This window comes from Clarias gariepinus, chromosome 5 (genome assembly GCF_024256425.1).
Source record: "Clarias gariepinus isolate MV-2021 ecotype Netherlands chromosome 5, CGAR_prim_01v2, whole genome shotgun sequence".
In the NCBI taxonomy this organism is placed as follows: domain Eukaryota; kingdom Metazoa; phylum Chordata; class Actinopteri; order Siluriformes; family Clariidae; genus Clarias; species Clarias gariepinus.
Window position 1 is genome coordinate 31,233,244 of NC_071104.1, and position 110,794 is coordinate 31,344,037.

The 110,794-nt window shown below is 38.5% G+C and overlaps 1 protein-coding gene across 8 annotated transcripts; it reads right to left on the bottom strand.

Annotated features, from left to right (window-relative positions):
* Positions 1 to 1,039: 1,039 nt before the first annotated feature.
* Positions 1,040 to 88,771, bottom strand: col18a1a (collagen type XVIII alpha 1 chain a). Of its 8 annotated transcripts, none has more exons than XM_053496605.1 (42): positions 88,648 to 88,771; positions 88,463 to 88,530; positions 32,639 to 33,174; positions 29,048 to 29,131; positions 28,205 to 28,255; positions 25,571 to 25,652; positions 24,496 to 24,909; positions 23,912 to 24,048; positions 23,660 to 23,686; positions 22,804 to 23,001; positions 20,853 to 20,879; positions 20,277 to 20,339; positions 19,935 to 20,021; positions 19,782 to 19,832; positions 18,549 to 18,698; positions 18,300 to 18,362; positions 18,021 to 18,065; positions 16,355 to 16,477; positions 15,445 to 15,516; positions 15,335 to 15,352; positions 15,100 to 15,198; positions 14,486 to 14,521; positions 14,310 to 14,399; positions 13,541 to 13,570; positions 12,445 to 12,504; positions 10,698 to 10,775; positions 10,551 to 10,586; positions 10,340 to 10,393; positions 10,150 to 10,221; positions 9,971 to 10,045; positions 9,811 to 9,841; positions 9,424 to 9,477; positions 9,234 to 9,259; positions 9,020 to 9,130; positions 6,197 to 6,350; positions 5,996 to 6,060; positions 5,560 to 5,688; positions 5,420 to 5,452; positions 4,943 to 5,290; positions 3,533 to 3,730; positions 2,977 to 3,092; positions 1,040 to 2,527 (listed from the first exon to the last, which is right to left on the bottom strand). In XM_053496605.1, the coding sequence occupies exons 1-42, from the start codon at positions 88,656 to 88,658 to the stop codon at positions 2,314 to 2,316; spliced, it is 4,416 nt and encodes a 1,471-aa protein (XP_053352580.1). In that variant the 5' UTR covers positions 88,659 to 88,771; the 3' UTR covers positions 1,040 to 2,313. The 8 variants fall into 8 exon arrangements, with proteins under 8 accessions (XP_053352580.1, XP_053352579.1, XP_053352573.1 ...); XM_053496604.1 differs by having other exon boundaries at positions 32,639 to 33,177; XM_053496598.1 differs by lacking the exons at positions 88,463 to 88,530; positions 88,648 to 88,771 and adding an exon at positions 42,793 to 43,436.
* Positions 88,772 to 110,794: the final 22,023 nt, after the last annotated feature.

The window sequence follows — 110,794 nt, forward strand, 5'->3', positions numbered from 1 at the left end:
CGCTGCTACAAAAGTTCATCTTTACTGTACTTAAATCTTTTGACGTTATTCTGAAATTTGATATCTTATATATATATATATATATATATATATATATATATATAGTAGCTTAAAAATTTTATATATAACATGTTGGATTATTTTAGTCATTATAGAAGTAATTCTAAAGTGTGGATATATAAGTGCAAGATGGATAGTTAAGATATAAATGGGCAATAAACAATATCTATCTTTACCTGATATGAAATTACCTGGTAGTAGTGCAATACATAAATATTGCACAGACAGATCAAGTGGATGGGGAAAGTGTGATCTCAGTGCCTTCCACACTGTGCCTTTTGAGTATTTCCGAAACCATTGATTTCCTGGGATTTTCATGCATCTCTGGATATTGTGGACATTAAACTGTGCTAATTAAAACTGTGTGGTTAAAGAATATTTAGCAAATATCATTTTACAAGCATATTTGGTGAGAATGTGCCCATTGTCTTCTGTGTACTGAATTCTGGGATGCTTTTCTGATGGCCATGATTATAAAGAGTGGCCATTTATGTAACTGTAGCATTTCTGAGATCAATGTCTGGCAACCTCAATCACCTATGGTTAAAATAACTAAAATTACACTTTCCTTATTTTCATGCTAGAACATAAACTGAAGAAATCATATCTGGATTATATTGTGCATAGAGCTGCAGCCACATGAGTGGATAACTGCATTAATAGGCAGAGGTACAGATATTCCTAATAAAGTGGAGTGAGGTCATGTTGGAAGGATGCTTTGGACGAAGGTGGTTCATGCTCCATTATTGTGCAGTAGCAGGTTAAATCCTTAATTATTATAGTTCCATTTGTACCAGTTTAAAAAAAAATTAGTTAAAGGAGGAACAAAAATTTTCTTAAAGAAAAAACTTTTTTAAAGACTGGTACAAATGCAACTATAATATTGAATTTAAAAGAAATGCCTCTGGTCATGTGATGTACTGGAAACCACATTCAAAAGTATTAACCTCTAAAGATAACATTTATTGCACAAGAAGTACTACTGATACCATGTTTTTTTATGTGAATGGTGAAAAAAATCATTTATTCAGTGCCATGTAAAAATGATAAAGCACGTAACAGTTACAAAAACGACGTGAGTTACACAGGGCCATACTTATATCACCAGCTTAACAGCAGAGTTAGCATTTGACAATTCACACAGACGTGTTATAAAACCACGTCATTTCATAAATTACTCTCCGTACTAAGCGTACACGTCTGATTTTCAGAAAGCAGCAACTGGATACGTTTCCCACTTAGTGGTAAATGATTGAGTTTAAAATGGTAGAGATTTTGAATTAAAAAGCACCTATAAAACCTTTAGTGGTCTCTGAAATATACTGGAGAATGTTATTTTTCTCGTTTTTGTGTAAATGGATTGGAATGAACAAAAACAATTACAGAGAATTAACTCCAACTGATCATACTTTGTACACAGGTGACATTTTTATAAGAAAAAAAAAAAAAGTGTTTTTTAAGGGGCTAAATACTGAAATTCAAGGAATCACAAAACTAGTCTCCTGTGGTAAAGGTTTTAGGAAAAGCCTATTTTAGGTTCACACTTTCACCTGTGTATATACAAGTCATAATCTGCAAAAAAAAAAAAAAAAAAAAAGTGCTAGCTAAAATAAAATAAAACTGTATTCTACTGTATGTTTCAAATTTATCATTTTTGAGTTTTCTTGTTTGTTTGTTTTAGGACAAAATAAATATTTACTCTCTTTGTAAAATCTAAAACGGTTTTAGAGATGTCTGCCCCTTATTAAAAAAAAAAAAAAAAAAAAAAAATCTTAAATGGAAACAGAATCAATAAACAGAAACAACAGAAAGTTACACAAAATACGTAGCTAAAACTGGTTAAATATAACACTTAAGACATGTGTTTTTAATAAAGAAACATAGAAAACAGTTGGAACGACAAACAATTCATATACAATTTTATATGGAAAAATACAATTGGAAAAAAAAAAACCCTGCCTCTCTGCATTTCCTGTCCTCTCTGGTTCAAACCCCTCCTAGAAAATATGTGCCAATGCCGGCAGACAGCGCCAACAGCCTGTCTTGTTGGCATTATAAAAGGAACCAGAGGACAGCGGGCAGCCTCTTTGCGATGCAGACCCAGTCCCTGTCTTTTTTATTTTTATTTTCCATTTCTTTTTGTTGTTCACGTTATAAACAGGGTGGAAAATTGAAAAAAAAAATAATAATAATAATAATCTGCCCAGACAGTTAACCTAATGGGGTCTGCACTCTATAGAACTGATGCATCATTTACTTCTTAAACTGTGTGATGTAGCTGTTCTCAACACACAGCACTATGAAGTTGCTGGAGCAGCTACTGGCTTTCTGCTGTAGGAGCTGGCCGGCCTGCAGAGACGAAGCCAGACCCATCACGGCATGATCCGACGTCCTCCATGTCTCACAGTAGTTATCCATTTGACGGTGACCCTTACCGTTGGAGCCGTGCCAGATCATCTTCTCTGGCCTAGGGCGCACATAGGGGGAGAAATATTATGTAACAGAATGAAATAAAACATGTGATACCACATGCAGAGTCAAGCAACAAGGGGGGTGGGGGATGAGTTTCGTCCTATGCGAAGGTGACTCAGGTGTTGTTACAGTGCAGAAATGCTTATGCATCAGTTTGAGTACTCTGTATGTGGCCTAGGGGGGAAAAATCTATTTTAAAATAGATTTTTTTTTGTAGTGACATATCAGAGGTACCGGCCATATAGTAATCTAAAGCACTTATTGTTGAGTGAAGCATTATTGGTGCTGTATAATCAAAACCTGACGATTAATAAGATTTGTAAGCTCAAAAAGAATATCAGTGCAAACACGATTACATTTTAACTAACGACACAAAATAAGTACAAGATAAATGTATGATATCTGGGCTAAAAGTAAGAGTAAAGTTTGGTGTAGTCATCTCACCAAGCACTGTCCCTAAAGATATCTCTGCCATCAAATGAATATATAGGTACGTTGGTCTTCATCCTGCCCTCCGAATCACCGAACAGCGATTCCCAGCTGCTGAACAGCACTTGGTCCTGTGGAGAACAACATCAGCACAACATTGATCCAAGACCAAGCACAGGGGAAGCCAAACGACTCAGTTCACTGCATTCCCTGCTAACACACACGATTCAGCAACTACAATTAGCTGATGAGGGCAGAGAGAGAGAGAGAGAGAGAAAGAGAGAGAGAGAGAGAACTCCATGCAGCACCTTAAGGAATCTCAACTAAAAAAATGTGTACACAACAACATTGTTCTACAAAACTAATCAGTTTGATATTTTGGCATGGGGATTTCTATTAATGGCACAGTGTTGAAACAGGAACAATAATGAACATTATTACATTTTTGCAGATCCTGTTAAATAGGAAAGAAAAAACTAACTGTTTTGTATAATTAGAAGTGGTGGATTAATTAGATGCCCCCCCCCCCTTTCATAAAAGGTCTTCAGGGTAAAAAGGACACATATTGTACCTTGAGGTTGACAATAGGCAATGTGTCTCTGTCGGATTTGCGAACGATGCTGTAGAGATCCTGCAGTCTGGAGGACAGGAAAGCCCTGAATGTTCCCTTCAGGCCTGCAGCACGTGCCTGCTGGAAGCACAGGAAGTCTGCGCCACGAATGCCCCTCATGTTCCCTACCTGAGGGCTGTTCAGGGCGATCAGATGCAGCTGTTCACACAGAGAAACCACATGGCATCATACACAAGCAGCTCGAGCCAAAAACAGAATTAAAGACATGTTCAGATAATTTATTAAAGACAAAGAACCTCAAAAGTCTGTACAGTATATAAGTTCTGATAACTATGTAGAAATTATACATACATATACACCATGCGGACAAAAGCATGTGGACACCTGATTATCACAACCATATAGAGTCCCTCCACAAAAGCTATAGCACTGAGACCTCTATTCTTGACATTGGTGCTTTTTTTTTTTTAATAGACCAAAAGGTATCCAAAAAGGTAATGAGGAAATGACTGTTTACCTCATACTGCTGCTGTCACACCTACATGTCATATCCTTTCCATATCATACCCTTTTATATTGCACACTGGATAGAATTAAATAAATGAATACATATTTCTTTATAAACATACTGTATATATACTGTATATTTAACATTTTTCCAGATTTTCTACCTAAATTAGTCGTATCTAATTCCTCCCCGTCACTGGGGGCTCCACATTAAGGCTACTACTACCACTCAGTCGGGAGGGCCGAAGACTATCACATGTTTCCTCTGAACCACGTGACGCCAGCAGACCGCATCTTTTCGAACTGCTCGCTCACGCACCGTTGGGGCCGGCGTAACACACTCGGAGGACAGTGCTATCCTCCTTCCGCTTGTGTGAGTTCACAGACACCCCTGATTGGCTGTAGAGACAGGTAGGAGGACTAAGTACCTCTCATCCCTCTCCCCTGAGATAGCTCGACCAATCACTCGTAAACTCCGGATGAGGACGAGCACTTTACCTCTGCGCAACTTAGAGCCCATTAATAAAAAATTATTTTAACTGTGAATTTTTCTTTCTATCATTGCAGAGATTTACGTGTCTATCTTTCTATCTTCCTATTCTATCATCTTTCCCTTTTTTTAGGTCACAAACAGTCATGTACACAGCCATACACAACATGATAAGCATTTTACTGCATATAAAATTAGAATTTTGATAACATAATTATAATATATTGTTATGTTCACAACTTATTGTAAAGTAGTGAGAAATGACTTAGATTTTTCTCCAATTTAACAGAATATTTTTGATGGCTAATAATACATTTATGTTACAGCAAAAAACACAAATACTCAAAATGTGATATTGATATTTTCTTTTAGAAGGGCCATAATACTGTTACTGTACGTTGTTGTAATCTTACCCCTGGTCCTGATGTGTGCACATGATCCTCAGGCTGATGGACGGGTGTGCTGGGTCTGTGGATCGGGGTACTGGGGTATCTCTCTGGCTGAACAGGGACGTACTGATGATCAGGGTAGGACGGATATCTGTGGTCCGGCTGAGGTGGGTACCTGATGTCTGGGTGAGAGGAGTACGGCGGGTTGTAAGGTGGATCAACGACTGGCTGAGGATGCTCGCTCACAGGGCTCTCCGGCTGCCTGACTGCAGGGTCAACAACATGAGCGTAATCCCCTGCTCCGTTATTTGTTGGGTGGCTGGAAGGGTAATGCACTACTGGGGGAGGCTGTACCGCTGCCACCTCGTTGTTCTGTAAATAGAGTGTACGACAATAATATTTGTAAGTGAAAGTTCTTTAAGGTTGTTGCACACTTAGATGCCATTTTAATGTAGTTGCTTAAGTACTAGCTGGAGGCTACTCAGTTTTAAATCTACTTACTGAATCTCTGTAGAAGGGGTTATAAGTCCCAAGCTGAAGGAAAGCAGAATTTCATATTAAAAAGAATGAAGGAGATGCTGCTCTTTTTCCATATGAATGAATTTACATTATTTTATTTTTGAAAAGAAAAAGCACCATACCATGACTTGTCTGAAGCCATCACGCACTCTGATATAGAGATCGGTTTTGTCTAATACGTAGATGAGAGCACCCTCCGGTTGTCTCTGCGCTGTTGCGAGCATTAAGTCATAGGTTCTCAGTATTATTACCTATAAAATAAAACAGAACAAATGATTATATAATAATAATAATAATAATAATAATAATAATAATTATTATTATTATTATTATTGTTGTCTTGTTTTAAATAATAATAATAATAATAATAATAATAATAATAAACTTGCTCAGTTAGAGGTAATGCACAAATGTAAGAGCTACAGTAGGTGCTGACTTTTTTGCCGTATTAAATCATATTGCTGTTTAGGTTGGTCAGTTCTAAACTCAGCATGAGATCTTATATTGCAATGTCATGAGGAACTAAGAGTTACTAAGCACTCCCTGCATTTTACTTACTCCAGCGTTTTGGCCAGGCAACCCAGCTGGGCCAGGAGGACCAGGAGGACCAGGAATGCTGATTGCTGGATGTGAAAATCAAAAAAAAAATCATAAGAAAACAACAATCTTCCTAATCACAAAATATACAACACACAATTAGCTTAAACTAAGAATTACATTCTTATATCGAAGATTTTAGCATTTTATTTTATCACTTACTAGGCCTGTGAGCCCCAGGTAATGAGGGTGAACCAGGAGGCCCAGGAGGTCCTGGTGGTCCTGGGTTTCCTGGACGGCCATCATAACCAACACCAGGAGATCCTGGTGGACCCTGCGGACCAGGAGGCCCTCTGATAGAATCTCCTTTAGGACCCTGCAATGAAAGATACATTTCATTTTTACATGTAATTAACAGTTTTAGACCACATAGAGTTAAACCAGGATTTCCCCCCCAAAAAAGTGCACCTCAAACTCAAACTCAAATTCAAACTCACTTCCTTCTTTAGGAATTTATTAGCTGTTAACAGACTGAATCAGAGGTCCTAATAGAGGGTTAGGTTAACCAAAACTTTGGGGTCAGATGCATGTGCATCAAGAGGCGTAACACAAAACACAACTTGTCTGGAATTAATGTTTAATTTAGGAAAGCTTGAAGCCTAAAAGCCTACAACTCTGCGTGAGAGTTAAATAGCAATTTAAAAGCTGTTGTTGCTTAGAATAAATAAAACCTTTAGTAATAAAATACATCATGTGTTAACGAATTTAGTTTGTAATAAAGAAGTATAAGAGGTATATAAAAAGGTCTTTTTGTCAAAATAAGTAACCCTCTTGGAAGGCATTGAAATGTTGATGTGCTTTTAATTACTGATTGGTTTTAATGAAGGCTTCTTGAGCAGATCATTTAAGAATAAGCTTAATAGGAAAGTGTGCAATTATACTCTATTGATTTGCCTTACGGTTGACTGAGGCTTCTAAGAAATATCACATATGTCCTATTTATTGTGTTGTGGATCTTTATTGGACACAAGGAAATTGATCTGTGTGTTCCTGACATATGTGCTAGGACCAGGTTTTGCCTGAGTAATAAATAGGCCTAATACATACATACATTATTAAAACATGTAGTTTTCCAAATTGACAGAAATTCTATAACAGTCTTGTGTCATTACAAACTTGTTCATGGATGTTTGAAGATATTTTTTTAAATGGCTTTCTAATTGGCTGCAAGGAAACATCTGTGATTGGCCATCTTGGCTATCATTTATCATATTAGTAAAATTGCTACCTTATGTAGGAAGGTTTTCATGTTCCTGCATGACATTGCCACAATGCATAATACTTTTTTACTGTATAAAGGTGGTCCCCAACTTACAAACATTTGTGTTACGAATTTTCCGCGGATACGATCGAACAGCGATCCTATAAACATTCGTAGACGCGAACAAATGGCCGCTTCGGCCTAAAGAACAGAACTTGTTCGTAAGTAGGGGACAACCTGTTTGTGAACAACAACTTGTAAAAAAACAACTTGTGAAGATGTTTTATAAACATTCAAACGACACACTGTAAAGCAAACAATATGTAATAAAATGAAACATTTTCACACAAAAAAAATACATCAGTACTCATTGAAAACATCAGTAATCAGTAAACTAAAAACAGTGTTTCGTTTGATTTGGTGTGACACCTCATTATCAGGTACAAACTGGCGAAGTTATAATGAGCATCTCGGAGAATCTACTGCAGGTCCTCTAAGAGACTTTGACTCTGTTTTTTTGCATGCACAACCGAGCAGCCTTCATTATGTTTTCCTTTTTTTTTTTGTCCAAAAAGTGGTCTACTACTTATGTTGTTTCATCTCACATACAAAATTTTTCATCATTTAAATATTTAGAACAAAATTTACAATTTACAAAAATCAGCGTGCTTAAGACCTTACGCGGATAGGTTATACTCCCTGTCTTTGCACAAACTGCACACGCCATATGTCACATTGTTAAATGTTAAATTGAGTGTTGAAATAGACAAAACGAGTGACCTGAGTGCCTTTGAATGTGCATAAAAGTAGATGCTAGCTTCACTATAAAAACATCTCAACAAGAACAAACATCTTCAATATAGACATTTTTCTAATAAGATATTAAATATTAAATATACATATCAAATTACTAATTTCATGCTTAAAATTAATTTGGTTTTTTGGAAGATAATTTTAAGATATTTTGTTCAGCATATGCTGGCTCAAGCATTTTTAAAACAGCTGTTACCTTGGACTGCTTCATAAGCAACTGTTTAAAGTGTTTACTGGGAACAAGGTGAAAAGCAAAACACTACCAGTGATGACAGATGCTGGAGCTGAAGACAGACTGTGGATCTGTATATAGTGGCATATAGCGCCAAAACCAGGGAAATTGAATTAGAGTGTGTGTATGTATGTGTGCTCTGTGGTGGACTGGCACCCCATCCAGGGTGTGTAGACGAGACGTTAACACATCCACCATTTTGTTGAAGTGTATTAAAGAGCCAAAAAGGCACAAGAAACATGAACCACCTCTTATTTCTTTATATTCAAATAAAATTAAATGAAGAAATGTAGCTAAAATAAACATAATAAATGGGAGCAATTATTTTTACTGCAACAGACTGAAAAGTACCTGTTAAAGATTGGTTATGTAAACAACCGCAGCAGTAACCTCATTTCCCCTCTCTTCTATTCCAACCAATCAGCATTCATAATCTGCACCTTTTTCTCATTGGCTCATGGCTTTAGTTTGATGGGTTTTTTTCTGCTTGGATGATTCATTGCTCACTGTGTGGCTTAACAAATAAAAACATTCCTCTGAAACTCGTCAGGTACAGGGACAGGACTGAAAATGAGAGTCGAAAACTTAAAGCAAAAAAGGAAGCCTGGAAACTATTTTTCAGGACTACATTAAAAATACAAGAAGGTCTGACTCTTTGAAGCAGAATATGAAATCAGGGGTGACTCAAGACTTTGGTACAGAACTGCATGCTTCCCAAACCCTTCCCACTAGTTCTTACAGGAGGTCCTGGTGGTCCCTGAACACCTTCATAGTGAGGACCATAGTGTCCACCTGGCTCTCCCTTCTCTCCTTTCATTCCAGGGTCTCCACGTTCACCCTTCAACTCATGCTGTGAACATACACGACACAAAGGTACGGCCGTCAGCACACACATTCTCCATTGTTATATGGATCTATTCTGCATATATTCTTTATTTAAAAAAATAACTGACCTTCAGAGCGTAAATGTCAATGTTGCCTGCAGAAGAATATACAAAAAGAAGATGATATTTAAATAAACGTGAATAATATGAATTCTATTAACTGTTCAATGTTTCAAATCCTTTGATTGTTCAGTTACATCCTGTAGCATTAAGAAGTTGTACACAAAGCATTGCTTTTAAAATAAAACAGATGTGATACCTGGTGTGCCAGGAAGACCAGGGATCCCACGATCTCCTTTCTCTCCTTTAGCACCTAGACGAAAAACAGTTACATACATAATGTCAATACTCTATATCAGTCAGTTAAAGACCTGAGAATGGGACATGTGGTTACGGATTAAATCCCAGGCTGAGGGCTACAGCCTCTGCGAGAAACATACTTCATGAAGACAGTGTGTATTATTCCTGCATCAGGAGCTTAACAACTAAATGCAAATACCTGCTTTAAAAATGGCAGCCGTTTACAATGAATTAAATAAAAAGGTGTGAAAAGGTCAATCATTACTGGCATTGAATTCCTTGTAATTTAGCACAATTTCTGTCAGCTGAACTATATAAATAATATAAAATCAGCAAATCATCTCACCTGGATACACTCTCTCAGACTCGTCATATCTCTAAAATAAAGCACAAACAGATAAAAGGCTTAATGCACAAGTTATGTTTTTAAAATCCAGATATAAGCAATTTTTAAATGAATAAATAAAAAACAATAATAATAATAATACATTTTACAAATCACTTACACCAAATCTGTCTACAGCTGTAGCGTATGTTGAGGGTCCTGGGGGACCGGGAGGACCTGGAGGTCCAGGTGGACCCTTAAGAGATTAAATAAAAAAATTATAATTAGGAAATGCAGTTGTCAAGCATAATAATATAGATATAATTTTATACAAATGTATGTTATGAATTCTGTCCTCACAGGATAACCATATGCTGATCCAGTACCCGGCTCTCCTTTTTCACCTTTACCTCCAAATATACCTGGCCGTCCCTGTGGTAATAAGACAACAGCAAGTTACTTTACACATGCAAGCTGATGCACTGCCTGTGACTTTACAGGAGGTTCAACAACATGCTTTAATATTCAGCTTTATAAATGGAGGACTTACAGGCCTGCCTGGCATTCCGATCTCGCCCTTCATGCCGGGAGAACCATATGCTCCCTTTACGAGAACACAGCCAAAGAGAAATGTGACTTACAATATCAACACTAAAATGTCATTAAAGCACACACACACACATATATATATATATATATATATATATATATATATATATATATATACACACACACACACACACACATTAAAATATACTCACAGGAGGTCCAACTGGTCCAGGAGGTCCCCTTTCCCCCTAGAGAAAGCAACAACAATAGAGCATGAGAAAGAAAACTGTAAACTCAACAAGCTGCTATACAGTACTACCAATTCACATCTGAAAAAAAAGTTAATTTTAAGCACTCACCTTTTGACCAACACCTGAACCGAGGAATAAAGGACTTCCATCAGGTCCAATAACCACACCAGGTTCTCCTTTCTCGCCCTACAAACAGAATGTGGTCAAGTGGAGGCAAGAACAGGGTAACCTCTCCAGCACTATTCATGTCTCTATTCTTGTGGTTATTTTACATACAGTCGTGGCCAAAAGTTTTGAGAATGACACAAATATTAGTTTTCACAAGGTTTGCTGCTAAACTGCTTTTAGATCTTTGTTTTAGTTGTTTCTGTGATGTACTGAAATTTAATTACAAGCACTTCATACGTTTCAAAGGCTATTATCGACAATTACATGACATTTATGCAAAGAGTCAGTATTTGCAGTGTTCGCTCTTCTTTTTCAGGACCTCTGCAATTTGACTGGGCATGCTCTTAATCAACTTCTGGGCCAAATCCTGACTGATAGCAACCCATTCTTTCATAATCACTTCTTGGAGTTTGTCAGAATTAGTGGGTTTTTGTTTGTCCACCCACCTCTTGAGGATTGACCACAAGTTCTCAATGGGATTAAGATCTGAGGAGTTTCCAGGGCATGGACCCAAAATTTTAATGTTTTGGTCCCCGAGCCACTTAGTTATCAATTTTGCCTTATGGCATGGTGCTCCATCGTGCTGGAAAATGCATTGTTCTTCACCAAACTGTTGTTGGATTGTTGGAAGAAGTTGCTGTTGGAGGGTGTTTTGGTACCATTCTTTATTCATGGCTGTGTTTTTGGGCAAAATTGTGAGTGAGCCCACTCCCTTGGATGAGAAGCAACCCCACACATGAATGGTCTCAGGATGCTTTACGGTTGGCATGACACAGGACTGATGGTGATCACCTTTTCTTCCCCGGACAAGCCTTTTTCCAGATGCCACAAACAATCAGAAAGAGGCTTCATCGAAAAATATGTCTTTGCCCCAGTCCTTAGCAGTCCATTCACCATACTTTCTGCAGAAGATCAATCTGTCCCTGATGTTTTTTTTTTGGAGAGAAGTGGCTTCTTTGCTGCCCTTCTTGACACCAGGCCATCTTCCAAAAGTCTTCGCCTCACTGTGCGTGCAGATGCGCTCACACCTGCCTGCTGCCATTCCTGAGCAAGCTCTGCACTGGTGGCGATCCGATCCCGCAACTAAATCCTCTTTAGGAGACGATCCTGGCGCTTGCTGGACTTTCTTGGACACCCCGAAGCCTTCTTTACAAGAATTGAACCTCTTTCCTTGAAGTTCTTGATGATCCTATAAATTGTTGATTTAGGTGCAATCTCAGTAGCCACAATATCCTTGCCTGTGAAGCCATTTTTATGCAACGCAATGATGGCTGCACGCGTTTCTTTGCAGGTCACCGTGGTTAACAATGGAAGAACAATGAATTTAAGCATCACCCTCCTTTTACAATGTCAAGTCTACCATTCTAACCCAATCAGCCTGACATAATGATCTCCAGCCTTGTGCTCGTCAACATTCTCACCCGAGTTAACAAGATGATTACTGAAATGATCTCAGCAGGTCCTTTAATGACAGCAATGAAATGCAGTGGAACGGTTTTTTTGGAATTAAGTTAATTTTCATGGCAAAGAAGGAGTATGCAGTTCATCTGATCACTTTTCATAACATTCTGGAGTATATGCAATTGCTATTATAAAACCTTAAGCAGCAACTTTTTCAATTTTCAATATTTATGTAATTCTCAAAACCTTTGGCCACAACTAATCAACACCAAACTATGTTACTGACCTTAATTCCATGACCTGGAGCACCTGGGTCTCCTCTCTCACCCTTTGGTCCAATCGGGCCCTTTTTTAAAAAAACAAACAAAAAATGTTAAGTAGAATTCTATAATCTTCATTATTTAATTTATATCCACTAAGATGCACCATCCAAATCAATTAAAGGGAAAACTCTTTTTGGCTCAGTTATATAGTGTATATACAATAAAATTATTAAATAGTTTAATATTCCAGTGGTGGTAATTTTTACACATATTTAAATTAAATTACGCTCTACTCGATATATCCGGAAACCCACATGAACAATTTGATTTCTAATGCCTCTGACACACACTGGCAGGAGGTTAGTATAAGCAGTGGTTTCTTTTTTTTCAATTGGTCACAGAGCCTGGGTTTTACAGGTTAAATGATTCCTGAGATTAATTTCATCAGGTGTATGACCTAATCAACCAACATAGGAAGCATAAAGATTAGCTTGTAATTAGAACCTGGTAACTTTTAAATCCAACCAATTATTAAATTTATGTTTAACAATATATCAGTTGTTAAATCTATCTACCTAGTTAAATACTACTGTGTCTGTGTTGTGCACCAAGTACTGAGTACATAAATTAACATACAAAACAGATATGTCAAAAAGTTGGACATTTTTATATTGGTAAATCCTTTTTTATTTATATTAGGAAATATTCTAATATTTATGATGCTGGACTTTTTATTTTCTTGAGCTGTTAGTTGAAATCATTGAAATTAAAACCAAAAAAGCATGAAATATTTCACTTTACGTGTAATAAATCTACAATACTTGTTTTACTTATTGAATTAAAGTATATATCCTTTTTTGAGATACACTACTTCTGTTTCTCATCATAACTTAAAATATTCTTTAGAGTGTAAAACAAATAACAGTATTACACATCCGTGATAGATAAACCGGAAGCTTATTGCTTGCTTATGTGAACAATGGATAGGTCTCAAAGCTTTAGTACAAAGTAGACAAAAAAGGGATAATAATCATAAACAATTTTCATTATTTGATCGTTTGACCAAATTTGTACTTTAACATCAGTGACTTGCCAACCAAACTGACAAAATGTACTTACTGGGAATCCTGCTTGACCAGGGATGCCAGACTGAAAAGAGAGTAATTCAACTTATTAACAAACAAACAGGACTCATCATACAAGTACAATATATCAGTTACATAAAATGATAAATGCATTTAAAATGTTGCATGCATGGTGCAGAAAGATGATCTAAGCGCTGTGCCACAACAACAAAAAAAAGCTTGTCAAGGTGTCCCCACAGCGCACCATCCAGTCCGCAAAAAACTTGGCACAGGTTTTACGCCGGATACCCTTCCTGATACAACCCTCCATTTTCTCTGACCTTGGGACTGGCACTGCATGCAGTGGCTGGGTAGTCACTGGGGTGTGGCAACCCACTAACTGCAGGGCTCAAACCCAGATCTTCAGATCAACAACCTAGAGCCTTAGCCACCTGAGCCACTACTCCCCTGAAAGTCTAGAACAATACTAAATATAAATCATGCATTCAAAATAAAAAAAAAAATACTAGTTATAATCTGAGCAACACTAAACAGATATGAAAGTCCAACTCTGATGCAATAATTGCAGGAAATTGCTAAGATCAGCATTATGTGAAACATCCATGCTCTGTTTTTTTTTGCTTTTACACAATATTTGTTATTATGTAAATCATTGCATATTTTAATTAAGTAAATAATTTCATATTTTTCAAGCACAGAATCATCAAGTTAATGGGGAAATTATATGAATTACTACACACATACTTTTTCATATAGGTGCAGCAGAGCGCCAGGAAACACATTTATTTATATATTTTACTTACGCCATCTGTAGACTTGTGGATAATTTCTCCTGGAGGTCCAGGTGGCCCTGGAGGGCCTGGATGGCCAACACCATCACGACCTGGATCACCCTGTTATGCAAACACATTCAACTAATTATATATCATCAGGATTTTATATGTTCGTTACCTTTGTTAACATCTAATAAAATACTCACTTTATCTCCTTTCATTCCACGCTCTCCCTGGGGTCCCTGTAGATAAAACCCAAATCTAGAGTCAGTCCCTAGCCTTAATTTCTCATTACAAATTTCTCAAACTCTTTTCAGAATCATGTGTGGCTCTAAGAAATACATCTTTACTAGAGTTATCTGGTTTATGATATTAATGTTTTGACCCAGAAACATTAACTCATGTTCCACAGCATTTAATGTAACTAGAAATGGATAAAAGTAGAGCATTATTAAAGTAATAATTAAATTGTCAGTACAGGCTGTGGTATAAGAGAAATAAAATAATTGAGGGCATGATATTTTTTAAAAAGTAATGAATGTTTGTGATGCTACAGTGATGCTAACAGCAGCACATCACTCTGTGACCAATAATCAGTGATTATGTTCCTGTAGCATCATGGCCCAAGTGCATTATTCTTCACAAACAGTAATACGATAATCAATTATTTGCTATGAGGAAGTAGTTTTCTTTGGTCTTTACAGGCAATACATGTGAGTTTGTGTTTCCTTCCTGTAACATAACCCTATACTTATATGCGCCAACATTAATGGCATAGAGTTTACCTCTTCTCATGATATTGTTTTTCATCACATCCTACCTCAGGTCCAGGAAAGCCATCAAGCCCATGATGGCCAGCTTTTCCTTGAAGTCCCACATTGCCTTTTTCTCCTTTTTGCCCAGGAATTCCAGGCTGACCCTACAGAAAACCACACACATACCTGTAACAAAACTCATAGAAGGCATCTATTGTACTGTATACTGTATACATGATCCAGCAATGTTGCTTTACCAAAGATTCATTTTCCCAAAATAATATGAACAAAAGAACTTACTGGCAGGCCAGGTGGACCCTAAAAAGGATAACAGTAAAACCACATGCATTAATATAAACCCACCAAATATAGAGTAAACAATAATAGCAGCAGACTGAGAGGTCACTGACCCGTATGCCTTCAGGTCCTCTGACTCCAGGTACATTATCGAAAATGCTTATACCTGAACCATCCATGTCGTCCTGAACAAAGTGGAAATTTAAAATTTGAATTTAAATTTGCACAAAAGCAGCAAAAATTAAATACTGGAAAAATCCTGGAACTATAGCTGTTGTTACAACAATAATAGTGCGCTAACAGAAAAAAGGTTTCATCTTAAATTTAGGATGTACTGTATTTTTAAGTACTTTGGCATATTTTTAAGTACTAATTGCATATATATATATATATATATATATATATATATATAGTTCTTTTTATTGTATTTTTAATTGAATTTTTTTACATATAAGTACTATTTAGTGCAAAGAAAAGAAATCTGAAAAGTCTAAAATAGATAAACAAAATAAACAAACAAACAAACAAACAAATGTGGTACTATACAAGGTGGTCCAGCAGTTTTTCCTTGAACAAAATGTAATACTTTTTATTTCAGAACCAGCATTTCTCCACAACTACGAATAGACTTCAGTAAAACTTTATTTTATGTACTGTACACTACCACTTAAACGTTGCAAATTTCTTTTTTTTTTTTTTTTTTTAGTGATTCATTTTCAACATTCCACAAAAATACTGGTGATTTCAAAACTATGAAATAACACATATGGAATTAGGTAATTATGTACGCCTTCAGCATTGCTTTACAATATAAAAATAACTAAATATCAGAAATAAATATCAGAAATGACCATGGAGTTAGAAAGTGATCCCAAGCTTTTGAGCGGTAGGGTATGGACAGGATTCTTAAAACAGTTGTTGCTAAATAATAAAAAAATAATTTGCATGCTTGTTTGCCTATGCCTCCAGTCTTTTGAGCCTCCTTGTATATAAAATTTATATCAATATAATTTTTATACTCACAAATCCAGCATGGTAGCTTGGCCCTGGAGGCCCAGGTGGTCCGACAGGTCCCATTGGTCCTGGAAGGCCAGCCAGGCCAGTCTGTCCGGGTTGTCCTGGAGAACCAGGAGGCCCTTGTGCACCCTGTGAAAATGCAGCAACTAAGTTTATAACAAAAAAGGTAAAATGGATTGTCACCCCATCCAGGGTGTACCTCATCTTGTGCCGTAAGTCTTCTGGGATAGGCTCCTAGGCCATACAGGTAACCCTGTTTACATGATAAAGCGGTATTGACAGCGGTAAAAAGGTCATCTCATTCCAAGAAGACCCATTCAACCATAATTGTGTTAGATTTATATTACATGACTTTCAATTAAGACAATGAATGCAACCTGGTCTACAGTAACGCCTCAGCAGTGTCACAGGCTGATCGCCTCCAGCCCATGACGCACTGATTCAGTAATTTGTGCTAAAGGAGGCCTGGTCAAGTACTAAGTGCAGAAAAAAAAAATACTTTTCAAAAGTTGGACATTCCTTTACTTTAAATCCTCTTTTAATCGATCTTAAGAAATATTCAAATATTTTAAGATGCCAGATTTTTTTTTCATAAGCTGTAAGCCATAATCATTAATGTTAAAACAATACAAGCTTGAAATACTTTACTTGGCATGCAATGAATCTACTGTATGGAAGTTTCACATTATATAAATTTTTGAAATGCATTGTATGTGTGTTCGGTCGTCTTTTGCCTGGCTTTAATTAAATGTAATTCTACTTTATTTGATTTCACAATGAGCCCGCCAGAAAAAAGTTAAAAGTAATGTAACAATTTACGTTATCTAAAAAATGTAACTGTTTTTGAGAAACTTTAACAGACTACCACTAGGAATCACAAGTTATTTAAGCTATAAATTCTAGTTCAAACATTTTACAAACTTAAACAAGAGAAAAACAAAAAAATCGAAAATTTCCACATATTAAGAAAAAGATGAAATAACCTACAGAATAATTCCATACACAATAAACCTCATACACAATTCTACATTATGTAATGCATACTTGCACGCAGACTCTGTTAGTGTACTCAATCAGCTGTACTCAGTCAGGACACGAATATCACACAAGTTAGATCCAGTTAGATCAGGGTGCTAAACAACACTTTGTTACAGATGCAAATAAAGATTAGAACATTAGTACTGTAAATTTACAAACACAAACATTCCACTCTGCTCACATAAACAAGGTTCTTTATTAAAAACAATGCTCCAATACAACACGGCCCACAGTACCCTACCTGTCAAACTGAGAGTGTTTCATCACAGGGTAAGAAGACGAGAGAAGGATAAGCTACATACAGTAATGAATGCATTAGAAGCTATAGAAAAATCCTGAACTGGGGATACTGAATGTCTTTGAAGACTACACAAATTTTTAAGTGTATAAAAATGTAGCCTGATTGCCAAATTTAGATTTCCTTTTATCTTATGTTGTGAAAACACACACTATCTGCTCCGAATAGCTCAGCGTAATACTGTACATCACTAAGATCTTGGGAATGCACCGCTGCCTCCTCCGCAAGCATGGATTTCCCTGAGTATTTCACGAGCTTGCATCAGCACCTACTGTATACTGTGTGTGTGTGTGTGTGTGTGTGTATGTATTGTGGTGTACGCGCTCAGGTTCTAACCTTTTCTCCCACAGCTCCAGGTAAGCCGAGCGCACCGGTATCACCCTGCAGAGCATGACGTGAGTGTGTTTAATATCACATGCACAAGTGACATTTCAGCAGCACTACAGGAGCAGAATTAAGTCTGCCATGCATTTATAAACCCCTCGTGGGATTATCATCATCCTGTTTAATTTTAACATGCAAATTCTTTTCATCCATGGAAACTAATGATGCAAACCCACAAGTTGTCAAAAAACTAGACGGATGCTGGGGATTAAGATGCTAATGCACTCCTACCTTCTCTCCTTTAGGGCCAGGCAGGCCGGGTTTTCCGTCAGCACCCTGGAGGCCTGGAAGTCCCTGTAGATTACAATATTTAGTATTTTAAAGAACAAATCATGCTTTTTGAAAATATCTAATCAAAGGGGTTCTCAAGGACCGATATAGCTTCAGGCATAATTGCTGATCAAACAGAACACTCAGACTTTGTAAAAGCCTAATAAAGTGGCATATTATTATGTATTACGGATTTTTGAAAGTCTATACCGGTTGTCCTGGAGCACCGTCCTTTCCAGGTGGGCCAGCAGGTCCGGGTACACCAGGAACAGAAGCATTTAAAACATTAGCGGGACCTATAGGTCCTGCGGGTCCGGGTGGGCCTGGTGGGCCAGGAAGACCAGGCAAACCAGGCAATCCCTAAAAGACAGAGATGGAAATTTACAGTTTTATTTTACAAAGGTAACAATATTCTGCATGGAAATAGGGTAGACAAATTAGAAACGTTTTATTAAGCAAATGACTTTCGCAAAGCAAATAATTATTATATAAGTAGTTGTTTCCACTATGGTAGTTGGATAAGTAAAAAGCTATATACGATGGACCCTTGCCAGACAAATTAATCCGTTCCGGTGGTGACTTTGTAACTCTTGCATATAAATACTATCATAAAAATTAGACATATTAGACATATTAATGGCATAAAAGACATTAAACCTCACTTAACCTTTAATTATAATAGTGATTTTTTTTTTCTTGCATATGGAAAACTATGACGAGTTCCACACACTTTTAACAATTTTTTTTTTTTTTTTTGCCATGGTAAGGGTTTTGTTTTTTCTCTTGTTAACTTTCTTTAGACTCATGGTACTATATCCTCACCTAATCCACAAAGTTTTACACATTTCTCCACTCACACAAACAGGTTTTGTTGGGTTCCCAGAGATGAGACAAACTGTTGGAATGGCACTGGACTACATACTACAATTTCAATTAGCCAACCCTAGTTACATGTACATGTGACATCACAACATCACCTGGTTCATGTTCATTTTTGATCGGTTAGTGTATTTAAGTTCCAGGTTTTCTGTAAGTCTTTGTCTTCCATCTGTATGTTTATGCCACACTGGTTACAGTATTAAAGAGATCTGCACCTATAATCAACTCAGCTTCTCTTTCCTGACAATCAAGACATTGGCAGGCTCATTTTTTACATTTATATTTTTAAGCACTTTATCTTTGCCAGTGGTGTTAAAATCTTAAAGAACATGTTCAAATAGGAGAATAATTAAATACTCCTCTGTAGAATGTGAGAAACATACTGTTCTTTATATTGTACATCTAAAAAATTTGATTTGGTTATTAGTGATCCAGTAAGTAACTTAAAGTGCTAGACAGAGCTAAAGATTTTGGAAAAAACATACAGTATCAGCACATGTTCACATGCATGCTGCAAAGTTTACCTCTGACATTCTAATCAAAGAGATCTCCTGTATTTCTTACCCGCAGCCCCTCTAGATCACCAAAGCCAGAGCCCTCCATGTCCACAAATGTCTGCAGGTAGAATAAAAAAGGTTTAATGCAGAGAGAATGAAGATACTGCTTTCTAACATACATTTTTAATTTCAATTTTGACATAGTTCACCGAACACTCACAGGTCTGTCTGAGCGAGAAGGTGGTCCTGGAGGTCCCGGAGGTCCTGGTGGTCCCCTGGGTCCAGGGTGACCTTCACCCTTGTCACCCTGAAAATAAGATATAAGCAGATCATTTATTAGAACTTTTAACCTTTACGTCTTTTACACCACTTGTATTCCCATGCACAATTCACTGTAACTACTGTAGCAGGTCAGCATTTTGTTACTTCAAAAAACGTCAATAAACAAATTAACACTACAGTATTACAAAATAAACATGCACTTTCCATCATAGACCTATTAATAAATGCCAAGGTACAACTGAATGCTGCTGTGTTACATGATTGTAATTACTGCACTCACTTTTTCTCCTTTAGCTCCAGTATCTCCAGGGGTTCCTGGGAAACCAGGTAGTCCAGGTGGTCCCTAAGAATTTCAAAAAAAGAGGAACTGAAGTTGAATGCAATGCATTTGGGTATGTACTTTTATATTTGTGCAGTACATAATGAAAACAGGACATCATCAATATTTCAGTGTGATACAGTTAAATAAAGTCAAGCAGTGTAAGAGCAGTGCAACACAGGCATTTTATTGATGATTTATGTTAGCTTCAGACGTCCTTGTAAATGAACACATTAATGCCTTTTCTGAATATGAAATAGGCAGTGTGAATGGGTTGGCTTCGGGAATTATGCAATGATATTTGCAATCTTTACAGTATACTACACACAAATTGTGCATCCTGGGTAAATTTGAACACTTTACACATGCATAAATGTATTATTTTAATGACAATCCTGTCACTTGTGTTTGACCAATCACGCTTGCTTGGCTCATGGCTGCTCTTGCTTGAGTAGTCAAACCAGAAATATTACATGGAAGTCACTCAAAAGCAGAAATCCACCATGTACAAGTGGTCCATTAATCAGGAAAACTTACGGCTTTTCCATCTTCACCAGGGTCACCCTATGAGAAAACAGAAAAAAGGGATATTTATAGGGTGCATTTTTTTTTTCAGACACAAGCTAAAGCATCTGGGGGACCCCATGCATTAGGCAGCACCTTTCAAGGGCATAATACACAGTCATTTGTGCCACTGATTGCATTCACTGGGCAAGACACAATACGGTTTTGACATTACAGCAGTTTATATGGCATTAACAAATGAACGATACATACAGTATTACGCACAAATGTATTATATATAAAGGATGCTGGGTGACACCGGTCACACTTGAAGTCAATGGTGTCATAAATACTGTAAAGCGCTTTAAGCTTCAAGGTTGCAGTCCATATTGTCCACAGCACTGCAGAGCATTTTTCAGTCTACATTAGGATCACACTGGGATTAGTCAATGGTCTACTTGTGATTTATTAAAACAGGAGAAATGCTAAACTCTACAGTGCTGTGGACATTCACTGGCCTCATACCACAATCTGGAAATTCAATTCATTTTAATTTACTCACTTCATTGAGCCTAATTAAGTGGGAGATGCACTGGTCATTAGCGCCACTTATTATTAATTAGAGATTACAGCCTGAAAAAGTGCCATAAGTGGACGTGCAGTGGATTCTAAATAAGAAGTAAATAAAGGTCCAAAGTGAGTGAGGCTGAACGCTTTGTAGTGGAAATATGAAGCCATATGAAGCATATGAAATCTTTACAGCAAACAGCAGATATTCCAATATTCTTTAACTTCCTCACCATACAGTAAATAAATCAGGATATACAGTATGTGTACTGGCTTTGGAGAACTTTTTACATGGTCAACACTTTCTACTATACTCACTTGCTCTCACTCATTCTCCATCCTGGTAATCTCTCCCTTACCACAACACCATCCATCGTAAAGATCAAGCACACACCCTATAGCCATTAAATCAATTTATTAAGCTTATCTGGATGCATCTCTCTGGAACATGCAAACTCCACACACAGCAGGAATGATGTCCTCCATGACCCAAGAGGTGCCGGGACATAGCTCTAACCACTACGCCAACTTTTTCTACTATACGTAGTATGTATGTACCACAAGCTGATAAAATATCATCAATTTAAAATCTGGTTAACCTCAAAACTAAAAAGAGATCATTTCATTTTCCAACCGCTGTGCTGGAATATCACAGGCATTTCAACAGCTGACATCTAATTACAAGCTGAGGCCATTTCGCTATGGTGCAAAGCTACTTAACAACTTTCATAAAGTGGGACAAATACTGTGTGTGGAAATCACACTAAACTAAACAAGGTTTTGGACATTTTTCTTTAGCAAACCAACTGTTTTTACTTCTGAAATTAAAATGGATGCCAGAAACCTAATTTTGGCCATAAAGCTGACTTTTTTTTTCCTTTTCGATTACTTAAGCCGCAGTGAAACATGACAGAGCAACACAAATACGGTATTGTGCAAAAGTTTCGAATCACCCCTGGTTTCCTGATATACCCTTTCCAAAGAGGTAGACTTTCTTGTATTTTTTAATGTAGTCTTGGGGAACGGTTTGCCCGGATCTCAACATTATTTAGGCAGTGTGGGATCATCTTGACAGAGAATGAAACAAAAGACAGCCAATGTCCAAAGAAGAGCTTTGGAATGCCCTTCAAGAAGCCTGAGGAACTATTCCTGGGGAACTATTCCTGGGGAACTATTCCTGAAGACTACTTAAATAAATTAGGAGAAAGCTTGCCTAAAAATATTAACTTCAAACCTTCTTATAGAGTTATTACACACATCTCTTTGTGTTGTATAGTGTATTTATGTTTGCATGTATTGCAATAAATCGCTGTACATATTGTTGCATTTACCTAGCAAATTTTATTTTTCCAATTTTTCTGTTAAACAAACAAAGAGTGAATCATTGTTTAGAAAGGAAGCATGTAAAGCTTCTTACAGCTTCTCCTTCTGGTCCGGCAGGCCCCGGAGGTCCTGGAGGTCCTGGTGGTCCCTTCGGTCCTGCAACACGTTGCATTACTGTGCCGTCTCCCCTTTCCACTATCTCAGCACTCGGCCCGGGAGGACCAGGAGGACCAGCAGGACCAGGAGGTCCTTGGTCACCTTTTTGTCCAGCATAGCCAAATCCTGCAGCACCCTAAAAAAAAAAGAGATCAAACAGTCATGTTTAAGTTATTTCTAAATTTAAAGAACAGTTTAGAATGCTGTGTTTTAAGCCCTCTGGTGGCTGAGAGCGCAAAACTGCAAGTGCAATGAAAAAAAAAAATCTACAATTGTCTTTTTCCTGTCCAGTCTGTCAAAACAAGATAATAAGACAAATAAGATAGTGTCCGGGAATAGTGGGAGAAGCTGATCCAGTGTTGTTTGGCTGGAGGTGGTGTATAAATAAAAAAAAAAAAAAATTGCATGATCCAATGCTATGCAAAGTTACAAAACATGGACACTGGAGACTCTAGCTGAAATTGCTTAAAAAAATTATCCATGCAAACTTTAATTATAGAAGTGGCAGTGTACACCGTAGTTCATTAATATAGGAACAAAAACATATTCAAACATATTCATTGAAAGAAACTTGTGATTTGCAACCAGAACATCTGTCAGAGATTAATTAACCGCTTCTGGCCAATCAGAATAAAAAATTCATCTTATGCTAGACCTCAATGATTATGATCAAAAATCATAATTTTTAATAAAAAACAAGATATCATTTTCCAAAAAACACACGCACAAAAGATTGTTTTATTAATGCAGTGATACTGGATTCATAATGGGTTTTGGTAACTCTTATAACGTACCTTCATTCCTTTTTCTCCTGGGCTACCCTGAAAAATTACAGACAAAAACACAAATGTTGATCTCCACATTAGGTGATGTTGTTACATAAACATTCTGACATCTATATGGTTAACATTACCAGTACAGGGGCTTCTCTCACATTAATTTGTTAAATACACATTTTACTTACTTCGAACATTCATATAGGCCATATATAATGTTTAACAGTTTCCAAATGCTGTGTATACCCTTAAAGATAAGTTTTTGCATACTTTCTCTCCTTTGGCACCGCCTCCAGAGCCAGTCCTAGACCCTCCATCTCCCTTGGGGCCCTCAGGGCCACGATCTCCTTTAGGTCCTTGCTCCCCTTTTTGACCCTTTTCTCCCCGAGCTCCTGTTGCTGTAAGCACTGGACACAAAGTAGATATAAGAGATGTCAATGCCACAAAAAAAGTCAATAAATAATAAACAACTTAACGAAATTAACTTAATACACAGCCTCCCCATTCAGCCTGGACATCAACATATTTCTTAAGGAATACCTTTTAGCAAGCATCAGAAATTATTATTATTTGCAATATTTTAAGTATTCTTATTCTTCTTAGGCATTCCTTTAGGAAATATCCCCACATCTCAGCAAGCTGCAGCACTCCTGTATAGTATAGCGACATGAAATAGGGTAGCAATGCCACATTTCATGCAATACGCAAAAGTCACTGGTGCTACCCGCTCTGGCTGGCACTGGCACAGCTGGCACTTCAAGCTTTACCTCAGCACTTCATGCAGAGCCTCACTGGGAAAGTTTATGGAAGAGCACAAAACAGTAGCAGGCCTATGTTCATGCTATCCAACCCACCTTCGGAGCTGGAAATCCCAGGCCTCAGATCCACAGAGTAGCCTCTCTCAACACTGGACCCCGAAACTCCTCGACCTCCAGTACTCACAGTATGTGTATGTCGGGAGACATCAGACAAACCTATTACTTTCCCAGAGCTTGAATCGGCGGTTCGGTCGGAGGTTTGCCTGCTACCGTGGATTAAGCCTGAAGTCCGTGTCCCACCGACCGAGACAGATGTACGCCGGGAATCGTCATGTATATCAGATGTTAAATCAGAATTGTCATACGAGCCAAATGTTCGGTGTGAATTGTCGGAAGTGCCAAAAGAATCTTCGTATGAGACAGACAACCTTCCAGAATTACCATGTGAGCCAGATGTTCCACGAGAATCACCGTATGAGCCAGAAATTCGTCCATAGCCATCAACTGAGCCTGATGTTTATTAAAAATGATTACATAATCCATTGTAGAAAAAATAACCTTGAAATGTGGACACTTTTTATTATTCTCAAATCATTCAGCATTCCTCACACTACCACTATGCTATAAATAAATAAATATATATATATTTTTTACAACAATCACATTAGTGATGATTAACGTTAATTGTGTTGTTGGTAGCTGTAACACATATCATGGCCACTAGAGGGCAGCAAAATGCTCCAAAAAGAGTCTCATATAGTACCTATTAAAAATTTGGACATTGTTCCAAAATATCTAATAATCTTCTTTGAACAATTGATATTGAGATGTGTCTGCTACTTTACAGGCAGAGTTGTCCGAAAATATAAATCCAAACTTGTGCCCAAACTTTTGACTGGTATACACTTGAACATTAGGCTTGTCATAAAAGAATGATGTCTTAGAATTAAGTAAGACATCAAAGACAGTTATAACTATTGTGCTAAGGCTATGAGTCTAACTAAAATTATTTTAACTAATTAAACTAATATTTCCCAGTACTGTCAGTTTGAACGTTTTTCAAGTAACACAAACTGTAAAAATGTAAATCTATTAAAAAATAAAAAAAAACCTTGACATTACTTTTGTAACCAGCAGTCTAGACTGAGGTTTATGTCATAAACACACTCACCTTTGGCCACATCTTTGCTCACTGTTACCACAGTAGGGTGCACTGGCGGCTGCTGTAGTGGTTTGGAAGGTTGGCTTGTGATCTGCACGAGAATATACAGAGAGAAGGTGAGCTCTAAACATTAGAGACTATAAACTGAATACTGTGATCTACAACTACATCACACAAAGCCAAAAACTGCTGGTATTGTTTCAGGAGACATCTTAGATTTGTATACTTAATGACATACAGCAATGACGTACTGTTTATCCAATACTTTTTCAGAGTATAATTTATCATTATACATTGCAGATGTCATGTTATGGTTTGCGGGTTTGGACATTATAGCTGCTTAGAACACATTGTATCCGAAAGGGGAAAGTAACATTATCCCACGGGCTTTCGAGTGTTTGTGTGTATTTCTTTTTTTTTTTTTTTTTTTATTATTCCATGTTCCTTGTTTCCTGAGCCAAAATGAAAAAAATTATCAAAACAATGTTGGATGTAAGACATAAAATACAAGCTATGAAGAAACAAAAATCTAATTTGCTTCAAGAGAAAGATAGACTGGTGAGGCATTTGAAAACTATACATGTAACTATTAATGAATAAAAAAGTATGCTGTGTTATTATAAACAAGTTGATTCAGCCATAACATTTAAGTATTTGAGCATTACGAAATGCTTGCACTAGAGACTCCTTCCATGCAATATCCATCCATACATCTAGGAATCTCTGTAGTCCAACTGGGGATAGTGAAGGCCAATCGTAATTTTACGATCGTGGTATGACCTCCAGTTAACGTGCATTTATTTGGACTTGTGGGAGGAAACCTGAGTACTCAGAGGAAACCTACCAAGCACGGAGAGAACATGCAAACTCCATGAACACGGACCTGAAGCAGGAATCAAACTCGTTGCTGGCACCCAGAAGATGCATGGCAACAGTGCTAACCACTGACCCTCCATACTGCCTTCCGTACATTATACGTAGTTTAAATATTTGCCTATTAGTAAATACAAAAATCATATTATTATTATTATTAGATAGAAATAGGACAAAAATGGTGTTTAGGGGCTACTAACAGTGTGTATTTTATCCCATAAAGTGTGAGCAGGATGAGAAACGGCACCCGAGGCATCGCACTTCTATCTGACAGCAGATTAAAGTATGTGGAGGAAAATAAGCTGCTGCAACATCTGCCATTACAGCCACTGTTTCATGTGTGGGAGGTTACTCCTGACTGCTACAAGACAGAGATGACATACGGCACAACTCCTCTCCTGAATCGCTAACCTGCGCTGGGTACATGACAGTAAGGGAGGATATGAATTGCAAAGTAAATCCTGCTCTGGGGGGAGATTGCTCTCTTTTGTCAGGATGCATTCCTGTTATTGTTGCAAAAGAATGGAATTTTGTTATAATAAGGCGAAGGATTTTAGTTCTATGGATCCATTTGTCTCTAAGGGACAAGTCGAATCACTAGTTTACCAGCTTAGTGACTTACCCAAACTGAAAAGAAGCACAACCTGTGACTGGCATGACCTGCACACACCAGTAAACCATACTTTACTTGCGACTCTGGAAATCATATTGCAAGCTCAAAGCGTTACCTTAAAGAGACCAGACTCGTGCTCGAAGCGTTTAAATGGCGGAAATAAAGAAATCCTACAAGATATGATTAAATCACAGATGGCAGACTCACGCTTAAATAGCTATAAGAGATCACGCGCTTTAGGAGTCTTTACCCCAGAAATGCTTCACACTGTGAGCCATCATACATCTTAATCCACTGTGAAACAAGCAGAGAAAATGGCCTCGAGGGAACAGACCATCAATCAGGAGCGAATTCCACTGCAACACAATGGAAATTTTGCTCGGCGGTACCTTCTTGCTTTTCCTCTGGAGCTTGTTTAAACCCGTTGCATGCTGTAGGAGGATTGGGAAAGAATGAAGCCGCTGACTCTGTGTTTCCTAACAGCTGTTGAGAAAATTTAAGGCTTATTTTTTTTTATAGACCTAATAAATACTTGTCAATGAAAGGAAAAGCCGCTGTGATGCAACACAAGCTTCGCTACTGGACTTTGATACACCAAGACCTGTTCAGTTTTAGGAGCACAGAAGCCAAACATCCCCCCACTCAGAGCGTATTATTCCCTTACACTAATGGAGAAAACAGTAGGTTAAGTAAAAACGCACACAAGCTGAGGAAAGAGACCTGTGTCTTCAGTCCAGTGGAGCCACCTGGTTTTCTCTTCCTCTGTAATCGGGGCTGGCATGGCATGCTCAGGCAGAAGCATTGACTATATCAGACTGGAGGTTTCTTTTTTTCCCTTTTTTTACCTTAATATGGACCAGTGTAAACGGAACAGGAAGGCACAGGATGTTATTTTGTCTCAGACTTGGCCCCAGATGTCAGTGTTTGACTGGGATTTCCTCCAGGAGATAAGAGTTTGCAAAACCGCAGTCTGGCCAAAACTCATATGGCACACACATCAACACACAAATAGACAGAAACCACACCGCACTGCGATTTGACCAGGTTTTATGTGTGGAAAATTGCATACTGTATAAGCGTATAAGCTGATTGTAAAAGTTTGAGGTTTCACCAATAGAACACTTTGAGCAACATTAAACAACAGGAGTAGACAATACCGAGACTGTTGGCTTGTTTTCATAATCACCACTTCCATAATCACCCGAGGCCTGAAAGAGAGAAAGAGAGAGAGAGAGAGAGAGAGAGAGAGAGAATTATTTCATCTTCTTAACTTTTACATTTTATCAGTTGTATCTCATTATCTTGATGTTGTCTCAGAAAGCCAGAAGTTCTGCATGTGTCTGGGGGCTAACAGATCTTTTTCACTGGTGTTTAAGGCTTCATTGTCTGGAAACAGGACTGCAGGCAAAGCATTCTCTTTAAAATATGAGCGGATTCTCTGCACTACAGGCACATGACATTAATGCAAACCCCAAAACATGTATAAAATACCTTTGTATTGTATATATAACTCGATACCATTTGTATTTTTCACCACTGCTGGAAAAGATCAGCCAAAGAATAAATCATTAAAAAAAAAGTTAACAGCAACAACAATTTATTCTTTGTGTGTGTGTGTGTGTGTGTGTGTGTGTGTTTGTGTGTTCTTAATGCACCCCCTTTTGGGTCCTATATATATGTGTGTGTGTGTGTGTGTGTGTGTGTGTGTGAGAGAGGAACATTATATATATATATATATATATATATATATATGTGTGTGTGTGTGTGTGTGTGTGCGTGTGTGTGTAAAATATTTCTGAGCTTTTGATCGTGACCTGACACATCAAGCTGCATTCCCAACCACAAATAAAGTCTGGTTATAGTCCAAAAACAAAAAAGAAATCCCCTTTAAATTCCAGTGAGAACATGATTTATTTTGAGGCAAAGTGAAATCTCCCATAAAGTGAGTTGGGATGTGTGTGAGTATGGGTCTTTTGTGCTCATCAAAGTTTGGGACGTACCCCATCGGAATCATCCTCTTCTTCCTCACAATACCGTTCAGCTGCACGAGGGTCCCCAACTACCTTCAGATCTCCAATAATACCCTGAAAGACAAACATCCACATAAATGAGCAACTGTGTGTATCAGTGCAACTTGCAATTTATATCCGATTCCCTTTGATTTTCTCATATCATCAGACATTTGTTCTGATGTCACTCACTTTAAAGGATCATACCAGTTTATTGTTGTCCTTTAAGGCCATTACCATTATAGTCCCCTAAATATAATGCCATTCAGACTACTATTTCCTGAGCAACACAGCTTTTCCAAATAACATTAACTGAAATTTATCTTCATACGTATTCAGATTTCCCTCTCACTTCTTACATGACCAGGGGTGAGGTCAAAGGTTTTTTTCAAGAATGCAGTCAAAGGGTCTTTATGACACTTAAATTGACCTTTTGTGGTGCAAACAGCGACCCTTGCTGAAAATCCCACAGTCCTAGCTGAGTTTAGTCAAACCCGCAGATCTGCCGATTAGCACGCAGCCCTAATGAGAGCAAAAAGATGGTAATCATATCTAGCCTAATGAAGCTTGTAATTATAATGGCTGACTCATTACAAAGACATTGCTGATGTCACACTAAAAGGCCTCCCCAGACCACATGAAACACGGTAAGATCAGAGGAATCGTGTTGAAGCGCATCCCACCCATCTGCTCATGAATGCCTATTGTGATTCCTTAGTCCAGCCCTGAAAGTGGAACATTCCTGCTGGCCCGGGCGCCTCACTATGGTTATGGGCAGACAGCAGGACAGGCAGCGCTGCCATGGATAATAGCTAGGCCTGTGATAACCATGCAGCCTTAGTGTGGTCTCATTCCCTTACGAAGATAAAGAAGGATTTGCAGAGTCACTTAAATACTTGGAGTCCATGTTTAAGAATACCTAAGTAGTGCACAGTTATAAGGATACACAATAAGGCCATTTACAATGACTATTACAATGATATAATGTGTTTCATAAGGACGGGTAAGTAGACGGGTTTAAAACCTAAATCTGTGGGTGACTTCATGTTTATGGCACTATTCAATTGGTAAATTATGGAATTTATTTAAATAATTTTATTTATATGAAAAATTCCTCTAGTCTTAGTCAACATGTTTTCACTTGTTAATGCATGACAGGTACAAGTAACTAGGTTAATTTTTTTTTAGATTTACATTTAGGCATTTAGCAGACTTTTATCCAGAGTCACTTAAAAAATTTACTCCGTTTGTCTCCTTTTAGCATTTATGTGTGAAAATGATTTCTCATACTTCCAGGAGTACTCTTCCTCAATTTGAGTCCTTGTGCCATCAAGGAAAAAAAATCTCCACTGATGGGATAACAGTACATTCAGGTCATCAGCTGACTTTATGAATTTTACTCCTGGGCCTGGACATGACCAACTGAAGCAACCCAGGATCATAACACCGCCTCCAGAGGCTTGTACAGTGAGCACTATGCATGATGAGGTCATCGCTTCATGTGCTTCCCTTCTTACAGTCTTTCACACCCATTACTCTGGAAAAGGTCAATCTGGACTCACTAGACAACCTGACCTTTTTCCATTGCTCCAAGGTCCAATCCTTATGCTCCCTATCCATTTGCAGCCTTTATTTTCTGATTAGTCTCAATAACAAGTGGTCTACAGGTGTTCAGTCCTAATTTAGTCCAAGAATGTGAATTCTTGTCACATTATGTTTGTATCAATGCTTTTACTTTCACTGTTAAGCTGTGTGATTCACTGTTGGTTGATTTTATGATGTTTACCAGGCATTTAAACAATTTCCGATCATTATCATTCATGATATTTTTTCCAACCACATTTTTCTGTGAAGTTGATGGTTCAGTACTATTCTTCTATGATTCTATAATGCATGGGCTGCTTTTTTTTGTCTATTTTTATTAATAATTGCAATTTCCTTTGATGCAGGTCCATCTGAAACGTCAACCTTTTCCTAACAGGCAGAATTTAATTCAATTCAATAAAATTTTATTTGTATGACATTTTTAACAATTGACATTGTCGCAAAGCAGCTTTACACAATCAAAAGAATATTAAAGTTTGTATGGAATGTGATCGTGTATGAATCAAAATGATAAGATTGTTTCTGATGAGCAAGCCGAGGACGACGGCAACAGTGGCAAGGAAAAACTCCCAGAGATGGCAGTAAGAAGAAACCTTGAGAGGAACCAGACTCAACAGGGAACCCATCCTCATTTGAGTAAAGCAGATAGCAGGGATTGATCTGCAGTCATACTGTGTGAGACTAAAAGTTCAATATCACAGGTGATATGTTAAAGTTAATATGGATACCAGTTCGTTATGGGACGCTCAGGTAGACTGTAGGAAACTCCAGTCCTGAACTATCGAGCAACTGCAGTCATGAGTCCTCAGAGAACATCTGTCAGCATCATCTGAGGACAGGACCTCAGATCAGAATGATCTAGAACATCTAATGACTTATTTAAAGTATACATTTTAAATTTAGAATTGAGTTTAATATATTGCCAATTATGGGATTGAACAGTACATTCAAAGTTACCTCATGAGTCAATATCACATGAAAAAAAAAATAGTTTTTTGACTTTTCATGTTTTTTGGTAAATTTTGGGGAAACTATGTCTTTTATAGCTTTAAAGCACAGCCATGGAATCATGGAGTGACCCAGAGAAAAAAAAGCTGCTTTGCACACACTATCTTAGATTGGATATCCCATTTGGCTTAAAGTCTGCAGTTCTCATCAAATGTTCAGGAAGTATTAGTCAGACCCAAACCATCAAAGGGCCATTTGTAGGCTGACTCTATTAGATCTGTATTTCCTTGTTTTGGAGCGGAGTGTTTAACTCAAAACAAAGCCGACAGTGTACTGGCTTATAGCCACATTTTACCGAGAGAATGTTAGAGAAGAGATGCTGCAGCATTTATACACTAATTACACGAGTTAACCTTTAAATTAGATGCATATTAACACTCTAAATCACAACGAGACTACATCTTTCACATGGTCAAAAAGATTAGAAGATGCCATGGTCAGTTCTAGGATAAGATATGGAAAGAAGGGGGTATCTGCTGTAAATTTGCTCACTGGAACACACTCTGGGAAAAGAGCCAAGTGCCTTCCACCACATTTATGAGCTCCTGCCTGGATAGTGTTGCTGTGATTGACAGGAGAGAGAGAGTAATGACATCCCTCCCAGCCAGAGGACTTAGCCAAGTTTGCACTTTTGGACTTCTTACCACAGACGGCTTTGGCATTATTAGGATTTTAACTTGTGATCTTCCAAAAATAGGGCCAACACTTTTCTTTTGCTCTACTCAGCAGCTCCTGGATCCCCTATTGTTGGACTACAGGTTTTAGAGGAAATTCAGATTTTAGCAAAATCAAACTCAATCAAATCAAACTTGTGTAGGGGAAGGCACATTGGTTTCTTCCTATTTAACAATCTTCATGCTTGAGCAGTAACCTTTTTTTTTTTTTTTCAAAACACAATACTGTTTAAGAGGTACCCAGGACCAAACTACCCCAGACTCATGGTTAAATTTGCATCAGGGCCCAACTTACCACAAACTTGTCATCATCAGCACCTCCAGCTTGACCCACAAAGAGCCCAGCCCCTGCTTCCAGCTCCATTTCATCTGGGGAGCGCTCGAACGGCTTCGTCTGTGGCTCTGAATCACAACTGGGGTACAGGGTGACTTGATCATCCAAGACACTGATAGAGAAACGATTCCAGTAGTTGAAAAGGGAGGGAACAGTAAAGCTTGCAGCCTCGTAGGAAGCCTGGGAGTCCGGCTCAGTGTAGAACAAAACAATATTCTGCTTTCCGTCCTTCGTGGCTGTAAGTTTCACCCCCACGTACATGATTTTTTGTTGGGTGTCCGTGATTGAGAAGATGACTCCAGGTTTGGTGGAAGTTGGTTTGAGGTTGAACATGAGAGAGAAGTCACGGTAAAACGATGCGGGCAAGTGTGCACGAGCCAGCTGACCAGTCTTGGAGTTCATATCAAACACAAAGCCAGGGTCTGGGTCGTAACTCTTGGTGACACCATCAGGAAGAGGGAAACCAATCAGCTGTGAGAGTGACACACCTCTATCCACTGCTAAAGGAAACAAGAGGAAAAAAGGTTAATTAAACATGATTGACACCATATAATAGAAAATAGGAAAATAACTGAGGTTTACATTTGGTTTGTAGGGGAGGACTTGGTTAGAAAAGTGTGTTGTTAGACTGTTGGATCACACCTTAAAGGAATGAACTCAAAAGAGTTACCATGGCTAATAATAAATGAAAGTTGGTAGGGACTAATTTGCACGGTTACATATAGCTGAATCCCTGCACAGCTTTCATTCAACATTAGCGTTTTTTTTCCTTTAAGAGGTAGTCGTCAGGGTTAATTTGGGATTAAACAGATTTAACATGGAACAGTACTCAGAACGCCCCCACCCGAACCTGACCCTAATCCCACCCTTTTTCCATCCTCCAAGCCCAAACACTACCTATATAGTAGTACAGTACATTGTATTATTATTGTATTTTTATTAATGTTTAGTGCAATGCAATTCCATATCCAGGAGCAAAATGATAAAAGTCCCCTTGTAATGGTCTCATCATCTCATCGTCTATACTGCTTTATCCTGTGTAACTGTAGGCCTAGAGCCTATCCCAGACTTGGGGCATAAGTCGGGGTACACCCTGGATGCGGTTCCAATCCTTCGTCAGGCACACATACCCACACGCGCCTTCACACACTATACCAATTAGCCTAACCTCCACGCATACAGTCGATGGGAATGGTGGAAATCGAACCCGGACCCTGGAGGTGCTAACCAATAAGCCACCATGCCATCTCCCTTGTAATTGTTCTACTGTTTGTTCTATACCATATTTAATATGTGCACAAAAATATTTTTTCATATTTAATACGTGCACCAAAAAAATAAATAAATAAATAAAAAACGTGCAAAGGAACAATGCTTTTCCTTAATAGGAAATAATGTTTATCCTTGATAAGAGATTTTTTTTTTCATTTGCTGGGGCAATAACATACAACTTTTATTTCTCTTCAGAGGATCAGTGAGTCACCTCAAGGGAGATATTACATAAAATCTGCCAACACAGTCTTTTCTAAAATAGCAACCCAGCTCTATGGAGTAAAAAAAAAAAAAAACTAATAAAAAAACGATAAAAACTATTTGGAATAGGGAACGCGCCAGAGAGGAGTACAAAGTATTTAGTTATAAAGAGCTGTCATTTGTTACGCTACAGCAATTTGGGTTTTATTTATATAATCGGGAATAATTAGACCTATTTTGTTTATTTCAACAAAAGGAATTATAAAGGTAAACTAAAGGTTTATAAACTCGGCCTGAAATAATTTACAATATAACACGTCCACTGCCTGTTAGCATAATTATTTATTGTAGATACAGTAAGCACTTGGAGTGCCCAGTCCTATGTAACTAAGTGTTAAAAGACACACCTTCTAATTCGATGATCTGGTTTTTATTTCTTGAAAATGTTGAAGGCATCCAAAATATGCACTTATTTCCTTGAAACAGTTGACATTGAGATGTATCTGCCACTTATGCTCTATAAAGCCTTTATAACGGCTCTAATCTAAGGTGCTGTTTTTTAAGGCTGGTAACTCTAAATGAACTTCTCCTCTGCAGCAGAGGTAATTCTTGGACATTTTTCCATGAGAGCCAGTGTTATCATGGTGCTTGATGGGGTTTGCAAATGCACTTGGCCATACTGTGCATGCAAGAACTGTTCCAGAAGGGCCTTCATGTATTAAAATGAAGATTGATTATTGTTAATGTTTTAAATTAATCAACTAATTCCATGTGGTATTTCAAAGTTTTGAAATCTCCAGTATTGTTTGTTCTATAATGTTGAAAATGAAAACACTAAAGGAAAACAATGTAATTAGAAGATGTGTCCAAACTTTTGACTGGTTCTGTAGCTGGCGTCTAAAACAATAAGAGCAGAGAGGTTAGGCTGATGTCTATAACATATTACATGCTTGGAGAAAAAAATGTTCATAATATGTATCTATTTGTTCATAACGTAATACTATGTTGTACTGTACTACAAAAGATTTACATTAAAAAACTATGTTGCCTTCTTTGGAACTTACGAGCCAGTTTAAAGTTAGTCTTAGTTGACTTAGTTAGAGCCATTTAGTCTGCCTGAAGCTGTCTATAACCCACCAAGGTAAGCATCATTTTCCCACACAAAAAGCTGTTGGACTTCTCAGAGCAAAACTAAGACTAATAAACTCAGTTAAGTAATCTGTCTAATAATCACACAGCTGCTGTCGGAATGTTTGTGAAGGTCCTGCACCGTCAATTCATCATCGAGACAGAGACGAGAGCTTGGACAATCAGCACAGATTTCAAAATGCAAGAGCTTTACTTGCATGTAAATATACGTATAACTGCTTATATAGGCACAAGTATATTTATTTATTTTCCATTGTTTTTTAAAGTACTGTAATTTATCAAAATGAACATTTTTTCATCAAGACCAAGAGCCTAAGGGAATGCAACACAGAACATGTCTTTGACTGATCTGGAAAGGAATGACTCTATTATTGATGGAACGATCATAGATTATAATTAGTGATCAGTCGATATCCTGTGCATTTCAAGTAATAGATTATAAAAAATGTCAATTGTTAAAAATAATTTAATTGTTGAAAAATTTCTAAAACACACCGTGTTACATGATTTTTCTGTGCATATGGGCAACTGCTGTGTAGGGAAATGTTCGTTGCATATGATGCCAATAACTGTACATGCTGACAACACAGCTGTGTATGGCTAACTTAAATTTGTTCTAAATACACTGTAACATTAAAAGATATAGACATGATATGATTTCCATCAGTGCGAATGCAGAAGCTTTATATGAGTCTCAGCAGAGCAGAACTCTGGGATGCTTTTTTTTTTTTTTTTTTTTGCATAGAACAAGGGTTGTGGAATTTGGCCCCAATTACTTATGCAGCACTCGCGTTCCGGGAGTTGTGGAGGTTGCACACAACCTTCACAGTTGGTGGGCAAAACCGGAAAATTCTATTGACCAACAACTACTGTAATCTACTTATATATTTGTGATTAACAGAATTATGATGAAATAATTATCCAAAAAGCATTGAACTATGCAGTTACACTGATTAATAATCAGCAGACCATTTGGTTAATCAAACTGATGATCAATTATGGAACGGTTAAAACAATAATCAATAAACTGTATGTGATTAGTATTTGTAGCATTAATAGCTGTTATAATAATTCACTAGTGGTTTATTAAAAAAAATCAAAATGACAGGATATAAGTGCATGGTAATGTCAGAAAGTCACACTCCCAGCAATCTGCAACCTTTCAGGTAATTATCCACATTAACTGAAATTAAATCTTCTTTGCCTAGTGCGCTGGACTGACTCATTGCGGATGAGTTGTTTATGTGTGCTAAGCTTACAGAGGGTGTAGCACTCTTTCTGCTCCACAGCTGTGTATCAGTGTCACTTACTCAGAAAATAATAAACGCCAAATGTGTAATTTAGTCTCGTTCGACTAATCCGAGCAGTCATACGGCACTCTTTCACTCGAGAGGGATGCAAAACAGTGATCTGTTAACCCTAAAGGTGCAGCACTAATCAAGAGTTAAAAATTAGCAACTTAATGAGAATGTCTTCATGCTCGTGGGTTTTCCCTCTTCTCACAAATTTTTGACAGTTAAATTAGTTACCGAAGGCAGTGAAGCAGAGAAAAAGCAGACTTCTAAAAGAAAGCGCTTGCAGGCTTTACGCGTCTCAGCTTACACTCAATTTCACTCTGTTTGCACTGACGAAACAGAAAGGGAGTGTCTTTTTGGTTTACAATCACTTTGTTGATGGGGGAAAAAAGACTATGTAAATATTCCCATTCAAATTAAGGGAATGCAACCATAGTATACAGAACGTCTACTATGGCAAAGGGCTCTCTAAGCTTTGGACTTCTTTCATACTGGTCACTAAAAGGAGAGAGTTTGAAAGGTTTTTAGAAAAGTTTATTTCTTCCCCCATCACAAGGCAATGAACCATGCAGTCAAAACATCACTTTAGAGAGTCTAAAGACCTTTCCCATGTTGCCAAAATCTGTGCATGGTTTGGGTTGGTTTTCTAGACACAATAAACGTACAGAACACTACATCCATCTAAACAATTTAGTCTATTATAAAACACTAAAAGTACAAGTGGAGGGTAACGGTACTTGCATTTAAATTTGGACCATCTGGCACAGTATTCTTTGTTCAGAATACATTGTAGCTTTAAGATCCTTGACGATTTTCTTAATTAAATCGGTAAATTCAAATAACATATTGCCAAGGACTTGGAGCAAAAGATTATATTTATTTTAGATTAAGTTTATTTAAAATGCAATCCAGCATTCCATTCTAAGCAATCATTTTCCGGTCAGAATTAGGGAATTAGTGGGGAAACTGGATGCTGCTATGTTTGCCAACATGCTCGGCATGAGTAATGTATGTTTTTGACTTTGTTTATTTCTTATGCTCTGCGGGCCATGTTGATTTAATGTCACCTTGTAAAAAAGAACAATCCCAAGTTGACTTTTGTTGTGATGGCTAAGTTGAGCAAATATTGTAACAGCGCCACCATCATTAGTAAATAGTGCAAACAATAATCATTTAAAATATCCTTTAAGCATTTTCCTTAATGGATGTAAAAGAACCACTGTTTGCACTTGTTGCTATAGATAATCATTATTCTTTAAAGAACTTGGCATTTAGATATCTAGACGTAGGCGTAGGTAGGTTCCTTACTTAAGGTATTTGCCTTTTTGTGCATTCTTCATATGTGTTCAGTATGGCCAATTTGGCCATGTTTGAATTCATAATAAAACAAAAGCAGTACTGTTATACCCCTACTGGCAAAGTAGAGACATAGAACAGAATATGATGAACACACAATTGTCTAACAAACTATTTATTTATTTATTTTTTTGCAACAAAAATGTTGCTATAAGAATCTGATCAATCTTTCACCATGTACAAAATTGTATTTGCTTTTATAAAACTAATTGTAAGGAAACTGTGATAAGATGTGATCTACAGTACTATACGACTGACTGTTTTATTGTTTGGTTCCATTTGATGAAAAGAACGCTCAATCAGCCAATTGCAAAGTCTCACCAAAAAAGCCACATAAGAACATGACTTCTTACTTCCTAGACTATATAAACATCTTGGCTTTCAAACATGTTCTAGCTTCGAGTTGAAAAAAAGCAGTAAATCTGCATGCCTCTGTCATCCATAAAACTGACAACAAACCAAATGTCTCTCATTCATATAAATCTTTAGACCATTGTCACTGAAAGAGTAAGTAATGGAGAAAGTAGCTGGTCCTGCTTGGAGTTTCCCCATAGAAATCAACAAATGAGCTCATGGCCAAAATCAGAGACATACAGTACTGTGTTTGATTGCACACATTTTCCTAAACAAAAACTTAGCAATCTTTCAAAACATGAAGTTTTTGGGATCTAAATTTATTCAGCTGATGGTGTGCATGTGCTACTTTGAAATCGATTAATTTAAGACTCTAAATCGTTAATGTCATTTCCCACAAGTATCCTGAGATCAACAACTTATAAGAATATATTAAGTGCTATAACATGACTCTGGTCAATTTCGTAAGAAACTCCACCCAATTATGGGTCAACTGCCTCTGGCTAAACATCTGGATAGTGAGTCAACACCGAGACCTGTGGTCACCAAACACTGTCAAGTTCCAGCAAACACATTCTGCCCACCAAGGAAGAGTACAGAAAAACACCAAGAAAAATATAACAGGAGAAAATGTTCCCAGACTTTGCTGAGAAAAAGGAAATCCTCTTCCTGACCGCACTTCATCCATCTTCAAGAGATTAACATTTTTTACATTTAGTAGATACTTTTCACTGAAGTTACTTACAATGAAGAGAAATACAATCCATGATAAGCAGCTGAACACTCAAGGCCAACAGCTGCTCTCAGGCAGCCATTTTCTGAATACCAACTTAGAGGCGTAATCACTTAGCCACTGCTTCCCACACGTCAGCTGTGCTATACAATCGATTATCAACACATCATCTTAGCAGTCACAGTTGCAAATATTTCTCCTTTCCGGTGACTCACTGCTTCTCATCTGGACCATTCAACATCATGTCATAAGCAATGTTTCTCAGCCAACAAATTCGACTTGGGTCTGGTAGTCTGAAAATGAGGACTCAATGCCTTTAAAAGATAAAAGGAATTAATTATTTATATAAACAAAACATCAATCAATAAGCTACACATTGTAAAACTAAGTGCTCCTTTCTCATTCTCAATCCTGCTCGTGCTGTACAGGATCATGGAAGGCCTGGAGCCTATCTCAGGGGACTCAGGGCACTTGGTAGGGTACACCCTAGACAGGGTGCCAATCCAACAAAATACACATTACAGTCAATTTGGAAACACCAATTAGCCTAATCGGTGTGTCCTTGGACTGTAAGAGGAAACCCACCAAGCACAGGGAGAACATGCAAACTCCACAGACACAAATCTTAGGCAGGACTTGAACCCTTGACCCTGGAGGTGCTAACCACAACGCCATCGTGCCGCCTAGTGCTAAAAGCAATTACTGTCTATATTAACATTTGTAAGTTCTGCATGGATAATGAAAGGCAGAGTGGGTTCTCAAAGCCTGAAGGAAAACTGCTATCTGCCTTAACCATGTGCTCTTTCTGGCAAGCTTATTTAAAAAAAAATAAATAAATAAAAGTCTCCCACCACGCCCCACATCTGTAGTTGTACTTGTTTAAAAGTCATCTGTTTAATGTGTTCTTAAGTTAATACGTGGAGATGTTTCATTCCATGTACTCCAATATATGACTGCATGATGATAAAGCTAACAAATTGACTATAGTGTGAGGATCATCGTAAGTGGAATAGGAAAAATCTGCATTATTTCACACTGTATGCATGATCATTTGTTCAAACAACACCAAAAAAGATCTGTGTAAAATCTCCACTGCTTCGGCATCTTAAAAAACAACACATATTGAGATACATCCCATAAAAAGCCACCTCTAGTGGCTGACAGGAAGGCATTGATAAACTGGCATGAAATAATAGATCCCACATACCATGATGCAGCCAGTACAGATAGCAGGACGTGTCTGATATATTAACCATTGAGAGCCATAAAGTGTGAACAAGTAGACTCTTTATTAGGACTGCCTGTAAGCATGGGACAGGGTGTGAGAGACAAGAACGACTGATGTATTCAAGTGTGCTGGGAAATATGGAGGTAAAGGGTCAAATCCAGACATGGGTATACATGTGACAGGGATGTGACTAAGTAAAGGCTACCAAAGGAAATGGAATTGAAGGCTTCTTGACTCTAGCTATAGCGTTCAAACTCACCCCCAGAACCTTCCCTTTGTAGGATTAATAACATTTGCAAAACTGAACAGTGTTCCTATATATATATATATATATATATATATATATATATTATATCTTTGTACCATGAATAACACAGTTCCATAAATTATGTGCAGAATTCACTTCATTCGTCACAAGCACAATCCTTAAAAGAAAAAAAGAATGAAATTCCATTATATCATTTTGTGCCTTGCCATCTAAATCCTAACCACACTTTTCCGCGGACCACCAAGAAGGTTTTCCAGACCCCTTTTCTAGTGTTCAGCATGCTGGTCGCATTAAAAAACTTCCCTTCTACAGCCTGAGTCTTGCCATTGTCCCCTGAACATTGAGACTGCTGCTGGTTTCACTTGTCCTGATTCTGAAAGAGCGATACCAGATGCTCAGTCTCTGTAGGAACACTTCAGATACTGTTTTTTTTTTACACCACTCTGTGGAACATCCACCTGTCATGCACTGTTGAAGAAGCACAGATTTACAGCAACACTGCAGTAAAATGTGGGTTCCCTGAACAAGACTCAGAATGCATTCCCTCCATCTCAGCTCTAAATGAATTAGCCAAAGATGTCCAATAAAGAACATTATTGCTGTGTGCACTCTTTAGGAGAACTACACTTACTGTGTCTAAAATAATAAGCACAATGAGAAGCCATTTTGCACCAGAATGTCACAACAAGCCATCTTCGGGTCATTTTCTCAATAGTAAACTCTCAAGTCCTATAAATTCAACTGATCCTTTGTGCACCCTTTGCAGAAGAAAGGCAGATCATGATCACAAGACTCATGACTGGAGGAAAAATTGAAATGAAAAGATGTGAAAAAATTCAGCATGACCATTTTAATTACAGATCTGTGACATCTAGCTCCTAAAGGCTTTACAAAACAAGCTAAGGTAGGATCACATGAACATTTCGAAAAACTCAAAAGCCTTCTTTTTAAAAACTTGAAATATTTAACTATTGCCTGAGAGCTGCATAATATCCATGCATAATGCATAATACCCATGCATAATGCTATGGAAAACAATGTTCCAGTACACTGACTGACGATACTGTTTCACATGCCCTTTAGTCACACTTGTTTTTTTCAGGAATGCCTGTACCCCATGGCCCTGCTGGACAGACATTCCAACATTGCAACTAGTTAAACACCCAATTACTACATGAAACACATGGTATAGGGTATAGCATTTCCCACCCTATGAGCGTAATCGTCATTATTTGCAAATGCATGTTTTTATTAAAGATGACCTAATTAAAAGTTATTAACATGAAAGTATCCAGAGTTATTCTAAGGGATAATTAAACTAGCTGTAATGACATTATAAAATAAATTTCACTACAGACATGGTCACATATAAAGACAAAAAAATTAACCAGGACATGCAAAGGTTTAGTAGGGCTGTGCCATGCATAGTGAAAACACCATGAAGTGAATGTGCAAAATGAATTAAAGCACAGAGCGCCCTGTTGTCATCTCTCTCCCAATCCACGCCCACACCACCATGCACTTACATCTGTCTCAAGACCACATAGCACTCAAGCATGCAAACCAACTAAGACAATTAAACAAAATAAACGCCTTAAAACAGGTAATGGCACGACCCACAAACAGGTGGCCACTGGTTCAGAATGCATCTCTTCAATGGGCTGAAAAAGAGATGGCATTCTAACCCGCCTTTACCTTTCTGGGTACTAACGGACAAGCACTGTTTGCCATCATCACTCTCCTCAGGGAGTGAGCTGCATTCCACTGGGAAACGTCTGTCCTGCAGGACTGTCCAGCAGCTGTCGATCAGGAGCTCGCAGAAGCTGCGGCATGGCATCTGTGGGGACAGGCCTGGCACCCCGCAGCGTGGCATTGCCAGCAAACAGAAAAACCTCTCCACTGCATGGTGGCAGTCTGACTGAATGAAAAAAGCCCACTCACCCAAAAGCGCCTGCACATCCTCCACACTGCTCTGGTTAAAAAAGTTTGGCACTGTAAAACTACCTTTTTTCAGACCATGACAAAATGGCAAATCAGAATCAACCAGCACACAGCGTGGGGATTCAGTGGCAGGTGTCTCGCTAGCAAAGAAAGAATCATCGCTTTCTACAGTTAGTGAACCATTGGAGACAGAGTATTCATGAGAATACTGTGTCGTGTTATTAGGATCAGCATGCCAATTAGAGCTATTGCTATTTAATGTGTTTCTACCACTGCTGACACTTTCAGAAGAAATGTTTATGCTTATGTTAAACTGACTCGTAATGGGGTCACCAGGGGAACCAGCAGCCTTGGCAATGTGTTCATCCATTTGGGAGACATCCGCTTTGGTCAGATTCATCTGCAGCTTAGTATCCTCTGCAAGAACATGAAAAGTATCCCCAACAGTAGACAAATTGATTTGAACAGTGTTAAGTTCCTGTTTTTCCAGCAAAGCAGACAAAGTGGCAGGTGTAGGCCCGGATTCAGGTTCAACAACAGTCCCAGAAAGAGACCATGATCCAGATCCAGAGTCAGACTCTAACCCAGAACCATGCTCTACCTCTGCTTTTGACTGCTCATTCCCGGCTGATCCAGCTCTAGATTGCCTCATCTCCTCACCCTTAGTAAGGACATCCACACCTGAAGCAGATGTGCCTTCTGTCCTCAGGGATTCTGTTGCAGGTACACTTGTTGGAAAAGTTGTGCCTAAAGTAGTAAAATAGGCTGGTGTCTGAGTGCTCTTGCTGTCGTCCTTTGGGCTATTGAACCAAAGCCATCCTTGCGAGTGCCCAATGCACAGTCCTACCAGCACACCAAGCCACAGTCCAAGCGAAGGCATCTTGTTTAACATCTGATCTTTTAGCAGCTTATTCAGGGTCTTGCAGCAGGCATGCCCACGGTCAGTAATCCACACTTACTCACCCTGGAGTCCAACCACTCAGCCCCTCAAAGCAGGCAGAGAAAACTCCAGAGGAGGAGTAAACTATTCAGTGTGTAGGGGGGCTGATTCCTTATTGGGCAAAGCCTGGGACCTTTCCTCCCACAGCTCCTCCTTCTTCTTTTGTCTCTCTAGTGATACAGTGTGTCTGCTGATAGATAATCTTGCCCAAAAAATGCCTGAGGCTTCCTTTTGTAAGTGCTGGTGATTTGAGAGACTGGGACAAATGCCTCTCTGATAGATTTTTGTATTTTTTTTTTTTTACTTTTCCAGTCGTTAAAGGGGCACAGAGATTCCACAAACTACCCTGTTCCAGTTTAAACGGACTGTGCAAAATTAGCCCTAAAACTTTTAAGGACTCTTAAGAATAAATTATTTCAGAATTGTATGCCTGGGTTCTCAAATATTTGGGCGGTATAGAGCAAAGAAAATGACTCTGTCTAAATAAAATTTATTAGAGTGTACTCCATTCCTCTCCCATTCCCCTTATTAATTCCTAAGTAATAACTGGGTACATCACTCATACAGTATGTATCAGGACAGATGAGAATTCCTGGTTTAATTTCTTACCTCTAACACTGCAAGACATATTTTCATCTACCTTTCAGTTTCTTGCTTTCTGGTCATTGCACGTGGTAAATTGTGCTCTTTGGCTCTACCTTGCAATTATTTTTCCACCCCCAACTCTCCATTCCATGTAGGGAGTAGTTAAACACTGATCCAGGACACACACTCTTGTTCTGACTGGTACAGACAAGTCTATAAGATCTGGTGACAGGACACATATTAACGGGAGGTGTGAGCCCCAGAATTACTACAAGACAAACAACTAGTTGTGGTATTTGCTTATAGAGGAATGAAACTTATGCAAAGAATCATCAGAAGTGTACATGCATGGTTGCTCATGGCTTTCACCACTATATCATCCTTCTGACAACAGAGACCATCCAATGTCAGAATGACAGCACATGGGAAGGGAAATTCTTTCAAAAGCAAGCATTTCCAGCATTCGCGAGAGTTTAACTAACCATAATATAACAACGTAAAAGTGTCCTTAAAAGAATGGTAACATTTTTACATCTACATATTTTTTTGCCTCATATTACCTTATAAAGTCAGGCATTTATGGTACCTACTTAATATGTGGATGGTAGAAGTCCTTTTGTCTAATATTTAATCCTCTACAATCTATTAACCTATTAAGCAAACACACACAAAAAGTAGCCAAAATCTGGTTTAGAAGCAATCATGCTGATTATAACTGGAAAAAAGGTGAAGAACACTAGAAGCCTTTGACTCCTGTATCACCCACTCTATTTGAAATGAAGCTAGAGGAAGAAACAATGTGACTATGTGGAGCAAACCTACGCACAAGATACTTGACCCGCCTTGACTCTCAAGGAGCAACTGCGATTCTTTACCCATCCCCTTCACAAGCATTTAGCCAGGAAACATGGTAAAAAAAAAAAGTAGGGAGTCCAAGGGGAATAATATGGGAATGACATGAACAAATGTTAAACAGCATTTATCCCTCATGCCAGAGCCAGTCAAAAACACTAGTGGGTCTCAAGCAGAATAACAAATGGCTATTGAGGGAAGGGCAACGGTTAAAGTTACAGAAAATATGCCAATGGTACTTACATAGGGATACAGCAATTAAAAAAAAAAAGTTTTACAGTTTTAGATTTTTTAATAGTGTCCATTCTATAAAACCTGCTTTGAACCTTATGGAGGAAATGAAATGTAATAAAAATCTACCATCCTGCTGCAGCTGGTACGGTTGTGGTATGTCTGGTTAACCATTTAAGTAATCAAATAATAATGTTTCCTTGATTGTACAATTTATATAATTATCCACCAACTTATGTATGATTATTATCATTATTATTATTATTGGTAGTAGCAGTAAACACGAGTGCTTAGGACCAAAAATGCAGCAGGACATCCAATTAGCGTCACCATGACCGAGGGCTTAAAAGAGTATTACTCGCACATTATCCCGGGAAGAGAAATTTATGAACCATAACACAGTCGCCACCATTCATAACCTCAACTCACAAAGGGTTTGTTCTTTGAGCGAAAATGGAACAAATCACTCCATGGCTCGGGTATGTCCAGGGATGGGAATCCCCATGCTCTATATGTTGAGTCCCTCACAGGACCTGTTCTCTGTGACCTTTCTCAGCAAGCACTCCACCTCTTTCCCACAGCTCACTGCAGTCACTGGGACACGCCGTTCTCTGGTGTGTTCAATGGTCAAGTTCAGGCATAGCTGCAGCTTCCTGTGCTAAAAAAACTGGGTGTTTCCAATGCATGTGCGTCTTCCACAACTAACCCCCAACCTCTTTTCCTTCCTTTCTTTTTGCATGCCTTTTTTTTTTTAGAGCTTTAAGTGCTGAAAAGGTTCTATGAGCCAGAAAGCCTCTTGGCAGACTTACATGCAATAAATAAAAGACTCTGGCATGATCATTGGATTTTTAAATGTTATGGTATCAGAGCTGGTAAAAAGATAATAACAGTGAATATGTTAGAACATGTTAAGACTGTATGGCAGAGATTTGTTGTGTAGGGTGAGTGGGCGAGAACTTTACCAGCGGCCAATATGATATTCCCTAATGGTCTTCCTCTGCACAGGAATCTTCCATTATGTCAATCCATTTATTTCCATTATGTTATATAGAAGATAACGTTAATTATGTTGTATGCTTTTATTGTTTGATCTAAGCCATAAATCAAGCTGCCTCCTGTTATAAGGGAATTCCAAACTAACTATAAAAGTTCTACAAATTAACCAACAAGTAAGACCCTGTTAAAGCAATACTCATCCAAGAATCTACTTCAGAAGGTTATCTGGAAGTCACGTCAACTGGATCCAAGGAGCTTTTTGAATGAATAGTGAAATGTATCTACCCAACAAGAAAGAAGTCCAGTTGACATGACTTAAAGTCGAGATAACCTCACCTGGATGACTGAGAATCTGAGACATGTATGAGTTATTGTCATGCCAGGCATTTTTTTTTTTACTCAAACATTTTTACAGTATGCCTAATCCTTGTTGTATACCCTCATTTATGCCACTGCTTTTGCACAGCTGCAAAGGCATAACATTTTTTATAGCAAATTTACACCAGGGGCAGCATGGTAGGCCAACCCATATAGTTGCTGCTTCACAGCTGGTTTGATCCTGAGCTCAAGTTACTGTCTGTGTCGAGTCCAAACTGATTTTTTTTTTTTCTGGGTAAGTGTTAGTTTGTTCTCCATGGTTTCCTAACACTGTCCTGAAAAACATCCCAGTAGATGGACTGAGGGTTCTAAATTGCCTCTAGGTATAAAAGATTGTACTGTATATGCTCGGATTTGAACAGCAGCCCAAATTCTCACCAATAGATAGGATCGACAAGTTTGAAGACTACAGCGGAGGCATAAAAAAATCATGTGATATAAGTTTGGATTAAGTCCCAATATATCCCTCGGGCAAACTAGAAACGTGCAGCAATTACACCGAGCCGCAATGCACTCTTTAATTTCTGTAATGATGCTGTGCTTTTGCATACCCCAGCATCCTGTACAGAGCTCCAACCTGGGTTATAACTGATAATTAAGGATATGAATGATGGCTCAGACAAATACAGACTAGGCAACAAACACCTTCAGAAAATTAGAGAGATTTTACAGAGCAAGGATAGAGGTTGAATCATTACTTGCTGTAAGGTTAGAATTCAGAAGCCCCTTATTTACCCAGCAAAGCTTATGCGTTTAAAATCCCTTCAAGTAATTAACAAATCGGGAAAATAAATTACAGAGTCTGTGTCCTAATTTAACCTTGTGTCAGAATAAAACACTTTCTCCTGGGAAATTATTGGAAAGTATTACTTTCATGAGGCTAAACTGACTCCAACGATCTTGGGCTATAGTTAGGAAATAATAGCAAGGTGACACTGACACTAAGACTGCAACATGGGTACAAGTGGGTGAAGTGATAACATTAAGGAAATGCATAATTCTTACTGCACACCATTCTGCATTGCACATACTGATTTGCTGGATTCGCAGGCTGCATGTAGTAAACTTGTCCAAACATACTGTAGATAATAACAACTCTGGATGTTGTGCTTCTGATGTCACAGTATCTGAAGCTTCCATGTTATCCTTAAAACAAAACCAGATGTGACTAGACCTGTATCATAGCTTATTTTTACAGCCTCAGGTGAATGAATCAGACAGGACAAACATGGAAAAAAAGGATTCATGGTTTTCCATTGATCTGAATTACTTTAAAAAATAAAAATTCATCAAAATTTACAAATAAAATGGTGAAGGTTTTGTGTCTCAGGAGTGTTTAAGATCTAAACAAATATCCAGAAATGTATTTATTGCTTTTAGCCCAGCTTTCAACTGTACACTACAAATCCTTTCTTAAAAAAAAAAAGTTTAATGAGTTCTATAATGTCTGTGTCGCAGATCATGTTTCCATATGTTATAGCAAAGGAACCCGTCAGCTAAAGGTCTTTATGTTACTCCTCCAGAATGTGTGACCCAGCCTGTCTGAGCTTATGCAAGCTCTCAGCAAAAACAACATCCCTAGGCCTGGTAATTAGCTGCAATCAGAGAAAAGTCTGTGCATGGGGTGAAACTCCACTGAATTTTGCTTTACTAAACCATTAGGAAACTATAGACCTGGTGACCCGGACGTAACCGGGCAGTTGTTCCTATGTGAAATGTATTATTTCTAGCACTAAAGCAATCAGGCGTAAGAACTAAAGAGGTCCCAGGGGAATGCAACACAGCAGATATATATCGTCACAACTTCCTAAACTCTACACGTGATAAGGTAAAAAAAACAAACATTTTTTCTCCCTCTTAAAAAAAAGCTATTGTTCTACAGCAATTTCCATATATCAAGATCAAGCTGATTCCAAACTGTTGATGTACAGTAAAAAGTAAAGTTTCCTCCCCTTCTCTTCGTACCTCGACCACCACAGCTTCAGCTTTTAACTAAAAGGCCATATTACTGTAGATCCGAATGCACCAGGAACTCCGACAGTAAAGTGAAGATTATGCTTCATTAGAAGTGCCTAGGCGATACACACCCAAAACAAAACTTCTGAAAGCCTGGGACATTCCTCAAACTTCAGAACATCAGGCAAATCTTAGCCATTTACAGGCTGCCCATAAACAAGCACATTGGGATAGTAACAGATCAAAGGTGAAAGAGAACATGTCACTTGCAAAACTGCTGCACAATGTGCACACAATGTGTCCACTTGTTCATCAGATCTCAGCAGTGTTGGACGAGATACTTGTGGAAAAAATGAGGGCTTAGTTTGAGGACAAATATATTTTTTACAGATAAATAAAGCTATCATGAATGCATGTTACGAATGTTAGGAAGTGATACAAAAATAAGATGTTATATTATTTGATGAATCATGGAAAGAACATTTAATGCAATATTATGTATAACCTACTTTTAACAATATATGCTGTCACTTTACAGAAATCTGCAAACCAGAGGTGACAGTGGTAAAGAAAAGACTCCATGAGACGTCATGTGGAAGATATCTGGTTTGAAACATGGTTTGAACAAGACTCATTTGGGAATAAAGCACAAGACCATCTTTATGATCATAGCAGTTCAGGTTTACAGCATCAATGTGAGTTTATTGACTGATGAAGGATTGGTATTGGGGGAAATAAAGTTAATCTTTGGGGTATTCATGTGCAACCATCAACAGCAGCAGGAGGTACTGTAGGTCTTCAGGGAGTCTATACAGTATATCAACCTGTATATGTTTATTGAGCACATGCCAAATTGAGAGGTTGTGCTAAAAGTTGCTTTGGTGTTAATTAACGGTGTTAATTAATGCTTGATAAGAAAAAAGCCTGCAGTTTCATGAACAAATGATCATCCAGGATCATCTTGTATCTAACCACTGGCTCAACTGCCCAAGGTGTGGAAGGTTTTCTTTTTTCTTTTTAAACTCACACATTAAAACTGAAAAATTCTGAATAGAGAGGGCATTTCCTTAAACACTTTTGCAACACCTTGTTGAGCTTCTGAGCTATGAACATACATGGACAGTTCCCAGGCTCTTATGACAGACTCTGGATACTGTTACACACAGAAAGTTCGGCATCTCACATGTGTTTATCTGTGTGATCCTGTTCCTGAAGATCTCCTTCGCTGTTTCAGGTCAAAGGTCTCAATGTGTGTACAGTAAGAGAACAGAAGGAGGTATAAAAAGGAGGAGTCCTGTCTCGGGTGGGGGGGAGACCCTAAGAACCTTCATTTAAACGTTCAATAGAAATGCTGACAATAGCATGGCATGCAGGGCATGTCTCCCTGAGGCCAGCTGCCTTTTGTCCAGGGCTTTTTGTCTGCCCTCCTGCAGGGACAAGCAGCTAGATGGGGGACATTGAGATGCTAAGCACTACAGGCAGAGATGACCTGGTAGAACAGACGCATAGGGACCAGTGTTGTCATGATACCATCATTTTTTGTTTTTTCTTTAATGTTGTCATGATAGCATCATTTCTTTTTATTTATAGCAATACAGTCTTAAATTTTGATACTTTTTAATGAATTCCCTCTGAGCCAGAGGCACTAGACAAAATGGGTAAATAAAAAATAGGTTAAAAAAGATTCAGGTGATTTAGCATAGCAGAGAGTTTAAGAAATACCATACTTAAAAAAACACTCTGATGAGACTAATTAGATATATCAAAATCTAGGACTTGGTCATGTCATAGTGTCAGATTATTTTCAAGTTAAAGTTCTGTTTTTTATAAGAAGAAAGTAGCATATTATAGTGGAATCATACAATTCGTTATTTTATTTCTGTTCAATGAAAAAAGTAAAATTTTAGAAATAAAAACACTTTTTTTTTAGGAGTTGCGATGACTAACCCTGGGTTTTAAGAGGCACAATACGGTTATATGTGTAATTATGTGTAATTGTTCCTGGGAGTCAATATTGCAAACCATGTCCGTTTTTATTTTTTTGTACATTTTTTATGAATTTTTAAACTTTCAAGTAATACAGATCAATGGGAAACCATAAAACTTTTTTTTCCATGTCTAATTCATTCACCTAAGGCTGTAAAAATAATCGATGACACAGGTCTAGTCACATCTGGTTCTGTTTCAAGGATAACATTTTTATGTCCCGCTACGTCACACACGTCTCCACTGTCAGCACTAAGCTTAAAAACATAAATTGTGATTAGCCGGATGCTAATCGATTATTTCAAAATCCTGGTATAGTACCGTTTTCGAAATTCTAGTAATACAATACTTTAATATTACCAGTATACCATGCAACACTACTAGGATCTATGTTGATGTGTTTACTTTTTCTCATTATGAAAATAGCCCCAGTTTATGGTAAACTACATCTGGAACACCTGCAAATTCTTTCTCTTAATCCTTATTCCGATGATGTGTTGATAACAGATGCTGCATTCTCTGAATACGTGCCAAAATGCTTTCGCTGAAATCTAAACTGTAAGCACGTGCAAATCTGTTTAATTTTAAAGAAATGTAAGTCCAGGAAGTGACAGAAAGAATTGGGCCATTATCCATAAAAACAGTCAATCTGCAAAAAAAAATTTAAATCTAAAAGGGTAAATGATTAATTTTCCAACAGTAAGTCGATGATCGGGATTGGAGCGGTGTTCCAAGTCTGCTGGTATTTACTATAAATGTACCTTCATTCTGTGTATCACTCAACTCTTCCATGTTTGTCATGTTTCATGTTTTTTCCAGCAAATGAAATTATTCCAAAAGCAGAGTTAGTGGCAAATTTTTCCGAATCATACATTTTCTATGAATATAATTATAGGAAATTTAATTTAGGAATTATATGAAAAGGTAAAGCAACAAGCAAAGCCAGTTACATTGGCTGCACCTTTAACCCTTACAACCCAAGAGGCACAGATTCGTCCCGGCAACAACACGAAGGTCAAGGAAGATAGATTTAAAAAATGGATGTGCTTATACTGTATAGAAGCCTTGGCGGTGTGTGGTAATGGGAAGGCTTCAGACCTCAAACTGTGTATTTGTGTTTTTGGGTATGTCAGTTGGGTATTTTTACTTCTATAATATGTAAATTTTACCGCTTCCAGAATATCGGAATGACATCGCAAAAATGTAGAACTTCCAAAATGAGCTTATCATGGTTTTTTTTGGTCATAGAAACAACCAAAAACAACAATAACAACACATGATCATGTGTATCTGTGCCATTACTTTGCCCATTTTATTCTGCGCAGTCATGTTTGGGTAGTTGGGTAAAATTCAGTTCATCATATTGGCAATTTTGTACTGAAAAAAAAAGGATATGTCAATCTATGTTACTCTATACTGCTCACTCACTTACTCATCTTCTATACCGCTTTATCCTGTATTCAGGGTCACGAGGACCGGGAGCCTATCCCAGGAGGCTTAGGGCAAACACACACTCATTCACACACTATGGGCAGTTTGGGAATGCCTATTTGCCTAATCTACATGTCTTTGGACTGTGGGAAGAAACCAGAGTACAAGGTGGAAACCCACTAAGCATGGGGAGAACATGCAAACTCCATGCACACAGAGACGGGAATCGAGCTTGGACAGGACCCGGACCCCAGAGGTGCAAGGCGACAGTGCTAACCGCTACACCACCGTGCCGCCCTTTGCTTGTGTTATATTAAATTAAATTAAGATTTGAGTAAAAATGACTAAGAAAGTGCATGACACTTGATTGACAAACTAAAAGTCCAACTCTCTCGCTCGCTGAATTTCTGGGATATGATGTAAGAGTTGTGGGTGTCATGGAGCTGCTGCAGAAAGCATAACTACGATTAGGTCGGGCTGATTCAAAGCATTACTGCTTAAAGTATGACTGCACTCTTACTCATATGACATCATATAATAATGATTAATTAATTATTTATAACACTCAACTCTACATCCTAAACCTTATTTACGTTTTTCTTTTTGCAGTGAGAGAAGTCAGAGTGTTGAGAAACGAGAAGCAGGAGCACAGGATGCCCTTTTGCTCTGCTGATCTTCACAATGTACAGTATATCTCTTTAAAAAAATACACACAGTGTACTGTATATACAGTAAAGTGAGGCTCCCTCACGTTTATATGACAAGATCCTATATCCAGACATGTTTAGCTCCTATATACAGACATGCTGAATCCTGTCATTAGTTACACAACAGTGCAGTGGTTTCAAAATCTGTCATTTTGTGACAACTGTCCAGTCCGTGGTTGAGTTGAACTATTTAGGTTTTCCTTTCTGCTCTTAAGAGGTGAGGAGAAAATGTTCCGCGTGATGCCAAGACCCAAACCTGCTTTAATACAGAAGTATAAATGAACCGTATCGTTACAGGTGTATGAGCTGAAATGCTTTGTGAATCTCTAAAACTAATGGACTCCTAAATTCAGTCAAGCTCGTTCATCTTTCAAGACTTTCTCAGAAATCAGCCAAGAGTTACTTTAAATGTTAAGACTTTTTTATACCTCTTTTAATGGAACCTGGTGCAGGGTTGTGCGAGGAGGCATGCCTGAACAGAGGAGAGTCACTCTGGACTGCAGTGGAGCACTTCACCGTGAGACACTGAGACACTGGGGTATGTGTGTGTGTGTGTGTGTGTGTGTGTGTGTGTGCATGACTGAAGGCTATAAGTGAATGCGGTGGCCTGAAACACATCCTGTGGTGATGGCCCCAGCTCTGGTGAGTGAAGAGCCCAGAGGGTGTGCATTCCTTCTTAGACGTGCATAATAACACCAAATACAAAAACGTGCTAAATATCATACAATCACCTCTGAAGGTACTGGAACAGAAAGGACAACTCTTTAGAGTATATAATGTTACTGTATACACTGAGGAGCTTGGGGTTTAAGATGAAATGATTATTTCATTCCAGATTTCTTTTCCCAACATTTTCAATTGAAACATTAGAAATATCTGAATTCAGATTCACTGATTAAAAAACATTTGGGACAACAACTGTTGCCCAAGTGTGCTTTTATGGGTATCTTAAATAATTAATAGTTCTGAATATCTATTGTAAATTTTGGTAAAAAAAAAAAAAAAGGTTAAACCAAAATGAAGACCAGAGAGCTGTCCATGGGAGGAAAGTAAGCCATTTAAACTGAGAATCTCTCGCATCCATTAAACAAGCACTTGGCATAGACAAACCAACTATTTAAGAAAATCTTGGAAAAGAACAACCAGACAGCAAATAGTTTCGCAAATTAAAACTACAGCAGTTGATAAAAGAAACACTGTGATCAAAGTGATTAAAAGGATTTGCTCATGATCCAAAACATTTGAGCTCATCGGTCAAGCACAGTAGAGGTAGTGTCATGTCTTGCACCAGTGCCTCTGGAACAGCCTCAAAAATCTGTATAGATGATGTAACTCATGATAGTAGAAAAGTGAATTTAAAAGTCTACAGCAACAGTATGTCTTACAAATGACAGAGAATGCATGTAAATCTAATTGGCAGCAAAACAATGACTTAAACCGCAACAAAGGAATTAATCTGGGAGAACTTGGAATGTTTTAGTCAACCATGCCTACTGTACATTATTACCTCAGATGCAGCAGAGTTAAAGCAAAACCTAACAGACTCTTAAAGCCATCAACACATAAATGTCGCCTTTACAAAGCTTTAGTCACTTTTATTCCAAACGACTGGCCTGTTGTGGCTCAACTGTTAAGGCTCTGGGTTCCTGAAAAGAAGTTCTAGCACTTCCAAGCTGCCACTGTTGGGCCCTTGAGCAGAGATCACTATGTCGTGTCCGTCCCCAGATGTTCTCGAACAAAGAGTAACCTCTAGCAATGTAATTAAAAGGCCAAAGTATGGAGAAGAAAAGGATCTGCTCATGATCCAAAACATTTGAGCTCATCGGTCAAGCACAGTAGAGGTAGTGTCATGTCTTGGACGTTGCACGAGTGCCTCTGGAACAGCCTCAAAAATCTTTATAGATGATGTAACTCATGATAGTAGAAAAGTGAATTTAAAAGTCTACAGAAATATTGTGTCTTACAAAAGAATTTTGGGGTTCAAAAGACTAGCACTGCTAAGCTGTGTCATGTCTAACCCCAGTTGTTCTGGAACAAAGATTAACCTCTACCAATGTGAGTAAAGGCCAAAGTATGGAGAAAGAAAGAATCTGCTTATGATCCAAAACATTTGAGCTCATCAGTCAAGCACAGTAGCGGTAGTGTCATGTCTTGGACTTTGTATGAGTGCCTCTGGAACAGCCTTAAAAACCTTTACTGATGATTAAATCAGAGTGAATTTAAAAGTCTACAGATATATTCTGTCTCATAAATTACTCTGGGTTACCTATAAGAAGCTTGGGGATTCTTTGCAAGACCAGCACTGTCAAGCTGCCACTGTTGGGTGATGTGTCATGTCTGACCTCAGATGTCATGTCTGACCCGTAACAGGCTGAGATGTGCAAAGAGTAGAATTTCACTGCCCTGTAATGTATATGTGACAAATAAATTCTTTTTCATCTGTCAATCAAAACAATTCAATCTAAGTGCATAGTTGGTTAGGTGCCTTGCTAAAATAACTGGCTCTTGCACGGACATGAGATTTGAACTCCTAATCTTCTAATCCCTGAAGAACCCCAAATCCTAAACTGCAGAGAACCGCTTTAACTGTAAAATAAATGTCATCTGATGATACTGTGTAGTTAAATATTCTGGTCGTCAGTTAAATGTGTATAATAAAAAGAAGCACCACTACTAAAACCTTTGCATATGCTTTTCCTTCACAGTTTTTCCTAAAGAGTGTAAAATGACTAAATGCAAACAGATTTAGAAGAACCCTAATTATGATTAGCCAGTATTAGATAAGCCGTTCAATATTGTCATTGCCAGGGTTTAAACATATTTACTGTAGATACGACAAACACATCCTGAAAGCACACAAGGCTTCATTGTAAATGCCAATACAAACTACTGCCAGATGCTAGAAAAAACATCATGTTCTGCCTTTTGAAAGCAGAACAATGCCTGTTGTGAATTATTGCACAATATAATAGAAAGCTAGCTAAACACAGATCAATGTCTCTTTCAACATGCCCCAAGCACTGCAAATCCAACTTCAATCCTGACCTACAGCAGTACGCTGCACTGTGAGTAAATGTCTCCCCCTGGTGTCAATGACAACCTGCTTTTATCCATTTCAACACTGGAGACAAATACAGCATGCACGGTGGGCGAGTTAATCAGGTTCAAGTGATTTGTTATCATTGTCTGTGCAATAGCTAGGAAATACTGCACAAGACTTTGTTTATTCAGTTATTCATTTTATAACACGTTATTCATTAACAGCCATGTATTGTTCAGTAACTACATTATAACTTACAGGAAAACTGTATGACTGAGGAACGACTCTGAACCTTTGCCTGCTTTGCATGCTCTCGACATGTCTCCAGGTTTCCTCTGTTTTTTTTTTTTTGTGTGTGTGTGTGTGTGTTGTCATCTCCTTAAAAATAGGTTATTTGGCAACTACTTTGCCTACTTGGCACACCCTAGCTGTGGCTGTGCTTGTCCATGGAAACTCGTCCAAGGTATATTCTCACCTCATGAAAAATGTTCTGATCATAACCTCCAGATCAACCTCTGTAGGGTACTGTAGGGTTAGGGGCCTTGCTCAAGGGCCCAACAGTGGCAACTTGGCGGTGCTGGGGATCAAACTGACGATCTTCCGATCAGTAACTCAGGGCCTTAATCCTCAAGCTACCACAACTTCTGCATGTAAAGCAGACCTGATCATCTCAATTATTATACAACTGCGGTTTGCATAAGATATATAGTTCAGAGGAAAGAATAGATATAATCTACTGCAGGGCTTCAAGGTGACGTTTAGTCAATAAGTAATTAAACGATTACACAATTACATAAAAAAACAGACGCTTAACTGAAAGCGATGTAAATCTCAGTGGTGGGTCTTTGCTCCTCTAAAGATCTTTATTTTCCTAACCTTCAGTCTTGAATCAGTCGTGTGTATAACAGATTGCCTACACTGACACAATAGAAAAATTACACTACCATTACTGGCATTATTACAGCACCTCCCGGGGAAATATCAGCATCTGATTACTCATTCTTTTTTTTTTTTTATCCCAGGGCAGATCAAACCCAAAGCCACACACCACAAAATGGGAGTGCAAACACAGATATGAAGATTATGAGTATCCCTCGGGGTAAAAACACACCTGTCTAAACATGTGCACAGAGAGCCCGATGCATACACACAAGCCGTGTTAATAGGACTTGTCAGCGTACAGCATGCGCTGTGTTTTCAGGCTGCTCTGGTGCACAAAGCCTGCGATTAGACAGCCGAGAGACAGATGTGAGAGGCAGCGGAAAACAGATGACCACACTGCGAGACATGGTTCACTTCTGGTCGCATTTATAACTTAATAGCTTACATCATGACAGGACTATGTGGCTTAAGAGCACACAGTAGCAAAGCGCTGCATGTCCTTAAGAACAGAATACTGTACTTATCACTTAATTTATTACTTTAACTATTAAGCACGTTCTCCTTTTTATACTACATTATTGTACAAAATAAACATACTCCATATTCCTTCACATGTGTACTTACAGTATAAGTGTTTATTGAGCATTTCAATGCAAAAATCAAAAATAAGCAGTTCCTCTATGCCGCCGAACAAGGAGAGCAAAAAAAAAAAAAAAAGGCCTTGCGGTTTAATGCTGATGTTCTATTTTAATCCATTATCCAATTAAACATTATTACTGCCGACTGTTATGTAAGAAGGAAAACACAAGTCATGTTGTTCATGTAAGAATCAACAATTGGATTACGTGATATCATTACTGGCACAATAGAAAGGTTTATTCCAATTATTTCACAGCAACTTGAAAATGCATTTTTTTTTTTTATTTAAAGAAATTAAAGACACATTGTACATTTGGCATTCAGTTAAATCCAGGATTCTGACCCAGCTGAATAACAGAACTACTGTATGCTTTTTTCTCTACTGTATATATAATCTTCTGCTACACTAATGCACTTATCCCGGTGTTTTAATAGTGCTTAGATACTATCAAGCATACTGAGAACGTTTTTTCAGCATGCCAGAACCATGATCGGACTGACTGCTTCAATTCTGAAACGATGGCCTCCCAGGAACTCCTTTAATGAGCCAAACGGGTGGAAATAACTCACACACATTCAATGCTGACGGGAATGACTGCGGTGGGATCTGATCCACCATGGCCGGGATTGTCATTCATCTCATAGTCTCAACTCTTCTGTATTCTGAATTTCAATCTGTTTTACGGCTCATTTACAAGAAACTTCATCACAAGTCCCGGTTCGACTTGAACGCCTCTCGTATATTTTTATCCTTCTGTGTTGACATTTAATTTATCTAATTTATTCTCGCAGAAAACTTCACTGTATAAACAATTCCACAAAGTAGTCAATCTGTTAAGTGGAATAATCACTTTCTAAGTCGTTAGTATAAAAAGATAACATAGTATCATAAGAACATTTATTAAACTTGTAGCCCACACTCTTGTTAGATCTGCTGAAAGTTAATCATCACCTTTCGAGCAATCAGATTTAAGAACTTATAAAAATAACGGCTACATTACATGAAAAATGTAATTAAGGTTAATGTATGGTTAATTGTGCTTCCCTTCATCTATAGTAAAGTGCCGACTGCGTGTATGCCTTGCATAGCGCTTCCAGTCAGGGAAAAGTTAAGCAGCTCGTCCCACTGAACAAACAGATAAAGCAAACAAACCAAAGCCACTCAATCACCTTCTTTCCAGTGGTGATCCAAAGACATTGCCATCCAAACCACAAGTATGCTCTTTCTTTTATTACAGCATCTCTAAATGGCACAAGTCAACCACATGAAACACAGAACTCCTTTATTATTGTTACCAAGGCAATGAGAAACCAGATCTCACGGACTTCGACAAAAGCTGATGCATACTTGACTGAAAGGCGTGAAGAGGATCCACCCTTATGCTCTTGCTTTCCTGAGGAGTTAGCCTGTACTGGGGAGGTATTTATGTTGTATTTATAGTGCACATTTATTGTTTTATGATGGTGCTTATCAAAAAGAAAGTGAAGATCTGTAGAATAATCCGATCTTATCCTGTCATGCTATACATCCATGAATCTCATGCATTGTCTTCAATAATGCACACTTGACCTGAAGGCATGGTATTTCTGTCTACTGTAAATGTATATACAGAAAAAAAAACAACAACAACAACTGATTAATTGCTTCCTTGTGCAATAACACCCACGCCTGAGCCATTTCCTCTGCATCGCCAGCAGGGAGAGCTGATGAGTATAGACTGAGGGGGGCACCGAGTTCAGCAGCTCCAACACTGACCTCATTACAGAGGGCAGCTGTATTAGGACACAGTCATTAGCAGAAGCTTAAGCACTCCACTATGTAGTGTCTGATCTCTCACGGAGTGCATGCCGACTGAGCTGGTAAGTGAGACGCTGTCAAGTCACGTCATGTGTCTCCTTGGCCATCGGATTCTTCTAATGATTTACCTGAGCAAAGAGTTCACACTTACTTTACCCGCTGGTTCATAATTAACGAGTGGTATTTCTCAAGAGAGTCAGGGACGGAGGGGTGTGTTTAAATCAAACAAAGAGCAGAAACTTACATTGTGCATATCCGAACTGGCCGTGATCAGCCAACTAAGAAACGAATACAAGAATGTGATAAATACAAGAACACACTTTTTCTTTCCTTTAACAAAAGAAAGAGTTCATTGAGAATTAGAGTATCAAATGATTAGGTGAAAGTCAGCCGTTCCTCTATGGCCCTGCGTTGCCCTCTGCGGCGCAAACAAAAGCCATGTTGACCTCGGTTTTGCAATCCACCACATTTCAGCGCACAAAGTCCTGTCTTTAATGCGGAGCTCTAAAAGAGGGATAGGCCTTAAATCTCTATTCAACAGAAGCAGGGGGAAGGGGCTCATTGATCACAGCAGCTGTGTGTGTGGTGGGTGAGGCAAGCTTTGACCAGCCTTAAGTTTCCGAGCTTTTTAAAGGGTGTAAAAATTTTAAGGCATGCACTCACAGTCATTTCAAAGATATTAAAGTGGATGCAGTTACACTTCACATTAAATCTCCCCATCTGCACAATGAGTCATGACAAGCACCAAGTACAACAACACTACACTTTGAAGGCTTAAAGTTTTGTTTTATTCCCATGAACATTAAAAAAATACCAACAAAAAAAAGGGCAGAAGTACGGAAAAACAGCTTATGTAATTATAGCTGGCATGGTGGGAATGGATGAGCGCTGGATCGTGATTGAGAGTCGGGTTCGAGAGAGTGTGTGACTCATAAAGATGATGAAGGAAGATAGATATGACAATTAACAAACTGAATTGTGTTAATGAAAATGAAAAGGTTTTACTATTTCTCTCTCTCACACACACACACACGCTCACTGTATGCTCTGTCAACCCTTTATCACTCTCGCCTCTTTGTAAGGTTGTGCACTAAATGCGGAAGCATGGAAGAGGAGGTGATGAATAGAGAGATCAACATCTGTTCCGGATGACCCAAATATCAATGAGCGTCTCAGTGACATCTGCACCAGGGCTCTAATTCTAGCTCCGACACCACTGTTTTCTTTAACAGAAAACAAGAAGTCAGCGGTGTTTACCACTTCCAGTGTGTTCGTTCCCTCTGGAATTGGAATGCATTTATCCCTAAATCCTCTGTTCCACTCCATTTCCAGATGGCTGTCTGGATGATGATTTTAAACCAAGGTTTCAGCCGAGGGATGAATGTTCGAGGTGACCGTGCATTTTTGAGGGACAGAGGAACAAAAAGCTGTCTAAAGAGGAGCCAGAAGGATGATGGAAAGGTAGAAAATGGAGTTGGTCACAGTTGAATGGATGTCCCCTAAATGCCCTTTCTACAAAAACCCTCTATATCCTAAGCAAATGGTGTGACAATCCCTGTGTCACCTTTTTGCTGTTCCTCTTTTGTACTCATTCCACATACCCTGAGGGCTGGCTTGATTATGGCAAGAACTAGATTATTATTCTGGTCAATATTGAGACCCTCATTACTGAACACAATTAATCATCGACTTTGAAAACATTATGCATTTTTTACATTTACTGAAAATAAGTGTGGTTTAATCATGCATTTCCATGAGGTTTAAATATATTTTTTAAAAATGAAAAGAAAAAGAGTGCGATAAACGCCACGGCATGGCAGCTTGAGTGTTTAGTGAGAGTTGAAAGTGCACTGCTGTGAAGCAAACAGATGTGCTGGATTCAGATGTGCTGAAGATCAGACCATCATTTGAAAAAGAAATGCAGCACAATAATCAATGATTATCTTGTTTTTTCTAACCAAATCTTAACTGAAGTTGAATTGAATTTGATTAATTGCACTGCCCTACATGCAGTTCATCCCTAAACATCCTGCTTTTCTTTCCTTTGCCTTATTGAATCTATTTCTATTTAAATCTATGTGACAACCAAAAGTTTAATTCAAACAAGTACATTCAGTATGGGCCTTTTATTGATGGTTGCACTAATTGGGCATTGAAATGAAACTACGGAATTTTTAAGAGCATGCTGAGTTCTCTAGCACGTAACGTAAATGCAAAGTGAAACGTTAAATGAGATTGACTCAAGACACACCAAAAAGACAGTGTAGTTACGCATAGCATTGGATACAGATGAAGTTTCACTGGGCGACCATCACTGATCCTCGATTTGCTATGGTTGACGGGTGAGAAACGTGAAAGTTTCCCATCCATCCCACCCAGAGAGCACAGCCAATTCCTCACTTGGGTCTTGTTCATCGACGGTTGTGGCATTGTTGGGATTTGAACTTATAATCAATGTCATATCTTATAAAAGAACACTTTTCATTCATTTTTTTTTTTTATCTGAACGAAACAGGTCTGTGACACCGCGAAAACCTCAACTTAGAGCATATATACTACAGGAACTCCATTAGAACTGTGGCCACATGCACCAGACTTCTACCACACACTGTTAACCCTAACAACTAGAGCTCAATCTTTTGATGTAAGCAAGTCTCCACTACATAGCAGTTCTCGCTCAGCTTACACAATGTGTCTTTAATTTGCCCACACACATCCAACACTCGGGTTGAACTCGCCAGGTTGTTGTCTGTCTGCCCTCATAATTTGTTCTGCCTCCATTTTTTGCGCTCTAACAAAAACGCTTTTGTGCCTTTGATTTTATTACAGCTTTTAAATGCCCGTCCAAGCGCATTGTTAAAATGGGCCGCGGACATCTGAGAACTTGGAGATGAACTGAGGGATTGGCTGTAGCCAGAAGCCACTGATTTGTTAGGACATGAATGGATGTGCACTGATTCTGCTGGAGTAATGATTCTGTTCTGTTTGCTTTATATATATATTATAGTTTTGTGTGCACGGTTATCAAAATAATTGGGCTGAGTTGTTTGTCTCCCATTTTAGATGGTTGTAGTGTGAAAAACAGTAAAACTATGACAACAACAACAACAACAAAAAGACCATGTAGTAAATCCAGCCTCTAAATCTGCAGATTAAACTCCAAAACCTGATGAGAATGGTATGATTTTTAGAAGTGGAAATTATAGAAGAATTCCTGTAAGCTTGCTGATACATCCTGAAAAGTGTTACTTATTGTCAAAGGACACTTCTTGACAGTAACACATACAGTAGTTATGCTGTATTACTTATTCATTGTACGATTACATACCATACACATTAAAGGATTAATATGATTTTTAAAAAAATTAAGGAAATACAAAACACACTGAAGTCAAAATAACCCCTCAGCGATATAAAAGTGAAAAAGACATTTTAGGCAAAAACCTAGACTGGCTCAAAGGCATCAGACTGTGAGTCAGTTAAGAAGACATGAGTCACATCACTTTGGTGTTCTTGCGCTCTCTCTCTCTCTCTCACATGGGAAACTCCCAAACACACTGTGTGCTTATATACGGTGAAATGGCCCATGGGTGCGCTTGCGTGCGAGAGCTGCAGCACAAATATTTAAACCTGCGAGAGGAGTTTACACACAAGTACGCCCACACTCTGTGGATATGTCGCTCCCGCCGAAATCTGCAACTATACAAATAAATCTTCAATATGTTCTATTTTTGGACTCGACAATCTGTTTAATAAAAAAGTATGGATGTATAAACACGCCTCCTACACATCACACATCTAACAGTGAAAATTTTAAGTTATTATTCTTAAAGTGTCTATCTGCAAAGGTTTTTCCTGAAATGGCACCAGAACTGATCAAGTTGTGAAATTTATTTACATGTAAATCGTAGGTGCAGTGTTTTCAGGAATATACATATTACATACATTTTACTCAAATTTACTGCACCACTTATTCTTTACAGTGTCACAGGAAGCCTGGAGTCTATCACAGGGGACTCAGAGCATGAGGTGTGGTACAGCCTGGACGGAGGGCCATTCCATCGTAGGGCACACAAGAATGCACACACTCAGTCACACACTACTGGCAAACTGGGAATAGCAGTTTGCCTAATCTGCATGTGTTTGGACTAAGTAACCCACTTACAATTGATCATTCAAAAAAGTCAGGTAACATGTGTTTGGCCCTGTCAAATAAATACAAAGTACTCATGTAAAGTATAGACTCCTATGCTCATTCATTATAATGTTATAATGTTATGAGTTGATTTTAAATGGCATGCATTAATTAGTTGAAGTACATTAGGCCCGTAAAGCTTCTTAAGCCTAAACGTTGTTCTTAGTGACAAAATTCTAAGGAAGTTCTTAAAATTATGCCATTTCTTTTAGAATTTCCCCTTAAATTAAGGACAAAATTTTAGTAAAGAAAAAATGATTAGCCCTAAAAACAGCTCCCAAGGCAAAAAATTGTTAAGAGTAGAGAGGACAAAATGGCGGAAAGAAGAAATATTTTCCAAACACTGAACGTAAAGCTAAAAGTAAACGCTGCTTTTCTGTCCAATTTGGTTTTCTTGTTCTTTTATTTCCTTCCATTTCTTTTGGATTGTTGGCTACATACCATCCAAAAGTGCAACTTAAACAGACTCTTCTGTAATCATGTAAATTTGTAAAATCTAAGCAATTTTGCTTGCATCAATCTGAAATGGATCACAAGTAATAAAATCAGTATGATAAATAAACCTTAATATAGTAACTATTGTGTGGAAATTGGTTGCTTCAAAAGTAGACACATTTTCAACATCTGGCTGTTTTAAATAACCTTAAGATATTTAGTCGATAACAGAACCATTGCAAAAAGTATCCTGTAGTCATGATTATACAATTTCACTTTCTGTTCTAATATCATATATTCAGTTTTCACAAAAAGCACATTTTAAGGCTCTGAGAAGTTTTCTAAATCACTTTTAATCTAGGACTCCCAGCTAGGACTTTTTAAGCTAAGATAGGAGCTTTCTGAGAGAATTCTAAGAAGCTTTCTAAATACGGGCCCAGGATGGCATCCCAAATTTTTAATCTCAGTAAATGAATGTTTTTGGCTTTTACATAAGTTTCCTTGCCTTTATAAACATTTAAAATGACAATGATGGTTAAAAGTCTTCACAGACCATCATGATCGACTGGCCACGGCCAGCTTACTGTATGACTGAGACAGTCACTTTACTTCAACCCATGAGTCCATTCTTGTGAACATTTTAAAAGACGAGAGACACATGGGTTAATGCTGCTGCTATACACAGAGCCTTCATCTTAGAAACAAGCCTCAGCAGTTAGCAGGCCCTTAAAACACTCCCATTAGCTAGACGCTATGCAACATTCTTCTGCCCCCCTGCCAGTCATTTGCAGCATTTTCAGGTGATAAAATGCCCAAGTTAATCTGTCAGACAGGCTCTAACATGGTCTGTTATTTTTTCCCCTTCGTATTGAAAGCACAGCTATTCCGGAAAAAAAAAAAAAACAAGCCTATGAGACCTGGTCTTAGCACTGGCATCTGATTAAATGATCCTTCTCCTGGGATTTCATCACCTTTCCTAATTGCATGAGGGAAGTATGAGGGTGTCTTAATATAGCATGAAAAAGCATAACGTGTCTTTGCTATGGTCTTTTTCCTTAAGCCTGCTGCCTTGTTTGCTCTAGCTCAGAGTTAGAAATGAATAAATGATACACAAAAACAAGAAGAAGAGCTCAGAGATTGAGCCACCTTTGCTGGAGAAGCATTATCTCAAAAAAAAAAAAAAGTTAACCAATCCAGGTGTCATCCGGCGCTGATTTTTATCCGCCAGCCATCCTGCATGCTGACTCATTTACCCAGGGAAAACAGGCCGGATACAGAAACATTGACTTCAGCAGCTTAGGACGCCTTCTGTCTCCCCCTACGCAATGTGTTAAAAGTGTTCCGAAAGCTTTTTTCCAGATACAAGGGATTGAGAGCTCTGAGATGCCCTGAGCAGTGCAAGAGAGAGAACAAAGGTGAAGGGGAAAGGAAATAAGGTTTTGGCATTTATTGACTGCTCATTACCATAGCTATCCAAACACGGATAAACTCTTCGCCAGGATTTGGACAATGTTGGTGTCAGGGGGTTCCCGATGAGTCAGAAAAGGACAGTGCAAAAGAGGGGGAAAAAAGCACAGACCAATGACCGGATGTAAGACACGGACACTTGTGTCTGCTTAAGGAAGCAAAAGAGGAAAGAGTGAGAGAAAGATTTTTGGGTGGGCAGAAAGAGCGAGAGAGAGGGGGAAAAACAGCTAGGGACATGCAGAGTGTACAGAAGGGACAGACAGAAAAGGAGAGACCTTTATTCCTTCTCATTCTTTTCCCTTTTTTGGCACTCTTTTCCACTCATTCAAACCAAATGCCCCCCTGCAGGGAATGCATTCCAGCCTAATTATCCTCCATGAACAAAAGATCTGTACTAAAAAGAGAGTGAGAAAGAAAGACAGAGAATTCCTATCATGTTCATTCAGGCCAGGCAATTCACACATATGAAAGTCCACTCTTGAAAGAAAGCATGTAACCACTCCAAAGCCCCGTCTTTCCCCTGACAGAGACGCAAGCAGTGGCAGTATTGGACTACAGGAAAGAGTTATTAGATAGAATAGATAAGGCGTTCGAGTGAAAGCAACCCACAGGAAAAGTCCATAATCAGATGTAATGCCTTGTTAAAACATCGTGCTGCTGAGTATAAATAATCCATGGATTTCAAAGTTTGATGCTGGGCGGCTGAGCCCAACTGTTAACGCTGGCAATACTGTGCCAGAGAAAATAAAGTTAGCCAGCTGTGTCTGTTTAAGGTCTGTTTAAACCATAACACTTAAATAAAGACATACAGAGGTTATATAACTAGAAAGATAACCAGAAAACTTTGTCTCCTTTTTGTGAATGACCACTATCCGACAGGAAATCAATTACAGAAGGTTAGCAAACTCCGAATCCCCTCTAACAGCTTCAAACTTCTCAGCCATAAGGCACACATCGTAAAGGCTCCCATAATAGCCATAAACATCCATATAAATTAGCGCACCCAGGCCTGATGTCACAGAACTGCCTTGCCTTTTCAGTAGTCTGCCTCCCCCGTTCTGACTCCTTTCATCCCCTGCTTCAGTGTGTTAAGACGGTGCAGAGGTGAGGCAGTGCACCATTATGTGCCGCTCACATTCCTGGCCAAGCTTGCGCTTCACTAAGGAGATGAGATGGATAGGGACCTCAGTTTAGTTGGGTTCCAGCCGAATTACATTTCAAAGCTTAGGAATGGAGCGCTGATGAATCAGCAGCCCAAGAGAAGGACTTGAGTCATGGCAAGAGGTAGACCCGTGAGGTACAAAAACCTCCATTACATGACAAAGAACAACGTCTGTAGCTTGTTTTAAGGGGCAGCGGGCATAATGTCAAAGAGCTTCAGGGAAAAGACATTATTTAATGTCTCCAAGTCTTACAATGAACTATTCATAATAGGCTTTGAAAAACAAGCCAGAAAATCAAAAACAACCAGAACAGAAAAGATGTTTTGCAGCAAGGGCTTGAAAGCATGAGATCTAATTGAGGTACAACAGAACCGGAAAATGCATTAAGATATTCAGCACGTAGTTTTGCTTCACTAATCAATGTTTAATTCACAAATAAACAGTTCACAACCAAACAATAGCTGTGATTTATGCCAGGCCCCAAAACGGTGTCCTGAAGACTGAAAGCTTTTTGTTCAGTAAAGCACAAAATATACATGTGTGAAGTATGTGTGTAAAGAAATGAAGCAATGATAGAAGAAAGCTCGCTGTTCACACATAGCCTCACATAGATACTCTAAAGACTGCCCTAACTAAAAACATTTATTGCCCAAGTCTCATCTGTTCATTAGGGAACAACGTCACTTTGTTACTCAAGACTTCTGTGGCAGATTTCTGTACAGGATCTTCCGGAGGCGATCAAGCAAGCATGGAATGAGCAAGCGAGACCAAAGTACCGCAGACATCTTTTTGACTCCATGATCAGCCAGATCAAGCACACTTTAAAGAATAAAGGACATACTTAATACCACATACAGCAATTTCACGGCATAAAATAATGAATTATTCTTATTATTCTGACTGTCATTATAAAAAAAGGGGAAAAAAGAAAATGCCTTTAAAACATTGAATTTTAATTTTGTCCCAATACTTTTGGCCACCGCTGTGTTGTCTGATTTAAAGTGTAAAACTGTAGCAATGAAGTGAATAATAATAATAATAATAATTTATTATTATTATTATTATTATTATTATTATTATCTTGGTCTCTGCTGTTCATTGGGGACTAAATATCAATCTGCATTCTTACTTCTGAAAAAATTCTTGATATGCTACTTTAATATTTTAATGGAAAATGCCCTTACATAAAAAAATCAACTTTGAAAAAAAATTATTATTGGTTATTGTTTGTACTATCTTCACAAAAAAACATCCAGGTAGGTAGATCAGCTAAATAAAATTGACCCTAGCCATAAATGACTGTATGAATTTCATGTCCTGGGATGGATTGTCATCCGAGCCAGGTTGTATTCCCACCTCACACCCAGTGTTCCCTCACTGGGCTCTGCATCCACTGCAAGAAAAAAACTTAATTTGTATTTCCTAGGCCTTTAAACTTGCTTGAAATTAATCTTGCATAATAAAGTCAGACTTTCTTAGTTCTAGCTCAGCACCATCTTTATCTTTAATGAACATGAATAGCTGAAGTCACACAGTACCAAACAGCCCCAAAAGATATCTAATAGTCTGGTTAAGCATAGCTGTGCCTCCTTTGAAATTTTACCCTTTGGACTAAAACTTCAAAGTCATTCATGGCTGATTTGCATCTGATAACTGCAGACTTATTACAAGCAACACTCTGTGCTTTCCCTAAACTATAACAGAGACTACTATCTGATATTGACAGGCATGCACAACTTTCTGAATTGCAGATTTCTATCGACAGTGTGTCTTTTTGAGAAACAGCTACAATGGTCACATGTATACGTCTTGTCTTGGTAAGCTGCATCTCCTGTTAAAAACATTCATTCTCAGTTCTAAGTGTCAGGGTCTCAAGGTCAGGACTTTGATAACCACCCCCAACCAAAAATAATAATAATAATAATAATGAAGTACTATATAAACATTATATTAATAGGTTCCCCTTCTCTTGGTGTTTTACTTATTATCAGAAGGTTTTCATACCTTTCAAGACACGTAACTGCCTCAATGGCTCCACTTACATCAACAATATCTCTTTAATTTGAAATCATTCGAGTTAAAGATACTGTTTACATGGACGCCCACTTTGCCACGTGCAAAGTGACACTGCCCAATGTAATTCATTTAATCTGCCGGAAATATAACATAAGAAGGTTAGCCGTCCAACTTTTCTGATAAATTCCACCTTCTGCATTATGACTGGCTACAGGAACTTTGTCTCTTGACTCTCCTGATTGGTAAGACGTTTTACTACGTCTGAAATGTAAGTATCAGTGCTCCTTTCCGAGCCAGAGAGATAGTGGATGAAAGTAAAGACAATTCAAAAGAGAGACCTGTTTGCACTTGCAAAGTGTTTTTAAAATTTTAAGTAGCCACTATACACCGATCAGCCACAACATTACCACCACCACCACCAGGTAAACTGAATAACATTGATTGGATCGACATTTCGGTCAATTATATACCAGTAAACTGACCAGCAAAGAGCCCAAAGCTGCAGACCCGGCCTCCAAATTCCCAAGATTCCAATCTGAGTAAGCACCCATGAGATGACCCGGACAAACAAGTCCGATCCATGGAGGCCCCACCCCGCAAACGACAGCAATTAAAAGAACTGCTGCCAATGTCCTGGTGCCAGGCCCCACAGCTCCACAGAGATCTTGTCAAGTCATTCCCCAAGGAATGGCCAGAGCCAAAGTACAAGGAAACCTCAAAACTTAGGTGATTTTAATGTTATGGCTGACCAGTGAACATTAAAGACAGATAAGAAGTTAAGAAAGATTTGGGAAAAAAAACTATTGGAATCCCGAAATAAAAAAATAAAAAAATGTCTTAATGTTGCATTTAAGAAGGAACTAAAGCTTTTTAATTTGCATTTGCATTCTGAGAACGTGAGAACATTTTTTTTACGTTTCTTTGAATACCTGACCAAAACGCCATCAAACGCTATCAAAAGAATAAAGCTAAATCTAAACTGCTTGTACAAAATGAACACTGATGCAACAAAAGTGGTGTTAAATTTTTTTTTTAAATGCGTCCAAAGCATCATTAAAGAGTCTTACAAACAAATCGGGTTTGTTCATAGCAAAATACAGTAATTACTAACATCAGAAGATTTGCTCGCACACATATACTCTTAAGCAAAAATGTTGTTTAATTTGTTGCACTGGGAAATCCTTTAAAGTCGATCCTACAGTAAAAAAGTTTACATTTAAAAAGTAGAACCCTAATATAACAGCAAACCCTTTTAAGAAAACTCTTGAGTGTGGCCTTTCCCACAGGCTTTAATTTTAGCTTAAATATACAATACAGCCTCGACTGCTTACACAGTAGTGTGGGAGAGATAAACAGAGGTTCAATTCGAACAGACCCATCCTGTCCCTTTAAAGCAATATGTTATGAGCTAATGGACAGATGGCACATCTAGAAAATGACTTCATGGTTGTTGATGGTCATTTGGCTAGCTCCGGGACATGGCTGAGAACTCGGCTAAATAAGTAGCCTCGGTAAATGTCCGCCTCGCTCTTTAGCACGGATCAGGTGTACCGAATGACATTCTGAAATCGGATAGCGCTGTCTGAGGGCGCAGACTGGCAGGAGGAATGCATGGCAGGAATGTGGAAGAACGCCGCCTACAATTGAAGAGGATGGGGGGGTGGGGGACTTTGCAAGGAGAAACATCAGACAGGACAAGATAGCAATGACCTGTCTGCCTTTTCCCCCCAGGGCTGGGGCCAATAGTGAGTGCTCAGCATTCCCAAAATAAAATTCCCAAAATCAAAGCTGCTCCCTAATCTGTGCTGAGCCGAGCAAGTTTTATGTTACGTTAGTGCTTTACTAAACTGGTAATAATGCCAAAATATTACTATTATTATTGATTCTTCACCCATATTACACTAAGCATCCAAAGAATATCTAAATGTCTGTGTACAATATATCTTTATGAGTAGTCTCTATATATCTAATAATTGATATCATCTAAAGGTATATTATACAGCATGTTTTCAAATTAATGTTACCTTCATATTCTTTTGAATTAAAAAAAAAACTGGGTCGACGTGAGATCCAGCCAGCAAACAAAACAAGAGGATTAAGAAACCATTTATTGTAAGTTCACTTCTACCCTAGTAATGAACTGCTGGTGACGCATAAAAATCCTGGAAACATTCCAGCACTTCATGTCATCTTTGAGAAATCCACACCCTTTAGGCTCATCCTGCAATGGCAATTGGCAGTCTAAATGCCGTCCCCAGGCCATGAATTCTATAGGCGGACATTGATGTCACTGTGAGATCTTGTGAAAGACTGTGACAGATTAGATTTAAAAGGCGGTTTATATTTGCAAGAGTGCAGAAACTAAAAAGCAAAGTAAACAGAGATAAGTATAGCGATGCTGTCAATACACTTTACAAACAAAGCAACATTTTATGGTTTGGTAACCACAGGAAATGGGATAAAGTTTATTTTTACGGGGCATGAAGCGTCTTTCATTCTTTGCTTATCTTATAAAATAATGCAAATAGCTAATCATAGCATCTGATGAAAAGGCTATTCCTAATTAATCTACGTTTTTAAAAAAATCCATCAGATTTGCTGTCATAAAATTCATCAAAGAGAATTGCATTGAATTCTTATTAGCACTATAAGTAATAACACCCACTATTAAATATTGTATAATAGAGCCCTGATGAACAGAATTTTTTTAAACTCTACATAAAATCATACTGTACATAAAACATATCAGCACTCCACGCTTTCTTATGTAAAGAGTAGGACATGCTTTTTTTTTCCTTTTTTTTTTTCAAAGAGCTTTCTAAGAAGTCTGAATTCCCATTGAAATGTTAAATCCTGGTAATTAAATGAGAATTAAAGATTAAATAAAAGGAACCAGCAAGAGAACAATAAGCATGTTGTTGTACCTGCACTAGGCAAGGAATAAAACATGACAAGGCCTGTTATTATAGAAAATTTGTCAAAATTAGGGTGGAAATTACTACACTAGGCACCCTGATGCCCTCCAGTCTTTTAGTTCTCTTATACCAATTACACTTCTTTTTATTTAAGAATGTCAGATTGCACATAAATTATGTATACATGAACAGTTACGTTTAACACTCCTGTACATCTGTAAAACACTTTCCTGTTATCACTTATATACAGCATGAAAAAAAAGACAAAATTTTGGGCAAGAACACCATGTCAACACAACACAGAATTACTGCTGACATTCTTTTGTGTAGGACAATTAGAAAGGACAACCACAAACAATGAATGTTGCCATTTTTAAGACGATCTGCATGATCGGATAAACAGTGAGAGATGAAAAGTAGTACAGCATGTTGTAAGCTGGAGCTTACTCTCTGCAGGTTTGGTAATGCAAAATACTGTAGAATCATTCTATTCAATATATATCAGACCATCATTTAAGTCTTTATTTGTCACCTTCATTTACTCATTTAATCTTCTATATGTTTATTTATATCACTTATCCTGTTACAGGGTCGCAGGGACCTGGAGGAGACTTTGTTCACAAGGCGGGGTACACCCTGGACAAGATGCCGATCCACCAATTAGCCTAATCTGCAAATTTCTGGACTGTGGAAGGAAACCAGAGCAAACCCACCAAGCACGGGGAAAATATATACAAAATACATGGAATCGGACCTCAACCCTGACCCGAGACCACACTGCTTACCACTACGTAGCCACTAAGCCACTGTGCCGCCACATATACCTTACTACACAGTGAAATACTTTTTTTTTGCATATCCAATCTTGCTAGGAAGCTGGGGTCAGAGAACAGGGTCAGCGATGCCCCTGGAGCAGACAATGTTAAGGGTCTTGAAAAAGGGTCCAACCGTGGCAGCTTGATGGAGTTGGGGCTTGTACCATTGACCTTTTGAGCAGTAACTTAACCCACTGCCCCTAAGCCCAAGGGTCGGTGTGACTACTGATTTTTAGTTACTTCTAAATATGAAATCATTTGTTTATTTGATCGATCTCAGTCATTAAACAAATAATGAGTTATGATAAGTAGAAACAAGTGGAATCTAGTGTGTTTACGCCTTGTAAAATACCACCCACTTCTTCAATTTTCCAGGTTGCCACATCGACCATTTGCAGGGAAGACTGGAAAATCCTGGGCCAAGCTAATTTTGTCAGGAACAAACCATGCCACTGTCACTTTCAGAGGTTGTACTAATTACATCTAATCCCTGGCACCTGACACATGGACCTGCGGAAAAGCGTGCCCCTGGAATTCCATTGCCAACTGCCAGAAACAGTTTGGGCTTTTTGTTTCACTTGTGTTGTGAGTCAGCCCAGCTAATGGCTTGAAGTGGATTAAGTAAAAAACTAAAATGGACCTACTATCCTCACACAAAACAATTGTAATAAAGATTAAAGCAAAAAAAAAAAAAAATCCACGAAGTACCACTTTATTTTCAACATTAACATCATTAAGAATTGAGAATGTATTTTTTTTTTTTTTTACCAATAGCTTGAATGCAATCAAAACTGTCCATTAAGGCGGTTATGACTTCTCCTTCATCATGTCAACAGTGTAGGGGGGCCTCTACACCCTGTGACCCAGTACGCCAACACTGTATGTATTCATATTGTTTCTTTCCTCATTTTTGAGAAGCAGGCAACACATTCAATGTAGTTACATCTAATGAAATGGTAGCCCTGGATCCTACCTTCCTTACACACTCGTGGACATATTGGACAGGCAGCCAGCATTCTTCGCATTCCCTTGTCAATCACCAAGTCTCAAAAGAAAAAAAACTAATTTGGGGTCATACCCATAACAAAGGAATAAACGTCCATCAGCTTAATGAACTGCCTGAAAGAATTTATGCAGTTACTGTATACATAGATTACTTTTAAGGGCAATGATTTCGGCATTAGATATGCCAACACTACACATGTATGTGTAAGTGAATGAAATCAGCATTTTGTGTGAGCGTGTCAGCCGCAAATGTAATGCAAAATTTGGGCTGTAATGCAAAATATTGTGTTACGGCTACTTTCCTTTAACATACCTGACATAAATACTGAATACTGTATTTTGATAATATTTGTCTTTATTATCTATCTATTTTTTGTTGGGCTTTTTTTCCTTTTTTTATCCCTGTTCTACTTTAATATATTTCCTTATTAAATACTGTATTCCACTTCGTTGCACTGATTATAAGTACTGGAATCACCTGTCAGCTGGAAACAACTTCCTTGTGTGTGGAAGCACACTTGGCAAGTAAGAAATAGAATAATTTCTATTCTATTTAAAGTGTAATAATGTATATCTCTGTCTTTGTGAACAGTTTCCCTTTCCAGAATTAAATGTGGACGTTATACTGAAATGTGATTATTATATAGCAATATTTGCTGGGGATGGTTTTAGTGGACCAGCTTTTAGTGGTGCATACTGGAAGGGTTTAAGATCCAGATGTGTATTCACTTTTGGGTTCACTTTTTTAACCTTCATTTGCTTTGTTCAAATCCAGGGGTGGCTCAGTTGTTACGGCATTGGACTACGGTTCGGCGGGTCCCAGGTTCAAACCCCACAACCATCAAGTTACCGCAGTTGTGCCCTTGAGCAAGGCCCTTAATCCTCAATTGCTCAGACGTATAATGAGATTTTAAAAAATGATGTTCTGGAAAAGGGCGTCTGCCAAACGCAATAAAATAATAAAAGCATCTACCAAATGAGACACTGTTAATGTACAGAGAAGGGTTGATATGACAGTGTACATCAATCAGCCATAACATTATCAGCACCCGCCTAATACTGAGTAGCTTTTCTATTGTCCCCAAATGCATCAATAAGCCATGACCCTATCACCGGTTCATCGGTTTTCCTTTCTTGGATTACTTCTGGTAGATCCTGACCACTGCAAACTGTAAACATCTAGTAAGAGCTTCAGTTTTGGAGTTGCTCTGATCCAGTCGTCTACCCATCACAGTTTGGCCCTTGTCAAAGTCGAACAAATCATTACACTTGCCCATTTTGTTCCTTTGCTGCCTACTGTATCTCTTACACTTCCAGCTGCCATTTAAACAAAATATTGTAACTGTCGCTACTGTAATAAGGGCCAAATTGTGAAGGCTAGATAACAGGGTCAGGGTTACTTCAAAACAGCAGGTTTTGTAGGATGTTCCCAGGTTGTAGTGGTGACGACCTAACAATAGTTCTCCAAGGAAGAAAAAAAAACAGTGAACTGCTGACAGGGTCATGGGACACTAGAAACGAGTATTTAAAGAGACGGGATGACCAACAATCCAGCCTCTGTAAAAATCCGAAAAATTCGTAAAATTTTTCACATCTAAGGGGGTTAAAAATACCACTCATAATTGACGAAAGACAGGGCTAATACATGTATTTTGGTTTTACACAGTTTGGAAAAAAGGTTGCAATTTCTATTAAAAGCTGTCACACTACATGCCTGAGCAGGTATGTCTCCTGTTCAGTTTATGGAGTTCCAGCACTGTAATTTTCCACCAAAGTGACAGTCCAGGATTTTTTCTGCTTAACACTCACTGTTTATTCCCATGTCTATGAATCATCACCAAAGACAAACAGACTTCTGCGAAGTCTCTCAGGACAGATAGTCTAAATTCATTTGAAATACCAAGCAGTGCTGTAACATTTGCCTTCATTTATATCCCTAGCTGACCTAGAATGTGCTACAAGTGAAAAGTGCAGTTCTGCCTCTTGAATGAATAGTAAATGCGCCAAAATGAAATAACAACCTAAGACAAGAGGCAATCAGGGAATCGGCTCAAAATGAAAGGATCTTTGTCATATTTGACATCAGCCATTTATGGTGAAGCATTAAGCACCACAGCTAGTAGACACACACACACACACACACACACACACACATACACTCACCATTACATTACACCCTGTCAATACAATGCCCTTTAGATCATTGTTAATAAATGTTCTAACTATTCTTCTCTTTATAGCTTTAGACAAATTACAATATTCAATGTCCATTATTTACAAAAGCACAACATGTCAATGGAGCTTGAGGTATCACAGGGTGAGTATGGAGGTGAAATAAATCATTTTCAAGAAATAGAACAACATTGGCGTGTTTATATGGTGCATTAGACATTATATACAGTCATGGCTTAAAAATGGTAGATTGAAAAAGGTTTGTTCTGGCATACTCTTAATTAGTATATAAGGGCACAAAGGCTTAAATTGTGCATGTCATGCCAAAGTATGTGTGCTATCTGACAGAACTGATTTAATACAGAGACTGTTGTTAAACCACAAGTACTCTTTTTGAAGGTTGGCATCAAATTCCATCGCACAGCCAATTCTGTGGAATTTATCTCTTTTTTGACTGTCTCAAAGATCATCATGCGGACGCCTTTTCCTGCACTAGGTTTCACCAAATAACTAATATTGTCACTTTTTTGTCACTAATATTGTCACTTTTGAAAAAATCACCCAAAATATGTGAATTAGGGGCATGCACTTTCTATCAAACCCAGTGACAAGAAAGATGTTATCAGAAAGATCAATCAGTACACCAAGCTCAGAGTATCCAGTACATGATATCAGACCTGAGCTCAGTCTGATGGAGAAATGTTAAGAATTGTTGAGAAAGTGCAACAGCAAGATTATGTGAACTTATATTAAATCCTACGACCACTTGAAATGTAAAATGTCAAGGAAGGAATAAAAAAAAACCCAGCCCTTTAGAAAGACAGCATAAAGGAGTACCATGCTGTTAAAAGCATTGTAAGACAAGAAAGTGTAACACAAGCTGGGCTTAGAGTACAAATACCAGGCCAGCACTTGACTTTTTAGCATGCGTGTTGGTTACTGGGAAACAAATGAGTTTAAATAAGAAAGTTAAATCAGAGTCATTTTTTTTCGATCCCATTTAACAGGAAATAGATTCCACAGACCATCTCAGGACAGTGTGGTTTCATGAACATCATTTACAGTACTGTGCAAGTTTTGCGCCACTCTTCTTTTTTTTTTCTATTTTTCTTCTAAAGTGGCAGACCTCTTTTTTTTGTATTTTTAATGTAGTTCCAAGGCTTCCAGAAGGACTTTTTGGCTCAGATTATTTTGGATAAAATTTTTGTTCAGAGGAACATTTGGTTTGTTAAGCCACATAGTGACCTATGAATCATTCAAGCATAATAAAAAAAAAACATCTGTCTTAAGGCATGAACCAGTGAGAAACAGGTGCAGATGATCAGGCCGGTGATTAGTATACTGGTGATGTTGAATGCTGAGTGGTTGGGACAGAAGAGAGGGGAAATGAGGTCGCTGCCGTGGTTGTTATCTACACAACCGATTAGGTCTATGTTGAGTATTAATAGACAGACTATTTAATAGAGAATCATTTAATACCAATGCAAACACATATTAAAAATAATAACAGGTGTTAATTTTCACTGCTGTAACTGAGCAATTAATAAAAATAAGATCATCAAAAAAAAAAAACAGGCTATGTTTACAGTACTCGTACATAGTATGTTTAGGCCCTAAATACCACTTAAAAAAAAAGTTGTTAAGCCTCACATAGATGTCTATTCATTATACACTGTGTGTGTATATATATATATATATATATATATATATAAAACAATCAGTTTATAATTATTATGCAAAGTTCCATTGTTGTTGTTTTTTTGTTTGTTTGTTTTTGTTTTTTTGTTGCTTTTTATCAAAGAATGTTGCTTTTGCCTTAAAATTCCTTTCATACTAGTCGAAACTCTGGCTGCACTCTGTCTAGGAATTTTTATTCATTCATTTCTGGCAGGTGTTCCTTTTTATTTTTCCTTAAGTGGAGAGATAAGCTCCTACCGTTCTTCTGCATGTCTCAGTGTGTGGCACAGTTTCCCTGGGCTTACATCAGCGAGACGAATAGAAGGCTCCATTCTTTGTATGCGCCCTAGTTCATGGCCAAGACTTTTGCTAGTGCTGAGTTTACTTTATCTCTTCTGTGGTAGATGACAAAGTACAAAAACCTAAGTAGTGAGTATTATACCCAGACTAAAAAATAAGCACTGCCAGGAAATCGACTGTATTACAAATAGCATCTTTTAATATTTACCAAGAATCCTTAAGTCATCTAAACAGCAAAAAGAATTATTGGAGGGCAACCTACTATATCACTTAACATTTGCCTCACCGCTGCATGCAAAGACATTTAGCTGTATCTTCACAATCCCTAATTTCCAAAAGATAAAGAATCACTGGTAAAAGCAGTGTTTACCCTTCATGATTAAATGCTATGTCTGTATAGAGTTCCAGGCAATCTTTTGGATACTACCAAGTTACGTTTTCTGCTATGTACAACTCAAAGCCCCATTACCAAACTTTCAAGAGACTTGCTTCCATTGATGCTATTACCCCTTGAGTAAGGGTGAGACTGTGATTTGTGAAGACACGGAACAAGAGACCTGTCTATAGAAGCTGCTGTCAGTGACAAAAAGACAAATGGCAAGAACGTAAAGATCCTCTGAAATGACAATGCAGCTCAAAGGCTCGTAAGGAAACAGTATACTGTATACATCAGGTCTGAAAGACCACATCTGAGTACAACCAACAAAAATCCTCAGTTAACTGGGCTTCAACTTGTAGGTCAGACCTTCAAGAATCAATATCACATTTAGGAGATGTGCCCTTGCCAAGTACATGTTTCGAATTACTGGCATTTGGCCTTTTAGTTTTGTGTCATAGAACAGTTGTAATTTAAATCCCATGTCCATTCATGAGAATAAAGCAGCTGGTATAGATTTCATGGATTTGGTTTCATCCAGGCCAGCGTTCACCAGACTGTCACTTGGGCCTTTTAAACGCCTCTTAAACTGGGGGGGGGGCGGGGGGGCAAAGTTCCAGAGAAGAGGATCTTATTTCTCAGAATAGGGCCCAAAACAATACTTTGTGTTCGGCAAATCTGCACCTGGTGACCATGGAAACCACTTTTCAGACTTTTCATACCCTGGCATTTGCTGTGGAAATGACCCGAATGCTCAAGGTCCAGAACCACACCTAACCAACCAATGTAAATGCTGTTGAAAACATTACAAAAAGGTATTTAAAGAGCATCCAAGAGATAACAGGCAAATAACCGACGAAAGATATTGTACGATTTTATACACTACAATTTTACTAGACTTTATAGCATTGTGATTCAAAACATAAGTCATAATTGTAGGTACGATCAGGTAGCACATAAACGTTTTTTATTCATTAACCACATGTTTGTAATGTGGAACAGTTATTCTGCATTTGGGTACGCATTTTATGTAGGTGTACAGATGATGATGTAGTAAGCACAACAACATGGAATTTGGACACAGATTAAGCATTCGCCACAACAGTAAAATGTAGAAAAGGAGGTTCTTGTTTTATTTTTTTCAAATACAACTTAAAACAATCAGTGAAATACTGCAAGACCAGATCTTTTAGTTTAGACTTTATTTTACCATTGCAAACACCATTACATAAAATTTATTGTATTTACTAAAAACAATTTCCTATCAAACAGATGCCTTAATAAAAGTTACAACTTTAATTTTGAAAATTATATACTGACAAGTTCACAAAGTTTTACTACGAGAAGGGATCATATTAAATCATGAAACTTATATCTCAGTCAAAATATTGTGCTGTGCACCTGTTCAATTTCTAAGTAGGAAAGAAGAAAAATCAATGTTCCCCAGTTTCCAATACCACTTGAAAGCAGTATTATTATAAATGTTTGACTTTGATTATTATAAATGTTAAATGACTTTAGAATGATTCCAAGCATTGTTAATAACTATGCACGTTAGGGATAAAATTGAATGATGCCTTAATTATGATCCAAAATAATGCATTATACCCCGATCAGCCAAAACATTAACACTCCACAGGCAACGCGCCATGGACCTGGCCTTCAAACTACATAAATATTAATCTGATCATGCACTAATGGGATGCGACAGACAAACTAGTCCGCTCCTCGAAGGACCCATCCCACAACTCGGAGCACCCACATGATTCGATGTCATCATCCCAATGCTAGACACTACAGCATATCCCCAGAGGTCTTGTGGAGTCATGTCTAAAGCGGCCAGAGCCAGCCTGGTGTCACAAGGAGAAACTACACAATGGTATGCATAATATTTTGTGCTGTAATATTATGGTTAATCAGTGTATGATTGAAATTTATTCCTGACACCTTTTGTATCAACATCTAAACAAACCTACCTTGTGTTTGTAATAGGTGAAATATAAATCTAGTCACTTCTTAATTAGTAAAGTCTATTGATAAAAATTTTTAATCTGGTTAGAATTTTTATTAGATTTAAATAGATTAATAAAATACAGACAAACGAATTGGATTTTATAGCAGAATGTCCTGATCAGCAGACTAATAGACAATAAAACACCAAAAGACCACATTCATAAAATCTTGCCAGGGTTAAATCTTTTTTTTTTTTTCATTATAATAAAGTTCATGCTGTGGCTATAAAGAACAGTCACTATAGGCAGCTGCAGCCTCTTATATTAACACAAACCAACAAATGAACATGAAATCTCAAAAAACAACAAATTATTATCAAATAAATATTATCAAATCTCTGTAACCATCAAAGAGATTACCTTTAAAAAACACACAAAACTTGTCATTATTGGGAGGAAAGGCACTTTGTCCAGAAAACCATAAATGTCACTAGGTACACATAGAAATTCCTCAATGCCTAAGCGCTCCCACCTGGGTTTGGTGCCTTTTATCTTACAAGACATTTTCAAGGCACATTATGAGTGTACATAGCCTTGTGGCCTGTCATTTGTCAAATAGCACCATACAGGTAAAGTGTTGGCGAGATTATAGCTAAAGGGGGTAAATAAGTGAGGGTTTCTCCCTAGACAGGAAGGGCTTTAGCAGAAGTGAGAGGGCCCACAGTGCCCTATTAGCCCCAGTGATGGCTGGGTGCACACTAAAGGCTATTACAAATCCCCCTTTCATACCACTAGGGCAGTAATTATAGTTTCCCTATTGGTTTTTCAGCACTAAGCTCAAATGCTGGTCCAAGTGTGAGAGAAGTGTACAGCAAATAATGAGAACAGACGGCGCAACAGAATAGCAGCAGCATCGTGAGCCTTTAACGTGCCCTCAAATGGAAGATGACACACATACAAAAAATCTGGTGAAGTTGAAAGTGAATGTTTCGATTACAGCGACAGGTTTGAATGTTTGTTAGAGCTTAAATGTTAAAGCAATGTTTCAGCTATGGAGTTGCTGTAGTAGTGAAGACACAGTTAATATTCTACTTAGTGAGTAAAGATGGAAAGATGGTGCGCTTTTGGGTGGAGGTGTTTTTATGGTTTAAAACATAAGCTGGAAAAAAAAAGCTGGAGTTTTTTTTTTTTTTTTTCAGTGCCATTTTAATAAGAAATACAATGTAGAAGTTAATGCGATAGCAAGAGAAGGGAACTCAATATTCCAGTGTGCAATAGAGCACATGGCAAAGACTACAAGATACCAAGAACAATCTTTGGTAGTGACATCAGCATGAAAGTTTGGAACATCTCTTCAGTAGCTGAATATACAGTACTCAAGGTGCTGTTGGTGATATAGCGAACAGGTTCTCAGTTCTAACAAATAAACATGAAAACGAATTTACTCTCAGAATTCCTTACAAATCAAATCTTATACTCTTATATCAGAAAACTGCAAGTATTTCCAGTTTCATACAATGTCAAGCAAGAGATTTACCTATTCCATTTGGGGGAAACTGGATCGGTAGGTCAGCCCACAGCGCGACCGTGTCCTACACTTAACCTATTCGTGCATGTACCATGGTATTTATGAGTCTGTGTGTGCAAACAAGAAAGTTATATGGCTGGCTTAAGTCAAAGCTGCTGCAAACCTCTTTGTATGGTAAATATGACAGTTATAGTAGAGTCATAAATTTATGCCATGAACAGGTGAACAGAATTCAGCTTGAGGGTTGAACTTCTGCACAGAGAAGAATTTTAATCCATACTCTAAACCTAATCGCCAACACCGTAAACTACACTTATCACCCGTGTGAACATATGGACATGCATCACTGGTTGCAACGTCTTTACCTCCCTATGGAATGGTTGGCGATAGTCTGGCACGGAGAACATGGCAAGGCTCAAAGCACAACCCATGTCCTCAAGCCTGACATTAAATATTTGCAATGCCTTTGTTGTTGCACTAAAGCTGTGGAAATCCTATAGAGTAAGTGAGCAGCTCTGTGATCAACTGTGCAGTTACACAAAGCTCTTTTTATGCTCATCCATAAGTCCAACCCAAACAAAGCATGTGCCACTCAGCATCCAATTCTTGGCTTCGATTTTTCATTCTGTCACTATATATCTTCACATGGCCAGTAGAGCTCAGTTTAACATGCAGCTTTATACCCACAGACCAGCGTTATGCATCGTTTGCAGGCGTATATACTGTATAAAGCAGACACAAATTTTTTTTTTTTTTAACAGTGCAATTTCCCTGAAGTGGAATGTTGAGAACGCTACCATCTGTAAAAAGCACACAAGTGGATTTAGACAGAAATGGACAGGCCTTTTCTCAAAATCGGTCAGAGCTCTCCAGACTAAAGCCTTTCTAGTAAAGTGGCTTAGGTATCTCATTCTCCCCTGAAGAGGTAGTATTGTGAAAGAAAAGGACAGTGTAAAAAAAATGCATTATGCATGCCAAATTGTTATATAAACCATATATTTTGTACCAACCTCACTAATATCAAGAAAGAAAGAAATTTGATAGAATAAAGATAGATATCTTAACTATGTACCCTCCAAATGTGGCGCAACACTGGTAATCCTATCGGTGAGACATCTAGAGACAGAGTAAATTCTTACCCGAACGTACTCTTAATCCCACTATTTGTAGGACACAATTACTTTATATGTGCTGAATAAACTGGTGGTGTTAGATGGCCTCTATCGTTTTCAGATGAATGATCACTTAGCGGATGAATTTAAACCCAGTTATCTATATGACAAAAATAATATACTGAAAAAAGTAGAAAGGCAACTAAGTCAGAATAGGATACTTTAATCCTCTACACTAAGCTCCTGCATCACTCACTGTCTCTTCTGAAACAAAATCTGCAAAAGAACCAAACAATTATTTTCAAATGGAACAGACTTCTCAGATTTATTCGGGGCAACATCCTATCTTGGAACTGGATTATGTTCTACTAAATATCTACAAAGAATTTAATTCTGCACTTCATTTGCACATAGAGGTATGGGAGCAGGTTTGCTAACTAACTTCAAAAAAACTGAAATGGTTAATGATTAAAAAGGGGGGAAAAACACAGGACTGGCTGTTTCCTTAATAGCAATGTACCAAAACTTTGTTTGCTTTAACATTTAAATCCCAAACTATGGCACATCCGAGAAGCAGTACAATCACCATTGACAAATTCACACACAATGTTAAGACTAGTGCATTTAAACACAAATACGGAGGTATTCAGCTGCTGGGGCTCTCCAGACTGAGGCCTCTCTAGTAAAGTGGCACACATTTAGCCCATTCACCTCTGAAGTGATATCATCTATAGAGGTGGTGCATGTGGGTAAGAGGGAAATAAGAGTTAATAAGATGAGCACATCTCCTTTTTTTAATTGGTTAAATGTGCATTCTCAATTTATGATGGTTTCATTTAAATTGGGATAATAATTACATTTTAACTTATATATTACAAAAGAAAAAATTGAATGTGCCTAAAAATGTCAAGTGGTTCATATATAATAAACAATCAATATCCTATAATACCACATACCAAAAAGAATTGGCTTTGTCTGAATTTTACTTTTATTAATTTTTCATTAATTTTTTTTTTTTTTTAAGTATTAGTTGACAAATTGTGTAAAAAAAAAAAGTATTCAGTTATAGGATTGCAATTCACAGGGGGTTGCAATTTACTCCACATACAAGTTCCTGGAAGTCATCACATTTTTTGTGAAAATTGTTGGTTACACCAACTAACATAAACCAGTTACACCTCCTGACACTGTTGCTTTTATGGTCAAAGGCTAATGAAGTTGAAGGTCTTAAACCCTTAAATAAAAAATAACTGCTTCCTCAGCTTATTTCCTTTGTAAAATGTTCATTTTTTCTCTTAGTTTGATTTTTTTGCTGATTTTTTTGGTCTCTCTTCCAGCACTCAGGTTTTTATTCAGGTTCCCTTTTAGGTTTGCAAAGTTCAGATCTCATTCTTTCACTCTCTAAAAGCAGAGATTTCTTTCACGCTTGGGATTGAATATTCTAGTGGCCTCTATGCAACTATTCCTCATCATGAAGGGTATTTTGCTTAAGCTCGAAATGAGAATGCCAGCAAGAAACTTTTTTTTTTTTTTTTTACTTTTAAATGCTTTTTACACCCCCCCCCCCCCCCCCTGCTTTTTCATCATCCTTTGTATGATGAGCTACCGGATCTTTTTTTTGTCTTTTTCAACTTTTTTCTCAGTTGATAAATACATATGAAATAGAAAAAATAAATACAATTATTTCTTTCTGTTATCAGATTTTACTCTCAGTTCCTTTGGCAAACCTTTAAGGAATTTAGCAAGTAATCTAATATCTTTTGGCATGATAACGGGCTTACCTGGCTGTACCAGGGTCTGCATTTATTTTTTCACTGTAACATGTCACACTTCTTGGTTTGAAATTGGTATTTATGATTAAAACGGTGGTCTGACAACAATAAGGCTTTAATTAGCATCCTAAACTACTGACTTTTTTTTTTTTTAAAAGGCCTCTAACAGAAGGATCTGCAGTGAGAGGCACATGGTGTAACTCATATGACATCAAATACAAATAAAATTTGACAGGCATTATCAGAAATCTTTATGTATACATTTGATCTTGGCGTGAATATTTACAAATAAATAAAAAAGTTTACAATTATTATGAATTATAATTGTTTTTAATGAGGTCACACCTTTTGCCCCAAGCATCCCTGGCCATGTCCGAAAAGGTCAAATTGGCTCATATTTTAAAGACAGCTACTGGCCTCGGCTTGCAGCAATTATTATTCACTTTGAGAGATCGTTTCTTGTCACATGGTCATCTTGCATATTATCAAACGAATGTTGGTTAGACCACCTTGAGATTTCAGGAAGCTGATGTGACTGGCACAGTTCCACACTTTGATACTGCTTATTCTGTACAGGCCCAATGGGGCTGTAGACTATCCAGGAAGACTTTGGGCACAAGTGGGGCACACCATGAACAGGGTGCCAATCCATCGCAGGACACGCACACTGACACACAGACACACACACATACTATAGGCAATTCGGGAACATCAGTTCGCCAAATCTGCATGTCTTTAGACTGTGGGAGGAAACTGGAGTACGCAAAGGAAACCCACTAAGCACATGGAGGCATGCAAACTGCACGAACACAGACTAGAGGCAAGAATCAAACCCTCAACCCTGTAGGTACAAAGCCACAGAGCACCATTATGTTGCCCCCAAATTATTTATCATACCAAAAAGATTGGTCCTTTATTACTTTAATTTATTATTAAATATATCTAGGGCAAAATTATACCAAACTGTTAAATTTGTATTGTATTAATAATTTCACCTTTTTAAAGAAAGCATAATTATGTGGTACAAAGTTTTTATGGTAACACCACATTGACATTTTGATTATATGATTAGACCAACAAATTTTAGATCACGTCCACAGAGAAAGAATGCATGAATTATTTGTTTATTTTATTTAATTTTTAACCATTTTAAAGTAAAGTAAAACACTAAAACACAAAAAATAGTGTCAAATCTTCAACTCACGCATGGAATAAATATATAAGCAAAATACTTCTCATATCTTTATATCATCAATTTGTGACCACAGTGAACCCCGCAGGATAAAAATTGTGAGTGTGGAAAGTAAGGGAAAAAGTCGAAAATCCATGCATTACTGAGGCCACAGGACCTGCTGAGGCAAAACAGCCGGCCCTCTCCAAGCTTTCACACAAGTCAACTCAGCCATTGACCTAAAGGAACTTGGCCACAGGCATAAAGGCCTTTCGTTCACACAAAGAGCATGCCTAGACTCCTCTCTAGAGAGGGACTGGAAAGCAAATAGTACTTCAATGTTAAACACTTCAAATTTAGCATGCAGGCTTATTTACTAAAACTGAAAACCTTCAGCAGAGCGAGTTGAGACAGTCAGCATGATTCTGGCATGTGTGCTTGTCTCAAAACGGGATATCAAGTCAGATCACGTTTAATACACACCCTTAAACATTTTTTTCTTCAATTAATTTCCAACACTAACACATTTCCACCAGTGGAAATCTAGAGAAAATCTAGAGAATAATTATCCAGAAGTGCTATGTTCCAGGATGCAAACGTCAAACCACAATTCATCATCAAGTCAACAAATCAACAACAGTCAAAAGCACTCAACATTGTGTTGTCAGGACATACAATGACAGGAAAACACTGTACTTCATTCAGGCAGCAGATGTCTGAACAGTACCTCCATGATCTATTTGTCTCAAATGCATACTCCTTATTTACTATTAATAGCAACTGCTGAGAGAAGACTTATTTCACTAACACTCAGTTTGTTCACACCACTCGAACTGCATTGTCAGTTTCAGCGCTTCAGAGCTAGCCGATTATTTCAATGGAAAATTCTATAGAAAAGAAAAAGACAAAAAAGCAGTCAAAGAAACTGTGGAGATTAAAGGTGTGCACAATCTACCAAGTGCTAAAAAGTACTTTAACGGTTAAGGGAGTATTGTTAGTGGTAAATGCGGGGCTCTCAACAGGACCTTCCTGTGTTTCTGTGTTCAGGCATCCACATGTGCCAGGTGGGGGTCCTTGTTTGCTGTGATTTCTAATACATCGTTTCATTTGTCTATTAAACGTGCCAGCAGGGTGTCCCCTTACAGCTGTTCCTCCTGGGTCTGCTCCGCTGCCTCAGGCTACACACACTCAAAAGAGAGGAGCGCATAACAAAAGGAATTGTTAACAAGAGCAGGGAGAATGTAGAGTTTTGGACCCTAGTGGACACAGCATAATGCTATTCTCTCACGCAGCTTTAGATCAACTGTGCAGGGTCACTCTGATCATCACTTGGAGAACTTTAAGCCTGTAAAATGTATCTTGAGCATCCATTTATTTTCAAGACTAATAAAGGACATCTCAACACTCTTACGTTTCATGGGACATTTGTAAATGGCTCAGATGTACTACGGACACTACACCATGTCCATTCCCTCACTTGCTAGAGACCAGTCTTATGTATTTTTTGTTGTCACTGTAAATTGATAATGTACAGAGGGATCACTTACAATAAAATATTTACAAAGCATCTCAGTCTCTCTCAGACATGGCAGCTGTATGCCTAAAGGACATGGGATCTTCTTGATTAAACGCCTGATGGCACCAAGAATAACGACTTTAAAATTCACACTAAAATAACTTTCAACACCCCACAACTAAATCAATGTGGCAATATAATGCCAGGAGTGATAGAATTTCTAGAAAGTCTCCTTTATATGTTTACAAAAATTTCAGGTATCAAAAAACTTTCACAAAACCACATTTGTGACAAGGTGAGCTGATCTTAAAGAACACTTGTATTGAAATCTTTCTTTCTTTCTGTTCTTTCCTATCTTAGGTCACAGGCAGCATTTCTCTGCATATCATGCTGTGCATGGTGGTGCACATGAAAAACTTTATTTGTCATTAAGTGTTGAGCGATGCATCTCGTACTGAGACTTCACTAAAGCATTATCGATCGACTGATGGTTCAAGTTAACTGACTTTGTTTTAGGATTTTTTACTTAGATGCATTCTCGCAGAAGGTTACTGGACCTTTTAGCATTATTAAACACAGCATGATGAAATTTACTTCGGGATCAATAAAGTAACTCTCTATCTATCTATCTATCTATCTATCTATCTATCTAAATAGATGCACATTCTGGCAGGTAGAAAAATGGTTAAAAAAAATTCCAAGAAACAGTGCAATAGACACTCCTTTACCCACCCCCACGGTCTCTAAGGTACTGATTCCACTATGATGGCCATAAGACTTACATTCTCTTCTAGTTCAATTTTTATCTTCTATTATTGCAGGGAAATCTAACTATCTTTCTATATTTTTAATCAATTTTATCTTTTCTTTTATCGGTAAAATAACCATGACAAATAAACAAGTTAATTTGAATTTGACTTTATAAAGTGTTGATCAATGTAAAATCAGTGTCTTGTACTGTGACTTCACTAAAGCATTATTGATTAACTATGGTTCAGGTTAACTAACTTTTGTCAAGATTTTCTACTTAGATGCATTTGCTCTTACAGAAGGTTTCTGGAACTTAGCTTTTTTTTCCAACACAGCATGCTGGAATCAATAAAGTATCTATCTATCTATCTATCTATCTATCTATCTATCTATGCATATGTGGCAGGTAGAAAAACTATTTCTAAGAAACAGTGCAACAAATACCCCTCCCTCCACCAACACCTTTTTTTCCACTATGATGACCAATACATTTTATTTCTATTTTATTTCGTTAAATGTATATCTGTACATTTGTAGAACTTGAATTTGACTTTATAAAGCATTGACTGACATCTGTCTTGGACTGTGACTATGGTTAACAGGTTAACTGACTTTCGTTAGGATTATCTTTTGAGATGCATTTGCTCTTGCAGAAGGATTCTAAACCTTATACAGTAGCATTACTACACACAGCATGCACATGTGGCAGGTAGAGAAATAGTTCAACAAAAAATTCTAAGAAACAGTGCACTACACACCCTACACCCACCCACCCCCACTGGCTCTGTTTCCACTATGATGGCCAATATTGAAATATGTCATTCAAACAATCTTAAAAGAAAAAAGAAAAAACAAACAAGAATATTAATACCAATTTAGTACAATAACAAGAAGAAATATACTGTATATTTTAGCTTAAAACTGAATTCATGAATGACATTTTACAACTTCCTACCCTACAATATTGTCCATAAAAAACTGGAAAATGCTCCAATAAAACAGATGCATTGCACTAAAACGGGCTATTAAATATTTTACTGTCTCCTGGGTCATTCCAACAGACTTCATTCAGCACCCACTTGTTCCATGCCTTCTCTGGTTTATAAAAGAAAACTATCAAGATGTGTTTAAAGTGTTCACGCGCGGCACGGTCACTCCGCGCGTTTCTCCAGCAACAAGTGTCCTGCGAGCACCGCCTAGCGCGTGACAGTGCGTGATGCTCGCGCTTACCTGACCACTGCGACGCTGCCCGCGAGACCAACAAGCAGAGGAGCAGGCGCTCGAGCCACCAGATCCACCTGCAACCAGGATCACACAGCGGCCGTTATCAGTCCCATCGCTTTGATAATTCAACTCCCTTATGCATTAAAAAAAAAGAAAAGAAAGAAAAACAATGTATGAAGCCGCACACGTACCTGTGAGCCATCCCGGTATCGCAAAACCGCCTCTGATCGTCTGCGCTCTGCGCGACAACGTCTCCGCGCTAAGCAGCTGATGCGAGCGCGCTGATGAGAGAGAACGAGAAAGAGAGAGAGCACGCGCGAGAGAGAGAGAGAGAGAGGAGGAGGAGGAGAAGGAGTATCGCTACAAAGTCACGCGCAGGACCCCCCTACCCTCCACCGGGTCCTAAAGGGCGCGTGAATGGCACGTCTACGCTGAGAAAACTTCAACAACTGATCCACAAGCACTTCCTGTGAGGTCTATTGTCACCATGTTAGCACCTCGACATCTGTTTAATTTAGTCCTGTTTCACGCTAAACGCTAAAACAACAACACATTTATAGCCCGTTCCCAAAATAGCCTGTAATCCTTCAGAAGAATGGCCAAAGACACAGGGGTTGTATCGCATAAACACTCAAATTATGAACACCCCTACAGTGAGCTTACTGAATGCAACACATTCCTACTCTTCTTCCAGGAAAATATCTGGTTGCAGGCATGCACAAATCCTTTCATTTATTTGCGGACACCAAGGATTATGTTTTATTATCTAAATACCACAACCTTTTAAGATGACATTTTCTCCAGGGTGCGCATCGATCAATACTCCTTAAAAAGTACATGAAGTATGATGTGCATGAAGTGAGGAAACAGAAAACCTGCATGACAGACATATTTATAGCTAATGCTACATTCCACTGTCAATGACTTTGTGACTTGGGTGGATGGTCTTGGCATGCTTGTACGCATGCACAAGAAGGTAGCCAGGTGATGTTCAGTGCCGCTGGGACTTAAGTTGGGGGGAATTATTGAGGGAAACCATATTCGCTCAACAAAAGTAAGCTCACTTAAATTCTTTGTCAGCACCATAATGGACAGGCAAGAGCATCGAGACTCAGTTTTATGACATGATTATTAAAATTACATTTAAGGAATTTAATGAATTAAATTAATTAATTAATTTAAAAAGCGGCAGACTGGCTTAGTGGTTAGTATTGCCGCTTTTCACCTTCAGGTTCCTGGTTTGATTCCTACCTCTGGCCTGTGTGCATGAAAATTGCATGTTTTTTTTTTCCTGTGCTTGGTGGATTTCTTCCAGGTTCTCCAGTTTCCTCCCACAGTCCAAAAACATGCAGATTATGCTAAGTCCCTTTCCCCAAATTGCCCGTAGTGTGTGTGTGTGTGTGTGTGTGTGTGAATGAGCGGGTGAGCGTGTGTATGCCCAAACTCTGCCCAGATTGTAAGCTGCCTCGTGCATTAAGTCTCCTGGGATAGGCTCCAGGACCCCTGGCAACTCGGTATACAGTATAGACAATAAGTGAGTGAGTATACCCCTTATCAGTTAAGGGTTAAGGTCCAGTGGCAACTTGGTGGTGCTGGGGTTTGAACCTGGGACCTTCCGATCAGTAGTCCAACAACCTAATAATTGAGCTACCCCTCATTTATCGGTATATCTTTTATTTTTTATTTTCTTTTATTTTATAAATACAATTATTTTATAAGATCACAGATTTTTATTGATGTGGTTATAGTCTGTTATAGTCCATATGCTGTCTTCCTGGCAAAATAGTTAAACCCTTGGGGGGAAAAAAATTCGAATATGATATGACCATTTGTCTGTTTGGGAACAATATATTTTCGATTCCTTTTTACACTTTGTTCTTTAAACCCAATAAAATCTTGATCTATCATATCATGATATGATATGATATGATATGATATGATATGATATGATATGATATGGTATGATATGATATATCATATATTTCATTTTTTATCCATATTAGTTTACTGGAGCTACAACTGTTGGTGGCTTAGATTGAGTTCATCGAGTCTAAAGATAAGTGCCGGAAGAAAGCTATTAAATCATTTCATAATGTCACCCAGGCTGTGGCTCTCACAGTTATGATGTCTATATAAATAGGCTTCAACCACGGAGATACAGTAGATAAGACTCAAGGGAATGTGAGTCTTGGTTACTCTTGAATTCTGTATACATTTTTAAATATTTAGTTTCAAGCAAATGTTTTCTCACAAATAGCATGCAAGTAATACTTTTGGAGCTGACTCCTGATTAAGTGGTGCCCACTGGATAGAAGTTTTCACAAAATAATCCCAGTATCCAGTGACTCAAATGAAGTGAAAAAATAAAAAATAAAACTCTCACACTCACAGAGTTTGTTGTTGCCCAATCATTGTTTGAATACAGTTTTATCTATGTATACATACACACCTACAGCCACACCCACACTCATTTACCAACCCACACACACATAGAATGAGGTGCAAAAATCTGCATTTTTATATTTAAGCAAATTGTCAATACTTACTTTATATTATACTTTGTACAAAAGGTCAGATTTTCTGTGAGTCTTATCTTATATGAATCGCCAAAGGATTTGATCTAAAATGGATTATCAGATTTTGCACAAGGTGGGTATGCTGTGTAAGTTTAAGTGCACCCTGTAAAAATATTTATCATATTCTGTTTGTCATTTCAAGTTGTTACTGATTTCATTTGTAAAGAAAACCCTTGTGTTAAGTAATGGAGGTAAAGTATTACTTCCTTTTTTATTACTAGAGTATAAAATGTTAATCTAAAATACCAAATTGACTGTAGTTAAAGATTATCCAAGGCACACTTTTTATATACTTGCTCTTACCTTGTATAACAGTGATCTTTTAGTCTGTAACCATGATTATTTTAATCAGCAAAATAAAAAGACTTAAACTTAAGGCAATTGTTACTGTTGTTAACACAGTCTGCTGCATCATAAAGTAAAAGTTAAAACTGCAAAATGTCAAACAGCAGGGGGCCTATCACAACAGAGATGCCACAGACCAATTAATTTCCTTCTGCAGGCTACATTTGGCCCTTGGGCTGGCCTTGGGACACCCATGATGAAAGGTGATGCTAACTAACTTAGTAAAGTGGCCTGCTGCCATTTTTAATTTTCTACCTGCCCTGTCTGAATGCAGTTTTTGCCACAGCATTTTTTCACTTTGTAAAACAGTTTATAAATATTAAACCACCTGAGATTATTACTAAGCTCTGGTGTCTGCTGGAACCTCAGTATTGAAAATGCAAGCGCTATCCTCCGTCTGCTGTTGGAACACGTCTGCATCCCAAGCCAGGCCCACTCTGTGTGCATTCCTTTTTTCAAAAAAGGGGGTATACTTAGGAGGCAGTAAGAAGTTACAGCTGGCTTTTGCCAAATTCACATTGTCACTGTGAGCTGATTATAGATATTACAACATTCGGTTAAGCAAACAAGGTACATGAACTTACAACTGCTGTGAGAATTGCTCTTTTGATGAATGGGATCAATTCACATATTGGCAGAGAGCAAAGCAACTTATCAAATTCAGCAAGCAATTTATTAGCAAGTCAAGTAGAACCAATTAGGAATAACCTTATATACACTTATTGGAAAAATAATCATAATAATAACAGCAATAATAATAATAATAATAATAATAATAATAATAATAATGATTACTTAATTAATTAATCTTCAGCAGTTGCTTTGGAAGTATTACAGCAAGAATTACAGTGGGTGGGGATACATGAGTGGCACACCAATCCATCATGGTGCAACAAACATTCACATTCAAACACTCACGAATAAAGATCGACCAAATAAAAGTACATAAAGTAATCAATTTATCTGAATCATTTAATCAAAATCAAATCTATAAATCTCGTAAAGAGACTAATTAAAAAGGTCTTCTGTCCTAAATCATAATTAATGAACACAGATTTGAAATACCTGAAGTTTACATGTTAACACTGAAGTCTTGGTTTATAGCAGGTGAATATCCAGTATATGTACTTGCTAATACTTGGTAAATAAGGGTTAAAAAAAAGTTTTGACCTCTTTTATGTGGCTATCTGTTCAGTATATTTCTGGCAATAACCTGAAGGTTGAGTCGGGACGTTTAACTATATATATATCACTCCACATCCCAGGCATTCTAACAATCAATAATTACACTATGTACTTGTTGGTCGCCAGCATGGGTGAAAGTTAAAATGGTCAGCAGTACTGGAAAGAGGTGAGAGCAGCTGCCTGCCAAAATCCACATTTAAAACTAGTATTTGGAGTTCAACCCAGAACCCCGAAAATTATCTCATATTCTAAAGCGGAATTAATGGGAAAAAAAATTAGTCTTTAGTTTCTTAGGATTATCCACCAACTCCATGGTACCAATAGGAATTGGAAACCACTTTCATTTCAGTTAATTACATTGGCAGTCCCTAACTGTCATTCACCAGCTGTATCAGTGACAGTTAGTTTCTTGAGGATATAGTAGGTGTTGGCGGAGAACATTAACTGGTTAAATAAACAAACTAATCATACTCTGTTGATAATAAATGCTGCTTGTTGTATAGAAGCAATATCACATTTGAGGTTGTGCTGAGTCACAGACACCACAGCCTTGCTGCTATTCAGCACAACAGCACTCCCTCTTGTGTGATGTTGTTTAAAATGACTTGTGTTATTTTACAAAACCAAATCATTTAAATATTCCATCTTCAGATCTAACAAACACCATAAATACAGAAAAACAAACATGTTTGAACAATTGGGTTGGGTGTACCTAGCATCATTTGATGAATGCATTTCTTTTAGCTTATTCTCCCTACTACACGCCCCCCCCCCCCCCCACACACACACACACACACTCCCTATTACCCATGATTTAAAAACATTCTGAAAATGATTAAGCCATCTGATTTATCAGGTGACAAATAAAGAATACATACAACATTTAACAATGTTATAAATGTAATTTATGCTGCTTTCTTCTAAAATTTGGACATAAAACATAGACATTTAGAATATAATCCACTGTGTATAAATTGTGAAACTCTCTTAATCTATTTAATTTTAGATGGTAATACAATTTTGTTAAATTCTGATATATCATGGTGGTGTAAAATATACAGTACATTTCATCAGCAGAAACATTTAAATCCTGATTTAGTAGATAATAATATGGTATTTTATCATCATATTTATTTTACTCTTACACATGATGAATAAAGTGTCATCAATGTGGGTTACATGGCATTTAAAATGAATTAGATTTAGTTGTACAGTCATAGAGCCTGACTTATAACATGGCACATGACAAATTAAACAATCTTACTGAAACTTGCGAGCATCACGGAGTGTATAAATAATTGTGACAGAACGTTTAATTATACATACTTTATGAAGACGATTTAATATGACCCAGCTGTAAGCATATTACTAATATTCATGCATAATCAATCAGCACGTAAAGTAAACGATTGAGTTGTAGAATAATACAGTAATACACAGAAAATACAATACAGACTCAAAAGCACCGGAATTTTTCTTTTCCTTTAGTGTCCTGTGTTAATCATGACCATGTCAGGTCAGGTCTGACCTTCATAATACAGTACCCTGACCAAGTTCATTTTAAGGTGCAAAAGTAGCTATGATTATGGCTGTCTGAATAGTTTCAGGAAAAATTACCCAATAATAATAATAATAATTGGTATTTAACTATTTAAATACCAAGAACTGGTTTTAGGAAAAATCTGAAATCATCGATTTCACCCAGTATTATACAGAACAACAGCTAGTTCTGACTGAGAAATCTGGTTGGACAATAGGCATTGACAATGAGTGGTAATATAGGGCATAACAGCACTGTTACATTTAACTATATATACTGTATCACTCCACAAGAACGCTGGTATCTGAACCAAAAAAATCAGGCCTTATGCCTAAGGGGGAGTCACAAAAATCCGCAAACTGTTGCAAATCTGTAATCTGTACCAGTTTTTTCACTTTATGAATAAGTCCCAATTTTTAGACAGCTTTCACAGTGAAGACATTCAGGCAGTTTCTATATTACACAAGCATCATAAGTATCATAAGTCTAACACGTACAAGTCTAATATGTATTAGAACAGTCTAATATGTATTGGGGTTGGGGGTAGCTCAGTGGTTAAGGCATTGGACTACGGTTCGGAAGATCCCCGGTTCAAACCCCACAACCACCAAGTTGCCACTGTTGGGCCCTTGAGCAAGGCCCTCAACTGCTCACATGTGTAATGAGATAAAAAAAAAAATGTAAGTCGCTCTGGATAAGAGCGTCTGCCTAAATGTAATATGTACTTTATGTTAGGCTTATAGGTGTGGATAGCAGTATATTCAAAAGCTTCCACAGGCTGGCTTGTTGTGTGGCTACAGTATGTATAGTTTTTAAAGAGGTTTATGAACACTTGTTATTTGAAAACGGTATTAAAACCTACATAAGTCTGTAAAGCTTTACTAGCCAAATGACTGGCTTTGGACGTTTGCTGAGGAGGAGACCAAACAAAACTGAGCTAAAACTTAGGAGTTACATTAACTTAAAAGTTACATTAACATCACCAATCAATTTGCTTCTTCAAAAACTTAAGTTATGAATTATCCTACAGTAAATAGACAAGCCAATGGCCACCAATGAGCACTATTTTAAATGCCAAGGCAAAGGAGCAACATGAAGAAGACCTCAAAGGTTGGCATTAAAATTAACAGGAAGAAGTACACTTAAATTTTTTTTTTTTTTTTTTTTTACTGGGACTTTCCCGAAAGAAAGAAGCCCTATGAACCTGTGTTTTGTAGCATTACCTGAATGGTCAACATCCAGGTGCAGTATAGTCTGCCTGTCGTGTTCCTACATGCAGAGTTTCTTGCTCATGGCTTCTCAAATTCTGCCACATAAGAAAATTCACCACAACAGCAGGGACTTTAACAGACTGCCTCTAAAAAAAAGGGCTAGTAAACACCAATCAGCCATAACAATAAAACGACTGTGAGGGCATATAAAAGCACTGAATATCTTGCTAAAGTGACACATAGATTAGAAAGCCAGTCCTTCTCAAAGTTGATAAGTTGAAAGCAAGAGAAATGAGCGAGTGTAAGGTGAGTGATTTTGACTAGGATCATATTGTTATGGGTTGGAGCATCTTCTAAAAGGCAGGTCTTGTGGGGTGTTGGGTATGCAGCGGTTAGTACCTACCAAAAGTTGTCCAAGGAAGGACAACCAGTGAACCAGCAACATTAATCACCCAAGTATTCTCAAGGCATGTAGGGACTAAGCATAGCACCTCTGGGACATTGACAAAAAGAAAATGCTGACTATGATAAAAAGGTGTCAGAATCCACTGATGGAAGTACCCACAATGAGCACATGAGCATCAACTGGAGCAATGGTAGAAGGTGGTCTGATGAAACTTTTTTTTTTTTTTTAACATCATGTTGGTGGCCAGGTTTATCACTTACCTGGGGAAGAAAAGGCACCAGGATGTATGAGAGAGTGCAAGCTGAAAGAAGGAGTGTAATGCTCTGGGCAATGTTCTGCTGGGAAACCCTGGCATTTCTGTGGAAAATCTCTCATTCACTTATTCTTTATCCTGCTTATCTTGCACAGGGTCACGAGAGGCCTGGAGCCTCTCAGGGAGTTCAGGTCATCAGGATCCACTCAGGTGGGGGTGCCAGTTCATTGCATGCCACAAGCACTTATACACTCACTCACACATTGAGGGCAATTTGGAAATGCCAATTAGCCTAATCTGTATCTCTTTGGACTGTTAGGGAAAAAAAAAACATTTATGTGGAAGTTACTTTGACATGTACCATCTACAGTACCTACACATTGTTACATCCTTTCATGTCAATGGAATTCCTTAATGGCAGCAGCCTCTTTCAGCAGAATAATGTGCCCTGTCACATACAAATGTTCAGGATTGTTTTAAGTAACATGACAAAGTGTTCAATGTGCTGACTTGGCCTCAAAATTTCCTAGATCACAATCTGATTCAGCAACTGTGGGATGTGCCAGACAAAGAATTCCGATCAATGGAGGCCCCAACTCGCAACTTATATTACTTAAAGGATCTGCTGCTAACATCTTGGTGCCAGATACCACACCACCTCTTTAGAAATTTTGTGGAATCCATGCCCCAAAACATTAAAGCTGTTTTGGTGAAACAAGGGGGACCTACAAAATAATAAGGCATGGAGTTTTATTATTATGGATCAGTAAATTTCATATCATTAGATTGTGTCAAACAACGTATTCTCTTACTGTGTGTAGGTGATTAACAGCATTCCTGACTTGCAAAGAAAATCACGCTATAAATAAAGCTCAATTTATAGCAAAAAAAATAGCAATGTAAAAGTATTTATAGCAGGATATAGAACATAACAGCATACAATTAGAAAAACTTGAAAAGTGCAAATGTATGAGCAGACTTCATTATTAGGAGACCTGCTGTAAACTTATCAGTCCCACCCTACATATTGCATGTGGACATAAACCATTTAAGCCAAAAGGGCATGGGTTTGTAGGTGTGGCTTAGAAACTGTTTAATTTAAAAGATGTTTCTAACGTGTACAACTAAGCTTCCCAGATTTTCTCCTGGGTTTTGAAATCCTGTAGTGAAAAAAGATCATGGATGTGTTTGGGAATAGAATTCCAGTGTGTAGGGGCAGAAATACTAAATGCTCGTTCTCCAAATGATGCTAATCTATGGCGGGAAATTAACAGTAAACCATCATCTGCAGATCGGAGTGTGCGAACAGGGGGTTAAGTATGAATAAGATCAGAAATATATGGCGGGGCAAGACCATGCAGTGCTTTAAAGGTGATTAGGAGAATCTTGTAATAAATGCAGGAGCGAACAGGTAGCCAATGAAGTCTGTGTAGGATGGACGTGATGTGTGAGGATTTCTTTGAATAAGTGAAGACCCTAGCAGCAGAGTTTTGAATGTATTGGAGCTTATTAAATGTTGTATTTGGTAGACTAAAAAAAAGAGAATTACAGTAGTCAAGTCGAGAAGTAATGAAAGCGTGAACCAGTGTCTCAGCATCCTTGATTCAGTACACTAAGTAATGAAATGTGAGGTAGAACGGAAAGACAGAAGTCAAAAGTTATATCCAGATTTTGAACAGTGGTGCAAGGTCTAACCAAGGTCCCGGAAATGTTAACAGTATCAGTACAGGAAGAAGCAAGGTTTTTAGTAGAACATCTGTTTTATCAGTATTGAGCTTGAGGAGGTTACTGGTCATCCAAGCATTTATGTCATCAATACAAGCTGAAATGGAGTTAGTGGGAAAGGGATGGTAGTGTCGAAAACTGATATAGAGTTGGGTGTTGTCTGCATAACAGTGGAAATTAAAACCATGATGGCGGATAATTTTACCTAGAGGAAGCATGTAGAAGATGAACAGTAATGGGCCAAGTAGTGTCTAGTACTGCTGTGATTGATGGGGGGCTTCCCTTCCGGGAAGCAAGACCAACTGTTCTTAATTGGACTCCCAGCCACAGATAGCTGTAGCATTATTGGGGTTTGAACTTGCAATCTTCAGATGACAGGATGAACACCATTTTGTTGCACCACATGAAAGCTTATAAATCAAACTTTTGAGCCTGAATGTGTGATTCCTTCATCTTCGGTAACCACTTTATACTGGTCAGGTGGATCATCAGCCTGTCCTACAGTAGGAACACTTCTCGTGAGGAAGGGACACACCCCGAATGGTACGATTACTTTTAGTGTTGCTTGATTTACCGAGGTGGTGATATCATCTGACAGCCCGTTGCCGCAGTAGATCAGTAAATGCGAATAGACTTGCCCTGCTGCTTACACTTGGCTCCGTTTATGAACCATGTGTAGACTGAGAGGTGAAAAATAAACAATAGAGCAAAATATATGGCTTTGCATCTGTGGAAACTGGGGAATATGCCAGATTTTTGTCAGATGAATGGAGTTTATTCTGTCCATCATGGTGAAAAACTTGTCAACATATGCACTCTCTCAGGGTCTGTATGGATTAATTTGTCTCTTTAGCTTTCACAAACTTTCAGCTAAAGACGTCCACATGCAAAACAAAAGTTAAAACTAATAAAAAAGATATCTTAAATGAAATAAGTAGATACATACAGTAGATAACTTTTTAGATACTGACATGAGTGTTATGAGTGTTAGACAAACACTCTTGGAACAAGGATAAACCCTAAAAGTTTTGTCAGTTTGTTTCTTATAGAAAAACGTCTCGGGTTACTTTGCTGTAACCCTGTTCCCTGAAAAGGCGGGAACGAGATGCTGCGTGAAAACGCTATGGGAACATCTTGTCATGTTGCCGGTTGTGAAGCATGTGTGTATCAAACACGCCAAATTTTGGCTTATATAACCTCGGTCGGGTGACGTCATCTGATGAGACGCACCTGCAGGTTATAAATAGGAGTGAACCGGAAACATTCCTCAGATTGATTTGTCTGAACGGACGTCCGGTCACGTAGGCAGTGCGGCATTGGGACGCAGCATCTCGTTCCCGCCTTTTCAGGGAACAGGGTTACAGCAAAGTAACCCGAGACGTTCCCTTTCAAAGGCTACACTCGATGCTGCGTGAAAACGCTATGGGAACGAGAATACCAACGCCGCCGCACTGCAAGTGTCTGGACCCCAAGGTTGTGTAGCGTGTGCGCACAAGGCCAAAAAGGTCTCAGAACTATATCTGGGAAGCTGACTCGAGGGCCTGTGAGCCCGGAGTGCCATGATCATCCAGATTATAAAATCTAACAAATGTGTGCGGAAAGGACAACCCTCCATGTCACACACTTGCTGCAGGGGAATACTTCTTGCCAGCTCTTGCAATAGATGAGGCGATCCCCCTGGTTGAATGAGCCCTGATTCCTAGAGGCGAAGTGAGCCCACGTGCCTCATAAGAGAGGGCAATAGCCCAGTGTAGTGGGGGCCACCCCCCGTTGCGGCCCCAGACCATGTAAAAGCTGCTTTGACTTACGCCACTAGCTGATGCGGTGGACGTAAATCTAAAGAGCACGTACTGGACAAAGTAGGTGAAGTCTTTCCTGCTCCGAAGCTGTAAGGCGGAGGACAGAAGGCTTCATAAACAATAGGATGCATATTGGCAAATGTGTGCGGAGAGGACCAACCCTCCGCGTACCAGACTTGCTGCACAAGAGGGAATACCTCTTGCTAGTGCAATTGATGAGGCGATTCCCCTGGTTGAATGAACCCCGATTCCTAGAGGCGAAGTGAGCCCACGCGCCTCATAGGAGAGGGCAATAGCATCTCTCACGCCGCTTGCGGCTTCAAAACATGTAAAAGCTGCTCTGACTTACGCCACTGGCTAATGCGGTGGACATAAATCTGAAGAGCACATACTGGACACAGTAAGTGAAGTCTCTCCTGCTCCGAAGCTGTAAAGGCGGAGGACAGAAGACTTCAAAACAATAGGATGCATATTGGCAAATGTGTGCGGAGAGGACCAACCCTCCGCGTTACAGACTTGCTGCAAAGGAATACCTCTTGCTAGTGCAATTAATGAGGCGATTCCCCTGGTTGAATGAACCCTGATTCCTAGAGGCGAAGTGAACCCACGCGCCTCATAGGAGAGGGCAATAGCATCTCTCACGTAGCTTGCGGCTTCAAAACATGTAAAAACTGCCCTGACTTACGCCACTGGCTAATGCGGTGGACGTAAATCTGAAGAGCACGTACTGGACACAGTAAGTGAAGTCTCTCCTGCTCCGAAGCTGTAAAGGCGGAGGACAGAAGGCTTCAAAACAATAGGATGCATATTGGCAAATGTGTGCGGAGAGGACCAACTCTCCGCATCACAGACTTGCTGCAAAGGAATACCTCTTGCTAGTGCAATTGATGAGGCGATTCCCCTGGTTGAATGAACCCTGATTCCTAGAGGCGAATTGAACCCACGCGCCTTATAGGAGAGGGCAATAGCATCTCTCACGGAGCTTGCGGCTTCAAAACATGTAAAAGCTGCTCTGACTTACGCCACTGGCTAATGCGGTGGATGTAAATCTGAAGAGCACATACTGGACACAGTAAGTGATGTCTCTCCTGCTCCGAAACTGTAAAGGCGGAGGACAGAAGGCTTCAAAACAATAGGATGCATGTTGGCAAATGTGTGCGGAGAGGACCAACCCTCCGTGTCACATACTTGCTGCAAGGGAATACCTCTTGCTAATGCAATTGATGAGGCGATTCCCCTGGTTGAATGAGCCCTGATTCCTAGAGGCGAAGTGAGCCCACGCGCCTCATAGGAGAGGGCAATAGCTGTCCGCTCCTCTTAGAGAGGTAACACCATTTAGAAAAACCATCTTAAGGGTCAGAAACCTGAGGCGCTGACTCTAGTGGTTCAAAGGGGCACAAGCCAGAGGACAAATTTTTTTTTTTTTTTTTTTTTTTTTTTCTGCAGAAACTCCAGCACTGAAACAATTCGGCAGTGGACTGGGTCTACCTGCTTCGTCATGCACCAACTTTTCAAATACATTCTATTTGAGGGGAGGCAGTCCTAGTACTTAGAATAGTCTTAATTACGCTGGCTGGAAGACCAGCTTGACTTAGAGTAGAGAGTAGTAAAGGGGACATTTGCTGATCTTGCGAGGCAAAGAGGTCCACCTACGCTACATGAAATTTTCCAAGAGTGTAGATCGCCCTGAGGGACAGGAATCTGGTGCACTAGCTATTTAGCGGCGCGAGCACAGTCCGCCCTGGCGATTAATATACGAGACTGCCATAGTGTTGTCCACCCGCACTAGGACATGGTAGTCTCAACTGCTGGAGGAAGTGCTTTAGGGCCTGAAATAGAGCCATGATTTTGAGGCAATTGAGTGCCGCGCAAAAAGATGGCCTCTCCAGCTCCCTTGGGCTGGACGGTCATTTAAGACCGCACCCCAGCCCATGAGGGAAGCGTCTGTCGTTAGCATCTGCGACGACAAGACGAACTTAGAGTGGGACCCAGAGTCAGAAACCGGGGTCTGAACCACATAGGAAGGGTACGAAGCACCTGGCGCGTAGCCCTTATTGGGGATTGGCCCTAGAGTAAAATCCCCTGGTTCCTAGCCACAACTGAAATGCTCTCATGTGCAGAAGGTCCAAGGTGTCACCGTGGATACAGCTGCCATGAGAGCTAAGATCTCTGAAAGTGATGGTCACTTTCTGGTCTAGCTTGATTTCCTTGACGGTGTTGAGAATGGATTCGACACGAGCGGGAGACAGCTGTGCCCGCTTACGCTCAAATTCCATGTGACACCCAAAAATGTTGTCCTCTAAACAGGAAAGAGCATGCTTTCATGGCATTGGATCTCAATCCTAGGAAACAAAGATTAGCTAGAACGACATGCTGATGTCGAAGCGCTAGCTACTGAGACTGGGCCGGCCAGTCATGTAATTCAATATGGATGCTCTGGAGTCGTAAGAGCCAAAAATACATCCATGTATTTTGTGTATGTGCGGGTGAAAAAGCTAGACCAAATGGAAGGACCCGATACTGGTAAGCTTCGCCCCCGAAAGCGAACCTCAGGAACCTCCTGTGTTGTGGCAATATTTCCATTGATTTATTTTTAGATAGCGGTAAGGCCCGCAAAATCTAAAAAATTGGACTCAGCCCCCCGTTCCTCTTGCACTTTCCGGTTTCGTGGAGGTGGAGACCATGCCATTGAAACGCGGAGGGTGATGTGAGAACTGAATCCTGTAGTTTCTCTGTACAGTGCTTAGTGCCCAAGGAGATATACTTGGCAGTAGCTTCCACGCTGCCAGTTTCTCAGAAAGGGGCAAAGCTCAGTGGCTTGGTTAAACGGGGGGGATGTTAGATGTTCGGCATCCTGAAACACGGCAGGAAAAACCCGAAGAACTAACAATTTTATTGGAGACTGGAGTTGCCCGAAACACCAGTGGTGGCGGAGCAAGAACACCAACCTCCTGGGGGTGCCAGGGAGAACACTTCATTCTTTAAAAGGAATTCTGCGTGCCTCTCCCCATTGGGGGGCCACCCCCCACGATCCTGTTGAACCTCAGGGCTTCTTTGTGAAGACAATATTCCAGTCTGACCTCTTTTGAGGCGGATCTCTTCTTGTGTTTCATGCCTCGCAACAGTCAGACCCGGTCGAGACTGGGTGGCCGACAGTCCCGACTCTTGAGCAAGGCGGGGAAGGAATTTCCCGAAGGCTTGTTATATAACTCCGCCTCATGAACCTAGTGGCGACCGAGTTAACGACATCGCCAAGCAGGCCGGGAGGCGAGATGGGGCATCGAGGAGGAATACACGATCCTTTTCCTTAATGCCCCTGAGATTCAACCACAAGTGCCTCTCCGCGGAGACCATAGCAGCCATAAAACGGCCGATAGCACGAGCCGTCTGCTTTGTTGCACGAAGAGACAAGTCTGTGGCCCGGCGTAAATCCAATACGCCTTACCTTGCAGAGCCCCGCCAATACTCAAGTCTCTCAGCAGGTCAGCCTGGTAGGCGTGCAAAACCGCCACGGTGTGCAATGGAGCACCAACCTGACCTGCTGCCCGAAAAGCTTTTCCCTCCAGGGAAGATAAAAAGTCTACACAGCTTGAAAGGAAGTAATAGCTTTTCAGGAAGGATGATGTCCCAGAAGAGAGATAGCCTGGAAGCGTCTCTTCTATCTGGGTGTCATCATATAACTCCGCGTTCCTACCTCAATTATATTTAAATAAATAAATAAGTTGATGGCAGGAAAACACGGGATGAATACAGCTTACTCCATGAAAGGGTTAACTTATATGGAGATTGCTAAGAAAAGGGGAGAGAGCGTCGTTGAGGCTCCGCCCCCGGCCACCCGACAGAACCTGCCGTCTATGTTTTTTTTTTTTTTTTTTTTTATATTATTTTTAAGTGCTTAGAGCTATTATCATCTCCGCGAAAGCAAGAGAGGATGTTTATCCTTGCCCATTCACAAGAAGCGCGGCGCGCGTTTGCGAGCGGACAGAGGGATTTCCCGATCCGATGAGAACGCGAAAGAAAGGAGTTTTAAAACCCGTCTCTCACTGCTCTGCCGGATGCACGTGTTTAAGCCCCAGAAATGCGCGGCGGCTCGGAATGCGAGGCGCGCGCGTAGCACTTAATCGAAGCAGTAAAGTGTAGAGATCGCCCTCCGATATGGATTATACACACGGAGGGACATCTCGTTTAAAACTCTACCATATCGGTGAGTTAAACACTTTCTTATTTTGCTGGTTTAAACACACACGCAAACACAACAAGGTCAGTGAAGACAAAAGATCTGAGGAATGTTTCCGGTTCACTCCTATTTATAACCTGCAGGTGCGTCTCATCAGATGACGTCACCCGACCGAGGTTATATAAGCCAAAATTTGGCGTGTTTGATACACACATGCTTCACAACCGGCAACATGACAAGATGTTCCCATAGCGTTTTCACGCAGCATCGAGTGTAGCCTTTGAAAGGGAACCCTTAAACATGGTATATGAAGCAGTGGTTCTAACTTCAATCCTTATTACCTACAAGACGGTCAATATTTTATCAGTCTTAACTCACCTAACACAAGAGTGAAGCTACAGCTTGTGCCAACATGCCAACATCATCTCTCCACAGACATTAATTCTAAAGCTTTCCTATCTTGGCCTAAGCCCTACAATAGGGAACTGGGTCCTAGACTTCCTGACCAACAGATCTTACACTGTCAGGATCCATGATACCATCTCCTCCACCATCACCCTCAGCACAGGCTCGCCTCAAGGTTGCGTGCTGAGCCCCCTCCTGTTCACTGTATTGACATATGACTGCATAGAGAGACACTTCAGCTGTCATATAGTTAAATTCGCAAATGACAGAGCAGGAGTGGGACGCATCACTGAAAACGATGAATTCTATTACAGAGAGCAGGTGGAACAACTGGTAGAGTGGTATAGAGAAAATAACCTCTGCATCAATGTAAAAAAGACCAAAGAGATGTTGTTGGACTTCAGAAGGGGCTCCTCTCCCCCTACACATTGATAGAGCAGCTGTGGAAGTGGTCTCCAGCTTTAAGTATCTGGGCGTTCACATAGCTAAGGACTTAAACTGGAGCGTCAACACCTCGGGCCTGATTAAAAAGGCCCACCAGCGCCTCTACTTCCTCAAAAAGCTAAAACGAGCTGGGCTTGGGAGCCTGGTTCTGAAGAGGTTCTATCGAGGAGCGGTAGAAAGCATCATCAGCTCCTACATCACTGTGTGGCATGGCAATAGCACCGCAGCTGAGAAGAAAGCCCTGCAGAGAGTAGTTAAGGCTGCACTATCACTGAATTGTACACTGCAAGATGCAGAGGAAGAGCCCTCCGCATTATTAAGAACTCCACTCACCCTGCACTATTTCAACATCTTCCCTCAGAGAGGAAGGCTAAGGAGCCTTCAGTGCAAGACCACCAGGCTCAAAAGCAGCTCTTATCCTGAGGCAATTAGACTGCTGAACTCTAGTGTGCTCTGTAGGTCCTTTCCCATCAAACACAAACACAAACACAATCTGCTAACTTTGGATAGTATTTTATTACAACATATCTCTATATTTTTCAGTGTAATATATAACCCTATGGTGCAATACATATATAACCCTATAAGTCGAATGTACAATGTGTGCAATACAGTTTCTCAAAATGTGCAATACATATGTACAGTTTATGTCTAAATTTCTGCATAATATATCTCTGACTGCTCTTATTTATATTCATGTACAGTATATGCATATATACATCCTCATATTTATATTACTTTGCTATCTATGTGGCTTAAACGGGACCTGGGTCTTAATTTCGTACCAGAACATGCAAGTGTGCTGGTACAGTATGACAATAAAGAATTCTTGAATCCTTGAATATCTAAGAACCATTGCTACCAAAAAAATGCAAAGAACTTTTATGTATCTGAGAAACATTGGCACCTACATTTTCCTCTCTTTTAAAACAAGCTTATGCTGCATTTATTTATTGTCTTTCATATTTTTTCAAGATGATCACCTGAAAACAAATTCATCTTTCATGTCCCTTCATGTTTCTTGAGGTACAGCAGTAAAATATGTATCACTTCAGGCAACTTCTTGTGTTTAATGTACTGAGAATGACCTCATTTCAGTCAGTGAAACTGCAGGGAGCCATCACTTTAGTCTTTTTATCAGATATTGTAAATTAAATTCGAATTGTTTTTAATGATGGACAGTATGTAATAAATATATTACCGAAAATATATTTATATAAGGTTTTATATTAAAACATTTAAAAATACCAAGCCAGAGGTGATAGTGGTGAGGAAAATCTTCCTGAGATAACAAGACAAAGAAACTTCGAGAGGAACCAGACTTCCAATCCACTTCTGGGTGACACCTGATAGTGTGGTTGTAAATGATTTTGTGTGATAAAATGCTATTTATGTTAACAGCAACATGAGTAGAAGCAACATTAGAGTTTTATCTTCAAATGTATCTTATCAAACTAAAGTTATCAACTGTTCAATGATGGAGCATAAAGTGTTCTTAGAAATAGAAATAAATAAACTCAAAATCTAATATCATAGTTGCTATAGTGAAATTATGTTTTGTTTAAATTGACTAATAGTCTAAACAATATCTGCAATAAAACTGACACAAATATTTGTTTTTCTACAGAAATATTTCTATTAAACTTAAAAGGACATTTATTTTATCCGAATGTATAAATACAGAGCAGATCAGGGCATAATTCCCTCTGGCTGTCCTGCTTGATTTCCCTGCAAAGCGTCCAGGCCGTTGGAGTATTTTGAAATTGCATTCACTCAGTGATCACGCTCAACTGCTGACTGATATTCCCTGGTGGGGAGCTCGGGGGCAAACCACTTGATAGAATATGTTAAGTAGAGATGATCTGCGTATTTTAACTTCTCATGACTATCAGCAGCTTCACATCTCCAGCCAATCTATATATATAAAAAATGGCTTTATCCAAGGCACTGAAATAAATTGGCAAAGAAGAGGCTGTTTGCTGTAAACAAATGGCCTGAAGGACAGTCAGAATGGATGGCAGTAGGAATGCAGCCATGCCTGGATATTTGGGACATGCCCAGGCTGGTCAGAAAGAGGGGTGCACGTATAGCCAACAGCGATGACTCTTTCTCATCTTACAGTAACCTTTATTACTCACTAAAAAGCCATAATGGGAAAAGGCATTTATACATGCTGATATGTGTATGCTGAATTTAAATATGCAACATCATGCCTATTTCTATGTTGTAATCCAAGACCGATCTATGCAAGACGGATTGAGATCGGCACCATAGGATAGATTAAATAAAACTGAAATAAAAATAAACAAAGCACTGTAATACTGCAAGCATTTTTTTTTCTGCCAGCAGAGGGAGGGAAAGAGTAAGCACAGACAGAATGCCAAAATTCTAGTGCATTCAATCAACACACTAGACTTCTTACCTTCACTACAAAACTCATCAGTACTATATAACTCTTTATCTAACAGTACTCCCTTTTAACATAACGGTTGCAGCTTTTAAATTTTACACCATGATTAAATTGATGTCCTATGCGTGACTTTTTATTCCTTAGACCCAGACAAATATTTATAAGGGAAATTCCGTGCTGCTCAAGTAACATTTAAAATCAAATGTAGAGGCTTGTGGGAGAAAATAAGCATCTGTTAAATGAGCATTCTGGATTTACTTCATGTTGCTTTAATGTTCACAGAGCACCTTTATGGAAACTTTTACGGCCAAGCCAAACAGTTGTATTCCTAGAAAGCTAAAAGTATCACAAAGTCGATATGAAGGGTGTGGACTTGGCTTTGACAGATGAAACATCTGACTTATGTTGTACATTGTGTAATATAGTGCTGTTGTTGTCAAGACAGCCTTATGTTCCTGGGAACAATTAATACATTAACTATAAATCAAATCAACTTTAAAGAAAATCACTTATTTAATTAAAAGAAACTAGTAGAAACTACAGTACTGTATGTGAAATAATAGTTTTCTGCACTTACATAAATAGAAACTGATAGATTTATTAGCCGTACCATGCTAACAGAGGCTAACTGTTGAAAATATTATGCTGCTTATGTACGTACCCCTTGTGAAATGTAAAAAAAAATAAATAAAAATAAATAAATAATAATAATAATAATTTTCGGCGGCTAGGGTATTGTTGAAGTTTTTTTTTTTTTTTAAAAAGGGACTGCTAATCCCTGTAAGTTTGTACAAAGCGGCTAGTGCAAACTGTGGTTTTGCCAGGACTACAATTTTAGAGCTCAGGGTGAGATCGGGTTACTTCCAATGGCTGAAATCAGAGGAGGGGATGTGAGACAGAGATGTGAGCCTTTAAACAGCTGAGGTTTAATGCCTCATGCTCGCAGTCTCTTATATTCATCGGCCACATGGCACGTGCACGGAGGTCCCCAACCTATTTGACCATTTCAGCATTTTAGTTTGATGGATTTAAAAAGGAACATCAGTAGCTCTAACCATATCTAACTAACAAAGGCGCTATTCTAAATATTAAAAAATCTTATTGTTATTAGTTAAATAATGCGAACACAATCAGCTAAAAGTAATCAAGCACCATCAGGGTGCTGTCCTTCTCCTTAGGTTTTATTACAAGGTCTCAAGCTCAGAAATCTGCTTCAGGCAAGCCATCCAATCTATATTTAGCCACCACGAGCAAGTGAATGGAAGGCCTAACTTATCTTCAACGCTGTCATCAGGGCTGCCAGTATTTTTAGGGGACAGCAGCAGCTGCAAAATCATTTAACGGACTTCCATGAACAATGACACTTGGGGCGTCTCAGAGCTGAAGACCACAGAGGTTTTGGGACTGCTGTAAAGTACGGAAAGTGCCTGTTCAACACTGTGGAGGAAACCTGTTAATATACATGTACATGGTAGGTGAAAGCCTTGCAAAATGGACAGGAGACAACTACAGGCAACTGTTATCAAATCGTTCTGAATCGGCTGTTTACTGAAGCTAACAGGATTTATTAAAAAAAAGAAAGAAAACGCTGTAAAATACAACAGGAAGTAAGTATCCAGAGGAGCTGGCCTGTATTTTCACTGGAACAATCAGAAGCTTGATTCACAATGTAATTCTACAGTCAACCCTAAGGACTGAGGAGAGGTAGGTTATGGAAGGCTTGTGAAGTAAAGCTTTACTTAGGTCAGAGGTCAGTCTAATTAAATCAGAAACACAAACATGAGGTTAATCCCTATCGTTAACCTCTTGTTTGTATCTCTGAAAATATTATGTGACTGAAGATTGATTGGTGATTTAACTATACATTTTTCTTTTTCATTAGCCTTTTATAAGGTTGTATAAGGTTCCTTTTGGGGCTAACTAGGTATGATCATAATATCTACATATCCATGTTAAATTTGCTACTTGGACACAAGTTTTCTAATTGTACAGGTACTGGCATACAACAACAACAACAACATTTTAACATATTGGCAAGATTCATGAGCTGGTGTCTTATGTGGAGAAAGTTGTTTGTTGGTTTTTCCCCAGCTATTAATGGCTAATGATCTGATTGCTAACTTCTGCTACAGACCAATCTTGGAGCGCATTATAAAACTTGAGAAGCCAACAATAAAAATCTGATAATGTGCTAAAACTAGAACTAGACTGCTTAACTTGCATTAGAAACCCAGAGCTTGTAAGATATTATAAGGTAAAGCCGTCATTAGGATAGTGTGTGCGTGTGTGTGTGTGTGTGTATTTTTCCCCCCCTTTTTTAAGCAAATGACAAATGAAACTAATTTTGACAAAGACGTTTAGGGGCTGAATACTTTCAATAGTCTGCCAAGAGGGTTGTGATAAAGGCAGAGCATTTTTTGATTCCCAGGCTATACACTGCAACTGTGTGCTGTGTGAGAGACCTGTGTTTGTATGTGCACACATGTGTAAGGGTTGTTCTTTGTGATACCTGACACATGCCCTCTTACAGGACTTTATTTAGGGCTGACTATATAAAGCAATTTCCCATTGAATTACAGCACCATCTGTGCTAGCTATGTGTTGTGAGCGCTGGTCACCTCCATACTGTTGGCTTTGGCTTTTCACACACACAAGGCAAATGTGTTAGAAAGTTCTGGGAGTAAATACCGTGGTGAAATCCAATCCTCTTCCTTCGTCATTAAATGCCACTAGTACACATACCACCACCCACTCACATTGAGAGGGAAAAAAAAAAGGCAAAAATGACTTTAAATAAATATATCTCCATACTCTATACTTAAATATAGTCATGCAATGACAAATAATATTGTGTCATAAGTAAACTTTACATGGAATAATGACACAAAGAAAAAATATCTTAAAGAATTGACAGCTTCCTAAATGAGCCATCAAACAGTATAATATAATAATTAAATGTTGGATGACTAAGGTTTTGGACATTGCTTTGACTCTAAATCAATTTGATAATTTATCAAGAATGTCTCCTGAGGCTTGGTTATTAAGCACTGTGCCAAGGATTAAGCTTTTTTCAAGGATCTTATTATAATTCTTTTAATGGCTGTTGCTTTGTCTTTTAGAAATAGCTCCAAACTGGCTTAATTATTTTTGTCGGATTTTATACATGAATGTCAATGGTAACACATATTTTATTAAAAGCTTATCCATACGTATAATAAAACTGTCAAGTTCTAAACTTTAATCTACATTACTACATTTAATCTACTAAAGTTTATTCTACATTAAGGATAGTTGCAAAATATTGGAGGGATGTAGGATGAGTAATAAAAACTATGACGTAAAAAAAATATCACTTAAAAACTACTGGATGAATTTTATAAATGGGGTTTTCACATGTGTATTTGGCCAAGCTTGAGGTAACATATACTGTACGCTTTTTTTCATTGTAATCGGCCCACAGCAAGAGAAAATATAATAACTTGAAATTGAAATGAAAAATGCCCTTATTTAATTTTTTAAAAATCGACCATAAAATAAATCATTAGTTCACCTTTAAATTCAACACATGGCGATAAAAAAAAAAATTTAACACTCACTTATGAGTGTGCAATTGAATGGCATGTTGGTGTAGCGGTAAGCACTGTTGCCTTGCACCTCCAGGTTTCAGGGTTTGATTTCCAGCCAGGCTCAATTCCCACCTCTGTGTGCATGGAGTTTGCATGTTCTCCCCGTGCTTCGTGGGTTTCCTCCCCCAGTTCAAAAACCTGCAGATTTGGCATCCCCAAATTGTGCGTAGTGTGTGTGCTTTGCGATGGATTGGCACCCTGTTCATGGTATACCCCGCCTCGTACCCTAAGCTTTC

Bases quoted from the DNA above. Each gene is read 5' to 3' on its own strand.
- col18a1a (XM_053496597.1), bottom strand. From the start codon at position 43,366: ATGTTAAACAAGATGCCTTCGCTTGGACTGTGGCTTGGTGTGCTGGTA. The intron at 10,776-12,444 runs GTCAGTAACATA...TTCTGTTTGTAG, and splicing joins CTCCAGGTCATGGAATTAAG to GGCGAGAAAGGAGAACCTGG. The intron at 9,131-9,233 runs GTCAGTTATTTT...GTATGTTCACAG, and splicing joins TTGACATTTACGCTCTGAAG to CATGAGTTGAAGGGTGAACG.